Genomic DNA, 114405 nt, shown 5'->3' with positions numbered 1-114405 from the left:
ATGCATTACTTTAATTAATTATTAATTCAAATATTTATTCCTCCCCGTATCCATGTACCTGCTCATGTGAAATTTTTCCAAAAACAGATTTGTGATGTCACATAATCTCCAAATCCCCCTGAGCCCCGAGAATTCTAGTATTTTCCTCGGAAGCCATTCTTCATTTCTCTCGAAAAAGCCAAATAACATTTTTTTTCTCACTTTCCCAAAAATATTATAACGTGTTAATCGTATGCATAATCACTGCCAGATTATCCTGATAAACCTGATAAAACTTTTCCCCCTTTCCTCGTGCCGTCCTCTCTCCAGTTTCCCCAACATTGTGTCACATTTTGCACGTTTTTTTGTCGTTTCTCTCTCTGAATTTTTTGCTCCACATTTTCAATATGATGATGATGATGATGAACTAATGAATAATTCAGTCACTCGTCTTCTTTTCAAACGACTGCTGACTCTTCAACTCTGCCACCACTTCGACATCATTCCGCATCGAGACCAGTCATTCGACTGCGTCCAAATGCAACAGCCTCAAAACGAAACGGCCAATAATTTTATACCTAGCATTCAGGTTTGTTGGGATATATTTTTTGATGGGAAATTTGGAATTTGAAATTAGCATTATTAATTTGAAATTTTGGAAAAAATTAAGAAATCCCTAACTCGTGAGTACAAAAAAGAAGCTTGCTTGCACAAAAAAAGATGGTCTGAAATTTTTTTCATGGCTTAAAAATTTTCTACTAGTATACACTTAATTTTAGTATATTTTGTTCTCAAAAAAGTTTTTTTTTTTTGGAAAAAATCTGTATATTTTTTTTAAAACAAAAATTTCCGAATTCTCGCAAAACACACCCTATCATACCAACAACCTATGTACATTTGGAGAATTTTTACAAATTTAAATGTAGTTCTGCACGGTTTTTTTCAAGTTCGGAATGGTCCCCTGTGGATAAAATTTTGTGAAAACAAATTTATTTCACATGAAATTTTATTTTTTTACTTGAAAACACTTAAAATCTATCCAGAGTTTTGTGAATTTTCGATTATTTTTTCAGCGAAAAAGTGTTTTCCAAAACAAGGTGCAAAAAATCATATTGCAATATTAATGAAACCCTTTCTTATTTCTTTTCAATTTCAGCTCCTCTGGTCAACGGACCCTCCACAAATTCGGCCAGATGGTACATACCCACAAGCTGTTGAGCTCTTCCCGTGTTTCAAGGATAAATGGAACACTAAAGAGGTATTCTTCAATTTTTTATTCTGCAAATTGTAATCAAAGACTTTCAAACTTTACTTTATGTATAAACTATTTGAAAAAAAAACAATTAAAAACTACAGGAAATCCTCAACATAATCCTTGCCGCAAACGCTGATCCAAAATCGAATTGTGTCACTGTTCAGTCTTCTCCAAGACCATGCTCCAGGTGAGTTTTAAATTGAAATTGGAATTTTAAAAATTTATGGAAAAAATATTCAAGTTATATTTTAACCAGCTGAACATTTTTTCCACAACTTTAATTGAAAAAGTCATTGCAGAAAAAAATTGTTAGAAAAATTATGGAATGATTTTCAACTAAATTTCAATTTCAATTTTTCCAGCTCCCAATTCATCTACCCTCGTCTGGACAATGCTTGGTACAAAAACGATGGATATATCTGGAAGAAGCGGACAAACGGAAAACAAAATCGAGAGGATCATTTGAATTTGAAGATTAGTGGTCATCCGCACATCTCGGCAAAATATATACATTCGGCAATTGTTCCAACGTTTCATCGGAGATCCTATTCGGTGCCGGATGTAAGTTTCTGAAAAGAATATAGGAGTTGCCTAAGTGCCTGCCTACAGATTTTTTTAAAATGTTTACTTCAATTTTTCTCTTGAAGTCAGGCAGGCAGGCATCTTTGTGCCTACTTGAAAAATTTTAATATGCAATTAAAAAAATTTCAGAGCGATTGTCACGTACTGGTGCACTATTTGAATGTAAAAACCAACAATAAAATAGATGATCAAGCAGAAGAAATTGCGAGAAGTATGATTGAAAATAAAGTTTTCATTTCACTGTCACAACTTCATGATCAACTTTCCCCAATTTGTAAGTTCCAATTTTTCCGACAAAAAATTCAATAAAACCTTCTAGTTCTCCAAACTCTCAACGTCAATCAACTAGTTGCCGAAATAAATGAGCATTTGAAGAAGAAGGGTGTCAATTTGCCAACATCTCCATTACCACAAGAGCCTTCTAGTTCTACATCAAGAGAGCTCGAAAGACGAAATTCGTGTAGTTCTGCATTCCGGAAGGGTCTATCGTCTGTCGCGTTGAGGAGACAACCATCAGCGAATAGTGAAATTGATGCAAATCATATTGGTAAGAATTTGGAGGACAGACTATTTTTTAGATGACACCATTGATTCCTGAAAAGTCACGGTTCAGGTTTCTTGACAGGAATAATAATAATTTGAAAAACATCGAACTACTATAATATCCCTTCTACATATATTGACATTTTTCATGCTGATATATCGAAAATCGAAAACAGAATTCTCATTTGAAGCTTCTAATAACAATTCATATAATCATAGTTTTTAAATCTCCTGGCATAAATTGACAATATTTTATTAAGAAAAAGTTTTCAGGAACAATGCTAAAACGTTTTGGATGCAACGGCTCATCTTCTGACAGAATCTCAATTATTCAACCCACAATGCAAAACTTTCAATCAATACGATCCCATCAAAACCACGTTGCAATGGAAAGTAGATCACCATCTGGAGATGGAGATTCTCGGCCGATTACTTTCGAAGAAGACGCATCCTATCAACAGTTATCAATTAAATCCTCTACAAATGTATCAACACCAGCATCGGCGTTCGCTGAGAAGATGAAGATCCGCAGTGGATCCCAGGAGTCGCCGATGGGTCCACCGTCGTCTTCATCGGTAACATCCACATCGTTGATCCCGATAATTGAAATGACGCCGAGTAGTTCATCGTTGAAAGGTGGTCAGAAAATGTTGGTAGTCGGTGGATACTATAGAAAAGGTCACGAATACAAGATTTCATTCGGAAGAGGAAGAATGATGCCAGCTGTTCTCATTCATGCGGGAGTATTGTCATGTGTTATTCCACCATCGGCTAAGCCAGAAGTCGTGCAAATAAGAGTGTTTTGTAATGGACAGGTATGAGGATTTTTAATACTTCTTTTCAATTTTTAAACTTTTCCAGCTTGTAACTCAATTTTTTTATATTTTCAGGCAATATCAACCGCGTCCGAATTCACCTATGAACCACAATCAGCCCATCTCATCAAAGAGAATGATGATACATTGGTGCAAATATTTGAGAAAATCCGAATTATGGCTTGCGCTTTCAATGCATATTCGTCTATTGAGGTTTTCAAGCTTTCATAATCGTTTTAAATTTGCTTTAAAAAATTTATAGAATATCCAATCATCATCTTGTATGGAGAGTCTCTTGGCAAATATTGTTCAACAAATCGACAATGAAGTTAGCTCACAGAACCTGAATTATAAAACTGAGCTACTCAATGGTTCTGCGCATTTTCCCTCAAAAACTGTTCTCCATCTTGTTGCCTCACTGGACTATGATCGTCTTTTTGAAGCTTTAATTGATCTTAGTCGGAAGGTTCCAGCTTGTCGAGAATTTGATATTTTTGCGAGGGATAATGATGGATCAACACCTCTGCATACTGCATGCAAGAATTCAGCATCTCGAATAGCTCGATTAATTATTTCAATTGATTCTTCGGCTATTGATGTGGTTGATGATCGAGGGAGGACTCCAGTGGAGGTGGCACCGGAGCATTCTATTGATATGCTTTCTGATAAAAGTGAGTTTTTTTGCATTATGAAATTTAGTGTTTTGGTTTTCTAATTTAGAGTTTTTAATGCAATTAAAAAAGTTACAAAAATGTTCTGTTAGAAAATACTAAATTCCAGACAACGAGGAGGAGCGAGTAAACGCAACAGAACTCTGGGTCATGACAAACGGCAAAGCATTCACCACTGACAAAATTTTGGATGGCAAAATTTCCCGAGCCCCAATAGCTGAGAAACCCGATGACCTCCTACGAGAAGCCACTTCCAGCTACTCGATAATGTCTGAAATGTACGAGGGACCGATGCTTCAAGCTGGAACATCTCGAGAATGTGATGAAGACTGTGAATCATGTTGTGATCCAGATTCTACTCAACAGCTACACGTGGAAATCGCAATGGACACAGACGTCCATGTTCCGGATTCTCCAAAAATGGCAAGGCTATTCCATGCAGTTACAAGTCCTGGAATTGTGGTGCCACCTAATGCAAGAGCTCGGATGGCAGATTTGGCTCGGCAGATCATTGAAGCATTGCCAGATAGAATCAAGAGGAATTCAGAAGTTTCTATGTGTCCTGATGAAGAAGATCCCGGACAGAATCACCATGGCGGAGTTGAGCCGATGTTCTATCAACAGGCGAGCTGCTCAATGTCTACTGATTCTCCAAATATGATGGATGATTATTTTGATATGATGGCTACGGAGACTAGAAATGATATGTGAGTTTTTGTAGGTGAAAAGGGGAAAGGGTCGAGTTAAGAATTGGAATTATGTTTTTAAAAGTAATGTAGAATACTTGTAAACACTTGAGTTCGCACCATTTTATGACTGTCGGTCAAAAAATTGCAAAAAAAAATTTTTGAAAGTTTCACTAGAATTTTTTGATCAACTCAGCACTTTAGAAACATTTTTAAAAACAACCTCCTTACTCTCACAATACTCAAAATTTAACCAAAACAAATATTCTAAATTTCTGCAGATTCACGGAGCCCCGTTCAACAGAAACCACCGAAACAAGTGCGAGCAAATCTGCACAGTTGTTCGCCACACACTGCAATGTTGGTTTCCTTTACCTTTTTACTGTTCAAGTAGTTGTCATACCACCCACCCACACACACACAAACGGATACACTCATCTTTTATCCCCTATTTCAGTTCTTTGACGATCGTTCATTTGCGTCGTCGTCGACAAGAGCAAACACGTTCGAAAGTGATACACTGGACTTTGACAAGTATGTTTTTTTTGTAGACAAGAGGAATTTTTGATTCGGATCGCATCCTTTTTTTGTTTAAATGATCAGAAATTAGAAGATCAAAAGAGTGTACATCAAGATTAAATAAAGATTCAAGTAGGGCTTCCATGCATGAGAGGCCGGCACGGCTTTAGGGCCCGACGCCTGCCTGAAATCTGCCTGCCTTCTCGCCTCCATTTGCGCCGTGAGGCAGACCGAGGTCATGAGGACGCCTCCCTTTCAATTTTAACTGGTTTTTTTTTTCGAAAATATTTTTTCAAATTCGGAAATACACGAAATAACAATTTCAGAGACCTCGGCGAGTTCTTCACAATCCATGTGGATCGATTCGTCGACCCAATCCAGCAACGTCTTGCAAACTTAAAATACAACGGTTAGTCCTTTGTCTTACACGGGAAACTCACGGGAAAATCAGCAAAAGTTTCTGTGGGAAGGGAAGATATTTTGTGTGTGTGGCCACCTATATGACGTCATAAGACTCTTTGAGCACTTTTTGGAAAAGACGCTCTGGATCAGAGTCATTTTTTGCTACATCAGTTAGCAGCTGACTCTTTTGGGGAATTCGTTGGGTTTAGATGCACCCACAAACTGTGGGCAGAATGGGTTTTCAAGATATGGTCGGAATGCAGTAGTAGGGGTACGGTAGGATTACTGTAATTTTGGGGGTAATGTGTTTGTGTCTTGAAGGGATAATCGGCATGGGTTGGTGGATGGATACCGTAGCAGAACTGTTCGAGTAAAGCAGGATTAAGGTAGGCGTATTATTATTAGGTTACTGTAGGGTTACTTTAGTATTACTGTAGTTTAAGGAGACATAATTACTGCAATATACTCAAATTTGGAAGTTTAAAACATTGTTACTGAAAATCCCAAATTCTCTCTGGGAATGTTTGAACCGCAAAAGTATAACTTTTGCCGTACCTACCTACGTACTTGTCTACAGCCTATATTCTTCATTTTTTGGGTTTTGGTGAACGTAAAGTTCTGAGAATTATTTAAAAAATACAATTAAAACATGAAAAAATAACGTTAACGTGAATTTTGGAAGTAGTAAGGAACCAGGTAGACATAGGTCACCTGGAAGGCAGGCATAATTTTTTTCACTTGCGGAGAAAGTTTAGTTTCAGCAATGCAAATTAACTTTTAAAATTAATTTTTAATGGGGTTTCATGTAAATTATTTGAGGTTCCAAATAATTTTTTAAACTTTATTAATCTTTAATCTGAAATTTGAATAAAATTTTAAAATTTCAAATATGTTTAATTTTTTAATTCCTATATTAGGCTTTAATTAAATGCTCAGGAACTTTCAGCTCAAATGAGCTGACTAAACTATTCCTAACTTCAAGCTCTTCACTTTGCAGAATTAAAAACAAACGGGCCAAAAATACAACAATCACTTAACACTTCACTATAGGTACAAGTCATCAGTTTGTGCAAATAATTTATTTTCGGTTGCATCCATCTCGCAACTAACCCCGAGCCTCTCCTATTTCTTGAGAAGACCCCCCCCCCCCCTAGAGTTGACCCCAAAACGGAGGCTGGGTTTGACGTCAATCGAACACTTGAAGCACACGAAGCAGCTTCTCCTCCGATCTTCTTTTTCTCAAAGACCATCTCGTCTAGCCGATCAGTCTTGGAGGTCTACCTATACCTACGCAACTTCTTTTGTTGTGTTTCGTTTTCTTTTGATCCCGCCGCCGCAACATAGATATGCGTCTACACTGTGTCTCAGATTACTGGAATTTCTGTGATTTTTTTCTCTTTCTCTTTTATTTCCTGTTGTGTGTTCACACCTTTTTGTCGTTATTGTTGATGTGATCCAGGTGTGAGGAGGAACAGAGGAAAAACTGAAGAGATTGGAAAAAGAGCCCCATCATTTATTACTCTTTGAGGTGTAGGTGAAATTCTTGTGGTATTTTGTTTTTGTTTTATTTTTGTCACTTCTTTGCCACTTTTCCTACTTTTAGTTTTACAGCTAACTATAAGGTTTTCCAAAACTGCCCGCCTACTTGCCTTTGGAGCTACCTTGTTGGGAAAATTTATTGGTAAATGGCTACAAAATTTACCAAATTACATAGACGAATGGTTTTTTAAATTGTTTATTCACTGTACAAAAACGGCAATTATTTGTCTTTTGCCACTCACCATTTAAAAAATTTCAAAATTTTTTTAAATGTCAAACAAAAAAAGTTAGGGCTTAGCAAATTATTCAAACTGTCAAAAATATTGTTAGTAAAAAAATATTGTTAGTTTGTTATTGATTAGGTAGGTAGGTAAGTAGAATATATTACTGAGTGTTGAGTAACTATTTAAAAATTTTTCATTTTGGTGGATTTTGCAAATTTGCCAAAATTTTGGTAAATTGAAAATTTCCCAAAAATTCGATTTTTATGGAAGATTTGAAGAAATGTTTCTTTTTTCTGTTATAATTTTTCTGATATTTTTCCAAAATGATATGGTTTTTTTGGTTTTTTGGTCGACTTACAGCAGTGGCGGAAATTTGGAATTTGTCACTTTTCGACTTCAAATATTAAAAAAATTCAAAATTTTCAATACAGTGCGTACAAGTTCTATACGCCACCCCCTAAATTTATGCCTGTGGCCACGTCTGCGCTTTTAAAAAAATTTCTCTTGATGCCATTCGATTCCAAATCTTAAAAAACCTATAGGCCCAAATTTTCATGACCTTACCTCAATAATTAAAAAAATTAGGTCAATAAATCGAAAAATTGGCCGTACAACTTCTATACGCCACCCTCGATTTTTTGATGATTTTTCAAAAATTTACAATTTTTGAGAAGAAGTTGAACAGCACATTAATAAATTTGAGTGAATTTCGGTGCACAGTAGCTTTTCCTACAACCATAGAACAATTTTGTCCCAATTCGTAGATCCATGGAGTGCCAATGGCACCAGAGGGCCTGAAACGCGGATTTCCGCTCCCACGTGAGATATAACCTCAAAAGTTTGAGGATATGTTCTAGATACTATTCAAACATTTCATGCAAATTTTGGCATAAATTGGACTGTTCCTCGTCTCGATAGAAACACATTCATGTAAGGTCTAGCCACTTTTTGGCTACTGGAATGCTGAGAGGCCGAAATCACGGCGCCCGTGCCTTTTAGAGAGAATGAAGCATAAAAAATATTGAGATTACCACAACAATTAAATCACTATTTTTATTCATATGTTCGTCATCTCACCTCCTATCCGAAGAAAATGCGGAGCATCAAAAATTTGTGTGTTTTCAGTGCATTTTCTACTGTGGTTTCAAGTTAAAACTTTTCTAAATCGCTAGAGCGCTTGATGATAGTAACCTTGATTGTTGCGTTCAAGAGCAATACTACGAAACCTGCTGTAGCTCAATCGCAAAAATGCATCCCACTGGATTCATGTGCACCGTGATTTCGGCCTCTAAGCATGCCAGTAGCCAAAAAGTGGCTAGACCTTACTGAAACGTTTTACTATCAGCACGAAGAACCGCCCAAATCAGACCAAAATTTACCTGAGATGTTGGAATAGTTTCTAGAACATATCCCCACACTTTCGAGGTTATATCTCACGTGGGAGCAATAATCCACGTTACAGGCTCTTTGGCGCTCCTCAGTAAATCGGGTTGGGACAAAAATGTTTTGTGGTCGTAGGAAAAGTTACTCTTTGCTGATATTCAATCAAATTTATAAATATTCTCTTCAACTACCTCTTTAAAATCAAAAGTTTTGAAGAAATCGTCAAAAAATTGAGGGTGGCGTATAGAAGTTGTACGGCCAATTTTTCGGTTTATTGACCTAATTTATTTAGTTTTTGAGGTACGGTCATGAAAATTCAGGCTCATAGGTTTTTTAGGATTTGGAATCAAATGGCATCAGCAGAATTCTTCTAAAAAATTCAGACGTGCCCACATGCATAAATTTAGGGGGTGGCGTATAGAACTTGTACGCACTGTATAATTTAATCAAAATTGAACTGTTTTCAACGGGGTTTGAGCAGTTTTCTTATAAACTCCATCTTCAATTCTACTGAAAATTCTATTGAAATTTGTTGCCCCGTTCTTCAACTTTGGCCGCTGATATCCCAGTTGTCTTTGGTGTTATAAAAAACGTTCAATATTAAAAATACGCACCAAATATTTTTCTATGTTTCAGTAGTTAAACAATTTCTGATGGAACCAATGACACCCGAGATATGAGGTGTGAAAATAGTCAGTGCACAAAAATACGGTAGTTCTCTAACATTCTAGAATTGCTCACTTCCAGAAAACCGCAAAACCACAAAATCATTGTTTTTTTTATTTGTTTTAGAAATCAAAACCAATTTGCCTAGAATAATGTCGATGTTTGAACCGGCCCATGTTATGACTTATTCCAACACTTCAAACTCTCTCTCACTGGAAAACTGATAAGATCGTGTCAATTGGTCATGCGTATCACCACCTCGAACCAAATTTATTTCTTTTTTTGGAATTTTTTTATTGGCAATTTGCGTTTTTGGTTTACGCCTTTTGCAAGAGTTCTAAGATCTGCAAAAATGAAAATTTGAAGTGCTTCTTGGTCTAGAGACTGTGTTTATTTTGTCACCCTCTACCTCCTCCCCCAGTTCCTCCAACAAAAGAAAGGTTGGCTACTAGGCACAAGTTTAAAGCAAACGTGAAATCGCCCACGTTTTTTTGTATTTCTGGGGAATTTTTTGATCTACTTGGAACTTTTTTGGGTATTGTTATAAATTATTTTATGTCTAGATCTTTATCTAGAAGTTACTTAAAATTTGTAATTTAGTTTTGGATTTTTTTTTCACTTTTCAACTTTGCAATAAGTATGCACGTATTCAGGCGTACGTGCCTACTTACTGCCTATTTTGCAAAATGTAGGTAGATTGGCATGAGTCAGGCATAGGTTGCCTGGAAAGTGGCATGCTGATTTTTTTAAATGCTTTTCTAGCAAGATACCTCCGTTTCGGAATTTAAAAAAAAAGGATTAAAGGACGATCCGTTCTTCAAGTGCTATGCACTGCGGATCTGGGAATCAGGTACACTGCCTGGTGGTGATCCCTCTGGGCTGTAATTTAAGCCACGTCCTAGCCGGGGACTGTGGCCGATAATCCAGTCGTGGATTGCTCCTCTTCCCAATAGAGGCTGGGTGAACCTAGGGGGTGAGGCCGGACTTAAACTCGTGACCTCCAGACTGCTAGCGGCCACCACTACCGACTGAGCTATCTGCCCCCTGTTCAAATTCAACTCATTACTTTTCTGACAAAAAAAACAAAAATATTTTGAAAATCGTTTTCTGAAAGTGATTTATTTATCTATTTTTTGATTAAAAAACACTGAAAATATAATAAATTTAATTTATCTCGCCCAAGAAAAAATGAAAGGAAAATCTGATTTTTCCGCTTCATAAAAATACCAAAAACTGAAAAAAAAGTTCCTGATGATTTTTATTTCCAACAAATCGAAAAAAAAGTTTTTTGCCGATTTCCAAAAAAAAATCAAAAATTTAATTTTTCATAATTTCAAAAAAAAAGTTTTAAAACCCTTAATTTCCATGAAAACAAGGTCCCCGCCCACGCTCTTATACCTACCCTCCAATATTTTCAATGATCATATTTTATAAGTAGATCAAAAGAAGAGTAGCTCTTTCTCTCTCAATTGTCCATCTATTTTTGATTCATCCATTTCTCACCTGATCTATTAACTAGAAACGAACTCTTTCCATCAAAAAAAGTGGGTCATCTGTTGGTCGCGAGTGGAGGTCGAACCTTACTGACGTCAATCGAGACAATTGTTGTTCTGTGCAAAGTAGATGGATAGGAGGAAGAGCAAGAGCACAAATGACAGAAAGAGACAGAGAGACGTCTCAGTTTCGTTCTCAGGAATTCCGAACTCGCAACTCCACCCACAATCTCAAGTTCTCAGAGTTTTGGAAATTGACCTTCTCACAATTTGCTCAACTAGAAATTTTTAGACTTTTAGAGCTGCTGAACTAAGTTTTTCTAGCATTTTTTTTGATTTAATTTTTTACAATTGGTCCTAAAAAAAAGTTGGCTAATATTTTTCAAATTTCCTGTAAGGATCCAAGAATTTTCCTGTCCAGAATTTTTTTGAATTGGCTCCTACAACAAGTTTAGTGACAGAAGAACAGAAAAAATCGATTTGAAATTTTTTAGGCTTTTTCACATTTTTTTAGAAGCTTACAAAAATGCTCCAAGAGTAGATTTTTGTAGATTTTTTTTCAGATTTTTTGTTGTAACTTCAGTAAAAATATGGGTGATTAAAAATCCAATTGTTCTAGGATAAAAGAAAATGCACCAAAATGAGCTGAAAGTTGTACAATTCGATATTCGGCAATTTGCAATTCTTAAGCACTTTCCCAAGTTTTTCAATTGTAATGAATGATATTTTCCGATAAATCAAGTGATTTTCTAGTTTTTTAAAAATTAATTTCCAATTAAAAACATAGGAACAATATGATGCAATAGTTCATTTAGTAGAAGTACCGAAATTAATTGACGCCCACTCTGCTCTGAAAAATTCCAGAAGTTGTTTACTCATTCATTATTCATTTGCCAGGTCCATTTTTTTCCCCCCAAAATGAATACTAAGAATCCTAGAAATGATTAATGACCACTGACGAACAAGTCGCTAAATATTTCATTTTTCCTTAAAAATGGCTCGAGCTGAAAATATCACCTTGGAAACTTTTTGAGCAGCGAAACACATTTTCTGAGTTCTTAAAAATTTCTGAAATTTCCAGAATTTTTCCATGAAGCTACCCCATTTCCTGATTAGATAATATGTGAAGTCTGGCAAACAAAACGGACACTCTTATCATTTCATTAATTTTTTTAAATCATAATCTATTAATAACAGCCTGCTTATAGACGTGGGTGTTGACACCAAAAATATGAAAAATGTAGTTTTTTATCTCTTGTATTCTTTCGACTTGTTTTTCTCCTTTTCATTATACTCCTCAAAACAGTTTCCTTCCAGCCCTCACTGCGTGGGACCGTGCTCTGAATTGAGCTCTCCTTGGCCAAACCACACACATATCCAGATTTATAGTTTAAAATTTAAAAACCAAAATAAAAAATGGTGTACTCACAATTGAACCCAAAACGGTCCGCTCTCGACGCCGACGATCACTTGTTGTATAGAGGATTTTGTGGTGAGATTTGAAAAGCTACAGTACATGAAGAGAGTTCCTACCGTACCCATACAGTAATCCCCAAAAGACGGAAACGATAATTTTTTTGACAGCTCATGTCTCGATTGTTATTGAACTTATCACCAAATTTTTAACAGTAAAAATACGTACCAAATATTTTTATATACTTTTGTTATTGAAACGTTTTGATTAAGTTAAAAACAAACTTGATATAAACTGGCGAAGTAGAACAATGATTGTCTTTGACTTTATCAAAAAATTTCCTACTACTAAAGTATAGAAAAATATTTTGCACATACTTTGTCAGTTTACAGTTTTTATATGAAACCAAAGAGAAACAAAATATAAGCTGGCAAAGTAGATCAAAAAGGGAGCGGAGCTGATAGGAAAAAATTGGTCCAGTTCGGTCCTCGATTGATATCGGCTGCAAACTAAGAATATTTTAACTCCCTTAAATTCTATCGTATTATTATAATTTCTAGACGATGAACAACGAGACGTCTACGAAGCAGCAATGGTCATCCAACGAGCCTATCGAGTCTACCGTGCTCGGAGCACAACTCGTCGTCAGGAGGACATTGAACGACGGGCTGCGTTGAAGATTCAGGGATGCTATAGAAGATACAAACAATTTTGCTATTTCAAGAAGCTTCACAATGCCGCAATTGTTGTGCAGAAGCATTTTAGAATGAGAAAGGTTAGTTGTGAGCATGGTGCATAGACATTTTGAAATTAAGAAACTGATACTGAAATCGAATTAGACTACCAAAAAATTCCTCGTGGGGTAAGTTCAAACTTTATTAATTTGACTGAAACTAATACACAAAGAACTTTTCTTTAAATATTTTAATATCAACCCCTAAAGTTCATAATTTCCAGCGCGACGACAAAGAAGAAGGAGCTGTTGAAGCAGTTATCGCCAGTGTCCCAGAACATCCGACTCTTGACGGACAATCCATTTGCATTCAAGTCCCGAAGACCAATTCGACTATGCTCCGCGAAAGAGCCGCCACCACGATTCAAGTCGCCTACCGTTATAGACACCGAAAACGTCAAGCCGCCGCCAGGAAGATCCAGAATTTTATGCGACAAAATCGTAATAAGTGAGTTTATTTTTAATTAATTGATGAAGAAAATTTTTGAGAAATTTATTAATAAAAATTAATGGAAAATTAATACCTATTCAGTGTAAATATTGATGATGGTCATACTCAACATCTAGTAAGTTTAACATATTGTTATGTTCCTTTAATCGTGATAGTGGTTCGTTCCTCTCTACTTTTACTGCCTGCCTATGCCTGCCTAGGCAAACCGTAAAAATTGAGAGTAAATCTATATTATTCATTTTCTTATAATTTTCTTACCATGATTATTATTTCCCATTACAAAAGCATCCAAAAAAAAAGTCTAATGCTTTCTATAAAAGATTCCGAGATTTCCGTTTAAAGGCGCACTGCATCTTTAAATTGAGATTTATGAATTTTCCAATCCAAAGTTATAAATATTTGATTAATATCTTTAATTTCAGATTGCGGAAAATGCATGCGCTAAACGAAGACGGTACGTCGCCTGCCCGCAAACCAGCGGAGATCAACGCAACAAACGAGATTCTGATGGTGAACGGAAAAGAGGTGAGCAATCTTTACATAATGCCTATCTGCCTACCTACAAGGCGGCCTATTATGTCCTACACACGTACCTTCTAGGCTCTGTGGTCACGATTTTCAAATAATAGGCTGTAGGTAGGCAGGCAAAACCTACGTTAACAGCTTTCCCAACTCTTGCAACTTCCCAAATTTCCAGATGCTCACCACGATGCCCCAGAATTCATTCCGATCGGTGCAACACCATCCTCAACAACAATTCCACATCGACCAACACAACGTCATCATCCATGGGACCAATTGAAACCGCCGTATGGTTGCGGAACACTTGCATAATTGCCCCGGTGTCACTTTTAGAAGATGCCGATTTTTTTTATTGGTTTTCCCACTTTTTATTCAATGTTTCCCACCACCATTCACATACGAGTTTTGTATAGTTGTAAGTCAACACAAACCTGTCTAAAAACTTGGATAATATATCCATCTGAACCTATACAATGATTTTTATAATGAAAAGAATTTGAATACGTGCATAAAGTATTTAATATTAATATTTAACCAGTATTGTTGTTTTGGAAAAGGTAGAAAAAATAATCAGAATGACATTTCAAATCAAAATTCAAAATTTAAAAATGAAGAAGCTCCAGCGGGGTTCATGATAAAATATTTTCAATGCAATGTCAGAGAGCAATGCTTCCGAAAATTTAATCTTTTGTGTTTTCATCTGTACTTTCAGTTTTGTCACTTTTCCCGTGCAAACAATTTTGCACTTGAAAGTTGGAAAACATGTTTAACTAGCTGTCTACAGCTGTAACAATAACAGTTTTTCCAGCTTAAAATGAGTCAGAAGCTTTGCTGCATTTATTTCAGAGATATGCTTCAGTTTTTGCCTTTTTTCATGCTCAGCTCTGTTATAATTAGTGCACAGGAACTGAAAACCTGTAGAACTGTATCTTATGGAGGTAGGCGAAATTTTGCTTCTATAATGGAAATTTCAACGAAAAGCTTAAAGCCTCCCCCGATGGAAATTGCCCGACTGGTTACACCAGAATATCAAATGGAAACTGTTGTGCAGTTGATCAGGTGATAACTTCCCCGGACCTTTGTGAAGATAAATTCTCCGGTTGTGCTGTTCGTAAACCGTATTGTAAGACTAGATCACGTAATTTTGAAGCAGCAATGAATAGTTTTTGTGCGAAGACTTGTGGTCGCTGTAAGTTTTTTGTTTGAAATCTGGAATCCAAATATTTTTCAGGCAAAGCTGGATCTGCTTCATTGCCTCCAATTGTTCTATAATGTCTCAAAGTTTCAATTCCTAGCAGCAGTATTAATTCAATAAAATAGTTTTTCAGTTGTTTTGTTTTGTGTTTTAGAGTAAAATGACGATAGGAAAAAGCATTTAAAAACAAATTTTCCGAATCTAAGCTTAAGAATACGCCTAAGCCCAAGCCTAACCGTAGCTTAAGCTTAAGGCTACGTCTAAGCCTAAGCCTAGCTGAAGCGTGAATCTAAGCCTACGCTACCTACTTTGAATTAAGGAATCATGGATCACATCTTCTCTCCTCTGGCTAACAATAGCTACACACTCCCTCAAATTCAGGATTCCTCCAATAAATTGATAAGGGAAAGCGAATGATGCGGAACGAGATTTTTATGAATAAGATGAGAATGAATGGACATTCCCCGACAGTGGAAGGCTTATCACATACAATCATTCCCTTTTTTTCTGTTCATCCCTCTTTATTATTTTCAAATATTTTATCATATTGTACATCCGGAATCTCTTATCTTATTAATTTTGGTAGATTCTTTTGGATTTCCCGTATAAATTTACTCATTAATATGGGTATTTAATTTTATAAATTTACGAATTTGTAGCTTGCAATTTGAATTTTTTCGTATGCTTGAATTTTTTAGCAGAAAACTAAATTAAAATTCAATAAAACTCGAATTTGTTCGTTTTTTTAATTTCAGTTTTTTTAGAAATCTCTTTTTTTTTAGAATTTTGTTACCTCTATTTTTTGCAATTTATTCTGAAATTTTGAATTTCCGATTTTTTTTGGAAAAAAAAATTGAGAAACACTTTTAAAAATTGAAAATTAAACCGATCAACCTTCCATGTCCAACTAGCCATCTGACCCAAAAAACCAGCGATTTCGGATTAAACTGGTGGAATTGTCACTTCAAAATAAGGTCACTCTCCACTACTCTCCGTCCGTCAAAAGATTTATATCTGCCCAAAAACATCCGCAATTCAGACATTTTTTACACGTTTTTCCTTCAGTATCCTAAATAAAGTCCTCGGAAATTTTCAGACAAAAATGTTCCGAAGATTAGGAGAAAAAACCACGTTGTACAGAGCTGAAAGTCCATCTCAAAATTCATTGGCTTCTCATCACAATTCGGAAGTCTCATTGCCATCCGTCGATTATTCACAAGTGGGTTTTTATTTTAAGTTTGAAGTTTATATAAACGGTAGAAAATGAGTCATGATATTTAACCAAATATAAATTTACAAAATCTATTCATTTTTTAATTATTTTTTTATGATTTTCAAGTTTTTTTAGAAGGGCATGAAACGTTGTTTTAAAACGGTTAATTTAAAAAAGTGGGCCCAAAACTGAAAATTCAGAAAAATATTAAAATTTTTTACAGTTTATAATAGGCCATTATGACCCATTGTCTAGTTTTTTTTCGAAAAATGTTATCTGAAAATATTTTGAACCGTTTTTTATAGTAGTTGGTCATTTTAGGCTATTATATGCATGCTTAATCTAAACTGGCAATAATAACATAAGTTTAAGTCGGTTTTTTCAAAATATTGAACCGAAATTCCCATCACTGAATTCATTTCCGCATCCCATTGTCCTAAAACGTTTTTAAAATAAAATATAAATTTCCAGGAAGACCGTCACTCGTGTAACACTTTAATCGGTGATGAATGGTCACAGAACGGAGACGTTATCATTCAACCACTACAAAAGCCATCAAACACTCCAACTACACAATATGAACGCATTATTACTCGGAGAGAGATTGCGAACACTGAATCCGATTTGTGTAAAAAGGTAATGAATTGGAATAAATTTTAATGAATCCGAAATTTATAAATACCCTTTGAACTGGAAAAAAATTTTTAGAATTTTTTATGGCTTGCATGAATAAAATTACCCATTTTATGCCAATTAAATCGGGGGCGAAATCTTCCAAAATCCTATCAGAAATTTTACAGCTTTCCCTTATCGTCGATCTTGTTTCGGATTTTGCCAACGATGCGAATCGGTTGTACGAGGGAGCTGATGAACTATTAAAAGAGCTGAGAACAAAAATTCGGGTGTACATTTATTTTTTGGATGTCGAAATGGCGGATGTTGAAAAGCTGTTAAGGTTCAATGTGGATAGATCCACGATTTGTGATGAGAGAATTGATTGGCTTTTGCATTTCACAAAGTGTCATGTGAGTTCAGCGGTGGATAAAATGTTCAATCAGAAAATAAGAAGAAATGTGAAAAAAATTTAAATTACTATTCTGAAATTCACTGGCTGTTGGGTTATGACAGGAGCCTCTTTCTGAAAATTATCCAGAAGGATCTGTGAATGAAATTAGGCTTAGAGTTCGGCTTCGGCTTAGGCTTAGGCGTAGGCTTAGGCTTAAGCCAGGCTCGAAAATTCGTTTCTAACAACTTATTATCTAAAACATGTATCTTATTTCAGAAAGAAATGCGTCGCGTCCTCAACGAACTCTCGGAAGAAGTTTGCGAAGATCTTGAGTCATGCCTAGAAATGAGAGCCAAGGGAGTGATCGGAAAGAAGCCAAGTTCTATAATTCTGTCAACACTGTCTGGAATGAGAAATGGAATGATGACTGCCTCGAAGCTTTTGGGGTGTCTGCCACGTCAAAGGGCTTAAACTTTGAAATACTTCTGTGTGTGTTTTTTTCTGATTTTGGAAAAAAAACTTGATTTTTCATATGCATAATATTAATTTTGAAAATGAAGTGATTTTTTCAGAGCTCACATGTAAATTTTCGTAGATGACTCGTAGTTGTTTTTGTCGTTGTATTTGCCATTTCTTTCTCTATTTTTTAAAGTTTTTTATCGCGATGCCTGCAAAAGAAAAAACGAAGAATAACACAATTAGTGGTCGCCGAGACAAGTCTCGCTTAGTTGATGGAGCGTAAAATTTGATTTATGATAGCTCGTATAATCTTATTCAATTTGTGCTCCGTCTCCCGACACTTTCAGCTGCTTGTCTTTTTTAGCTGTCTATTATATTTTCCGAGGTTTCGCAGAAAACATTTTTTAAATGAAAATTGTGCTGGAACTTTGTTGAGTTTTTGTTCTAGCTGAAAAATTTTGAACACAAACTACGAACTACAAACTACAAACTTCACAATTTAGTCGGAAACTTCTAGTTCGATATTGGAAGAACTTTCAAAAACTGGACCTATTCTTTTCGTCATTTTCCAATTTTTTTTCAGCTTTCAGCTTGCCCTCAATTTTTATCAAAAAATGTCGAATAGTTGTTTTGGATCCGTTATGGCGAATGAACTGTTGTGTATCACTAGACTCTATAAAAAGTTTCCAAGAAATTCCTGATCCACGAATAGTTTTGGCTTCTCGTCATCTATATATGAGCACCAATCATGTCCTATTTCCAACCGGAGAGGGAGTTGTTTTCATCCGAATAAGAATCCGGATGTTGTTTTTCTTACTATTTTTCACAATTTTTCTTTTCTTTTTCTTTTTTTCTTTTTCTCATCACAGACACGTGTTCATTGGAAATTTTTAGAGTGACACCTTTTACATCTTCTCTGCCTGCTTTGGAGCATTGAGAACATTGGTCATCTTCTTCTTATTTTTTTTTCAGTTTATTAGGCTGATTTGATTGGATAATGAACTTTGATTTGTGATCCTTAGTGATGGTAATTTGTATTTTTGAACTTTAGGGAACATTTGAGATTTAGGCTCATCTGAAAATTGGGAAATATTAAAGATGAGAATTCCAGTTTCTTTTTGGTTCAGATTTTTGATACCTTTTTCGAGTTTTGCAAAAGTCAGGTGCTTTGAAGCAGAAGTTTTAGTTTCAGTGACCCACCCGGCTATATTTTTAGTTGACACACATTTGTGAGCCGTGTCGTAACTGATACGTTCCACACTAGTGGCACTGATTAGATTACGTTGTCAAGTCAACGGTCATGAAATTTTGATTTGATTAAATCCCGAAAATAACAAGTATCTCAATGTTCCACACATTTGGGCTCATGGAGAGAGTTAGGAGATTGTTGCCAAAAAAGGAGACTGAGTTGGTCATGTATAGGCACGTAGATATACATGTAGGCAGGCACGTAGGCAGGTGTGTAGGGAGAAATGCAGGTTGGTATGTTGGGAGATATTTTGGTTGTCTGGTCGGCAGGCAAGTAGGCAGGCACAAAGGCAGGCATGAATGCAGGTTCGTAGGTACATAAGAAGGTATATAGGCAAATGCGTTAAATATGCGAACAGGAACAGGCGTGTAGGCAGGCACGTAGGCAGGCACATGTGTAGGCAGGCAAGTACTTATGCATATTGGCAGTCTTCTCGGCTGGCACCAAAGCCATAGTACTTCCCCAACTACACTTGTAAGACGTTTTTCTCAAATTCCATGTTATGAAACTAGAATGTGTAAGATGAAAACTTGATGTTCGTGGGAAGACCCCAAATCGAATAAAACTCAATTTTTCAGAATTTGTTTTTCTCGTCTTTCAGATCTCGCTAACATCGTTTCATTCTTTGAACATTTTATTATTCAATTCCATGAATATCCAGACATTTTCCAACTACAACTAATCCAAGGTTAAGCCATTTGAAGATCCCTTGTCCTCTCCCCCAGCCCATCTCTTTCTCGGGGCCTCACCTTTTCAACAGATTAGAAAAAGCCGGATTAAAACACCCCATGGCTCTTCATAAAAAAAAAGAGTAATGCTCTCTGACACTAGAATAACTCCAAGAATAGCGTGTCTTCTTTTTCTTTTTTCTACGCCCGATTCCGATTGGATTAAAAGGAGATGAGGAGGAGGAGGGAGTGAAAAGTATGAGCTTCATCTTTAAGAGAAGTTGAGAAGAAGCAGAAATGATAGAGTGAGCAGTGAGAAGCGGCCGGGGAACGACGATGATGATGATGAAGCCCCAAGAATCTCGTGTGGAATCTTTGATGCACTCACTCTTCTCTCATTTCTGTGTTGTGTCTGAAAAAGAGCCGCACATCCCAGTGGTATTGCTCGCTTTTTTGGCGAAAAATTTTGAATGGAGTTCAATTTGCTTTTCTAGAAGTTTGTGAAAAATGTTTTGCTCCGGCTTGTAGAGGGAGGAGTGGTATGTAGGCAAGTAGGTAGGCAGACCCGTAGATAGGCATGTAGGTAGGCACATAGACAGGCATGTAGATAGATATGTAGGCACCCGTATGCAGGTGTGTATGTGCGAAGGTAAGCAGATAGGTATGTAGACAAGCCAGTGGGTAGGCATGTACTAAGTAGGTATACCCGTAGATAAGCAAGTAGACAGGCACGTAGTCAGGCACGTAGGTAGACACTTAGGTAGGTTCGCAGATATATCTGTAGTCAGGCTTGTAGGCAGGCTTATAAGCACGCGATGAAGCCTTTAGGGGCATAAAGGGAAAGCAAGGACACTCTAGTAAAAGTGAAATTTCTTAAAAAGAAGGAGCCACGAAATTTTGGATTAAAGTTGAGTTGAGTTCGAGACGTGGCCGAGTTTTTTTGCGGCCATGCAACTTTTACAACATGGCCTAGAAAAGGAAAAGCTCGGCCAGACACTTTACAAGGTTTTTCTTAAATTTCGACTTCAAGGGAGTTTCCCATTGTCATTTAAACATTTTTCCGTAATTTTTTTTTCCAATTTTTTGCGGCTCTTTTTTCTTTGTTTCTGCTCAAAGTTCCATCCAGAGCACCATAAATGTCTAAAATGAGCGGTTTCCGTTCCCCGATACCCCTCCGGCAGCACAAATGTGCTTTTTTTCTTGGTTTTAGAACTTTATGTGACCATCTTGAGAAGGTCTATAGATACTTGGAGGTTTTTTTTTTGAAAAGCTAAAATTAGAATTGGTTAGACATATACTAATCCGTTTTGAAGTACAATTTTCGTTGGAATACAAGACCAGAAAAAATGGCAGAAATAGAAATTCAAAAGATGGATCAGAAACCTGACAACTATACATTCTTGGATTGACTCGGAAAATCTTTGATTTCTAGAAATTTTAATTTTTTCTGGCAGTTTTTATGGCAAGTTGGGCGAGGTTTTTCTTTTTTAAATTTTTTTTTTGATATGTCCATTTTATAACACAAATTACAATTGAGCATTTGATCCTTCTAGTTGAGCCAATTTGAAAAAGGCGGAGCCATTAGGGCAGAAGCTGTTTGGCTCTTTTTCATATGTTCTACTCTGCTCTGCTGTCCTCTGACTTTCAGCTCATTTTATGAAATGAGTTTCCCCCTTTTTCTTCTCTTCATATAAATTTTCCATATTTTTCTCCAATTCCATTCATTCATTGTGATTCTTCTCCTCATCGTCACATACACATCGCATGTCAAGTTTACATTTATTCGAAACGCCCAGTGCTCTCTCTTTTGCTCTTTTTCTGAAAAATAATATCATATAGTCTCGAGGAAAGGCATTTGCTTTCAGCTTATGTATATGTTGCTTTGTGTTTTTTTTTCTGTTTTTGCTCTGTTTTTCAATTTTCAGCCTGACTGCCGGAGAAGCTGAGAATATATTCAATTAATTGAAAAAAATAGGGAGAGTCTTAGGTCTATGCATTTTAACACCTGGAAAATAATTTAAACGGGAGAAAGTTTTAAAAAAATTAAACTTGATATGTAGGCGCAAAAATGGAAGGTAGGTAGACAGACAGGTCAGTAGGCAGTCCTGTAGGCATGTAAGGCTTAGAGAGTCAAATATGAGACAGGAACATACAGACAAATTCAGGAATGAGAAAGACACGTAACCAGGCAGGTGCTAGGCAGGCACTAAAGCAGTTAGGAATGAGAAACACAAGTAGGTCTGCAGGTAGGCGAATTGTAATGAGGTAACTTGAAAAGCTTTTATGACGGAGTTCAGTGTACGAAAACAAGCATCGGCGAAGGTAATCAGCCATGTAGGCAGGTAGGCATGCTTGCGGGCTCGTAGGCGGGCAGGTAGGTAAGCAGGGATATATATATATATGTAGATTTTTTTTCTTTTGAAGATCTTTAGCAAAACAGCTTGTTGTTTTCCTATAGGTACAACCAATTCCAATTCGCTTCTCTGAATTTTTCATTAGCCACCCCACTTGACATTTTGAGCTGCCACACACACCAAAAATGGTTATTTTTCAGCACCGAGACGAGGGTGCGTTCTCTCATGTTTTTTTGAGCACTTATCGCTTTACGATCACTCATTTTTCCCCCATCATTCTTCTCAAATGTTCCTTTTTTTGAAGGACAGTCGGTTCCGGGTTAGGATATATATTTTTGTTTTGTTTTTCTGGAAGTACATGCACCGTGGTTCTTGCCAAAATTTTCAGAAAATCTGAAGCTAAATTCTAGAAATTTTTATTCGACAGTTGAGATTTGAATCATTGTTTAAAATCCCCAAAAGAAAAACCGCAAATATCCTCTATAAGGCAGATCTACACAATTCTCAAATAATACCCAGCTGATAATTGTTAGTTTTTGTTCCAAAAATAAATATATATGTGCAGGTACATGTCATATAATAAAATGCTAAGACGGATCTGACAACTCAGGATTTAAATCATCTTTTGCGCGGGAACTAGGTCAGATTAAGAGTGATGTAGATTTGAGCTGGATTTGCCCGTATTTGGTGTGTTTTTAGTGGTTGCTCGGGGAGCAAGTATGAATTTGGATATTTTAGAATTAGCATATATTTAATCGGACCCCGTTAGGCAGACCTGATGCCTTCAAGATGCCTATACGTACAAGCGTGCCTGCTTGCAAGTTATGCGTCTTTTCAGACTAAACAAAGTTCATTGCATTTTTGAAAATCAATTCGTGACTACAAAAAAACGTGTTTCACGGCTTGACAGATAAACTCTGCAATCCAGCTCAAACTCACATCATTTTTTCCGAATCTTTTTTGATCTACTTCCCGCCCAATTTTTAAGATGTTTATATAGGTAGGATTGTTTCAAAGTTAGAGAGCAAAAGCTTCATATTTTCAAATTGTTAATTTCGGTTTTGGTCACTGGAACCAAACGGACCAAACTAGTAGTACTTGTAATTAAAAATAATTGATCGAATTTTTTCCCATTTCCTAGACTTCCTCATTTTCTTTCTTTTTGCCTTCCGATTAATCCCATCATGATGTGCATTTTTAGAAGTAAGACACCGAAAAAATTGGCAACTTTTGAGAGAAAATAGTAGCTTTTAGAGTTTTTAATTTACATATAGCGTTCGTCATGTCTCGGTGAGATTAGTATTCATATAGACAAGTATTTTTGGATTTGATTTTTGTATTTTCTTTCTTGCGGAATGTTATTTTACTCCTTAAAATTAAACTATTTCAATCATAAAAATGGTGTCTTTTTTCAGAAAAAAATGGCCTCGCAACAAGACGCCTCTCCACCAACAGGTTACAACATGGGGTAGGTTTTGGAACATTGAAAAGGCTGGCGTTCAAGCCTACGTGCCTACCTCGTGCCTACCTGGCGTAAACTTTGCAAGTAGGCATGAGGCAGGCAGGCAGTGAAAATTGTGAAAAAAAAAACAAATTTTCTTTAAAATTGTGCGAGTCAATTGCGGCGTCGCGTCTTAATAATTCTTCGAATCTTTCACACTTTGTTTTTTCTAAGAAGTTTGTCTGAGAAGCTTCTTCTTTAGAATCTTCAGTATAATAAAAAATAATTATCATATTTCCAGACATCGCCACTCGTTAACCATTGAGACCAATCCACTGCACTTGTTGCCGTCCAATATGCGACGTTTCTCCCAGGTGATTTTTTGAAACAAAGTCTAATTTTTAGTTTCGGAAACATTACTGAAATATTATCGAAATGATTCAGACATCTGAGAAATTTTTAGGGGGTTTGGGCCTCAAATAGATTTTTTTGGATTTTTCGGTTAAGAAAATTATCCTGCAAACTCACTCTATAGAGTAAAAAATACGAGAGTTAGATAAGTTTGTTCGGCAAATGCAGGCCAGCAATTCTTAAAAATTGGACAAAATGTGTCAATATTTTACATTCAATTTTGATAATAAAAAATGAAAAATATGTGCTTTATTTGAAAATAGCTTTGAGTTTAGTTGGAGCAATTAAAAAATGTAAAAAAAAACTGTAAAACTGCCTGAAAGTTGGAATTTGTCGGGAAAAAGTTTGATAGTTTTTAATTTTTTAAACTAAAATGAAAGCTATTTTAAAATAAAGAAAAAATTATTCTATTTACTATAATATAATTTTTATGACAAAAATTAGGAAAACATGGTGCAATATGACATTTTGAAGAATTTCTGGTCGGCACTTCAATAGCCCAGCTATTGAAAATCATATTTTATCAACAAATCTTCCGTTTTCAGGCCGACACTGCCCGTCATCCAGCAGCTCCTTTGCTCTCAAAACTCGCCGCCAGACAACAAATCCCTGAAGCAGTAGCCGAGAAAAAAGACGACGAGAAGCCAGAAAACAAGTGATTTTTTTCTGATCTCTGAACATTGTGTATTGTATATTTAAATTTCAATTCTCCAAATATTCAATTAATCTTCTTTTCTTATAGTTTCATTTATTCAAAGAAAAAAAACAAAACAAAAAATAACAAAAAAAAAGACGAAAAACACCGGAATTGGAAGGATTGAATGCATGGGAAGTTTGGAGAATGCGGAGCGGATGGCTAGTAAATATGTACATGGAATGTTTTTTGGAGGGGATTTTTGGAAAAGGGAAATAGAATCACAAGAGATTTTTAAGAAGAATTGGAATTAGTGCAACAATGAAAAGCTTCCAGCTTCCTGTTGAATTCGGGTCCCGGTTTTGGGTTCCGTCAGTTGTAAGATTTCTGTTCGATGGGTTCAACTTTGGTGGTGAGGCTTCTTGGGTGACCTTGGTAACTTCGACGCTTCCGTGGCCGGGTGTGAAGCTGGAAATAGGACTAGTTTAATGCGGTCAATTAAATTATGGCGGAAATAAGCGGAAATAATAAATCTAACTGTAAAAGTCGAGTTGAGGGACAGGTTTTGAGAGCAGATAATTTTCAATTTTGGATAAAAACATTTTTTTAAATAAGATATTTGTTTGAGTTTCAGGAATGTCTATGTTATTTGTGGTTCGGTTCGGATTTGGTAGATTTATTACGAATCCAGAAAAATGTACAAATTTTTGGAAATCATTAATTTGGATAAAAAGTAATTTTTAGGTCAAGCTACGAACTAATTCGCAAAACTGGCTCTATTGAACTTTAAGAAATGAGCATTTTCAGCAACAATTTTGCACTATGTTTAAAGGTTCTTAGTAAGTTTTTGGAGAGGACAAAAACTAAAAATGTGCTCTAACGAGCTTTTAGAAGCTGCTAATATCTGATCTTTACAGTACGAAAATTTAAGCTTAAAAATTGAAAATCAATGTAGCCATATAGAAAAATATATAATTTATCAGAAAATAATGTCTAAAGTTGCTGAAAGTACATCAAAATTTTGACAGAAAAATGACAATTTGTAGCCAAGATTTAAGACCCCTTCAAATTCTTAAACAAACATGAACATGATACGCGGGTCAATTAAACATTTCTCTACATATCTGTACATATAATTTTTTCTATGTGAAAACTAAATTATTTCGCATAGACGGCATGTTTTGGAAACTTGCCACACAAATTTGAGGAGGCTCCTGTCAAGACCAAGGCTGCCAAGATAGAGCTCTACTTTTCAAATACCATTTTGTTTCCTCAAAATTCTACATTTCCCTATTCACAAACCTCGTTCCTGTCGTTGATGTCTCTACCACCACATTCTGTTGGGAAGTGGACGTATTGTTAGCAGAACTGGTGTTGATCCTGTTCGTATGATCTCGAATGTTTAATCCGACAGATGTTGTCACTGTCAACAAATCGTCATTCTCTTCGTTTCGCCTGCAAAAGCGTTTTGTTCAGTGTTTCAAAAAACTCCTAGAAACATACAAAATCTGTGTGGCATTCGTCCGTTCGTCCAACTCCTTCTCCAAATCATCTTCCACTCCATTTTCCAACTCTGTGACAGTTTCGTTTAAATCTCCACCGATTGGGATATCTTTTGGTGGAAGTATTGGTTGGACTGGAAATGAAATTATATTTTGAAACTGAATTTGTAAGCTTACTGGATGGCATTGGTGGCTGGATTTGTGGGACCCATTGATAGTTTTCGAGCACTGGAGATTCGGTGAAGGTGTAGTTGGAAATTGAAACATTTGGGTTGTTACAATTATCAAATGTTGAGCAGGCACATCGGTTATCATAGGTTCCTCTGAAACAACAGAAAAATAGAATACAGTTTGTAAAAATGTTTTAGATCTGAGAGGGTTAACTTCTTGGTGGCCTATACGACTCTCTGTTAAATTTCGCTTTGATCGGCCAACGGGAACCCTTTGAAAAATGAAAAAAACGCTATAAACCCAAGCCTAAATAGCGTCAAAATTAAGGAAAAAAAAATAATGTTTGGTTTTTTGAGATAAAATTACACGATACTCCCAAATTCATGAAGTAGGTGGTAGGTAGGAATGAGGCGGCCTACGCCTACCTGAAGATGAATAAAATTCCATACCTATGACAAATGGCTCTATCTTCGAATGAATCGTCTTCTCGTAAGTGCATACACCCGGCATTTATTGTTCCGTTGAAATATTTGTTCACAACTGAAAAACTTCAATTTTTTAAAAATTTATTTTTAAAAATCTAAGAATTCGGTGAAAACGTACATACCAATAAAACATACATCTCCTTCACAAGAGCCATTGCATTCGGAATCGTGTGGCGGGAGAAGCTTGAATTCACAGACTGCACACGTTAACGTGAGTACTGTAGCTGGAAGGATTGCCAAAAAAAGGGTTAGTGATTTGTTCATTTTTCGTATTGATCTGAAATTTGGGAATTCATTTTTATTAATATTTTCACAAAATAAACAAGATTCTATTGGGAATCGCTGAAAAATAAGACAGACAGTAGTGAAAAGCAATGCGAAAAATCAAGTTATATAGTAGTTATTGAGTAAAGATTGTGACGTGGAAAGTTTGTTTGCCGAGTTCATGAAAAGTCTATCTAGTTGAATTAATGCAGCTACTTGGGGAAAAAGTATGACTCATCAAAAAAAAGTTCAGCGAATTTTAATGGGCGTTTCTTGAAAGAATTCTGAAAATTTTTCAAAAATTGAGGTGTAGATTAAAGATCATTTTTCGATGGCACGTAGGCAGGCATGGAGTAGGTATTTAGGTAGGTATGAAAAAGACTCATAGTCACGCCGGGAAATTGTAAGAGTAAGTACTTGGGAAGGTGTAGGCAGACACAAGGTAGGTAGAGATGAAAGTAGGCAGGGATGCAAAAATAAGGAAATCCGTAGGCAGACAGGCATGAAGTATTTACTCAGGTAGGTGTAGGCAGGCACGAGAGGACAGGAATTAGCTAGGCGAGCATGAGTGAGGTAGACATGAAGTAGGTACATAGGTAGGCATGGACAGGCATGAGGTAGGTAAGCATGAAGTAGACATGCACTAGAATAGGAAAAAAAATGATGAAAACTTTCTGCAGGCAAACATGAGGTAGGTGCTTAGGTAGGCAGGCATGAAATAGACAGGCATGCTAGTAGGCATGAAAACTTAAATTCAAGTCGGTCGGTCGAAGTCGGTCGAAGTCGGTAAGTTCAAATTCTTTCCCAAAGAATTTCCAAAAATGCCCTTGGTGTAAAAGCAATAAGATAATAGTCCTCTCTCCGCCTTTTCTCGGCGACTTCTGGTTTTTCTCATCTTGGGGGTCGTCATGGAACGTTGCGTTTTTGAAGAAAAAAAGTAGTTGTTGGGGAGAGGGGGGGGGAGGAGGACGAGAAATGCAAACAAACAGTTTTGAATTGAAATTGACAACACAAAAAACCGACCACCACCGCTTATGAATATTCTTTGAATATTCTTCAAAAACGAGAAGGAGGGGTGCAGTGAACCGTACAATGACTAGTACGACTACTACTACTACTTGGGGTATGACCATGGGAGGATGGAATTACAGATATGTAGGTTAAGCATATCAGGAGTACTGTAGTTTTTTGACACGGGCGGTTCTGATCCTTGGAATTTTTACTTTGAATGTTTGGGGAGTTTGGGGAGGGGGAATGAGGAGACTTTAAACTATTATGCGTTTGCAAAAATCTTAGCAATGAATATCGTGTCTTAGCAAAAAAAATCTTAGCAAATGAATATAGCAATGAATATATGACCCACCGAGAGAAACGGTATGCTCTTGTAATGTGGAGGCTCTAGATTTTATGAGCTTACTTCTTTATATCTATCATTAGAGCGCAGTAGCCTAGCTAATAGACATAGAAATGCCTGCCTATCTGCCTACGAGACGGTAATCTCTTGCCTACCGCCTACCTGAAAACTATGAGTTCAGACTTTTCGTCTTTTTGGTGACTCTGGGAGAATGTGAGCAAATTGGAATGAAGCCGAGTAATGTAAGTTCAAGCTAGCGAACATGACTAATGTATCTAGAAAAATATGTTGGAAATTATATTTATAGGAGAACTTACGAAACTATAATACAGGAAAACGAAAACTTGAAGCTTTTAAAAATAATTTTTTATATATTAGGTTGGTCAAAAAGTCTTTGCAAAATTTTGATTTTTTTTGGAAGTAGTATTTTTTCAAAGCGAACAAGATTCAATGGGTAATATATTTACCATTAATGCCTATGACTTCTTGCCAACACAACGGAAGTTGAACAGTACCCTCCACCTAGAACTCCTGCGATTAGGAGGCAAAGAAGTCGTCCAACCCCGTTTCGACGACCTTTCGATCATGAAACTTCTGCCCGGCAAGGTGATTCTGGAGTGAGCGGAACAGATGGTAGTCAGTAGGAGCCAAGCCCGGCGAATACGATGGGTAAGACAAAATTTGGATTCCGACTGTCTGGAGCTTCTGGCGGGTCTTAAAAGTTGTATGCGGTCTTGCGTTGTCATGGAGCAGCAACAACTTTGATCCTCTAGGGCGATGTAATCGATGAGCATGGACCACCTTTTCCAATTAAATGCAGTATAGGCCAGCGTTGATTGTAGCAAAGTCTGGAAGAAGCTCTCTGGAAATGACACCCTTACTGTCCCGCCCAATTGAGAGAAGCACTTTTTTCCGTGAAGTTCTCATTTGAGGTCAGGTGTCGCGGTTTCCTCAACCGGGACCCACTCTTTTTTCCTGGTATGGCTAACATACAATACCCATTTATCATTTCCAGTAATGATATCTTTAACCCAGTCCGTTGTTCGTTTCCTAGTGAGCAGCGAAAGAGAGAGGTCACAAAGCAATTTTTCTGAGAATCGGACAATTTGTGAGGAACGAGTTGACCGAACTTTTCTATCTTTCCGGTTTTTTGGAGATGGTTGATGATGATTCTTTGGGGATGCTTGAGAGTCGCAGAAAGTTCGCGTGACGTTGCTCTTGAATCATCTTCCAGGGCTCTCGAAATATCCTCATCGATATCCAAACGAGAGCGATCTTATCTTGGTTTATCATCGAGATGGTAGTTCTTTTTCGTGAACTTTTCGAACCAAAACTTCATGGTATTGTAGGTGACAGAGTTCTTGCCTAACACTACACACATGTTACGACGAGCTTCGTTGCAATTGCAGCTTTGGGGGAACTCGTACAGAAAAACCCCTCGGAGGGCGTGACGTTCGGCGAGCAAATTCTCGGTCATTTTGAACAGCACCGAAAAGTTTTTTCAAATATATTAAACATGCACATTACGCACTGTGCAAATAAAAAAACAGAATTGGAAAAAAATAAATTAACGCTGAGCAATGAAGAAACAAACAAATTTTGCAAAGACTTTTTGACCAACCTAATATTTTTTTGAATCGCCAAAATTCCTGAAATTCCAAATTAGTTATGAAATTTACTTTATTGGAAACTTTGGTCTTCTAAAAATATTGTCTCACGTCCGGAAATGCCTCCAAAAAGTGGGTCTCAACACGACACTTTATTGTAAAATGTGTACGCAAAAACTATGAAAAATCTATGCCAATTTTGAAACTACAGTACTCTTTAAAGGCGCATGAGTTTTCGGATATAACAAAAGCCTGCCGTTTCGAGACCAGACACCTTATTTTTGCAGCTGAAATCTCAAATTTTCAGATTAGGATAACATTTCGAAATTTCATAAGTTTCCATAGCAATTGCAGATTCGTGGCGGGACCCAGCGTCGTTGTGAAAAACAAAATGAAAGGCACAAAAGTATTCACGGTGTGTGAGTGGAACTGAATCATTGGGTAATCCCAAAGTTATCCGTTTTTGTTTCAATTCGAGATAGTATAGAAGATGAAGTGACGCAGACAGGCTTTGTGTCGATGACGAATTGTATGTTGAAATGGAGAAGAAACACGGTTTCAAATACGGGCGGTAGGCACAAAAAAACAACAAGAAGAAGGAGACAATTCGTGTCGGGAACAGGGAAAGCTTATTGTTTTAGGGTGGCGACCAGTATTCAATCGGAAATCAGAATTCAACACGGATTAGGAATTAGGAGAAATTGAGACGACGACGGAAGCATCAGACAAAAACACGACCAAGAGTACACAAATGTACCCGAACGAGATTGAAGCAAGAGAAACAAGGTCAGAGAAATTTGGGGGAAGATGGTCAAGAGTAATTATGAATTGAAAAGAGAAAATTCATAAAAAGTAGCAGGTGGTGTGTTACCTTCTCCTTATTCTTCTGTTTCTTCATATTTTCCTGCTCACTTAGAAGATCTCGAGGCCATTTTTGACAGCTCCGAGACCTCCACCACCGGTGTTTATTGACTTTCCGTGTGTGTGTGTGTGGGATCACTGACAGCGCATTGCCACGTCACGTTGGCGATCTGATCAGGGAACAAAACACGTGTCATTAAAATGATCGAAAGATCAGCTGGGATTTTCGGGGGCTCGCGAGAGCTTTCAGATGATTTTAGGCGAAAAGTTGTAAATTTTAGCGATTTTTGCCCAGAAAGAAGTCTCGCAACGAAAATCGGCAACTTTCCGCTAAAAATACCGTTTCTGGTCTCGAAACGACAAATCTTTGTTAAACACAAAATTGTGCGCGCCTTTAAGGAGTACTGTAGTTTCAAACTTTTTTTGGGGTTACTGTAATTCCTAAAGGCGCACACTCGATTTTAAAATATTTCGTTCTTAGTGAGAGTCCTAAAATTAATATCTGGCTTTACAAAAAGCTTTTTTCAATCTTTCAAAAACAATCAATAAAAATACCGTAACCCTTTAAAGGTACACGTCTGCCAAAATAAAAATGTTTAGACTACAGTAACCAAGCCGTAAAGGCGCATTCCATAAATTTTTGTTGAATTGGAAAATGTTATGCGCCTTTAAAGAGTACTGTAATTCGAATTTGGGGAATTTTCATCGATTTTTGATAGTTTTTTTTTTCAAAAAAAATTATATTCGATGAAAACTTCGTAACAACAAAATTTGTCGCGTCGAGACCATTTACCGTATTTTTGATGCAAAAATCGCCAAATTTCGCGTATGTATAATATTATAAGTAAATTTTCAAACCGAACACCTTAAGAATAAAATATTAAAAGTTCACACATGAGCTGGTGACCCCACGAAAAGTTCTCCCCTATTCAATGAAAAACGTGCGAACAATGTGCATAATCTAGTGCAAACACTCGAGAACACTATACTCTCTTGGCATCGCCCACCACCCGAATTCTGTAGAAGAAACTTAACGGAAAGAACTTTTAAAAAACTGGAAAGAAACGAAGAATCTATATACTTTTCCGTCATTTTCACAGTTACATAATGATAATTAGCTTGCGCTAGCTAGTAGCCCTATTGCAGTGAAACTTCGTAATGAATAAGATGAAGAATGCTAGTGGGGAGGGTAGGCAACAGGGGGTCTTGTGTATATAAATTACATAATGGACGGAGCGGATGAGCGAAAGATGTCTATGCTTATTTTATACTTTGAAAAGCAAACAATTGAGAGGTGAATTGGGGAGAGATTTACAGGAAACTGATGTATGTAATTCAAACCTATTTGGTGGTTTTTATAGAAAATAATTTAGTGGGATTGCTCATGACACAAGAATGGAGTTGAAAAATATGGCAATATAAATAAATACACAATATACACATTATATAAATTATGGAAATTTAAAGATCTTCTAGCAGAATGCGACACGATCGATAAACTCCATTTCGTTCATGCCCAGCTCGATATTGTCCAGTGATGCCGCGTGGATTGCAGCAGTCACCGCAGAAACTTCCTTCTTTCGGTAGAGCTCGACGCGTTCGAATCCTGTATCAGAGATCGAGTCGAGGAAGCCGCTCATCAGATTTTTATAAGAATCGAACATTCGTCCGAAGAGCAGAATTTTCAGTGTTTTCTCTTTCTCAGTGGGGGGATATTGACGCAAGACGTTTACAACGAGATTTCCGAGTGTGATTCCGGCGTTGTGGAAGACTTCGGCGATTACAGGGAGCTGTTCATACTCTTCCACTTGCTCATTTTGCTCTTCCTCTTCTCCCTCTTCCTGTTTTGTAGTGTCCACGTCGCCAATCATATTATCTGAAAAAAACATGACTTGAAATAAATATTTGATTTTTTTTGGATTTTATTTGTTGATATTTTGACAAAAATTGATTTTTTGAATTTTTAAAAAAATATTTTAACGAAAAATTTATTTTTTTGAATTTATTTAAAAAATATTTTGACGAAAAATTGATTTTTTTTGAATTTTTAAAAAATAGTTTGGCAAAACATAGATTTTTTGAATTAAAACAAAATATTTTAACGAAAAATTGATTTTTTTTAATTTTTAAAAAAATATTCTGTCGAAAAATTGATTTTTTAAAAAGTTTTTTTGATGTGACGAAAATTTTTATTGTGACGAAAATTGATTTTTTGAATAAAAAAAATATTTTTACGAAAGATTGATTCTTTGAATTTAAAAAAAAAATCCTCGGGGAGTACACGAGCTGCAAAATCAGTAGAGTAAACCGGAGTTTTTACTTACGTCTGGCCAACTTTTCGGTGAACAGCGCCAGACGATGCTTATAATAATTGGAGAAGCATATTTCATTCATTTGAAGCAGGTCTCGGTCATTCTTCATTGAAAATACCGTCTTGAACACGTCTTTTATTTTGTCCGTCACACTGCTCTTGTTGCCTCGGCTCATCATGTTCTCCGTGCCACGCTCAACGTCATTGACAAACATCTGGAAGGATGTACGTCCACACCAGTAGGCACCTCCATGTCCAATCATGCCTGGTGTGATGTCGGGCTTCTTCATTGTACCGTCCTTTAAGACCAGTCTGCAGAATGCGTCGACGCCGGCTTGAAGAGCAATTCCTTCTTAATAAAAATGTTGAATTTAATTTATTTTTCTCAAGATTCGAAATTAAATTTACCTTCTCCTTTCTGGAAATGAGCCGGTGCAACTGCGTCGATTTCGGACATAACATGGAAATCTTCACAGATTCTCTTCTCAGGCGCCACGGAAACATATTTATTCCGGAAAAAAGTCACGAGATCGTCGACTTTATCACCCCGATCAGTCTGGGCGAACAGGACGACGACGCGTCGAATGACGCCCTTCTCTCTCCAATTGTCCTTGCCAGTCGCTTTTCTCATCGCAGCTTCGACGCCTGAAGCGATCGTCTCCGAAGCTACTCTGGGCTTGAAGTAGTGAAGATCAGTTCCGACGACGGTTCTCCAGTAGCGAGTATTCGCTGAATCGATGACGACGATGCGGGTGCAGGCTAAGTTTCCCTCAACTCCGCAGTAGAAATCCTTCAGCGGTTTCGGTGGATCCACTCGAGCTGGAATCTGCATCGGTGGTTTGATGACGTGGATCGTGGTGCTTTTTCGGTTTCCTTTGCCATTTTTTGTCATCGTTGGAACTGAAAAATCGAACGAATAATGTTATATTTAGAAAACTATGAAAAAAACGAAAACTAATTTAACAGCGATTATATTCGACAATTCTGCAAAATAACCCAACATTTTCAACTAAAAATTATCTGAAAATACCATTTATTCCAGTTGAAACACTTGGAAAATGCTCAAAATTGATAATTTGCAACTTCCAGACCATTTTTGAGCATTTCTCCGAATGTTTCAGCTGGAATAAATGATATTATCAGTTAAATCAAGTGGTGCAATAGATCATTTTGTCGAAACGCCGTAAAAACCCCTGAATTGGATAAAAAGCAAATCTGAGTGGAAAACGCCTCGGAAAACCAATTTTTAGCGCTGCAGCGAGGGAAAATAGATCAAATTTGAATGCTAGAATATTTCCCGCATTTTATTTTGCAAAAATTCTGCTTTAATTCTGACAAAACCCGCCTGATCTACAAAAAACCAATAAAATAATTCAAAAATGCAAAATTCTGGCGATGTGCGCAGAAAAGTGGGCGGAGTTTGATTGGCAAACTGGTGCGCAGTTTTTTGAAGTTTTTTTCTTTATTGATTTATAAAAATTTATTCATGAAATATATAATTAAAAATGTACAAATTTGATATAACAAAGTTAAATCCGAAATTTAGCTACAAATTAATCTCCCTCAGCATCTTTTTCTCTACATTCTGCTGCAAGAAAATCTCGTTCCGCTCCTTCGCAGCGAGCACAGCTGCGCCAACCGCAGGTGAATCAGATGGCTCGTACATTACGATTTTCTCGATTCCAGATCCACTCAAAGAAGCCACAAATCCTTGTTGGAGAGCATCCCATGATTGAAAGACTCCTCCGATCTGGACAATGCTGAGAACTTTTCGATCTTCCTGAAAATTCAGAATTAATGTTTTAAAAATTTTAAATTTGATTACATTGGTGAGATACTTTGCCACAGTTCTCACATGTTTTCCGAGAACATCTCCAGCTCTTCTGAAAGCTTCTGCCACAGCCGCATCGTCAGTTCGTTCCGCGAGAGAAACTGTAAAATCGGCAATTTTATGCTTCTCAAATTTAGAGTACAAATAGTCGAGCATTCTAGTTTTATCAGTAATATTATAGTGTTTGAAGAGCAGCTGTTTGATAACATCAGTATTAAAGTTCTCCTCGAACCCGTCTTCCGCGTCGAAAAGCATCTGGATCGCAGTTCGAGCGATCCAAAATGCACTTCCTCCGTCTCCAATTTGATGTCCCCAGCCGCCGGCTCCTTTTACAGATCCGTCACGAATTTTTAGTCGACACGAAGATCCGGTCCCAGCAATCAGTACAATCCCATTTTCCTCTCCTGGAAAATTGGCCAAAAGAGTCATCACAGCGTCGGAAGTCAAGTAGAAGTTTTCCGTGACATTTCCATGATTCTGACGGAAGTAATCAACGAATTTCTTGTTAAATTCCTCATCTTCGGCACCAGAAAGCCCTAGACCGAGAGCCTTGAGATTCTTAATGTCCAGCTTCTCCTTCTCGAAAACTTCCAGAATCCAATCAGCTATTCGTTTGCAAACGATCGTGTGATCCGTCAAAAAGAAATTGGTTCCTTCTGTCGATGAAGTGTATCTCTGATTAGTGTCTGCGTCGATAATCACTAATTTGGAGCCAGTAGCGCCTCCTTCAATTCCAGCATAAAGCCCAAGTGATTCTCTGGAAAAAATTAAAATTTATTACTGAGACGCAAGATTTTGCGAACTTTTCCGAAAAGTACGGTATCCGGTCTCAACACGACAATTTTCGGTTAATAAAAACGAGTGTGCACCTTTAAAGAGTACTGTAATTCTGAATTTCTGTAGTTGCGGAATTTTTATCGATTTTTTATATTTTTTCTCACAATTTGTTAAGATTAGTGTTTTTTAATTGGAAAACTATGAAAAATCGATGAAAGGTGAAATTACAGTACTCTTTAAAGGCGCACACCTGCTAGCATTGAACAAAAATTGTCGCGTCGAGACCGGGTACCGTAATTTTTGAGCCGAATTCCTAATAAATACCTTGTCATTTTAAAAATATCAATTGTTTCTTTTTCCGTCTCTATTCTTCTTTCCAAAGTTGCACGTAGAAATGGATATTTTGATAGATATGGGGCGCAGGTCCAATTATCACTGAAAATGTATAATTTTTTAAAATAATTTTATGAACCTTTGGGAAAAAAATTTGAAAGAAAATGCACTTTTCAACAATTATGCGGGCATTCACACACAGAGACTAGAAAATATTTTTCTCCACGCGCAACACTTCTTTGCCTAACTGTTTGCGTCTCTCCGCCGGTCATTACTCACTCTCTCAGTTGGTAGGCAAACCAAATAGTGGCATGTTCGAATTTTATCAACAATTGGGCAAAAGTGTCGATTAGCGGGCAAAACGTGGACGGATCGAAGAATACGTCCGATGCGATGATCACATCGAGATGACGATCACCGATTTGATCGCAAACGGCGGACACTGAAGCACGCGATTCCCAGTCGAGACCCTAAATGTGTTTTTTGTTGGTTTTTTCGATTTAAATGCGTATATATATTACTGTAACACAAAATTTTGTACAAATTTCTAAGAATTCGTATTGCACAGCATATTTGACGCGCAAAATATCTCGTAGAGAAAAACTACAGTAACTCCTTTCATGACTACTGTAGCACTTGTGCCGATTTACGGACTACGCCCGTAAATCGACACAAGCGTTACAGTACCCATTTAAAGAGTTACTGTAGTTTTCGCTACGAGATATTTTGCACGTCAAGTATGTTGCGTAATACGCATTTTCCCAATTTTTTCCGTAAATGTCGAATTCTTAATTCTTGGAGTTCCATTTCGCGAAATTTTGCGGCAAGAAAACAGTATGCGGTCCTGCCACGTGCGCCTTTAAAGAGTACTGTAACTTCAAACTTTCGTTGCTGTTAATTTTTTATTGATTTTTCATAGTTTTTTCGTGAAAAACACATTATTTTTTTCAACAAAAAACGATGAAAAATCAATGAAAATTCTGCAGCAACAAAAGTTTAGAGTTACAGTACTTTTTAAAGGCGCACACCTGTTTGTGTTAAGCAAAAATTCTCGTGGCGAGACCGCATACCGTTACAATACACTTTTCAGCTACTCCATTGGCTTCAATATTTCGTTGAAGAGTTTCCAGGGCCTGAAAAATGCAAAAATTATCGAATTTCGAATTTTTCAAAAACCTACAGCCTCTAATTTAGGATGATCCGTCATCCAAACGTTCGCTGCTCCCAGCTTCGCAGTGGTGAGCCCACAGACACCGGTGGCTCCGGCTCCAATTTCGAGAACAAGCTTGTCTTCGATTAGTTCCTGGTTACTGCACAGAAAATCGCTGAAAACTTGAGCACAAGGCCAGGCGTGTTTCCAGTGATTTTGAGCTGAACCACTCATTCTGCATCGAAAAATGATTTGCACGAAAACGCGCTCCACGGCCAATTGAACACGCTACGCCCCTGAATCGTGGGTCTCGCTAGGTATTTGGTGGAAAAAAAACGTAGTAAATTCAAACTTTTTCAAAAAAAAAAACGACGAAAAATGTTTGCCTAACGAGACCCATTGTTTGAGGGCGGAGCGTGTGCAGTTGGCCGTGGAGAGCGTTTTCCTGTCTCTATAATAGTATTTTCAGGCGAAGCTTTACCTTGAAAAACATGAAAAAACTTTAAATATTTAATAAATTTTATTCAAGGCACTTTTTGTCTAAAAATCATAGAATATAAATATTTAAATTTTACAAAAATGACCCGCGAAGTAATCTTTGGGATACAATAAATAAATAAAAAATTAAAATTTTAAGCTTTTTACAGAATAATAGTAAAATTGAAAAAAAAATTATAGAAGCCAGGTGTTGAGGTCGGCCGCGAATTCTTCATCGCTCAGGAATTGTTTGTCGATTTGTCTGAAAATTGAGAAGTTCTGCAAATAAAAGTTTTTCCACACATTTTTTTATTGAAAATTAGGGTCAAAATCACACGATTCGTCGGAAAATAACATTAATTTCAGTTGAAAAATTCAAAAAAGTAAATCGCGATTTTCAGGCCATTTTTGGGCACTTTTTTTTGAATTTTTCAACAGAAATTAATGTTATTTTCAGATAAATCAAGTGATTTTGACCCTAATTTTCAATTTAAAAAACATGTTGCAATGAGCAAAGACATACGAAATGGCAATATTTCCACACAATGGGCACTCTGCTCCAACAATATTCGAGATAAAAGCCGCAATTTTCAGATATTTCTCCTGTTTCTCGATAAATCCTTTCTGATTTCCAGCCAACTGCTCTGCTTTCATTTGGCTTAAAACTCGTTCTTCATCAATTATCAGCGTCTTCATTTTTTCAACTTCTTCCTGCGATAAAAATGAAATCATAGCGATTTCAAGGCATTCTCGATGGAAAAAATGACGGCACGAGTGAACATTGAAAGCTCTTCCAGAAATTGGCCGAGCACAATGTGAGCAAACATCCGACGGCTTCACAACTGTCGTTCGATTTTTCAGTTTTTCTTGTTTATCACGGATTTCTGAAGCAATTTCAGTGGCTTCTTTCATTGATCGTTCCAGTTTTTCGAGACGTTGTTTGTTTCGTTTCAAAAAGTCTACGATAATCGGTTTGAGAGCACCAACTCGAGTGAATTTTGGAATAATTGGAAGAAGATCTTGTATTGTCAGAAGATGATTCGATTCGTTGATTAATTCGATGCACTTGTCGACATTATTCTCTTGAGTGACGTAATACTGGCCTGAAATTGGGTTTGATTTGAAAATTTAGAAAGCTTTAGAAATTTTAGAAAAATACTTTTATTTTAGAAAAGGAAAAGGACTGAATATCTTTAATTCTGCCAACTTTTCTCACAAAAATTAATTGATATTTAATTTATTTTTTGCCTTTTTTCGTGGTATTTTCGGATACAAACCAGAATTTGTAACAAAATTCAGATTTTTCGAATTTTTGACTTCCAGGAAATATTCTTTTTTTTTTTTAATTTTTCTTTCGAAAAGCTAATTTTTTCTGAATTTTTTTTTTTATTTTGAAAAAAAAAATTTACATTTTTTCTTAAAAAAATTGAATTTGTCTAAAATTTCGCTTATTCTGAAGATTAGTAATTTGCAAAAAAACCAAATTTTTACAGATTTTCAACAAAATCCAATTTTTTTTCAAATTTTTGACTGTCAGAATTATTTTTTTGAAAAAACCACTTTTTTTGGTAATATCAGATTTTTTGAATTTTTCCCTTCCAGAAAAAAAAATAATTTTTTGAATTTTTTTTCAGAAAATAGCTAATTTTTGCTGAAATAGCTTAAATTAGCAGAGATCTCATTATGAATTTTCAAAAAAATTCTGCTTCTCCGAATTTTTGAATTTCCAGAAAATATAATTTTTCGAAATTTTTCCGAAATTTTGACTTTCGAAAAACCTTTTTTTTAAACGAAAGCTTTTCCGAATTTTTTCTTGAATATTTTTTTTGTAAAAAGCTTAATTTGACTGAGATTTCATTTTGAAATTTTCAAAAAAATGCAGCTTTAAAGTAAGAAGCTTTTCCGAATTTTTGACTTAAAAAAATATATTTTCGGCGTTAAATTTGGCTGAAAGTTTGGGAAAAAAAACACCAAAATTTTACCAATTTTCAACCAAATGGCTTTCTTCGCCTTCTCATCCAACTTCTGCCTGATATAACTAGTCGCTGCCGGATCCTCCATTCCCTCCAACCACGCGAAATTCGCTTCAGCTTCTTCCATCATTAGAGCACATTTTTTGGCCAAATCAACATCAAATCCCAATGCTTTTTCTACAGCATCACCAAACATTCCAGCAACACAAAAAAGATATACAACACATGGTTCAATTTTAAATTGTTCACACGTTCTCATTGCAAAATCTAATTCATATGGGAGGTCGGAGCGAATAGTTCCATGCGATTCCAGATATCCGAGCAGTTTTTCTCGCCGGAATTTTGCCATTAGATGGATGTAGATGTTGTGGAGATTTGCCAGATTTTGAGGATTTTGGGAAATCTGAATTTTTCAATTTTAAAAATATTTTCAATAAAATTCAGATTTTTTCCATTTATGACTGTCAGAAACCTGTTTTTCATGTACAAAAAAATGCGTTTTTTTTTTGAAAAAATTTTTCGAAAAAAAAACCGAGGTTTAGCAAATTTTCAACCAATTTTCAACGCCTATCCAATTTTTCGACTTTCAGAAAAATTGGTTTTATACGAAAAACTGCTTATTTCGAAAAAAAAATTAAATGTTTACAGATTTTCAACAAAATCCAACTTTTTCAAATTTTCGACTTTCAGAAAAAATTTTTTGAACAAAAAAAAATCCCATTTTCGGCTGGCAGAAAATTGGTTTTTTTCAAGTACAGAATATGAGTTTTTTCAAAAAAAAAACCGAAATTTTACAAAAATTCAACAAAATTCAGGTTTTTCGAAAAAAAAATAGACTTCCAGAAAATTAGGTTTTTGAACAAAAAATTGTTTTTTGTTTTTTTTTTTGGTAATTTGGAATAAATACCGATTTTCAATAAAATCCAACTTTTTAAAATTTTTTGACTTTCAGAAATAGGCTTTTGCGAAAAAATTCTGAATTTGGCTGAAATTTCGGTAATTTATTTTCAAAAAAATTTGACTTTCTGAAAATTGTTTTTTGAACAAAAAAAACAAGCACAAGAATTTGACTAAAAATTATTCTGAAAATTTGGTAATTTGGAACAAAATACCAATTTCCACAAAATTTAGCATTTTCAAATTTTCGACTTCCAGAAAATTGATTTTTTATTCTTAAACCAATTTTTTAATGTTTGATTTTTTTGTCAAATTTGAAATTTTGTTTCGCAATAAAACAATTGTCCTAACCGTCTGTGTTCCTTTAAATTGTGCCTCCAAATATTTGATCGCAGGAATCGCCATTTCCATATTCTTTACACAAAGCGACAAGCACGGCGTCAACTTTTGCGGCGAAATCTGATCCTGATTCTGGATAAGATACACGATAACCTGCTTCGGTATATGTTCTATAAGAAGTGGGCACATTTCGTACGTCAACTCAGAAATCCGCTGATTTTTCAGTACTTCTAACACTTCAAAGTACTGCTCGCGGAGCATCAGAATATCAATGACGGTACGTAGATCCTTCACAGCGTTCGCAAAGAAAAGTTGCATTTCAAAATCCGCGTGAGCTACACACATCCGATAGACCGCATCTCGATTCGTTTGAATCGATTCAATCACATTTTTTCGCATAAAATATCGCTGAACATGATCCGTAGTGTCTCGAAGTTTCTCCACAAATGCGGGATCCGGATTGCTATTCTTGAGTCGTCGCATCTCGGCGAGCTCTTCCAATTGCACATTGAGCAGCCACATTACCAGAGCATCCCGTCGGATTTTATCCTCGTGGCGGGTGAGCCGCTCGAGCTTCTTGTCTAGGAGGGTTTTTAGGCCCATTTTTCGTTCACTGGAGTTGGTGAGGAACTTTAGAACTACGCTTTCGAACGGTTCACTCGATTGGGCAAGGATTTCGGCGGCCGCGGTGAAGCTGGAAAGGGAAAATTTAGTTTTGTGTACTTCTCGAGGAGGCAGACAATTTTTTGTTTTTTTTTTCTGTTTTTGAAAAAAATCGAATTTTTTTTGGTCAAAACCCAAAAAAAATGTTTTTCTCATATAAACAGCTGCGGTAAGGCTGGAAGGGAAAAATTGATTTTTTTCATTAAAGGAAATTATTTTCAAATTTCAATATCGTTTACTCCCGTTTTTTTCCGGAGTTTGTTGGTAAAAATGGTTCTTTTTCTGATTAAAAAAAATGTTTCAGCCGAATTTTTTGTTATTTTTCTTTTAAAAAATCCAAACATTTTTTATTCGAAAAATGGTTTTTTTTCTTTGCAAAATGTGTTTTTTCTAGTTATTCTTGAAAAAAAATTTTTTTAAATATTTTTTGAGAAGCTTTTTGCCACAAATCTTACTTTTTAGCTTAAAAAACAAGATTTTTCACAATTTTTTTGTAATTATTTTTTCATTAAAAACCTAGTATTTTTGCCAAAAAATAGAAGCCTTTTCGCTGTTTTTCCGTATTGGTAGCGAAATACTAATTTTTTACTCTTTTTTGTTAAAAAAAAAGAGCCAAAAAAATTGAAAATGGCGAAAAATTCAATAATTTAACTTTTTTCGATTTATTGAAAGAAAAAATTAATTTTCCAGAAAAATAGCCAAAAACTTCGGATTTCTCAAAGTTTTTTGTTAATTTTCTTTAAAAAATTTTTTTCGATTTTTTTTTTGATTTTCTGGAAAATCGAAATTTTTCAAAAAAAAAATTTTCCAGAATAATTAAATAAATCGAACTTTTTCTCCTGAATATAAAAATCCGCCTGCTTCCTCAAAACCATTTCCAGTGCATCCGGTTCAATTGCAACCCGAGTTCTAGCAATTTGTAGTGCTTTTTGATATTCTCCTCTATCCAAGTAAGTCTTCCAAATGTATCGAGCCTCATCATTTGTCCCATATTTCATTGCAAAGGTTTGAGTGTAGAGCCATACAAATTCAGCGACATTATCACTGACAAAACCCAATGCTCCACCGAGTTCCGGGTTCCAAGGATCTTCGAAAATGACGTCATGTGGTGGAAGAAGTGACAGAGCAAGTACCCGGGAAGAGTAGGCAAGAAGCACGTGGTAATCGGTCAAAGCGATTCCTGTTGGAGGTTCCAGGCGGCCTTCAATCAAGCGGTGCCTGAAAAATTAGAAAATTAATGTTTTTTTTTGAATTTTAAAATAAGTTTTTTGCTTTCAAAATAGCCGAAAAAGGCCAAATTACGTTCGAAAAAAGTCCTAATTCTACTGAAAAATCTCAAAAAATACGGAAAATTGGTAAAACTTGAGATTGTAGATAAATTATTCTTTTTTCTGGGAATTTATTTTTTTCTATTTTCGGTGTCTGGAAAATAATAAAAAAATTAATTTAATTTTTTTTCGAATTTCTACTTAATTTTTTAATCTAATGAAGACTCCAAATTTGCCCGACAAAAAAAATTTTTCTCAAAAATTTCACAAACTAAAATTCGTACTTTGAAAAATTGTTTAAAAAACGAAGAAAAATGAGCGAAAAAGGTCGGATTTTTTAATGAAAATATACAAAAATCGGATATTTTTCGTTTTTCAATTTTTTTCAAGAAAAAATTGAATTTTTAATAACTTTTTTCTCATTAAAATTAACAAATATTTGAAAAATCTATAGTTTTTTTCTTTTTTTGCGAATTTTTTACTGAAATTTTCTCTAGAAAATGATTTTTTTTAGGTTTTTTGTTGAAAAGTCCGGTTTATTCCGTGTTTTTAGGCTACTTTTTAGTCTAAAAACGAACTCAATATTGAACTCTTCCACTAAAACATCTTGAATCCTCTCCGCATAAATATTAACATTTCCAATCGAAATTCCATCCGGCGAAAGCCACGCATATCTCTTTGGCTCTGCAATAGTCGGGTGCATCGTCAAAAATCCGTGATTTTTGAATTTTTCCGAGAATTTCGAAGAGCTTATCGTGTGTTGTAGAGTATTTGGTGATGTGAAGAATGAATGGAATGTTGTAGAAGGAGCTTGTTCTGTTGCAAGATTCATTAAGCCTGCTTGAAGAGACGCAGAGCTCGTGAATCCTCCGAGCTTTACAACTGGCGCCGGCTCGTTATCTGTGATCAGAACGATCAGGCGAGCCATCTGAGCGATTATAACCATCCATTTCTTATTTTTCGGATCATCATCCGCCAACTGGAATAGTTGAATATCTGTAATCGCTGCTGCCGGTGACGGGGCGCTTGTGATCCGTTGCTCGGCGATTTGAGCAACTTGTGACGTCAGTTCTTTCAGTGTCGTCATCATTCCAGTGCTTCCGACGTTCAGCTCAATTATTGATCCCTGAGCGGTTCCGAGAAGGATCGGTCCAGTTGTGTCGGTTTCTTTCGAATAATCCGGATTCCATCCAACAGCAGTCACCACGCAACGAAGTTTCTTTAAATGATGAAATGCGTTGCTTTTCAGATGAATATAGAAGTTATGGCCTAGTTTTGATGATACAATTGCGTGGAATCCGGTACGCGAAAGATGGATATATGCCACGTGATCAGGGCCGTTGAGAGGAAGTGACATTTCTGAAAATGAGAAAAAAAATTTGAATTTTTAATTTTTAATAATTTTTAATTTTTAACAAAAAACCTTGATGCCTCTCCCCAGTGCCTTCGCTGTAATGAACGAGCAGCTTTTCAGTGACCGCCGCGAGCATTTCTCCATTTTGAACGGCCAAATTGGATACGGCGGTCAATTTTACGAATCTGAAAATGATTGGGTTAAAAAAAAAAAAATCGAAAAACTCACTTCAAATCTTTTTTCAAGTCGATAGTTGCCCGAGTAATAATTCCATTTTTGTTTTTCGCAGTGTTTTTGATCATTCTGAAAGCTTTTTTATAATTTAAAAAATTTTAAAAACGGTTTTTGAATGAAAAATCACGAAAAATTCTATTTGTAAACATTTTTGGCAAGAGCGAGTGAGGAAGAGAGAAGGGAGGCAGTGACCTGACGGCCGGGGAAATTTTCTCGGTCATAGCACACTTTTAAATATATTTAGTGTATAAAAGCATTGGGAAATCGAAAAACTGCAATAATTTTTAATTTCTATAAACAAACGTTGAAACATCTGATAGGAATAAATTCCGTGAAATATCGATTTTTCACATTTTAATAGATTAAATTATCGCCAAACTATTTAATATTTAGATCAATTTTTCTATAAAAATGCATCGATTTTGCATTTGAATTCGAATTCAAAGAATTAAAATTGAAAAAGTTCTGAAAAGACGATAATTTCGAAAATGGGTAAACACCGGCATGACAAATCACAGATTTTGTAATCTACCGTAGTCTGCCTGCGATGAAATTGAATTATTTCGAAGACGAAGCTTATCAAAACAGCTTAAAATTGTTCTCAACGTGTTTTTAAAAATTGCTTGAATTATTTAAAATTAAAATTGAGAACATTTTCTCATCGAAAGTTGAGCGAATTTGAACATTTAAAATGTTAAAGCTTTGGCTACCGTAGTCTTGAAGACGCATACATTGAAGATTCGACATGGTTTCACCACGATCCGCTCTAGATGGTAGAAAATTTAACAATTTTCTCTTTGCGCAATATATTGCCATTTTTTAAGCGATTTTCACTTTCTCTCGTCAAATGCTCCGCCGCAAAAGTGTAAATCTCAAAAAAGAGCAGGTAAAACAATGTATTTTTTTCAATAGATCAAGTAATTCCGTTCAGAGTACAGAAACAGTCCTCTCCAATAGTCAATCGCCGTCTTTTGTCGATTTTAAACGGATAACACGAAGTAAAAAATATTCAGCGGCACAGAAAAATGCACCGGATGAGAAAAAGCAGTGCACGAAAAAGCGGCAATTGGTTAGACTCTATTTTCAGAGATTTTTCTTAATTTCCAGAATTTCAGCCTTCCCTCGCCCCCGCGTGTGAAGAGTTGCAGCCTAAAAAATCAAAAGTAACTGAAGAAACGGTGGCTTCACAGAAAACTCACGGACTCTCGAATCTCGACGATTATTGCTTGGAAATGCCGGATTTCGAGAAACAAATGCTGTCGATTTGGCAATCGAATATAGATATTACAGAAATGTACAGGGCACTTTGCAAGTCAGCATCACTCATTCCAGCCCCTCATACTCTATTCTGTGTGTATGAAATTCCAGAATCTCCAAATAAAACTCAACAATTTTGCCCTTCCAGGTTTTAAAACCATTAAATTGCTGAAGATTTAGTGAAAACTCTAGAAATTTCAGCATTGAAGACCGGCAACGAGTGCTACTCAACATATTTTCCCGTCGTTTTCAGCTCAAAGTGTCCTCTGAAGCTCTTCATTTGGGAGCGGCTCTACTCGATAAATGCCTCGATATGATGTCAGTTAACAAGGCATCATTGGATGAACTGGCAGCGGTCACCTTGGTTATTGCCAGGTATACAATGAAATAAAACAGTTTTAATTGATTTTTTTCAGCAAACTCGAAGACGTAAATTGTCTGACAATTGAGAATATAATTGGCGTTGAGTTGATAGAAAAATCCGCGGCGCAGGTATTTTTCTACTGAAATCTTCAAAATTATCACTTTTTTCCAGATGGCAGCTCTTGAGAGATTCGTTCTGACATCATTATCATTCAAAATCACAATTCCGACGCCGCTTCATTTTTCCACTTATATGCTCGTTTATCTATCGGCGTCACCGGCGAAAATTCACCTAACTTATGTACGATTTCGAGAAAAAAGACCTAATTTAGCTAAAATCTCGAATTTTGGCGATTTTCCGTGTTGTGGCTAGCCAGAAATTGATTTTTATTTGATAATTATCCTATTTTTCTCAGTTTTTTTTTCTTTTTCAGGTACATTAAAGTCGATAGCTAACCAAATTTGGTTATTACAAAGGCGTCTAAAGATGATAATATTCGCCATATTTTATGCGAATGGGTCTCGGCACGCTAGCAACATGTTACTGTAATTTGTGCGTGGCGAGATCCAAAATTTTCATCTTTAGACTGCGTAATAACCAAAAAATCAAAAATTTTAGCTTTAAATAATTTTTGAAAAGCCAAAATTCGGCATTTTTAGTTCAAAATATCAACAATTTCAATGTTCAGTACCTCCTGGAATTATCGATTTTGTACGTCCACAACCGCCGTTTTCCATCCGACGTCGTCGCCAACGCCGCCACGTGCCTGGCTTTTGCCATTGATTCTGAAGTATATTTTATTCTTGCTCTGAAAACGGGGTTTTTCACATATTTTAAATATTTTCAGCCGTCCGTAGATCAAACTCCGTCGACAGTTCTCCGCGAAACGGAGCTCAGATTACGCGATTTCACTGGAAAAAATGTGAAAGATGAGTGGGATCGGGAACGCGAAGTTATGCTGACATTGATAGATTTATTTCTGGTTGTGAGAATTTGTTTTATAGTTTTATTCAAATACTCGTACAATTCCAGGCCGGCGATGAAAATCACGATATTTATCGCGAATACTGCACATCTCGTCGAAACTACGTAGCACTTCGGCAGAGTGTCCCGGAACTTTTGGAGACACTGCGAAAAGACTCTACTTGAATTAATTGCCTCCCATTCCGTATTTTTAAAAATTCTATTGCCCCCACAGTCTTGTATTATAATGATCTCAATTTATTATTATTTTTCGGTTTCTCATATTTTACCCCTTTAAAATTGCACGTTCCCCGTCTTCTCTAATCTATTTTTTCGAATGAATGATTTCTGGAATTATTTGTCAACAGTTTTTTGTTCAAAATCGAGAAAAAATAGGAAAATTGTTTTCAAAAGGAATATTATTGATACGCAGAAAAAGAGCCATTCCTGACATCGATGTGCAAACGCGCTCCACGGCCAATTTCAGACAGCGCTCCGCCCCCGAACCATGGGTCTCGTTAGTTATTTGGCGGGGAAACGTTTTGTCGATTTTAAAGCATTTTTGGCATGTTCTCCTTTTTTAAATGATTTTTGTGCCAAAATTGTTGAAATAAAATTCAAAAACTGAATAATTGGATGTTGATAACATAAAAATCATCAAAATCAACGGAAAAATGAGAAAAAATGCTTAAAAATTGGCCAATTGCCGGCAAATACCTAGCGAGACCCATAGTCAGGGGGCGGAGCGTTTTCAATTGGCTGTGGAGCGCGTTTTCATCTCCATTTCAAATTTTCAAACGTTTCAACCAGTTTTTAATGATTTTAAAGCCTAAATTGTTAAAACTTAAAATCCAAAATAATTAGTTTTTTCCCATCATTTCGATAAAAATTCCTAATTTATTGTTAATTTGGCTCAAAGTAGCAATACACCATATTTTACGCGCAAAATATTTTTCCACCAAAACACAAAATTTGCGTTGAGTTCTATAAAAAAATGTTGCGGGGAAAAAAGTTTATAAATAATACACGAGGGAACCCAAAACATGACCTTTGTATGTTATATGGTGCATCGCTTTTCCGGTAGATCATATTTCGTTTTTTTTTGTTTTAATTTCAAGGGGTTCCACAAATTTCTTGTTCTCAAAGAAATAAGGGAATCAAGTTAACAAAGTAGTAGCACAAAAGACAAAAAACCGAGAGCACATATCTGGAATTCTCTTGAGACGTTCTTCTTACTTTTGCCAAGATGATCGTTCTGACACGTGTTGGATCCCTACGTCATTTTTCATCCTTGTAGCTTTTCACGTGGTGTCAGAATGTCCCATTTCGTTGTGACCTACAAAAAATGCGGGAACGTAGACGCAGACTTCTCAACTGGTTTTGCATGGTTGAGAACGTGCTGACGTAATACGTTTTGGGAAGAAAAATTCCCGCGCTTTTTGTAGCTCAAACCGCCATGGGACAACCTGACACCACGTGGTTTTTCGTTCCACTGCTCGAATTTTTCAAACTGCTTTATCTTGTTTTTGCACTTTATGCGCACTAAATCAAGATGTCACAAGGGGAATATGGAAGAATGAAAGGGTTATGAAACTCTTCCACGGCCACGTGTCGATTTAGAGTGTCTTATCTTGGTGAGATGTATGGTTTTGTGTGCATCTGGTGTCACGATGTCCCATCTCGGTTCGATCTACAGAAAATGCGGGAATTTTTTTCCTAAAAAATGGGACGTTAGCACATTCTTAACAATGCAAAATCAGTTGAGGTCTGCGTCTAAATTCCAGCGATTCTCGTAAATCTAAGTAGATCAAACTGAGATGGGATACTCTGACACCACCTGAGTGTGCTGACGTCACACTTTTCTGGGGAAAAAATCCCGCATTTTTCATAGATCAAGTCGCAACGGGACAGCTTGACACCACGTGCCGCATGAGAACGACTCAATGAATCAAATTTGAAGCGCAAAATTCTGTAATTCAAAAAATCAATATAGCTGTGGAAAATCAAAAAATCATAAGAGTTTGTCGTCGGAGAATCTCAAAACAGCCGAAAACAATTATATCCAAAACATACACACTGCAATAAAAATCGGCAGAGGGGGAAATCCCTGCATCTAAAATAGGGGAAATTGGTGTCCAGTTGCGTCCGGCGGCCCGTCGAGAACCATAGTGAGACAATGACGATGATGAGAAGTGGAGAGAGAGGGGCCTGTCATGATTGAAAAGGGACGAAGAAGAAGAAAAAAAGGAGAAAAAGAAGAAGAGGGGAGGAGAAGGCTGTAATTGCGCGTGAGTGTCTCTCTCCGTCTGCCTACTGGGCACTGCTAACAACTACTGGGGTCCCCCATATACAGCTAGAGACAACGTTTTCCAAGAGACACAGAGAGTAGTAGGAGCCTAGCCCCACAAAACTACTGGCTTCTTCTTCTATGGTCCTGGTCCACCAGCACCACCACACTACTACTCGCTCCCCGTCCTTCTATGCATTGGCAATAAAACTCTGGGGCTGCAGTTGTCTTTTTGTCTCTCTATCTCTAGCAGACATCCTTATACATGTGTGCTGGACCTTCGGAAACTTCTTAGTTGAAACATTGTTGTGTTGCTCTGTTACTCTTACTGCTTGACTGCCCTCTCTAAGTCTCCATCCCTCTTTCACTCTTACTCAAAACCCTAAGAACTTTTACCCAAGTGTCCCTTTTCCTTGTATGCTCAATGAGCCAGGTCAAGCTAGAGCCAGCTCAAATCCTTCTAAACAATCCATTGACTAACTAGTTTGGTCCTTAGTATTTTCCGTCGAGACACAATGATATGACGTATCCTTCGACAAGCCACGTCATTTTCTTCTCCTTTTTGTTTTTATTTTCTTGCTGACTGACAATTGACATATAGCACGGACAAAATAAAATTTATGTCAAAATGATAGAGCATGTTCTTCTTTTTTTGTTTTTGATTTTGAAATTTCAATAGCTCACACTTCACCATAAATCGAAATAAAACATACATTGTTCTGTGCATTTTATATATATATATATTTCAAACTGAAAATAATACTAAAAATTTAAAGGTTTGAGTTAATAATAACCCACTGGGTTCATTTTTGCAAACTTCTGAAAAAATCAATGCTGGACTGATCTTGAGAATGGGGTTTTTTAAATCAATTAAACGCGTTCACACTGTCGAAATTGATTACGGACCTAATGCAACACATTTTACGTCCAAGTTTACTCATTCCTAGGATTGCAATCGGTAATTTTTTTGAAATAATTTTTTTGTAGATCCATTTGTTTGATTGAAAAAATTTTTTTTTTCCAATTCAGAATCTAAGAAATTTTTAATTTAAAACTTTAATTTTATAAAATTTACTGAAAATTTAAAATAATAGTCATATCGACTTTTATCTTTTGGAATTTCTTTTTTTTTTTTGATTTTTATATTGGCGCAAAAATGTGACCGCAACAACGCAAATCGGCCACCAAAAATACTTTCTGGGATTTGGCCTAGACAACGCCCTAATGAAGCCTAAGCCTAAGCTTAAGCCTAAGCCTAATCCTAAACCAATACTTAAGCCTAAGCCTAAGCCTAAATCTAAGCCTGAGCCTCAGCCTCAGCGTAAGCCTAAGCCTCATCGTAAGCCTAAGCCTAAGCTTAACCTAAGCCTACATTTTGATTCAAAAATTGCGAAAAGTCACCCCTTTTTCCTCCCCTCTTGCAGTTTTTTTTCTGGTTTTTTTCACCGCCGATCGACACATAAACCAACCTATTCTCTATTCAATTTCGTCGGTTTGCCCTTCTCTCATTTTGAAAAAGACTCGAAAAAGGAGAGGTGGGGGCCGAATCTTCTGCTCAGATTGCTCTTCATTTATCTTCGCCACACACAGACCCCCATACACACACACATACATACATACAAACTCTCGTTTTCCACAAGTCCAGCCACCCGGAAAGCTTGTCTTTCTAAACAAGTGCACCCACCAATTCCCCACCACCCAACACCACCTCAATTTTCCCGCCGTTTTTCAATTTTTCCTGTATTTTTTGGACTGCAACAATGGTAATCCCAGCTTATTAGGAAAGAAAAATGTCTTGGAATAAAATCCGGAAAAAATCGGAATAAAAGTTTTGGAAGAAGGAGCTTAAAGTTCCCACTTTGTGCTTTGAGATGGAATGTGCAATTTCTAGAGTTGCAAGGTCGGTAGGCACATGTTATGCCTGCAAGCAGGTAGGTATGTAGGTAGGCAGGCAGTGAAGTAGGCAGATAGTCAAGCAAGGTAGGCATCAAGGTAGGCTGGTTTTTTGTCAGAAAATTTTGTCAGAATTTTTGAAAATGAAGGTTGGTAAACATTGCCTGCAATTTTTTTTTGGAATTCAAAAGCCCATCTCTTACCGTTTTTCAAAATTTTACAATACTTTTTAATATTTTCGGTACATAGTTTCTACTTTTTACAAATGCGCCCGCCTACCTACCTGCCTTAAAAACGGCCTACGCCTGCCTCGTATGCCTACTTTAAAAATCCTTCCTGGCTGAACTTGCGGCAATTTGCACAGTTGAACCACTAAGCTTTATATTTAACGCCAAAATGCAGAAAACAGGTGGTAAGCAGGCATGCATCAGGTAGGCACCTTTGTTTGACAGGAAAATATCTGTAGGCCTGCCTTCAAAGCTGCCGGCGCCTACCTCGTACCTGCTCCAATTTCCTTGGATTATCTTTCAATTGCACCAAAACCCCGTAGCTTACGTCAGACTTAGGCAGGTGGGCAAGCAGGTAAAGACAGGCACTAGGGCACGTCAAATCCTATTCAGTTTCTAGTCTCGACTATTTCTTTGATGTTTGATCAACGCTGTATCGGTGTCTTCTTCTCCCCCAATATCTTCCCCAATTCCTACTAACCAACTCATTTTATTTGTGCCTCTTTTCTCTCAACATTAAGCACTCTTTGTATGGATCCCCTGCTCCGCGCCCTCTTTCTTCTCCTCTCTCCCAATGAATTTCTGACGAAGGACTCCTCTCTCTCTCTCTCCCTCTCTTACCACCATCTTCAGCCACCATCCATGTCAGAATTTTGAATTTGGCGCCCCGCGCGCGAGATATCTAAGATGTCTGCACTCATTTTTGGCAGCTCACATGGGCGCCGCTCCTCGAGTTTAATTAAAAAACGAATGTCGCTGGAAAAGAAAAGATGCCGTCGTTTTTTTAGTTGCTTCGTGCTCTTTTTTGTGCAAAATATTTCTGATCACAGCTGACCTCATCTGGTTTTGTTACCATTAAATTTCCCAGTCCCATTGTACTTTTGATCGTAATATTTAATTCATACTTTTTCCCTTATTTCGACGAATTGTCTAGTGCAAGCAAATCTTAATCTCTTTTTTTACAGAACCTACTCTCTTCTAGTTCAATTTTCAAATTTCACATCCGTCATATACTTCATAAATTCATCAATTTTAAACTTTTCTCAAATGACTTGAATGGAGGATTTCAAAGAAATTGAGGTGAGTGGCTTAGATTTGGGCTTAGAGTTAAGTCCAGGTTTAGGCCTAGGCTTAGGCTTAGGCTTATGCTTTGGCTTAGGTATATGCTTCGGCTTAGGTCTAGGCATAGCTTTAGGCCTTGTCTTCGGCTTATGCTGTGACTAATTCTTTGGCTATTCTTGCAGGGCTTGCTCGAGAGCGCCCGGCCCGACGACGAGACCACAACAACACTGCAAAACATCCGAAAGTATGCAAAACTCGCCCTACCGCATATCGTACTTGTCGTCTGCGTGTGCATCTACGCAACCATCGGCGCGTGGATCTTCTACACACTTGAGTCGCCCAACGAAGATCGGTTGAAGGAGACGGGACGAAAGACGATCGCCGAGATGAGAAGTAATCTCATTTATAAGATCAATAATAATGGTAGGTCTAAACTATTAGTTTTGCAGTTTTTGATCTGACAATTCTGATTTTCAGAGAAAGAGGTGTGGAAAGAAGACATCGAGAAAGAGCTGATGTTGTATAGTGAAAAATTGTACAAGGCGTTTAAAGAGCAATACGTTAGGTGAGTCTTTTTCCTTTACATGAATGCCTACCTGCCTACCTATTTCGAGGCTTGTTACGAGGGCCTAGTAGGCACGTAGGCATGCTCAATTAAAAAAAAACTGAAATTCTAGGTACTCTGATGTTCGAACAATCGGCTTTGAAGGAAGATCCAGTTATGAAGAAGCTGATGAAACAGGAGGAGATAGTGAACGAAAACGAAGGCATCGGTGAGTAATCCGACTTTTTGACTAATTCTAGTCTGCAAATTTCCAGGCACGGCAACAAGCGAGGTGACCGGGGCTCCGAGAAAATGTGGACGACGAGTAGTGCTCTTTTTTTCGCGGCAACAACAATGGCCACAATTGGATATGGTAATATCGTTCCAGTCACACCTCTTGGACGGCTCGCATGTGTACTTTTTGCATTGTTCGGTGCTCCGATTGCTATCATCACGATTGGAGGTGAGATATTGATAGGGAGTTTTGAAATTAAAAAAAAACACTCTGTAAACTGTGTGGCCTTTTTGTAAAATTCGCAGCCGACCTTGATTGAGCTCAACTACCTCAATCTTTGATCGTATGCTTCTCTCAAATTGGCTACCTCTAGGCCTTTCATGAAGGCAGGGTACTGAGCCTGACGCCTACCTGAAACCGATAGTTCGATTGAAGGCATTTTGGGGCCTACATGGAAGCCTCCCTAGACAAGTCCTCCTTTCTAAAAAAAAATTTTTTCAGATCTCGGAAAATTCTTGTCAGAATGCACGATCTGGTTGTATAAGCACATGCGAAAAGGGAGTGCACGTCTCGATTCGGCTTGGAAACGATTTCGCGGGCTCGAAGACAGCATAAGTGACGACTTGGAAAGTGCAAGTAAGAACCAGGACTCGTCAATTCTAGACATGGATATGGACGAGATTGACAAGTCGGAAGTGCCCGTTCTTATGGTTTTCACGATTATCTTGGTGAGCTTTTTTGGTGGTTTTTAGGGGGAAAATGGGGGGGGGGGGGCAGTTTAGAAACCTACCTACATGCCTACCGCACGTAGACATCACTGTACCTACGTCACTATTTTTCAGTTATATATAGCATTTGGCGGGATTCTGTTTTCAATACTTGAAGACTGGTCATACATGGATGCTTTCTATTATTGTAAGTTTATTTTCAAGAAATAAAAAAAGAAAATATATATGTAAATATTTTCAGCATTCATTTCACTTACAACAATAGGATTTGGGGATATTGTGCCAGAAAATCATGAGTAAGTGTTTTATTCAAAAACTAGAAGTCGCTAGCATCATTTTAAATTTTCCGAAGTTACTGTAGCTCCAGAAATACGCAACCACAGTTTGATTGCGTACCAAGCGCCATACTTTACGACATTGGGAGCTTTTGGGCTAAAAGTTCATGGGTAGACTAACTTGAATATGTTGATTTCAAATTTTATTATAAAAACTCTTGAATGATTAAATTTCAGTTACATCGCGATAATGCTGATATACCTCGGCGTCGGACTCTCCGTCACCACAATGTGTATCGATCTTGCCGGTATTCAGTACATCCAGAAGATCCATTACTTCGGTCGGAAAGTGAGTTTTTTCTAAGATTTTGGCTTCATTCTCTAACTCAAAGCAATTTCAGTTCCAAGGAACCGATCTTCTTCAATATCTGAAAAAGAAGAGAATGCTCGAAAGGAGGTTAGCAATGGGTCAAGGCGAGGAAATTCTGAGGAAGTATGTGCATGCTGTGGAGAAATTCGAACGAGAGCAAGAGCAGCTGCAGCAGAAAATGGAGGAAGAAGATCCGCCGTCGATTGAGTCGAAAGGATTCGACAATAGTATGATGCGGTGAGTTTTTTAAAGTCTAGAAATGAAACATCTGCAAAAACCTGAAAAAATTCAATTTCAAAATCGAAATTCTGAATTATAAAACTCCGACCAATCATCGTTGGGCGATGTGCGCGGCCAACGCTGCTGATTGGTCGAAGCAAAATTTGAATTTCACAAATGATTTGAAATTAGTAAAATTGAAATTCGAAAATCTAGGCACCACGTAGGTACATAGAGGTGCCTGCCTACCTATCATTGAAAAATATTATTTTTTTTAGAATCGACGACTCATTATCGGCATTCCAACTCCGTTTTTATGACACATATGACGAAGAAGACCTCTTCTCACCGACAATTCATTCGGTTAGAAGTTTCCAGCCAAGTGTTTGGAGTCATTCTTCTGCAAGATCACAGTGAGTTTTTTGTTATCTAAAAATTGTCATGACTGCCTGCCTACAAAACAACCTATGCCTACTCCTATCAACTGGCAAAGGCGTAACTTTGCCCTGAGTTTTTATTTACAAAAACTCATGAAAGTCTAGGTCAAAAACAGGTTTCGTAGGCAGGTAGATAGGCAAGCAGGCAAACACATATTTCATTTTCAGAAGTTTTTGTCGATTCCAACGGAATCGAGGTGCTAGCTGGGACGAGTCCGGTCCGTCCCTATCCGAACATTGCTCCCTTTCTACGGAGCCTTCAGTACATATCAGACAAGTAAGCTAACTTTGAAATGGAAAATTCATAAAATAAGCCTTATTTTTCAGGCCTACTGGGATAATTATCATTCACCGACGCCGTCCGTGATATCATTTTTACACCGTCACTTATACTCACCTTCTATAGCTTCATCCATATCATTCGATTACGATTGTTTGGGTAAGTTTTTAGAACGAAATTTGAAAATTTAAGAGAGTTTGAGAAAATTAGAAAAAAATTCTCAAAAAATTGCAAAAAAATTACTGCTAAAAAATTTTTGTAATTAAACTCTGTAAAAATTACCAAAAACGAACACTTTTGATTTTTAATTTAAAAATGTTTTTTTTTATTTTTAATAAAATTAAATTTTTCAATTGAAACAACTTTTCAAGTTCAACTTTTCAAAATCAAGAAAATTTTAAATTATTACTTTTCGATCCTACCAGAAGTGAAGTTTCCCAGTTTTTTTAAACATAAAATCCATAAAATCCAAAAAATCTTTTAGTTTTCAAAAAAAATTTTCTGAATTTTTTTGATTTTCTGGAAAATCCTCATTTTTTTCAGAAAAAAAAACCAGTGGTTTATCGATTTTTCACATTTTTCCGAAAATAACAATTTACTTTTTAGGAAAATTTATTTTACTTTAATTCGTTTTGGAATTTTTTGAAAAATCTTCATTTTTGACTTTAATTATCTCGAAAAAAAATCCAAAAAATTTCAGCGAAAGACGCCAAATCGGCACGACGAAGTAACTCGTGTCCACCAATCGAAATACCATCACCTCCACCAAGTAATTCTGTAAGTAGTCCCCGTCGACCGTTGTCGGCACGTACCGGATCAACGATCCGTACGAAGCATGCCATCGCATCCGAGCCAATTTACACGGCTGCTCCGCTTTCTTTCCGTTTACCAGAACCCTTCATGCTTTCAAATCTTGCCGCTATCTGTGATGCTTTCGATGATGCTGATGCATGTAACAATCTTGTGTTTGGTGCTTTTCGGGAATCTCAACTTGCTGCAAATCATTATGACAGTACCGATGGTTTTTCTGGAAAGGTTCAACTTCACCCTCAACCTGATATTCTTCATCCCCCACCACCGCCTCCCTATGTTCCAAAGCTTTCTTTGTCCCCGAAACGGTTATCAGTGATAGATGAGAATAAAATCTCAACTTCACCAGAGCCAGTTTTAAAACGAAAAAACAAGGAGCGAATCGCCAGGCAACAGAATCCACTCCACTCTTTTGATTGGCTTAATGTAAGCCCTCGAAGGTTTCGACCCGAGCTATGCATCAAAGAAGATCTTCCAAAATTGTTCAAGTTGGTAAGGAACTCCACGAAAATCAGTCTGGAATCTCCAACTCAAACATCTGAAACAACGGAGACCCCTCTGCCTGATTTGTCATGCGATTCTAATCCAGAGTCTGTTGTATTGATAAGTCCTCGGTCGGTAAGTATGCTTCTTTTTTAATTGAATGTTGCTTTTCTCTATGTGTATCCGCTTCTCGCTATCCTATTTTTATCGCTTTTAGGCTTGAATGGCTTAAATAAGTGTTGTCAAAAATATTACATGTTGAATAATTAAACTAATAGTAATAAAATTTGTGTTTCAAGTTTCAAATTGGTTCGAAACGCTCGGGGAAGCTTCTGGAACTTCCTTGGAAATTTTGAAATATTTGAGAAATTTTTAAAAATGACGGAAAGTTTTGGATAATATTATCGATAGTTTTGAGAAGCTCTGAAAAATTCGGAAAAAATCTAGAATGAAATATTTTAATCACGTTGTAGAAAATATAGAAATTTTTAGAAAATCCGAAAAAGTTCCGGAAAGTTTATTTTTATTTTTTGCAAAATTCTGGAAATTTTCTGAAAATTTTTAAAAATTATGGAACGTTTCGAAGAGTTTAAAAAATTTTCGCATAAAGTGATAAGTAATTTGGGAAAGTTTCGGAAATTATTTGTAATTTCGGGGATTGCTTTGAACTTTTTAAAAAATTCGGAAAAGGTTTAGATAATTCTGGAAGTTCGAATAAATTTTCAAGCCTTTCTGGAAATTGTAGAAAATTTTGAACTCCCTGAAACTGTTTTAGAACATTTCTAAAAATCCGATAAATATTTGGAAAATTTGGGGAGAATCAGAAAAGTTTTGAGAAGTTTTGGAGAATTTCTAAAAAAATGTTAGAAAGTTTTTTAAAGTTCTGAAAATTTTCTGACAACGGAAATTCAAATTTTCGCGCCAATGAAAAGCACTCTGACCAATGAGCAAGGCTCGAAGGGCGTGGCCGACATCGCTGATTGGTCAGCAAAACCTTGTTCTTTTCCACGGGACTATGATTGCAAAAAATCTGATAATTGAATTTCTGCGCAAGAGCATTTTTAGAACCAACTTACTGTGTTATTTTCCTCCATGACCTCGATTTTTCCAGCCAATCGGTCTCGCGTGTATGCAAGACTGGGATTCATACATTCAGATGCTTGAAGAAGCATCTCGTGAATTCCAGTACACTCCAGAAGATATCGACGAGGAGATTGAGGAGGAGGAAGATTGCGACGAGGACGATGACAGGTATGAAAATGCAGGAAGCATTTATAACCTTGTTACTTAAAACTTGATAGTTTTAAAACGACTTAAAACACCAAAATTCATTAGAAACCAATTTAAAAATATTTTTTGCATCTATTTTTGTTATCCCTCACATTCATAAACTTACCCCCCCCCCCCCCCCCCCCCAATTTTTTGCAAGTTTTTTTGCATCTGCATCCAATTTTGCATCCAATAATATTTTATTTTTTCTCTCACCAATACGTTCAGAGAATGCATACCGCATATTCTGTTATCGGACTATGAATGTCCTGAAATGTTCACATCTTCTGTTATCTCATCACCACGTCGACAACTTCATTCGGCACCACGTGTCTACTATCAGCCGAGGCCTTCGTTGTTCTCTCAGTGCTCGGTGAGCGGGAAGAAGTATGAACCGCCTGAGATTATTCCCGAGGAGGTACACGAGAGCAAGCTTCCCAGGTAGGAAGGGGATTTTTGAATGATTGAATGATTTTTTACCATAGAATTAAACGCATGTCACTATTTTTTTTGCACTTATATTAATTCAGTTACCGTTTTTTTAACACTTTTTTTTTGAAAAATTGTATAAGCGTACCTCTGTTCAGAGCTCTGACTGAAATTTCTAATTTAAAGAAATTTTTCAAAAATTCAAAAGAATAAAATATTTTTTGCGGACAATTTTCTTACGTTCAAAAAAATTAAGAAAAAAATTCTGAAGTTTTATTTTTTTATTTGGAATTATATTCTCCGTATAAATAGCTATAACTTCGACTGAAAAGCAAGCAATTTTAGGTAAATATGGTAATTTAAACGATTTACTCCAATTTTTCGGATTATTTTTTGAAGCAATTTGTTTTTAAAAAATCTAAATAACTACACTTCAGTCCGTCTTTCGATCCACAAACTTCCGAATCCGATGAAGAGCCGATGGCCGTTTTTGTGGAAGAAGAGAAACGACCTCCACCTCAAACTGAAATTGATCTTGGCGCCTTTGAACTGGTGGACTCTGGTGAGTTTTTTTTTTAAATTTGAATGTATAGAATTCTGCGGTTTTTTCAAGTTTTTTTCGGCAAATTAAGAAAAATTCGGTTAATGATTTTTTTCCAAAAAAAAAGTTTCAACCAGAATTTAAAAAAATACCGAAAAATCAAAATTTCATTGAATTTTTCGATTTTTCCAGGTCTAACACCAGAAGCCCTCCTATCAAAAGACGAACCAGTAATATTCCATCAAAGTATGCCTGTTCATTCCGTCCATCATGACACAGTACAAACGGAAGCAGCTCTTGCAAATCTGATGGCTGCTCCATCGAGTATGCTCACAAATGCGATACCACCGATTATGGTCGAGGATAACTATTGCTTCGTTGTCGACGGAGAACGGGTTCGAATGGGTGATATACTTGGAGATGATCAATGGTGGAGACATACATCTCGACCTACCAAATACTTTTATTCTGATGATCTACGGCAGTTTCATCGGGTTAATTGTATCACTGCGAAGGGGAAGGTGATTACGGCGAAGTTGGCGACGCAGGTGAGTACTAAAGTGCCGGGTGGAGTTTTCTAATGATGAAAAGTTCAAAAATTTGTATCAAAACGCAAGTCCCTAGAAAAAATCTAGAAAAGGTCTTGAAAAAATTCAATAAATTTTCTAAAAATGGAATCATAATGCTTAAATATCCCAAAATATGTAGTTTTAATTATTTTCGAAAAATTAAGTTTTGGAAAAAATATTAATAACTCTAAATTTGTTGAAACATTTTTTGAAAATTTCTAAAAAATACTACAGAAACGCTACGGTATTCCCAAAGAAATTACTATAACATTTTTAATTTTAAACAAATTTCCATCTGCCGAACTATAATTTTCACCTTTGCAACTCTTAATAACAAAATTTTCCAGATGCCCCATCAACCAACAACATCAATGTCAGCTTCATTGTCCCATCAACAGTCACTTTCAGCGTCAAGTCATGCTCAAATTCATCCCCAGCACCATAGCATGTCTAACACGCCGAGGTATGATTTTTTAAAAGTTGCTTTCAAAGAGGAAATTGATTTCTTAGTTCAAATACGTACGAATATCATAGTACGACGTTTCAGAAAATTTTTGAAAATTTCTTATTTTCAGTCAAAAAAGGTGATGAATGCTCAGTTTTCAACTGTCTTAATTACCAAAAAAATAATTTCAAAAAAATTTATTTCCAATATTTTTATTTAATTTTTAATACCGTTTTAACACTTTTTATGAGTACAAAAATGTAAATTACTTTTTGGGAAATTTGGGAATTTACCAACAGTTTGCCTGGAAATTTTGAAAAGTCTGAAAAATTAGACTAACCCCCTCTAATTTTACATGTTTCAGAGCAAATATTTTGATATTTGCTCTGACTGTGAAATTCTAATCCCTGAACTTTTAGAATGACTTATTCTTTTTTCTATTCTTTCTTTCCCTTTTTGTCCTTGTCCCCTCCACCACACTGAATCTATGAATTTTTAATGCTCCATTTTTAGATCTTCGATATCTGGTGGAACCCATCAAACAACTCATACAGCACCAACATCAAGGACACATCATGATGCGAATAAAGTACCGCTGAACAATGTGTACAAAGTGATTCGATTCTATTCATTCTGGAAGACGTGTACATCATTTCATCGAATAGTCACGATGATTGATAAAGTAGTTGATGAACCATCTACATCGTCAGGTGGTACTACATTCAAGAAGCGTCTCTTTGTACAGTACTTGTGGAGAAATGCGAAAGCTGTGGAAAAAGCGCGAGTTCAGAAGGAGTTCGATCCGAGACGTCAGCGATTGCTCCGATTTGTTACTGATCCAGCAGCACGGAAAAGGTTCCAGAAGATGTAGTTTTTATGTGTATCTGTCCTACAAGGTGGATTTGGAAGTAGGGATTGCTCTTTTGATAATACAACATTTTGAATTTAAAACTAGTATAGAAATGCTGGAAAAAATATTTGTTTCTTCGGAAAATATTATTTATTTTTGTTAAAAAGCTGGAAAAATATATTGCCGAAAAACTTTCAGGCACTATTTGAGGCAGGGGTGGGTGGCAAACAAGATTTTCCGGCAAATCGGCAAATTGACAAACTACCGGAATTGAAAAATTTCGGCAAATTGGCAAACCGGCAAATTGCCGATAAGCCGAATTTGCCAAAAAATTTTCGGCAAATTGTGGTGTTGCACAGTTTTTTAGAAGTTGCATAATTTCAATTTCAACCGGCAAAATCGTATGTATTCTATGAATGTTCCTACATCTATTTTGAAAAGTTAGCATACGTCTTGTAAAAAAAATTTGGTAACTGCCAGAATTGAACATAAAAACTGCCGGAATTTAACATATCCGACAAATCGGCAAATCGGCTATTTGCCGAAAATGAAAATTTCCGGCAAATTGACAAAACGGCAATTCGCCGATTTGCCGAACTTGCCGACAAAAAAAAAATTGCCGCCCACCCCTGATTTCAGAATTTTTTCAAGCTTTTCAACAAAATTAAATAGTATTTTCAGATGGAACATACCCTTTTCTACATTTCAATATTAATTGTAGATCAAAAAACTTGCCCTACTGCCCAATCCACCTTGACCATTATTGTCCTTATCGTTCCAAAATGTGCCTAATCTTGTTCAAAAACGTTTTTTTTCCGAATTTTATATGTACTTCTTCTTCTTTTTATCTTTCTAATTTTCTCTTGAATTTTTCAAAAAAAATGCGTATATTCTCTTTTTTCGATGCGGGTTTTCCTCAAAACGTCGCTCCACTGTCGCTTACTTCTCTCAAATGTCCACCTAGTGTCTTTTTTGTCGGCATTCTGAAATTTTTGGTTTTTCGTAGGAATTTTTTTTTGGGTTTTGGATTAGGGAATATGCGGCTTGGATTTTTCCGTGCCTACCAAGAGGTGGGATTTTTTTGTAAAAAATTGTAGATTTTTGAGTTTTTTGTATTTTGAGCCTCTTGTTTTTTATTAGTATTTCTGTAGGTACGCAGGTAGGCGTTTTTATACCTGTGTGCAAGGTTTTTGGTTCAAACTCAAGCTCTAATCTTTTCAGAATCCAAAATCCAAAAAAATCTCTAATTTCTTTTCCTTCTCTCTCAATCGTCTTTCTACTATGCACATTCTCTCCGAATCGTCCTTCTTTCGCTTATCAAACATGTTCAACACACACACACGAAATATTTGTTTATGTTTTTTTATAAATCAACGAACTTTTTTTTCAATTGTTTTGATTTTTCTGACAATTTTTCTTCAGAGGCTCCAAAAATCTAAAAAATTTAAAATTGTGTTCCTGTTTTATGTGGTTTGAAGTGAATACTTCTACAGTTTGAGAACGTTCTGGGGATGATTTTGACGGAAAAATTATATTATATTAAAAAACAGATTCGTGGAAGACGACTTGTTCGCAGTTATCATTGATGAAAATGGAAATGAAAGTGAATCGGAGGAAGATCTTTCGGATAGTGAGGAGAATCAAAATAATACGGATCCTCAGAATTTGTTGAGAAGATTGAAAATGGAAGTCACCACTCATCCCGGAAAAGGTAATCTCAGGACGGCTGGCAGGCGAATTTTTTAGATTCAAGCTGTAAAAGTTGCTCCAAAAGCTTAATGTGTAGGCTTCTGGCAGACTTTTTAGATATAATATTTCAGGGAAAAAAACTGAAAATTTTATTTTTCAAAAATTATCATTTGCATAAAACTGCCAGAATGTTAGCCTGTGCCAATAACGTGCCAAAAATGTGCAAAAAATGTGCAGAAAATGTGCAAAAAATGTGCAAAAAATGTGCAAAAAATGTGCAAAAATGTGCAAAAAATGTGCAAAAAATGTGCAAAAAATGTGCAAAAAATGTGCAAAAAATGTGCAAAAAATGTGCAAAAATGTGCAAAAAATGTGCAAAAAATGTGCAAAAAATGTGCAAAAAATGTGCAAAAAATGTGCAAAAAATGTGCAAAAAATGTGCAAATTGAAAAAAACCTAAAATTGTGAAATTTTTTCAGATGGCCTAGAGGTCCCAGTGTATAGTAATGATGATGAGCATCCGTTGGATGGTCCTCACACGATTCTGCACGCTGTTCAGTGCCCGAAAAAGTTTATTGCGACGGTAATCTGATTTTTCAAATTTCGAAAACAAGCTTCTAAATTTAGGTCGCCCCAACGGAAGTAGCGGACACATCATGTTTCGTTTGCGATTCGAATCTGGTCACAATGCAAATGATAGAAGAAGATGCAGATCATATTCACTGGAAACAGACAATGTCAACTACACATTACTATGCAACAGACAATTGGAAAGATGATTTCTATCGGGTCACTCCTCTCACGTGTAGAGGAGTTCTTCGTGGTGCATATAGAGTTGGGAAGAGCCGGTGTGGCAAGATTCAGAGAGTTGATATTATTAGGGTAATGTTTGGATTTTTTTTTTGAAATTTTAGAAGCCGACCAAAAATATTTTAAGACGAGTTTTGTACTTAAATTCTTATTTAACTGTATACGAAATTGCTCTTACTTTCTCAAATAGTGAATAATGACCAAAAAATTTGTAATTCCACAACTTTGTTCAAAAATCTAAAAATGCCTGTCGGCCTTCAAGGCGACATACATCTGACTTGTTTAATTTCCCAAAACTCAGAGAGACAAACGCAGGCATTTTGGCAGGCAGGCACAAAATAGGCATCGACCTAAATTCATAAATTTCCAGGTGTATCGTGTGACTCGTCATTTCAGTTGCTGGAAGACAGTTCCAGTTTTTCATCGAGTCATCTCTCTAGTTGAAGCTGCGTTACCTTACAAACAAATGACCACAAAACAAAAGCAACTTTTGAAAGCAAACGGAAATAAATTGATCAATCGGTTGTTTATTCAATATTATTGGAGATTTAATCAAAGTGTAAGTTATCTGAAGAAAATTGGTAGAGCATTTTTGAAACATCTACAACTTTCCAAAAAGTCAGCTTCAAAGCTGGCTACATATTGAATTGCTGCTAAAATTCAAGTACCAACCAATCAGCAATTTGCAAAGGGGTGTGGCTAGCAATGCTGATTGGTTGAAACTTATTCTACTAATTTCTTTCAGTTCCTGAACCGCGAACAAGTGCTCAGCGAATACGCGGAATCGACGAAAAGAACTCGTGCCAAAAAGTCGTGGATCCGAGTTGTGAAAAACGTGGCACGTCTGCGAGCTGCGACGAGTATCCTAGCGGCTGCACAGAAAAATAATACCTTGTAACTTTCATATATTTTGCTCACTTTCAGTATTTCCTATATAAAAATGAAATTCTTGATTTTCGGATAGTTGTTTGTTTTTTATTTTACATACTTTGAAAATTTAATTTGTATGATATTTTCTAAAGTTTTTATGATTAAAATTATGAAAAATCAATAAAGTCTCATCATTATATTTGTAGTTTATAGTCTATGTCACACCTTACAAAAGCTTCTACATATTATCCTAGAAACTTTGCAACGCTCGCAGAACCTCTGAATAATTCAACGCATTTCTACAATTTCGGATAAATGTAGAAACGTTCAAAATGTAATGGCACTGCATAAATTATTTTTTCAAATTTTCTAAAATTTTCTGCGAAATGTTAAAAACTATCTGTAAAAGGCGTGCGTATGTTTTTATATCAATACTTTATTAACATGATTTTTCAAACATGAAGCATTCAAAACCTTCCACTCATTAAATTATAAAATTCATCAGAAGCCGTATAGAGATCAAAAACTTTTGTCACTTCCAAATCGTCCTGAATTCTCCGGACACCTTTTTGAACAGCTGGGAGAAGATTGACAATATTGGCTGTTCTGACAAGAGGCTCTTCGACTTTCTTCACATTCCTCATATAAAAATCGAGTTCTTTCAATACTTGAGTTTTAACTTTAGTTCCAATTTCAATGCATTCTTCGCTAATTTCAATGAGTCCAGTATCCCAGAGCAGCAGTGTGAATAGAACGAAAAATTCAAAAATGTCGAGTTGAAGAGACATCATTGGAAGTGTGACAGATTTGATGAAACGATCGTTTGAAGGTTTGAATAATCTGTAAAAACAAATTAATATTTTTCTGGTTGTTATGAAAAAAATTTTTTGACTGAAATCTGTTGTCAACAGATACCAGGAAAGTTTCCAAATTTGACAGAACTTAAATAATTGCACTAACACGTCAGTTGACATATTTAATTTGGCACCTGCAGCGACTGAAAATTTTCACGAAATTACGATACTCGTATGAAGTTCGAATAGAAAAATAAACATTTCTCGATACTCGACTGAATTTCTGTCATACTATAATGAAAAGTGTGTAAAACTTTGGCCAAACTTCGGACAGACTTTGAAAAAGTTTTGGACAAAGTTAGACTTGCTTTGCACGTTTGAATCAAACTTGGCATAGAATTAATCAAAAAATAGTATGTACACCCTTGTGAATATTAAATAGATAAAAATACAACAAATAACCTGTCAATTTCTTTACTTGAAATTTGCCTATCCGACTCTGAACAATTGTAGAATGAGTTCAAATCCAGTGTATCTATATAGTCCCCGGATGGCATTACAAGATGCTCTGGTGTATTCCTGATATGGCTCAAGAACCCACCTTCCATCATGAAATATGGAGTATAGGCATTGTGAAACAGGATTTTCTGGAAGAATCAATTTAATATACAAAGAGCTTCAAAAGTAGATCCCTACTTTTTGATCAATTGAAAGATTTTTGAAATCCTCAAAGCACCAGGAAACCCAATCAGAAGTTAATTTAACATCTTTCATGCCTTGATCAATTGCTTTTTTATAAGTTACAGGTTTAGGAACATTATCTTGGAATATATTTGCTCCGTCTTTCCTGTGGAGTGTCTTTCGAGCATTGCACAATGTCTCGTAGCTTTTTCTCATTTTGTCAAGAATCGGCATTTGATTTGAATAAGATGAGGGTATGTGTAGCATGAGAGAAGATGGAGGACTTGGAAAACTTAGAATAGAAGGATTAGAGACTGTCGGAAGATCCATTGATACTTCAACCAAAGTTTTGGATGGTGGCAGTCTTTGTTGAACTCCGGCAGGGTTCATTCCAACTTCGATGCATTTGATGTAACGACATGCTCGGCACATACATCGGATATCTTAAAAATTTGGTTTTTTTCCAATTTGGTTACCTACGCCTACATTCATGCCTACTGTCAAAGTTAACGTGAACATTCTTCCTCACATTTCTAGTTGAACATTTAAGGCATTAATTTGGAAAAAAGAATTGCAGCAAACACACAAAGCAGGCGGTAGGTAAGCATGTAGGTGTTCAGGTGCAAAATAGGCACAGAGGCACAAGACGTGCCTGTGTGCCACTTCATGAACTTACTAATTGTAACATCACAATCATTATTTCCCTGGCAGGAATATGTTTTCCTGTTTGAAACAGTTCGACGGAAGAAAGCGGCGCAGGCTCTGAAACAACTTTGTTTAATTTTAATTAATGATTGTTGTTAAAAATTACCTGCAAGCTTCTGCTCCAAAGTGAAATCCTTCTGCACTTTCTTGACATATTGCACATTTTAAAAATACCTTGTCTTTAAATCGAGGTCCACCCATTTTTTTGTAGAAATCGATAATAATTTATCAAATGGAAAAAAAAGAAAACTGATAAAAGTCAGAGTATGGAGAAATAGACAGAGGTGGAGACAAGAGAAATAGAGACAAGGAAAAACTAGACCACATTGACTACAAACTAAAACATAGGGAAAATTGATAGTACAGTTGGATAGTACAGCCGTAGTATCACACGTGTCAGACAAGGATGCACTGGAGTTGATGGCGGCTTTCGATCTAAAAATGAAATAACTTCCAAAACTCTCTAAACTGAGTATTTTCAAACTGGCGTATCTTGAAAAATACACATCTGGAAAACAAATGTCCAATCAACAAAATGATCAGAAATATTTTTTCTTTTTAATTCAATAATTTGTATGTCAACACACCAATTTTTTGTTGAGTTACACAGAGTCAAAGCCATTTTTCCAAAATTCATAGAAAATTTTGAGAACTCTTTTGTTGTACCCTTTATAACTCAACATTCATTGCATTTCAAAAGATAAATTTTGTTAAATAGTGAGTGAAAAAATGTTTTCCACATTTTATCAGTTTTAAGTTTTTTGATATTTTCATGTTCCGCCAAGTTATAGACCGTTTTCTGAAAAAATCCATTTTCCGCCATAAAAATCTTCATATATAACGTATCGACTTGAAATTTTGAAAAATGCTCACTTTTTTGAGGTCTCTACAATGTCCTAAAAAATCTTTCAAAAAATCCTGCCCATCTCCAAAATCGTCCTCTGCTCCAAAATAAGAAATGGGACTTTTGCTTTTCGAAAAATGGGCGAAAAAATCAAATTGCGATTTTTGGGTCGAAAAAAATATTTTTAGAATGCTGAGAACACGCTATTTACGAATTTCATATTCATTTTAGGTGAATTCTTCTTTAAAATGACCTAAAAATTAAACAAAAAGAACATAATTTTAATTCTCACGTAAAAATTTTTGGTAACTTGCTCAGTGCTTCAATTGTTTTATTGTAAATAAAAATATTTCACGTGAGAATTAAAATTATGTTCTTTTTGTTTAATTTTTAGGTCATTTTAAACAAGAATTCACCTAAAATGAACATGAAATTCGTAAATAGCGTGTTCTCAGCATTCTAAAAATATTTTTTTCGACTCAAAAATCGCAATTTGATTTTTTGGCCCATTTTTCGAAAAGCAAAAGTCCCATTTCATTTTTCGGAGCAAAGGACGATTTTGGAGATGGACAGTGTTTTTTGAAAGATTTTTTAGGACATTGTAGAGACCTCAAAAAAATGATCATTTCTCAAAATTTCAAGCCGATACGTTGTATATGAAGAGTTTTATGGCGGAAATTTGATTTTTTTGAAAAACGGTCTGTAACTTGACAATACATAAAAATATCAAAAAACAAAACTGATAAAATGTGGAAAAATATTTTTCATTTACTATTTAACAAAATTTATCTTTTGAAATTCAATGAATGTTGAGTTATAAAGGATACAATAAAAGAGTTCTCAAAATTTTTTGTGAATTTTGGAAAAATGGCTTTGACTCTGTGTAACTCAACAAATAGTTGGTGTATTCAAATAATAATTAATGTAATAAAAATAAAAAATATTTCTTTTTTTTGAGATACGCCAGTTTGAAGATACTCAGTTTAGCGAGTTTAAGCGGTTATTTGGTCCACTGAACATCTTTCCCTATACTCTCATTTTTTCAGAGAATTTTTTCAAATTTTCGATTTTCAGCTCGATTTAAATACATTCAATGTCAATGGAGAATTGGTAAAATCTGACTATATATATGCCTACCTTCTACCTACCTACCATCTATTTTCTGTACTCAGAAGCAAAGTACACTAAAGTGAGTTGAAACAAATTTTCACGTCTATTTTGGCTTTAGGCACTCCTTCAGGTAGGCGTAGGCCGTCTTTTAAGCAGATTGTCAATATATTATACATTTATCGTAAAATGAGTAAAAATTAGTTAAAACTTAAAATATGATATCAATTATAATTTCCCATCACGAGATCATAAAATTCATCGGACGGCGCATACAAGTTGAAAACTTTTGTCATTTCCAAATCATCCTGTATCCTACGAACACTTTTATGCACATCTGGTAGAATATTCACAAGAGTTCCAATTCTCACAAGAGGCTCTTCGACTTTTTTTACATTCCTCATATAAAAATCGAGTTCTTTCAATACTTGAGTTTTGATCTTATCGCCAATTTTAATGCATTCATCGCTCAATTCGATAAGTCCAGTATCCCAAAGTAACATTGTGAAGAGAGCAAGATATTCTATTATATCCATTTGAAGAGTCATCATTGGCAAGATCACTGACTTTTTGAAGCGCTCATAGGATGGCTTGAAGAGTCTAAATTTTTTAGATTTGTTGTACATAACTGATTTTTTCAGGAATAGTTGGAATATTCTAACGACATATTCCAGATCGAGTTTTTTCCTACTCACCTATTAATATCTTCACTGGAAATTTGCTTATCAGAATCTGTACCATTGTAAAATGAATTCAAATCATTTGTGTCAATATAGTCCCCAGATGGGAATGTTATTGCATCCGGTGTATTGTTCAAATGACTCGAAAATCCACTTTCCATAATGAAAAATGCGGTGTACGAGTTGTGGAACAAAATTCTCTGAAAAAAACAATCCACTTTAACTGCTAAAACCTAAAAACCTACCTTCTGATCAATCGGCAAGTTGGAAAATTCATCAAAGCTCCATGAGACCCAATCAGAAGCCAACGTGACATCCTTCATACCCTGCTTCACCGCTTCTTTGTAATTTACTGCCTTTGGAGTTCTCTTTTCAAATACAGTTTTATCTTCAGCCTTGTGAAGCGCTATCCGAGCATTGCACATTGTTTGGTAACTTGCTCGGATTTTTGAGAGAATTGGCATTTGACCCGTAAGTGGTAGTTCGAGCATCAATGAGTTGGACGTTCGGGGGCTCGAGAGTAAATCAATTGAAACTTCTTTGCGGTTTTTGGGTAGTCTTGGTTTCTGTTGAACTCCGACAGGATTCATTCCAACCTCAATGCATTTGACATAACGGCACGCACGGCACATACATCGAATATCTGAATTTTATTTATATTAAATTTTTAATAATTAAACTAATCCAAAGTTTGGTCCAAACAACTTCAAAAAAACGACCGTGATTTTTTTCAGGCGGTCCCTTTTTTCCCAAAAAATATGTTACATTTTCTTTTGCTTTTACAAAGGTACAACATGCCTGTGTAAGGAATTGATTAATATGTTATTTTTTGTACTTTAAAAATTAAATGTTAATATTTACAGAAGTTTAAAAATACTCACTAACAGTAACATCGCAATCGTTATTCCCTTGACACAAATATGTTTTACTCTGGGACACACTTCGACGGAAAAATGCTGCGCAAGCTCTGAAATCTAGGTTTTAAAGTCTGACCTATAAATAAATAAGTACCTGCAAGCTTCTGCTCCAAAGTGGAACCCATCTCCAGGTTCTCGGCAAATTGAGCATTTCGATTGATCCTTATCTTTTTGTCGTGGTCCCATTCTAGCAATTTAATTTTTTTCTTTTAAATTAATCAATAGTTTATGAACACACAAAGTGCAGAATAATGATTGATAATGGAGATAGAAAGATAAAATATGGTTTTCTGTTGATAAATAGTGAGAGGCGGAAAAGAAAAAAATTACGAGGCAATATTGCATTCATTTGAAACGTATTCCTTTGTAAGTTGAATTAGTAAAACAAATAAAACAAGAATTTTGTTTCTTTTATTCTCAGAAATTGCCAGTAACAAGATCAAAAAACTCATTGGGCGCCGAAAAAATATTAAAGACTTTAGTCATCTCCATGTCATCCTGTATTCTCCGTACGCTTTTATGAACTGCTGGAAGTAAGTTGACAATTGTCCCTATTCTAACTGATGGCTCTGCGACTTTCTTCACATTTGTCAAATAGAAATCCAGCTCCTTGAATACTTCTGCTTTGACTTTTGTGCCAATTTCCAGACATTCATCGGTGATCTCAACAAGGCCAGTATCCCAGTGGAGAAGTGTAAAAAGTGTGAGAAATTCATAGATGTCAACTTGAAGATTCATCATTGGGAGGAGCAAAGATCTCTTGTAATTGTCGTAGAACGGCTTGAACAAGCTGAAAATTTGAAAAAAAAAACGTTAAGTTTAACCATCTCTTTTCTAATACTTTTCAATATCTTCCGTGCTGATTTTTTTTTCAAAATTTGTAGAATTATAGTATCGCTCCAAGTTTTTCATGTCACAATAGTCTCCAGATGGGAAAATGACAGAGTCCGGCATATTGTTGATATGACTTAAAAATGCAGTTTCCATCATGAAAAATGGAATGTAGGAGTTGCGGAACAAGATATTCTGCAAAAAAGGAAAATTCAAAAATAGAAGTATTTTTAACATGTCTAGTTTTAGCCTCATTATTGTTCAATTTGCTCAAAAATGTTTTGACATTTTACGTAGGCATATGAAATAGGTAGACAAGCAGGTAGGTACGGCTGTAAGGCACCGCTATATTTAGATCTGCTGCATGCCTTAGCAAATGTCCTACCTACATGTCTGCCACATTTCTGAGGGCCTACCTACGCACCTTTCGCCTACCTACATGGCTACCTTTTGCCTCAAGGTATAGGGAAACATTTGATGTGTTAAAATAGCCATTTAAGTTTTCCGACTCACTTTCTGATCAGCGGATAACGTTCGAAACTCATCAAAACAAGAGGACACCCATTCAGGCATCAGCGTATAATCCTTCATTCCCTGCTGAACTGATTCTTTATAATTTATTTCTTTTGGAATCTTCTCCTCAAATACATTTTCTCCAACTTCATTGTGCAATGCTTTCCTGGCATTTCTCATATTTTCATAGTTCAATTTCATTTTTGAAAGTATTGGCATTCGACTGAACTCGTCATGATTTGATGAACTGGGAGAGATGAGTTCCTTTGATTTCCGGAAACTACCAGGCTTCTGCCGAACTCCTACAGGGTTCATTCCAACTTCGATACATTTGGTAAGTCGACATGCCCGGCACATGCATCTGATGTCTAAACAAATCAAGATAGATAATTTCAATTGGGCTTAGAGAACAAGCCGACTTGCCTGTCTGCCTGGCTTAGGCCTAGGCTTAGAGGCTTAGACTGAGCCTTATGTAGGCTTGTAAGCCCGACCTTAGTGAAAATGTTTTATTTTTTTGAAGTTTTTTTTTACAGAATGCCTTTGAGTTTATAACATAGTCCAAAATTTTGGCTCAAAACAGGTCAATTAATTTTTACTCACTAACAGTAACATCACAATCGTTATTTCCGCTACATGTATATAATTTATTTTCTGAAATACTTCTCCGGAAGAATGCAGCACATGCTCTGAAATTGTGCGATGTCTTGTATACAATTTAAATTTTACCTGCAAGCTTCTGCTCCAAAGTGAAAACCATCTCCAGATTCTTGACAAATCGAACATTTCGATTGATTTTCCCCTTTTGATCGAGGCCCCATCACGGGAAATTGGAGAAAATGGATGAGAAAAAGAAATAGAGAAAAGAGGAATTGATGATAAGAATGATAATGAGAGAGTGTATGTAGTTCTTGTAGTTGCCCAAGAGAGAGGTGGAAAACAAAAAAATTAATAGAGAAATTTTACACTTCCGGTAAAATTGGATTTGAAAATTTATTAACTTCTTCGAAAGCTTTTTTCCAGAAAATTGTTCCAAATAATTTTTTGGTCAGTTGGTTATAAATTTGTCAAATTAATTTATTCAGTTTTTTTTAAAATTTGTTTTGAAAAGTAGGATATATAATTTTCAAGTTTTCCCCCTTTTATATACACACAGTTGTATAAAACTCATAATTTATTCAAAAATTTCAATCCTTACATTACTACAAAGTTTCTGAAAGACATTTCAAAAAAAATTATTTACAAGAGATTTATGAATTTTCAAAATTTCGAAAATCCATCTATTTTTGTCTATAAATGGTAGTTTTCATTAAATAATAAAATACGCACTAAAAGGTAGGGCTGAAAATGTACTATTTCTGTAACTACGTGAAGCATCTTGTACCTACTAGAATATTGTTGGTATATTCTGAAAGAGCTTAAAAATTACTACAAAGTTTCTGAAAGACTGTTCAAAAAAAGTTACTTTGAAGAGATTTATGAATTTTCAAAGTTTGGAAAATCCATCTATTTTTGCCTACATATATTAGAATTATTCTTATCCTACTAGGGCAAGGCTGCCCACTAATGAATAATATGGATTTTTTCAAATCCTCGTAAGATGCCAATTTCTTATAATTGATTTTTATTGAAACATCAAAATTTAAAAAAATTTTAAAAACCAAAACAGCTAGAAAAAAAGACACAAAACCAACAATTAAAACAACAAAAAAACAAATATTTTGATTTAAGCCGATGAACCGCCACTCCAGAATGTCTCTCCGAATTTGTGTTGAAGAGAATTGATAACCTTTTGACATTGTGCCTCGACTTGTTTGTTCTCATCTGGAAATTTAAAATTTTAAAGGATAATAGGCAAATAATTTGATCTTCAGGACAAGAAAATCGAGAAAAAAGTGGATTTTCATAACTTTTATGTAAGCTTGTTTCATATAGTAATTACAGTTTTTAACTAAAAAATTAAGGATTTTGAAAATAATTCTAATAAAAATTGGATTTTATGGTTAACTTTCTAAACTTTTTTTTTGATTTATCGATTTCTCCTGAAAAAAAAGAAAAAAATTACGATGAATCTCTTGGTATGAATGAATTATTGTAATTTTTACAAAATTTCCGAAACAAACCTTCAATAAGCTCATTAAGGAACGGAAGAAGAATCGAAAGATGCGGTTGTACTCCATCTCCGATCTCCTTGATCAACAACTCGAGAACAATGAGAGCACGATAACGGATCTTTGCTCTCGAATCTCTTGTCTTGAGCATTATCTTATTCAGAAGCTCTGGGAAGCTGTCCGGATCAGCATTTCCGATACGGTAGATGGCTGGAACCAGGTGATCGGAACAACGTTTCTCATGGCCTTCAACCTTCGTGTTAACCAATTCATTGACTATCACATCCGACACCAATTGACAACGATCACTGCAAAATTGATAAAAATTACAGATGATTTGAGATTTGAGGTCTAGAAAATCCTATATTTTTCAAAAAAGTCCAGTCAAAGTTGTGAAGAATTTCCAAATTCTTGGAAAATAGGGAATTTTTGAGTATGATATCATTGAAATAATTTTTTGAATCGATTTTTAAAATTTTGATAGTTGAAAACTGAGGTATATTAAAAATTTAGAAGTTTTCTTTTTTAATAGATTTTGAAATAAATAAATAATACCTTAAATAATACAATTTCAATAATGTATTTTTCGGTTTTTTTCGGCCAAAAAAGTTTTTTAAAAAGGCTATTTTTTAGCCGGGTAGAGGAGAAAAACTTGATTTTATCTTCTTTTTTTTTGTCGAATTTTTTTTTCGGTGAGCTGCTCCAACTTCAACTCACACAGTGAAAAAGTCTCTGTGCCTAGCAGCATTCGAAATGACATCAATCGCAAGTGTCAGTGCCAGATCCGTCTCTAATGCCTCAATTGATCCTCGTTTTCCACTCAACAACAGCTCATCTGTTCCGAGCAGCAGCGTCGCATTGCATTTCTTCAGGACGAGCGCAGAAATTTCCAAAATTCGACCGAAATATGGAAGAGCCAACGAGTTGAACGAAGTGTAGAGATCATTGGCAAAGTGGAGAAGTGAAACGAGTCGAAGTCTGGCTGCCAAATCAGCCTTCGCTTCGAGACCCGGCTCAGCCCAAGCGACGAGCTCATTGACGACTGTACGGAATTCCACTTCACTGAGAATACTGGCAATGGAGATAACGAAATTGAAGACAGTGTGCTCGAGCTTTTCAACATTCTCAAATTGATCCGATTGACGTTCTTGACTTCTGACAATCAATGTTGGAGTGATGACATCACTGACGAAGGTTCTTCTGAGCTGAATTACTGATTTACGGAGGATTTCCGGCTTCTGTTGATGTTGAGTTTCGATGTATCCAGTGAGCAAGTTGAATAGAGCACTGAGAGCCTTCTGTAAATTTAGAGCAAATTTATATTTTGAAAATTTCTGGCAAATCAACAAATTGCCGGAATTTAAATTTCCGGCAAATCAGCAAATTGCCGGGATTGAAAACTTCTGGCAAATCGGCACAATGCCGGAATTTAAATTTTCGGCAAATTGCCGGAACTTTAAATTTCCAGCAAATCGAAAATTTGGCGGAATTTAAATTTCCGGCAAATCGACAAATTGCCGGATTTGAAATTTCTGGCAAATAGGCGATTTACCGAATTTGCCGGAAAAAAGGCAACTGCCGAAAATTTCCGGCGAATTGCCAGAATTGAAAACTTCCGGAAAATTCTTGTTGATTTGCCGAAAAACGACAACAGCCAGAATTTTTTCTTTCGCGTTTTTATTATACTCAAAATGACACCAAAAAAACTGATTTTTTTTGTAACTAAAAAATTTGATTTTTCAGAAATTTCTCAAATAATTTTATTTTCGAAATTTGGCAAGAAATTTGGCACTTTTTTAGTCAATTTTTCGGCTTTTTAGTCAATTTTCGGCGGGGAATTCAAATTTTTGTAAACTGATACCTTTTCAGTCTTCAACTCTCCAACCGTCTTCACAATATGAGCAGGAAGCACGCGAAGTTCGATAGAAAGCAATGAACGACGAATCAACGATAGACGATGATGGATTCCAGTTTTACTTCCAAATCCACTAGTCTGTGATCCTCCTTGGAATGCTGCTGTTGTGCTAGAAGATGGTTGATTGAGAGCCAGGAGCTCCGATGGATCTCCGAATCGAGCAATAAGCCGACAATATCGAATGATGACGTCACCAGTCGATTCAACGACGAATGAGGCGAATTGATCGTAGACTCGTTGGATGCATGTTAGGGAGCAGATCTGGAAAATTGAAGATTGAAAAAAATTGAGTTAAAAGGGCAGAATCTACAAATTTCAGGCGAAATTTATCAATTGTCTGGAAGAAAATCTAAAAAATTGAAGTTAAAATTGTTAATTTTCTGTGAAAATCATCAAATTTTCGAGTTTAAATGACGTTTTTCGCCTCAAATTGTAGATTTATTACACAATTTGACAAAAATCGTCATTTAAATCTGAAAATTATTTATTTTTTCCAAAAAATTCAGTTTCAGCTTTAAAGCTTTAACTCTTAGCTTTAAAAATTGGGATTTTTTTCCAGAAAAAGTGGCAGTTTTAACCGAAAAATTCAAATTTCGCCAATTTTGACTGAAAAATTTCCAAATTTCAGGCAAAACTCGAAAAAATGCTCCAGAAAAATGACACTTTAAGCCAAATTTCAGGTTTTTCGAGCTATTTTTAGTGTAACAAACTCTGCCGTACCAATAAGGTATCACTTCCAAACTTGTTTCCTCCCAGTGATTGTTGTCTGATTCGGTGACCTCGATTTCCACGTCCACCTGCCACCGATGATCCTGGAGATGCTGCAGAATCATACTGAGGCTTCGAGAATCTGGCGATACACTCCTGAACAGTTGCTAGACACGTCTTCAAAAGACTTGTCGCATGATGAATCGTAGATCTCATATTATGCGAACGAATGAGCTCTCCGGCAAGAAGAAGCACATTTCCAGTCAAATTCTCGTCGAGCTTCTGATATTGGCTCACAATGCTCACACACCGTTGCATTGTATCTGCGAGAACTAGCGATTCCGATTGTGACGGAAGATTCTTCGCGATCAACTTCAACGTATACGCAGAATTCTGGCACATTCTCATCTTCTCCTCACTCTTCGTCTCGGCAACGATAAACTTGTTGAGAGCCTGAGCCAACGTGATAAGCTCCTTCTCGTTGATTCCACTATCGGCGAATAGGTAACGATCGTGTCCGAGCTTGATGTTCGCGAGTTGCAGGACTTTCTCGCACATCTTATACGACATCTTCTTGTCATTAACACACTCTTGAAGAACATCAGCGATGAGACGAGCGGCTACACCTCCTGGAAGCAAGTGTCTCAGCTTCTCACTGACCACCTCGGTTCTTGACGCGAATGCAACCCAATATCTTTGAGCTTGTGGATCTGATCCATCTTGATCATTGGCTTCCTTGTTCGCAAACTCATCCAGCTCAACGGAGCACTCGATAAGCCTCTTTCCAAGTGGTAATGCATTCTTCAGAAGCTCCTCGTCATCATACGCAGCTAATCTTTCAATCAATACTCGATTTGAGAAGATTCTCGAGATAAGAGTGACCACTACATATCGGAAATGTCGAATTCTCGGCAAAGTCTGAGCTGTTCGATCGAAGATCATCGTGTCCAGATCCTTCTTGGTGGTGGTGGACTTCGCTGGCTTATCACCTCCAAGACGACGCACATATTCACACATCTCGAGGACACTTGAAAGCTGCTCGAATGGATTGAGAGCACTGAGAAGTTCAATTGCTAAATCATCATAAGCATCTTGATCCGATCCTCGCTTCATTGCTTCCTGAGCAGCTGCATCTGAAGATCTCTGCCAGCGAGCACAGAAACTGGACACCAACACCAGCACAACAGTCGATGCATTCTCTGCTTGAACAGCTCTAGCGATGGCTTGTGCGATTCTTGCTCGACGATGTGCTGGGATATCTATAGCACTCGCGGCGAAGAGCCGAGCCAACTCGATGAGCTTCTCGGTTTGCTGTTGCTTGGTGAGCACCGCTTGTCCAGAACTATTAATGATCGTTGAGAACAGCGATTCGACAGTCTTTTCGACGATTGAAAGTGTCAATTCATTGTCTTTTCGAAGCATTCCATTTCCCATGAACGTGAATACAGACATCACGTGCTTCACCACTGAATTGGGGGTGTGCTTGGCAGCGGCCACAATCAAACGGAGACAATCTCGAAGGAGGTGATGATTGTGAGTGGATCGCATCGTTTCGATAACACAATCCATGTCGACTTCCGACGCTCCGATCTTTGTCTTTTCAGGATGTTCAAGGATCTTTCGAATGGCATTCACAGCGAGATGCTGCTGGTATGACGAGCTTTCCACGTCGGATTTGGAGTTCACTCTGAAATTATTTTAATTTTATTGTTTAAATTCAATTTCTAATAAATAAAACTCACTGCTTAACAACTGCAAAGAGAGCAGCAAGAACCTTTTCACTCGACGGAATAATTTGACGAGCATTCAGAAGATCCAACACAAATACGACACGTTGATTGAACGCTTCCCATGATTCTTCGGTTCCAAACGTTTTTTCGACGAGATTCTTCTTCTGAGCACCCTTGGTTCGTTTTGGAGCAATTTCCGAGACTCCATCGAATTTGGTGAGCAGGTCAGCGACGAATTGGGGGTTGAGGTTGGCCTGAAATAGAAAAATTGAAAATCAGATTAATTGGGTGAAGATTTTGTGTTAGTTTGCTTAATTATACTAAAATTAACAGGAAACAATCAAATTTCGTACTGAGACCTCTCAAAAAATGTCAATTTTCGAAAAAAAGAGCTAAATTTTGCTAAAATCTGAAATTTCGCACAGTTTTTATCGAACTGTCTCCTAAATTTGTTGATTTTGCCAAATTTTAGGCAGATTGGCACCCAATTTTGGTAATTTCGGAGCTTATCTACTTATAATATGCCTAAATATATAACGAATTACGGCGAGAAAAAAAATGACCAAAATATGCAATTAATGTGGGATAAATCGATAAAAACTGTGCTCCAGCTTCTACGACACGGAAAATTTGGGGAAATTTCAAATTTTAGTTCAAAAATTGGTTTTTTTTTTCGAAATTTTGATTTGCCATTCAAATTTTCAAGCTGGAAATTCGGACTTTTTAGGGCTGATATAGTGAAATTCGACAAAAATTACCCCAGCCAACGCAGCCTTAACACTGCCTCCATCAATCTGTTTGACTCCTCCAACACCGACAACCTTCACAATCTCCAACACAAATTGCTCGACGTCATCTTCCACCTTACGACTGAAATATTTCTCTCCTCGTTGAGCCATCTCATTCAGAGCCCATTCGACTTTGTCCCATTTCTCTCCGTTCAACCATTCGGTCGCCTTATTGATCGGGTCACCGGAGAAAACTTCTCGTTTCGCGAATTCTGAACTTTGAGCCAGCTTTTGAGCTTTTTCTGAAGCGGTGAGCTTGATTTTCTTGGAAGATGGAGCTTCCTCGGAAATAATTTCAATAGATTCCTCAGATTGAGTGGCAGCGACAGCTTCACTGGCGAATTGCACAATATCTTCAATTTGGTATTCTTTGAGCACATTTTTCAAGGTTTTCTTGTCCTTAGCCTTCAATTCGGCGTGAATCGCATCAAATTGCTTCGCAAATCGCATTCCAATAGCTCGAATATTCGATTTCAGCTTCTTCTTATTATCGAAAATATTTCCGTCCATTCCTTCCTGAAGGATCAGCTTCAAGATTGTTCCAGCTTGATCTCCAGTCAAAATCGAAGCATCTTCAATAGTTTCTATAAGAACATCAATCGCCAAGGTATTATCTTCAGATTCTGCATCTTTTGACAACACAATAAGTTCTTTCCACAGAACATTGAAGAACTTTGTCGTATCTGTACGCTCTGAGAGTTCCTTCAGAATCTTCCAGACATCAATGCCTTCCTCGTGGCGGAGCAGCTTCTTCAGCGTATTCTTCGACAAACTCTGCACGTTTTGCTGCTGGAAAACAACCATCAGAGTCGAAAGTGAAGCTGCTGCGGTGTCCGATCGCATTTTTGTGATCAGCAGCTTGCACATTGAGTTCAAAACCTCATCCTTGAGCTTCACCGTCAACACCAGCTGGGAGATGACAACCATTGCAGAGTAACGGAAAGATTTCATTGGGCTTTTAATTCCATTTTCGATGAACGGCATCAACTTGGCAAGCATCATTTCGTCGACTTTTTCTGGATCCGTGAACATGCTCAACAACAATTTCGCGTGAAAATTGAAGAGAATAGGATGTTTAATTTCCAAATAGTCACTTCCAACAATCTCAACAGCATGTCTGATGTGATCCGTGATACAGGTAATAATCGAATGCTTGCTTGACAACGTGGCTCTTGCGATTGAAGTGAATGGGATTGGTGTCTCCGTCTTCGTGAATTGCTGCATAAATTGCCATTCTTTCGATCTTTTCCAGTCAAAATCCAGAATACGGAGAAGTCTGGAGTAGACTTTGGTCTCGTGGAATGGGAGAAAAGTGAGAAGAAGCGTCTCGGCGTTGAAAGAGTAGATTTGATAAGTGTGGATCAGGAATTCAAGAACTTGTTGGCAAGCGAAATGTTGTAGATACGGAGAAAGTTCCAGAAGAAGCTTTTCGATTTGTTTGTTGAGCTCTTCATTGGCGCCTTTTTCGAGCATTGACCTGACAAAGTCTACACGCTCTTCAGAGAATAGATCGTTGGCGAATTCTGTATCAAAAACTGGGTCGATTCTCTTCATTTGCTCGAGTCCCGCAACTCCTGAAATAATAAAGAATAAATAAATTAAATTCTCGAAGCTCTTACCAATTCTGTGAGCGGTCTCATTTGATAGTTTATTGGCTTCTTTTCTATCGAACAATAAAGAAACATGGCGCTTCTCAACCGTCAAGTGACGAGCGGCCGATGTTCTCAAATTTTCCAACTGGCTTGTCAACGACGTCGCCATTCTTATGATACCCGGGGTTTGGAGAAATAACAGACAACAATTCTGAAAAATGGTAATTTTATTTAATTTTTGAAACAAAAAAAAAACTGTTCAAAGAAAGAAAATTGCGCTTAAAAATGCGAAAATTACAAAAAAATAATTAGAATAAAAAATAAATTTTCGAGTTTAGGGCGCGGTACGTGAACACCGCACGCAAGTTTGCGGACCGCACACCACACTTTACGACACTTAAATTTTTTCTTTTTTATTGTTTTTATATAAGAAAAGCTTTTCGTAATTTTCCTCGAAATTTAAGTGATTTTTTTCAGGTAACAAAATGAAAATCAAGGTGATTTCTCGAAATCCAAACACTTATCAAAGAGAAACCACGGACAAAAGGAACAAAAGTAAGATTTTCCTAGTATTTTATAATTTCATATATTAATTCAATGTTTCCAGTCGTTCGAAACTTCAACACACCAGCGGACCCATTCAGATCTCAAGTTGAATACACACGTGCTCTAAATGCCACGAAATTGGAGCGAGTTTTCGCTAAACCATTCGTTGCGAGTCTTGACGGCCATGTCGACGGAGTTCAAGTTCTTGCAAAGCATCCGAGTAATTGATTTTTCTTGAAAATCTCTAGAAAAAAATATTTTTCAATTTTCCAGATCGCCCATCCACAGTTTTCTCCGGCGCCCGAGATGGTCAAGTAAAAATCTGGAATTTGGCTTCCAGAGAGTGTCAAGCAACTTTAGACGCACATCGAGGACTTGTTAATGATATTTCAATTGATAATAATAATGGAGAAAACTTTGTAACTGTTGGACAGGACAATCAACTCAAATATTGGAAGATCGAAGGACAACAGAAAACGCCGGCCCATTCAATTGCAATGGATGGAATTGTGTATGGAGTCTCTCATCTCTCATTCTCCTCGGATTTTGTCACTTGTGGAGAAGATATTAGTGTTTGGAAGCCGTATCGTGAGACACCACTACGCAGTTATAATCTCGGCACTGACACAATTCACACATGCCGAGCGAATCCAGTCGAAGAGAACGTGATCGTTGGCGCCCGCTCAGATCGTTCGATTTACGTGCTCGACACGCGACAAGACGTTCCACTGAAGAAGGTGACGATGAAAATGCGTCCGAATAAGATCTCGTGGAATCCGATGGAGGCCTATAACTTCACGGTGGCTAGCGAGGACTATAGCCTGTACACATTTGATATGAGATATATGGAACATCCTGTTCAATCTCATCAGGGATTCACGTCTGCTGTGCTTGATGTCGACTATTCGCCGACTGGTCAAGAATTTGTGGCTGCTGGATATGATAGATCTATTAGATTGTTTAAGGCTAGAGATATGACTAGCAGGTGAATATTAATTGCTGAAAATATTGTAGATCGGCAATCTAGAACAGGGATAGCGGCATGTGCCGCTCGGCAAATTTTTTGTCATTTTCGGCAAATTGCCGATTTGCCGGAAATATTCAATTTTGGAAATTCACCAGATTTCTGATTTTTCGGAAATTTTAATTTTCGGCAAATTGCCGATTTGCCTGAAATTCTTAATTCCACCAATTTGCCGGATTACCGATTTGCCGGAAATTTTGATTTGTGGGAAGTTGCCGATTTGCCGGAAATATTCAATTTCGGAAATTCGTCGGATTTCTGATTTGCCGGAAATTTTGATTTGTGGCAAGTTGCCGATTTGCCAGATTTCTGATCTGCCAGAAATTCACCAGATTTCTGATTTCTCGGAAATTTTGAATTGTGGCAAGTTGCCGATTTTGCCGGAATTTCCAAAAAAAAAAGTGCAATTCCACCAATTTGCCAGTTTGCCGATTTGCCGGAATAGTCAATTCCGGCAATTTGGTGATTTGCTGGAAAAATCGTTTGCCGCCCACCCCTAATCTAGCACTCCAAAATTTTAAAATATAAACTTCAAAATTAGAATTAATTCGAATTCTACAATTTCAGAGACGTCTACTACACAAAACGAATGGCCTCAGTCCTCTCCGTACTCTGGTCTGCTGATTCGAAATTCGTTCTATCTGGAAGTAACGAAATGAATATTCGTGTCTGGAAAGCGAATGCCGCGGAGAAGCTTGGACCACTCACAAAACGAGAGAAACAAGCTTTCGCTTATAATGAAAAACTTCGAGATACCTATAAGAACCATCCAGAAGTACGAAGAATCGCAAAGCATCGCAATGTGCCAAGACATATTTTCACGTGGGTTTTTTGCAGAAAAAATTCAGAATTTTTGGCCAATTACACTGAAAAATAGTGCCAAAATGAAGAAAATCACTTGATTTCTCTGAAAATAGCATTTATGCTGCTGAAAATAATATTATTTTCAGAGAAATCAAGTGATTTTCTGTATTTTCTCACTAATGTTCGTTTTGGAAAAACAACATTTTGTGGAAATTCCAAAGCAAAACTAAACAATTTTCAGAGCCGCCAAGGAGCACAAGCTTATCAGAGACGCCCGCGGACGACGAGATTTCCGACGAGCAAAAGCCGCTGGACTCGACGAGGAGGAATCATATCTGCCACAGACTCAGAAGATTATGGTTGGAGATGCCGAAATGTGAAGCAGCAGCGTCGTTTTTTCTTTTGTTATTTGTTGTTGTTTTCAAGTTTATCACACTTTTTTTTTTTGGTTGTTCTCCTATTTTTCCCAAAAAAAATCCTTGTTTTTAAATACCGCTAAATCAAAAAAAAATTATTTAGAGAAATTCGAAAAACAAAAAAATTAACCGAAGAATCGAAAAATTTTCGATTTTATTTCAAAAAAAAAAATCTCGATTTTTCGGCCATTTTTTCATTTTTTTTTTCGAAGAAAATAATTATGTTTTTTTATCGATTTTCCGTAAAATCGAAAATTTAAAAAAAAATTTGATAATTCATAATTTCATTTACAACACTAAAAAAAGAAAGAAAAATATTTAGACATGAAAGAAAATGATATTAAAAAGGAAAAAAATTAAATTTGGAATGCTTCAGATCACTTTTTCGATGAAATCTCCGGCAACATATTCTTGATTTCTTGTGGAATCGTATCGATATAATCCTTATGCTTGACCCATGAAGCCGTCGCCAGTACTCCTCCCGTATTATTAAGCTGCACACCGGGCTCATATCGAATATCACGGCCCGAAATGTCCGTAAGAGTTCCTCCAGCAGCAGTCAACACGGCTTCAACTGCACACGTGTCCCATTTCTTACAACCAGCACTTGCAAAGACATACGCTGCACACCCTTCCAGAACTTTGAGCACCTTGAATCCGGCTCCACCGACTTTTTCAACGCTATCCGCCAAATTTCGAGTTTTCAGAGCTTCGAGGGCGTTGGAGACAGATTCGCTGAGATGGCTTCGAGTTGTCACCACGATTTTTTGAGCATTTCCTGGAAAATATAATTTATTGAAAAATTGTAAAAAGCAGCGAAAAAATCGGGGGTACTCTAGTTTTAAAGGTTCATGACTGATTGATTAAACATTTTTGAAATTTTTTGCACAATTTTATTTTATTCGAAAATTGTTTTTTTTTTGCGATTTTTTCCCAAAAATTACGGTCTCGAGCGGAATTTTTTTTACTCGCGATTCCAGTGTTTTTCGTAATTTTTTCTTTAAAAAAAACTAAAACACCTGGGTACTGTAGCTGAAAAGTGGTAATTTTTGGTGACAAATACGGAAAATGGTTTTTTTTATTTGATAAATGTTTTCGGTATTATTAAAAGCTACATTTTACGAGTTTTGCGCGAAAAAATACGGTACCTGGTCTCGAAACTACAAATTTTTGTAAACGCAAAAAGGTATGCGACTTTAAGGAGTACTGTAGGTTCAAACTTCTGTTTTGTATCAATTTTTCGAAATTTTTCATAGTTTTTAGTATAATTTGTTAAAATTTAATGTGTTCTTATAGTTAAATTTTGAGGTTTTTAAATGAATAAATATAATTTTGCCGAAAAACTATGAAAAATCAATTTTTTTGAAAATTTGGAATTACAGTACTTGGTCGTTTCAAGACCAGAAAGAAGAATATTTTCCTCTTGCTAGGACCAGGACCAGGCAGTAATTTTGAGTACGAAATCGCACTTTTTCGCGAAAATTTTCATTTTTAATATATTTTTTTAAAATTTTAATCAATAATTACCAGTAGCCGGAACAACTCCATGAACTCCACAACCTTGAATCGCCCAAACCGTCCTTCCAAGCTTCTCATGATATGGTTGATGAATAATTCCAGCCACCGGTCGTCCCTTATACGCGATTCCAATCAACACAGTGACCTGCTCCAACAATGCCATATTCTTATTCTTAACTGCCAACGCGACTTCTGATGTTCCATCCAACGGATCCACCCAGACTACAACATCATTTTCCTGGATATTCTTGAGCTCCGTGCTCATCAGGCGTTCCATTTGGAGCACGTCCGCACTGAATCCCATTTCGATTTCCGGGCAAGCAGTTGTGTCTTCCTGAAAAAAAATTAAATTTTATGCTTTTCTAAATTAATTTTTGAGAGCTTCTAATTTTTTACCTCTTCGCCGATAATATTAATATTCTTGAAATGCTTCTGCAGAGACTGAACTATGCAGTATTGAGCCCGACGATCTGCTTCCGTTTGTGGATCGTAGCCGGATCCGTGCTCCGATTTATCGATGATTTTGAGATCTCCGCCGGCCATGACATTCTGAAAGACGAAACAATTTTTTTCCATTTTTAAACTTAAATTATTGATTTTTTTAAGCTTTTCGGCCTGACGAGAGGTCTTTTTTAACAGTTTTTCGAGTAGATTCTATATTTTAAAATTTAAAAAAAACTCACTTTAATAAGACCCCCGGCAGCCTCTGAAACTCGGACAGACGAGGCGACGAGTCTCGTGAGAAAACTCGCTTTGTTGAACATTTCAACTGGTGCCGAAATCATTCCATCCGTTTTTCGATCTTCTCGTTTTCTCTGCAATCGTCATTTTTTGTTCTATCTGATTTTTATTTTTTCAACGTGGAGTTCAACACGCGGGGATCGCAAAAGAGAGATAAAAAAGATAAAAAACGAAGAGGTAAAAAATTTTCTCGTTAACGAGAAATTTAATTTGATCGGTGATTGCGTAGAATGTGCGTAATCTGACGACATTTATATTTTATATTAAAAAAGCATGGCGTCCACGTGAAAATGATTTAAAAATGGATTTTCTCAAGAGAAAAATCGATTTAACGATCAAAAGATGGCCTGTAAAAAGGGAAGATAAAGAAGGTAGACGAGGAGAGAGTGCAGACACCGCGGAGACGCAGAGTAAATCTCTAGAGGAAATCTTTTGCCGGTTAAGACTGACAATTAGGAATCCCTCTTCTGATATTTATATATATGCAGTGAAAAGCGTGGGAAGTTATATAATTGCTTTGCTTATCACTGATAACTGATCGAAAATCACATTATTTTTTTCTAAATATTTTATTTTACAAAATTACGATAGCCAAAAATAGTTAATTTTCCGCTTTTAATGGCTTCCAAAGTTTATTTAAACATGAAAAATACGTTTTAAATTAATGTAAAACACGTAAACGACTAACGCGGCCGTGTGTCGATTTACGCAGCTTGTGTACTCCCCGTGGAGAAGTAATACTGTAGTTTTCGGGTAGAATTCTCATTTTCTGATCATTTATGCTGATTTTTTTTTGCAATTTACATTAAAATTGTTAATTCACTTCTTATTCGAAGTTGAATTGGTGAAAATTGATGTATTTACGGTTGAAAATAGAAAAATTCTCGTTTTTTAAAGTTTTATACAAAAAAAAATTTAATTTTCCTTTTATAAACTCGTGATAAATAGGAAATTCGAATCAAAATACGAGAAAAAATCCAAAAAAAAAAGAAAAATCAAGTATTTTATGCGAAAACTGTATAATCCTTTGCAACAAAAAACACTCTTCTCCACGAGGAGTACACAACCTGGCCGTGGCCGAACTTTTCAAAAGTATTCTTCCATTTTCAAATATCAGGCATTTGAATTTTATATTATTGAGTTTAAGACGTATTTCTGAACATGAAATCGCTGGTCCTGCCGAAAAAAAAATTCAAAGCTAAATAAAACGTTTATTTACAAGCAGCGAAAGTCTATGTACATTAGTAGGATTTGTGTTTCTCATGGAAAATGTCAAAAATCTTATAAATTAGAAAAAAAGAGTCCAGTCAATAAGATTTATGCAGGAGCGGCAAGAGCAATGACTCCACAAGCAGCGCGAGCGCCAGCGTTTCCAGTCTTCAAAGACTCCTCGGCCTTGTCGTCGATTCCCTGGCCTGAAATGTTTTGATATTTATCAGAACCTTCTGTCGAAAGCTTACCAAGATCATCTCGATCGACGTGGACAACCATGGAACGTCCGATAACAGTGTTCGCTCCGAAGAGGCTGACCACCTTATCGGAGAACTTGATCTTCGCAACTCCATCGGCGCCAGCTTCAACGTTTCCAAGGTCACCAACGTGGCGGACCACGGACTGAAAATAGTCATTTAGAGATAACAAATAGCCTGTGAAATCACTTACATCTCTTCCTCCATGATTCATTTTGCATGGATTGAAGTGTGGCCCAGCAGACGTACATCCATCGGTTGAGTCTCCATATTGATGGATATGGAATCCATGAAGTCCTGGTGACAATCCCTTGATCTCTCCTTCGAATTCGGTCTCTTCACCTTCGGCTTTCTGAAACGGTCTAGAGTAATAAATAGGGATTTGATTTTTCCCAATTTATTTTAATGGTGGAATGACTCCGGTGTGGAAATTTCCTATTAAACACATTGTAAGAAAATTTAAATTTTATATTTTAATGGAAAATGTCAGTTTTCGCCTAGTGCCATTCCAAAATTTCTCGCCTTTTGAAGTTGAAGTGCAACCGCGCTCCGACGCGAAATAATATAATAATATAATAATATGGGTCTCGTTAGGTATTGGGCAGTTTTTTCGTGGCTTTTAGGTTTTTACAATATTCATTTTAAAAAAAATTTGGCCTGAAAATAATTAAAAATGCAATTGAACAACTACTGAAAGTTTGGAGCAAAAATAAATAAAAAAGTTTGATTTTACAGTTCTGTCGCCAATACCTAACGAGACCAATTGGCAGTGGAGCGCAATTGTACTTCCATTTCAAATGGTGTGATTTTTGCGTTTTATATGATAGGCGAAAATTGACATATTTCTACAGAATATAATTTTTGGGGAAAACTCTCTGATCTCATTGGCGATGCTTTATCTTTAAAAATACCAAAAAAAAATCTTTCAACCAGTTCTCACCTGGGTAAGCCAAACAGTTCCGAAGACAGCAGTTCCACGGAGAACCGCTACAGCACGTTTCGACTCTACTTTGGAAACAACGTCCTGTAAAGTGAGTTAATTTAAAGTTTTCATATTATAATTGTCTTATTTTCGAATATTAATTTTTTATATGATACATCCACTTAAAATGTCCCAAAATATAAACGCATTTACCTGTGGAAGAACGGCATTGGCAATATCAGAGAGAATATCCATTTTCCTTTTAGTAAAATTTTCGTTAGCACAATATTCACAATACGACAGCGAATGTGAAGCGAACTGATGGAAAAAAGGGGAGGAATGTTCTAGTACAATAAGAGCTCAACGACCAACAACAACAACAAACAAAACGAAGAGATCATAGATTAGAGGACAAAACAACATATGGGAAAGGGGACAGAGATGAAGTAAACATGGATGGTAATATATTTAGTATGAGGATACTAGAAATGGATAGGATTTCTAGAAGCTTCTTTCTGATATTAAAAGTTGATTGACCAAAAAACTTCAAAAACTATGAAGTGGTTAGACATTTCTTTGAAACGCTCGAAATATTTTGAGAATTTGATGAATATGACACAAAACTTTATATTTCAAATTTTTTGAAATTTTCAATTGAAAAAATTTTGGAAATTTTACAATTGTATAATTAATACAATAAATACATGTGTTATAGTCTAATATATTACCTAATTATTAAAAATATTTTTTATTCACCAAGAGACGGTGTATTTAAGTATTTTCAATTACTTCACGTTATTTTTTTGTGAAGAAAATCATGTTTGAAATCTTCAAATTTTATAATGATTTAAAAAAGCGGAGTATCGAAATCTCTGGAATATTTTGAAAAAAACTCCAAATTTGCCCCAGGAATCCATCTTCTCGGAACTCGAGTACTCATCTTATTCAAATGCTGTTGAAAAGTTTCGCGTGCGCGAGATAAAATGCAGGCAAGGTCTAATCCACGACAAGGCAGATGCTATCCTTCCGCCATTATTTACAGCGCAAAAACTCACAGATGTGTTGCAGCAGCGTGAAAGATGTTTCCGATTTAACAAACTTTCACCAAATTAGCCCAACTTTACCCACTCCTCAACCAAGTTTAGCCACTTTTGTAAATGGAAGTTGAAAAGATGATAAGGTTGGTTGAAAAGCGGCGCCGAATTGCCGAGAGACCAGTTCACCAGGTGAGTTGGAAAGAAATTTTGTGAAAGTTTTGTGATCGTATTTTCTCGATAATAACAAAACATAGTACCGTACATTTTTATTGTTTCAAATATAACTTGACAATAACTACTATTTCAAAACTTTCGAATAAAAACATGGGTTCAAGTAGTTGTGAATCATTTAACTTTTCTGAACAACGTGGAAAGCTTTGATCAATCTAGAACTCGGTCGAGTAGTTCTAGGTTTCTTCGCTCCATGTTCTTTGCAGAAATTAGGAATGGTTGAAACAAGCAGTTTTCTTTTTCTTGTTCTTTTCAAATTGTCTTTTTCCTCTTCATTTTGAGAGGCTGTAGGATGCGGAGGTGCCTTCTGAACTTTGCTCCGTGTCTCTGTTATGGCTTTTCTGGGAACCTCTTGATTCATAGTTTCAGAACGCAAGGTAAGAATTTGATTTGAAGCTAGAGATTTCTGCTTCGGAGTCTTGGACACAGTTTCCTTTTGAATTTTCGTTGTTTCCTTCAACTTAATTGGTTCTGAAAAAATCGGTTTTCGTTGTCTTGTTAGTTTTTTTTGGTTTTTTTGCCTCCTCACCTTGACTCAGTGAAGCCTTTGAAGTGATATTATTATAATTTGATGCAAGGATAAGATTCGAAGAATTCGGCTCAGTTTCTCTTATCTTCGGTTTTTTTGAATAAGAAATCATTCTGCCTGTAGTTATAGGTAAGTTTTCCTTGCCGTTATTCCCGATTGAAGTGTGTTTTGCGACAACTGGAAATCCATATATCACGACGGAAGCCGCGGTCAAATAATTCAGGACGACCTTTTCCCTCGCCGTCTTCATCGCTTCTGATAAGTGCCGAATTTGATTGTTTCCAGAAATTGACTTGGTTTTCACAAAGCAATCATCAATCAATTCCATAAAGTAGCAATCAATTTCTTTATCAGTTACAGGGTGGGCCAAAAGTATGGTAACACATGAAGCGCTCTTTTACATGAGCTTTTCGCGCGACTGCCACGTCATACGTACATTCTTCGATCGAATACTGATCGCTGAATAAATTTCCTTCAATTTGACCTAAAATTTGCAATGTTTCCCAATAAGGTGCGATTTTAATCACCTCGGCAATTTAGCGAACCCTTTCGAAAAAACGGTGTTTTGGCACGCGGCACTTCCCACACAAACACACCTCCCACGCACGCCAATAATTTTCAGATGTATGATTTTTATGTTAAATTCAAAGTTAAAGAAGTGAAGAAGCGCTTTTGATTGTTTTTGTAGCCTATAAAAATTTTCTGTGTCGGCACTGGCGCCTAGCAATAACCTTTGAATATTTCATGAATTCAACTTTGCGAAATTTACTCAGTTTTTTTGGTTTCGAAAGGCGTAACGTCCCACAAAATCATCCGAGCTAAATTTTTTATAAAAAATCTGAAAAGTCAGGTCAAAACGTGCCAAAAAGTACAAAAATGAATTTTTCTTCATACTGCTGCCGCCGCTCACATCCATCTTTCTGGCGACTGTGTCATTCAAGACTTCAGCTACTGCCATAGTCCATGACAGAAATACCACGATAGAATTTTTTTGGATTTTTGTTTTTAAAGAATCTCCAGACCAAGAGCATTCTTTGAACTATAAAAACTTGTAAGACACTTGATGGATTTCTTGAGAAAAAAGTAGAAATCCCGCAGAATGCCAACTTGCGTGCCATAAAGATCGTGATCTCAAAAGTTCTGAAGGCCTGCAGCGATGTGGATGGGGATATTTTGAAAATTCAAAACGTTCATCTGGTCAGTATTTTATGGAGAACAAAACTTTTACAAATTGATGTAATAACTCTCTCCACACGTAAAGTTATAGAGCTGCAAACGTGTTACCATACTTTTGGCCCACCCTGTACATCCCATAAGCATCCAACAAGCGATGGACATTTTGCCATCGCGTAATCCTGAATCACAGATGTTCCATCAAAGCCGTGGGCTTGCGGAATAGTTCGAACGCTGCAAAACCATATACCAGTTAAATACCAAAAGTCAAATAAACTCAACCTCTCACAGCCCATTAAAAAACTAATTGCATTGCAAGTCGTTTGCCTGATAAGAGACTGTGTCACAACAGAAGATCCCGAGCCATGTCCAAAGTAACTGCAAAACATTAAAATGCTATAGGATCGTAAAAGTGCCCGTTGGTGGAACGTCGGAGAAATAAGTAAAAAACCAACATACATATATTTCGAAAGGTTAATATTTTAGTTTAAAATAGAAGCACTTCGCTTCGTCGTTTGTGAAATATGTGTTAAAGTGTGGAGTAGCGTGCACGGGGTTTCGCTTTAACAAAAAAATATTTTTTTTACATCAATCAGTGCCTTCAATCACAAAAAACTCCGTATGATTGGTTGAAAAATAGCGGAGAGAACGGCTAATTGGTTTTGCAGTTTTCATTGGAGGTAATTCAAACAGACATTTTAGCCAAAATGGGAAAATTCATGTTTTAATAGTACAATTTTTCATGTTGCTTCGACATTTTCAGTTGTTCTTTTTTAGTATTTCTGAATTTCAGACTATTTTAAATATCTTGAATTCTCGCTACTCCGTTTTTTTAGAACGTTTTTTAGAGCTTACAAAAATGCATCGCGCTTCGACAACGCGTCGGTAACCTCCGTCAATTTTGGTGCCGAGCCAACACTTCCTTCCCAATTGAATTTATTAATGTATTTCAGCATTCGCCTCTTTGTTCCGTTCAAATTGTTATCTGGATCAAGTATGTAGAACGCGTTTTCCAAACCAATATTTAGCGGGATCTGGGATTAATAGGATAAACATTCTAGAATTTAAAAGTAAAATGAAACCTGTTTGTTTTGATTTCTCATGTCGTCCAACTGGCTAAAAGCCGAGTGAATTGAAATGTGTCGTACCACATATGGAAATTTAGCAAAAATTGGCAACCGCTCCCAGCAGAATTGTGACAAATAAGGACAAATGACAAGGTGTGTATATATTTTTGACGAAGCGGGAATCGTTTGGTCTTGTTTCATAGCATTAAAACCATCCTTGCGCAACAGAAGGAGTTGCGATTTTGATTTATTATCGATACCTCTCATCTCGCAGTACCGGAGAACAAGTGATTTCCATGTTTTTGGGTGTATAAACTTGGATTGATAAACCAATTCCTTAGCTTCTCCCGGTAAGAGTCCACCCTTTGCCATGTTATACATTTTTATCGCTAACGCTGTTGCATTGGGGCCCAGACGTCCAGAAGGCAACAGAAGACTCGCTGCAGCACCGAGAAAATGCTTCTGTGTATTTTCAACGCATTTTTTCATTTGACAATCAACGATTTTCCGCCGATCCCAACATTCTTCGAATTTATATTTTTCGTGATTGCTGACAATCTGGCGATCTTCTTCCAGTAAATACGTGAATTTATCCATTACTTCGATAGCCTGATGATAATGAGCCAACGGCATGATAATCGGGTCACGATCCGCATGCAGCTTGACCAAGTATATAGTCTTATCATCAGCCATTACGATCTGAATAAGCGTCATATCATCTGGCATATTTTGACCACAGGAATTGAAGTGATGTACTCCCGGAATAGTAACCAGTCCACTTTTGCACTTCCCCAGTTGTTCCTGTTGAGCATTACGAGACCCAATATTTGTTGATTCGGCCCATCCGTAAGCAGCTTCCCAAGAACTTTTGGATGTTTTTCCGACGTACGAGTACATTCGACAACGCCATTCTCTGGAAATAATTTCTTCAAAAACGAATCAAATCAACAACTTCGAACCTGTAGAGAATATGAGCAAAATACTGCATTTCTCGTTGCATAGTAAGTCGGTTATTTTCAAACCGTTGCGAATCAAAAGGCTCAGTTGTCACTTTCTTCACCAGTTTAGCACGGCGTCCGATAGGAGAAACTGCACGAGAAATACTGCCAGCTCCCTCGAATGTAGGCTTAACACGAGGCTTCCGAATAATTGGCTGAATCCAGCTAAAGTTGCATTCCATTGGAAATTCAAGTTGTCTTCCAAGCTGTCTCAATGTTAAGAAAAGATCTGTCGTCCGGTATTTCAAATATGCCACAATCTAAAAAAACCTCTTTAAATTCAACGTTTTCCTAACTCTTTCTCACGTTCAGCGCGTTCTTGAAAACTTCCATAGTGGTTTCGTTTGCGCATTCCTTTGAATCCAAGTTTTTTGTTAGCCATCGAATCACACACATTCCAAAAATCTCATGCTGAATAATGTTTGGCTTCTGAAAAAAAAAACAATTAATTCCCAAATTTATGCATAGTGTGCTCCATAATAATGGGGACCAGTGGCATGCAATTTTGAAGGTAGTGAGAGCCTTAAAAAATGAATCTATTATTTTCTTCAATATTGGGTCTAGTGCCTAACGTCTCTTGTATGAATAAAAAATTAGTTTTGAGTGTCGCACTTAAGTTTTTTTTTTAATTTTCAAAATTATGCATTCAAAAGTTTTATAACAGTTTCGTAGACATATAAATCCAACCCAGTTCGTAAGGTCCAATTTTGAAGCTTTGAAAATGTCACTTTTTTTAATGTTTCCGAAACTCTACCGAAACTGTCTTATTTTTAATTTTTTGAAAAATATATAAGCAATAGCCTTGTTTTGACGATTTCCAGTTTCAACTCAAACGAATGAAAAAGTTATTGTCAGAAAACTAAAAGAGGATATTTTTGGCCAACTGTATATCAAAATATTAAATACCAAATTGTTGTTTTAGTTTGAGGCACGTTTAAGTTGGTTAAATTGGTGGTGTAAGCATATTGGATTACTGGTTGATATGAAAAAAAATCCAAAAAAATTGGGGGAGCTAACTTTTTTGGACTTTCTACATTCACACAAGAAGCCACTTCCATAACCAATCCCATCAACAATCAGAAAAAATTTGTTTTGTGAAAAGCTTTGTTGAAACAAGGGTATTCTTCTTATACAATTATAAAATTAAATCAGTCGTAAATCCCTTTAAAAAATCTACAAGAAGCTAAATCGAGACTATTAGAACGTCATGGTCCAGTGGATTTGTGAGTGTCTTGAAGTCTTTGTGGTTGAGGGTGGTGATATTTGGTTGACAAACATTTATTGACATATTTTGCCAATTTACGTTTTTTTTTTTTTTTGTTATAGTGACTTATAGTGAGTATATAAAAAGTATGATACGAAGAAATCGAAACCATTGTGAAAAAAATTTTTAGTGATTTTTTGAGCTAGCTGTTGGAGTTTCGATGCTAGTATCTAAATCAATTGAATTATGTTTGTTTTATGCAATAATAAATCTCAACCCAACTGAGCAATTCCAAAAATGTTATAGTGAATTAAAGGATTAAAAGATTAAAGGACGAGCACTGTGTTACGATTAATTAATGAAAAAAAAGATACATTGTATAAAACTATAACTTCTATTTATTTTATAAAAATTCAAGTTACATCCTGTAGATTTCGAATGTTTTTTTTTAGAGAATAAAAAACGCTTTTCCTTCTTGAAAGTCATAAATAAGACAGTTGGAAGTAAAATTCATATTTCAAAACGTCAAACCAAAAAGAAATACAGTAAATGTTCAATTTAAATACTATAAATGTTTTTGGTTGGAGTAATTGTTTGGGAGAAAAAAGGTAAAATTCGTTTTTGGACTTTGATTCATTATAAAACTTTAGGAATCGCTCAATCGGGTTGGAATTCATTTTTTGTATATATATATATCAATATATATTTGTATGATTTAATATAATCACTGGGGAGTAGCTAACTGCCGCGTTACTCGGCAGTTAAAAACAAAGAAAATAAGGGAATCCGCTTGGCGCGCGCACATGAAGCGCAAGACAGGAACCAGAAAATAAATGAAAGTGCAGAGAAGTCACACATATAAAATATCCAAAAAATCGTAAATTGGCAAAATACGTCATTATTTGCCGATCAAATAAATGTGAAATTGCATATGTCATTGTGTTATATTCTATGATATTGAAAAAGTGTATATATTCACATGTTATGCAAGCTGTCCAAAAAAAGTAAAGTTCCGTAAATCGGTCTCCATAATTATGAACCACCCTATATGTGTTTAAAATGACTTACCGGTTGTATGCTACTGTCGCCATGCATCATAATCTGACTTTCTCTCAGTAATTCACGCTTTCTGATGAGTGCAAACTCGTCGTTGAAATGCTTGATGGCTAGTTGTGAAAAATTCGAGTAAATCATGAAAGACATCATGTATTCCGTGGCAAACGAGCTGCTTGAATGATAAATAACGCAAATATTGCAGGTGCAGGACAAGACAACATCATGGAACACTTTCTCGTTAAGCCTGAATGAGTTTGTAATCTTAATATCAAACTTAATTTTCAATAGCTAAATTATTTCTTCACTCCGAACAAAAAATGTTCCGATTTTGACTTTAAAAAAAGTATGCGCGGCCAGAGTTTTTCTCGCTTTCCCATTGCTCACAAGGAAAGTAATTCAGCTCACTTTTAGACTTCCAAATAAAACTTTTTTTATTTAAAAGAGGCTTTAAATAGGTTCCTACAAAAAATAGCGGCAGAAGAGCGCTTTGAACTGGGAACAAATCGAACTGAAAATGTTTCAGTGCATTTTTCCTCCTCTTTAGAGGCCTGTAAAATTGCTTCAAAAGTGGGAGCTTATGCAGATTTTCGATGATTTCAGAGCTGTTCAGGGGTTAGGAAACATTTTAGAGAATTTTGGACATTTTTATTTTCTGAAAAAATAAATTGCAATTTTCTAACCTATGACAAAGTTTTTCAATAAAAAAGGGTCATTTTTAAAATTACATTGGTTTTATTCCAACGTCAAAAAGTGAGCTGAAATACGTTCCTTGCCAGCTTAACTTTTTACAGCCCCTGATTGGTTGGACACGCCTACTTTACTTTTGAAATTGGTCAATAGAGAAGCGAAAAACTCCCTCGTTTTTCACCGCACTAAGGACGCCTCCGAATGCGGGAAATTCAGGTGTCACCAGACTATTGAAGCACCATAATAAAGAAATTAAGTACTTACATATCCGGACCCTCCAATTGATCATCCAATATGATCATATTTGTATTTTGTGTCTTTGGGGCGCTTTGATATGATTCTCCAGTATCCGTTGTACGTGCTTCTGATTGCATTACTGTCTCCTTCATTGTACTATTTCCATCTTTTGCAGTATTCAAGGATAGCAAGTTTATAAGAGACCCTCTCATTAATTTGGCGATGTCCTCATAGTCAAAATCTTCGATTAAATTCACATTATAGGCTAATGTGTTTGTCATCTGAAGAATTCTAAAAAAAGAGGCTGACTTCAATGCAATGCGGAGATTTGAAATCATTATTGACATCGAATCACTAGTTTGAGCAGTGGTGACGTTAACGTGAGCCCATTCTCGTCTCAGTTCAAAGTACCAAGCGATTGTGCTGCCAATAGACACTGGAAAAAATAATAGTGAGGTGAAATAAAAAAGCATAGTGGTACTTATGGGTTTCGTTCCCCCCAAAATGTTTTAATTTTCTAAATTTCAATTAACCACATAAACGTGAACTTTTTTGGAACGATTTGTAGAAATAAATGCTTTGTTCCCTACTTTTGTTCACGTTATTAATTTGAAAGGTGGTTAATTGAAATTTAGAAAATTAAAACATTTTGTGGGGAACGAAACCCATAAGTACCAGCACAGTACTCCCTCTATTAATATTGCAGCATCTAATAGTATCGGGCTAAGTTGTTGCCATGCTGGACGTATTTTGGAGAAAAAAAACAAATTGTTGCTGGGTGAAATGATTTCAAAAAAGTTTAAACATGCAACGAATTGATGAAAATGTTGTAATATCAATGGTACGTCCCTAGTGTGCAGAAAACAAAAAATTACCGCGCCCGAGGCGTCTAAATTGGCTATAAAAACAAGAGTTTCTAACTTCGTTATTGGCCAATTTCAAATTACTGGGCGTGACTAACCAATCTGGGCCTGTGAAGTTTTTAGCTATCAATGGGAGAGCGAGGAAAACAGCAGGTTGGTTGACCACGCGCGCCTACTTTTTTGAAATCGTTCAGTAGCGTAGCGAGAGTCCTATTTTTGTTTTGCACGTATCTGACGTGGTAAATTCCTCTTTGCTGCACCCTATATAACATTTTTAGAGCGTGCTAAGTCACATTCTTCTGAGAGAGAAATTTACGCATTCATTTAAGATCAACCTGTCTTAGGACATCCTGATACTACGTGAATGCTGTCTCAAATTCGAATACATTGCATGCAAGAATAGTATAGTATATTTCAATGATATTACCATAACCAAGGCTATTTCCACGCCAGTTTTCCTCGAGGATTGACCAGATTGATGCATTCACCGAAGTGCCAGATTGATAGGGGAGGAAACCAGGGGCTTCAACGTAGATTATTGATTCGAATTTACAAACTGCATTTTTGATATGTGACAACCGATCAGGAAACTGTAATTGTAGCAAATTGAGTGGAGGACTAAATTTTATTTATTTTTCTTCAACTTCTTACATCACATTCGTTTAGTGACTTTCCAACGGGCACATTACTCAGCGTTGAGCATAGCCAGAAAATATACGAAGCCAAATCAAATTTTCGACGAGAGGATTTATCATCATCTTTTTCGATTTTATTACGTAGCTTTATTAGTTTATCGAGCATTTCCACGCGACTGTCCGGTTGATTCATGTAACTGATTGCGTATCGTGTTGCTGAGATCATATCTTCCGATGTTTCATCGACTTTCCATTTTGTCAATTTCTTCTCAATCAGTTCGGTCTCACCAAGAAACATCAGCCATCGAAGTGCGGCTTCCATAGCCGTTGTGCTTTCTGCTAAATCAACAAAGTCAATGAGACATGCAACTGCTGTGCACAGCTCTCCGGTGTAGAAGTAGAAAAAACAAAGCTTTGCGGGGATGGCAGCGAAGAACCGTCTTACTTCGAGGTTACACTTCATAGCATTCCTTCGAAGAGTTTGCCAAATATTGAACATGTTCTGCATCATTTTTTGAATGCTCCCAAGCCCGTCGAAGCACTCTGATGAGACGTAGTGCGAGGTGAATCGAGTCAATTTTTCGAGAGAATGTGCGTTGGTAGGTTCAGTGACATCAATCTTGGAATCCTGTTGGAAATTCGTAGTCCGTTCAACGAAACTGATAACACTTCTGTTTACATCCATGCGCAGAGTCTTCAGCTTGTCAATTAACTTCTCGTTACTTTTTTTGCTGGAAACTGTTTTATTGGAAAAGCATTTGTTGGTTTTTTGTGCGCATTTTACAACATATTTCCGTGGCAACATGTCCTGAAGACGTGACCTTTTCTGTATTTTAAGGCTTCCTATTAGTAATGTTGTTTCATATTACCAAACAAATAATAATCTCAACGGCCAAGTGGCTTTTGTTTTTTTTTCATTTACGCTCCTCCCACAATTTCATTTCCAAAAAAATATTTAAAAAAAATTGAAGGTCAATCATGAGGAGCTTAAAGAAAAAAGAAATAAATAACATAATCCACATGGTCGTTGCGATTTTCATTTTTTTGATAATAATTTTAAGCCTAAAAATGAAAATTATTAAAACAAACATTTATGTGTGAATTAAATTTGAAATATTCGGTGTTTCAATATTATTTTTTTAAGTTGGCGGGAAAGAAAAGCAATTGCACCCAATTCCGAGCTGTTTGTATGCTCTAGATAATAATTTTTCTGAAAAAAGATGTTTCCGATTTTTTCCAGTTGGCGTTCGATTGTCAATGTTATTTTAAAATGAAAGTTTAAAGGAAAGTTTGTGTTTTACAACAAAAAAAATGAATTCCAGCCTACCACTTTTGGACAAATTAGAAACAACATAACTGAAATTAGCGATCAAAAATTGGTTTTTTTTTTTCAATATTTTTATTTTCTGGTATAGGTTGATATTTTTGTTTGCAAATCACTTTTTTGGTGTTTAATTGTTTTATTTTGAGACCAGACTACGCTGAGCATTTTTTACAGTGGTACTATTTCATTGTTTCACAAGAAAAGCTCAAACTTTTTTATTGTTTTTTTTTTGGCGATTTTGAACTTTTTTTCTGAAACAAAACAGTAGCTTATTTAAACACTAATAAATATAATGTGCAAACGTGACCAAACAAATCATACCGGAAAATAAAACTATTGAAAGAACCAATTTTTGTTCGGCAAATTCAGTTATCGTATTTCTTCTATTTGGCCCCATATCAGACTTGCAGGTACTTGTGTACCGAATTGCATTCCTTAATAACCTTGCATTCACTTTTTTCTGTTACAAAACCACCTCACTAATCTAAATTTATTTAAACGGGTAGTCAGTTTGTCCCATACGAGATTGACCTCAAAAATACGGCGCTGATTTTGATTCTTTGACGTCACGATAATTTATGCAATAAAAAATGCGCAGAGGTCAAATAAATAAAAGGGCGCGTTGATTACTCGTGTGCTTTCAATATTCCAAATACACAAACATTTTCCTGAAAAGACTATATAACATTAACAATCGAACGCCAAATGGTAAAAATAGTAAACCATTTTCAGAAAAATCATATTTTTGAGGATGAAGCATACTAAAACATCTTGGATTTTTGTGATAAAATGTACATAACTAACGGCTTCCAATAACTGTTTGAAAAATATCGCAAAACTAAAAAAAACTACAAAACTTATTCTTATTCTAATAGTGAATATGATCAAGTAATAAACTTACAAAGTTTCTGCCTGGCGTGATCCGTTTCCAACGTGATTTCCCATTCCCTTTGCAAAATTTTGGGTATTGTTTGCACTATTGACTTTCTTGCTGAAACAATTGCTGTTCTTGTCCGGTGTGCTGAGGAAATGCATTACTTTAAAAAAATTTAAGACAGAGACAAAATGAGAATTAATCTGAGCCGTCACAGAAAAAAGGTTTTGTAAGTGATGAAAACAAAAAAAACGAGCTGGAAACCAATCGATTATTCTGGGAACGCTGCGTTTGTATTCAAACCTACTCGCACTAGTCTCTTATAAACTGGATTTTGTTGATCCGGTGGGTGCTGGCATAACCTGAAATATTTATATTTACAATGTCTTCATAATCTAGTAGAATCAGATAATCAAACGGCGGAAAGAAATATAAATTATTTGGAAATTGAACATAAGTTGCGTACAGTAATTTATTATTGAAGCGTGATTGCAAAAGGGTAGTAGGGTAATCTCATTTAAATAGGAATAATAAAACTGAAAAGAAAACAACAATTGTTTTTGATTTGCTAGAAATAGGGAGGCAATATGTAAAAATATTGCGATCGATAACCTAAAAAACGCTGCACAACGGACAGCTGTAACAAGAAGGCCCCACCAATTAGACGATGTTTCCCAAGACCTTAGATCGACATATGACGTCACTTGCAATGTTAAGGGGTTTAGTATCATCAGTGGGGATTTATTCTACGAACACTAATGAGAGTCCAACACTTAAAAAAAATTCTCATTTTTTTCAATATCTAGTCAAAGTTTTGGTTTTTTTTTTTGAAATTTCGAGCATTAATGCAAAAAAAAAGTTTACCATTAAAAATGAATTAAAGTGTAAAACTAGTAGAACAATTCCCAAAATTATGATTTTAAAGCAGTTCTCTCACTGAAGATAACACCACTTTTGATCTACCCTCCAATACCTTTAAAAACTGCCAAAAAAGTGTTTGGAGCAATTCTGCAAATTTTGAAAGTAGGGAAGGCACTAACTGAAATAGTTTCAAATTGAAATTTCAGAAGTTGAAAATGAAGCTTTCTTGCTGAAAGTTTAGATGTGGCGCGACCTGAAGGAAAATGTCAACAAATTACATGTTTTCCCATTTGAAAATATTAAATTTAATTTTAAAAACCAATTTATTAGAACTTTGTTTTATCAATTTTACAAGCACAAGACTTCATGGAAAATAGAAAAACATTTGAGAAAAAGGCAAAAACCGGTAATTTTCAGGTGTGGGCGGACAGGATAACATAGCAACAATGAGGCAATGAGTTTTTGATAGGGAAAAGTGTTTCAAAAAAGAATGAAAAAATGATGGAACAATTGTGAGCTATGGCAATCAGAACATACATACAAACGTGACGAGGGAAGGGAAACAACTGACTAGAATCTGAATGAGGAAGGTGATTTGCGAGAGAGAAAGTTAGAGATAATATTGAGCAACTAGAGAGCTCTCCACTTTGATAAATCCATCTTAGGAATCTTTGAGCATGGAGTTAGATTGGATCCAGGGAGAAGGAAAGCATCTTGGGATACTAATTCAAAGTTGTCTGCATTGTCGCAAATAATTCTGGAGAGAGATGACTTTTTGATCTCTTCCATTTGCGAGCGGGTGAAGATTCCAGGATTTTCAAAGTAGAATCTGGAAATAGAAAATATTTTTGTCACCTGGCTTTGAAAATTTTTTGAAAATTTTTGAAGCTTTGAAAATTTCCGAATCTGAAAATTCAGAATTCAGAAAAAATTCAGAAAATGTGAATTTTAATATTTTTAGACTGAAGTTTTATTTTCCATTTTTCAAATTGATGCAAATATTTTGCCGTCAAAAATTCTGGATTTTCAAAAACGTATTTGGTTTTTTCAAAAATTCCTTTAACAATTTTCCATATCTTACCTATCCCCATCTCTGGCTCTCTTAAATTGTTCTCCAATTGCACAACTCAATGTAGTTCCAACTAAACCTCCGATTACTGGATCTTCTAACATTGATCCAACGTAGAAATCAACGTCATCTGCAAATAAGTTTTCAGACTTTTCAACGAAAATTATCTAACTTGTCGTATTATAATTTCTTGCCAATCCGGCTCTCAAGTTTCTGTCCAAGATCATGTCAGCGAAATCATCGAAAGTATTGGCAGATTTCAATCCACAGAACTGACGCATTTTGTTGTATGATGGGATTCCGTGGTCTCTTCCTCTCTGGATGTTCAGCGATCCGAGGTCGGTGCTGGAAATTTTTTACGTTTTTTTTGGATCAGGTGGCCTTCGAGCGAATAGATTTTAAGCTGACAGTAAGAAATCGCCGTAGAAAAAATGCATGCCTACCTTAAAGGTGACTTACGCCTATCTAATGCCTAATTGGAAGGTTCCAGATGTTTCCAAAACCTTTTCAAATTTTCAAAATCTTCTCCGACTTGCTATAAGTATTTAAAAAAGTCTCTCGAATTTCCTTAATTTTCCAGAACGTTTTCAAACTCATTCGAACTTTCTAAAAGTTTCTAAAAATTTTCAAAAAATTTAAGCAGTTTCCAAAAGTTTCTCGAATTTACTAGAAGTTTTCAGAACCTATTTGAATTTACCACAAATTTCTCAAATCTTCTAAAAGTTTTTCCTCGAACTTGTAAAAAGTTTACAAAAGTTTCACAATTTTTTAAAAAATTCTAGAAGCTTCTTGTACTATCTCTTCGGAAACCTTTTAGAAGCTTTCAAAAAAAAAATAAATTTCAGAAGTTTCTCGAGGTTTTCAAAAGTTTCCAGATCGTTTTCAAATTTTTCTGAAACATCTTAAATTTACTAGAAATTTTTAGAAATTTGCGATTTTAAAAATTTCTAATTGCTTTCCCGTTCGGTCTCTAGAATTTTCGATTCCGGCATGAGGAGAAGCAGGATTCTGATTTTTTGAACCTCCATTTTATATATTTTTATTTCTAAACCCTCCCCCCTCCAGCTATAAAAAGTCTTAGAATATCTTCCCCTAGACAAGTTGGGCAAAAGCCATAAAATCTCCATTTCTCTTTCTCCCACATTTCTCACCTTCCAAACATTTTCTCGGTAATTGCAGGCGTCATACGATGTGGTCGTTTGACGGCAGTTGTCATAAATCCACGAATGATTGGATCCACACCTCCCTCGAAAAGAATCTTGCCGGACTTGAAGACACCGTCACCGAAGAAGAATCCTCCATGGGTAATATTGTTTCCAGAAAGATCGACTCTTTTGTAGAACTCTTCAATCATTCCGTGTCCAAATCGGAATGCAGAGGTGGTGAATTCATTAGCAATGGTTGCATCAACATTTGTATCGTATCCCTTGTATGGTCCTATAACTTTGTCGAATGAGACTCCGAGAAGTTTTGGAAGATATTCCTTGTAGAGCACATTTTGAATCTGAGCACCAACGATCTTCCTAGCCTCCTGGAAGACTCTATCACCACTCCATGTTGGATTAAGCTCTGTGAGCTTCTGAGCAATTCTGTTGTGTTCTCTGGCGAACATGATATGAAGAGATGACAATCCAATGAATAAATTTGCTCGAATATCTCCGGCTGTGAATGAGGCTGTGCATTTATCCTTATTAGCGCATTTTGATTGATCAAATGGCAATACATTCTGGTTATTGAACCGGGTAACCCTCAAAAATCCAGTTCTACCATCTCTAAATTTATGAAGATCTTTCAATGAGCTTCCGTAGATCATAGATCCATCGATATAAGCTGTATTCTCATTAAGTTGCTCTCTTGGCTCAACTCTACAAATTGGTGCACTTCTAGACACTTTTAAGCACTGCTTCGACTTGAATCCAAGGTTCGGGTCTTTTTCTCCAATTGGAATTGGCATACATTTCGATGGTACCGGGTCACAAGTCTTACAATTCGCAGATGGTTGAAGTGTAGTTTTTGACATGTCATGTGACATGAATTGACCCCATTGCATCATCATATTGTTGAACTGAAATTTGGGTGTAATGTTACAGAAAAAATGATATCAGTTCGATGAAGCGAATCAAATGTTGGGTGTGGTAAGTGTAATGGTCAAGAAAATGAAAATGATGGTTTGGGCATTGAAAAGGGAAATTTGACTTTTTTTGCTGTGAAAAATATTAAGATAGGCTTAGGCTCAGGCTCAGGCTTGGGAATAGGCTTAGGATCAGACATAGGCTTAGGCTTAGGCTTAAGCTTTAAGCTTATCCCAGAATTAGTCATTGAGGACTATTCACCATTAGTTTAGAGCAATGTTTTTTAAATCAAAATTTTAGTAACATTTTGAAAATGTTTGAATTAAAATAATATTTAGTAAAAGTTATCTAAAATTATCAGATTTTCAAAAACCACAAAAATTGAAATTTATCATTTTGTCTAGCATCATGACTTTTTGGTAGTTAAGCAGAAAATAATAAATGTAAAAATTAACTGTAATTTTTCCAGAAACTAGAAAATTTGAAATTTTAAAGTTTGCTTTTGAACAATGCACATATATTTCAGTTTAACAGATAGACATAGAAATGCATAATTGTCTGGATGTTTTCAAGACAATCTACGCCTGCTTCAATACCTACGTAGGTTGCCTTCAGCATGTCAAAAGGTAGGCAGGTAGACAGGACAGTAAGTGCTTTAAAGGCTTTCAGTTTTTAGAAAAAAAATTTAAGTTAAAAAAGAGGTAGTTTGGAAAAAAATTTCAAAACTGTCTGAAATTTTTTTAATTCGATTTTTCATAGCACCAGAAAAAAAGGTTTTGAGCAGTTTATGCCAAATTTCAGAACTAAATATGTGCAAAAATTACCTAAATACCATTTTTCATGATTTTTTTGAAATTTCTGAAAATCTAAAAAGTTTAAGGTTTTATCATTGTGAGAACTTTCGACGACAACTGCCAAAATTGTTTTATCATTAATTTTACTAAAAAACTAAAAAAAAATTAAAACAAACCTTATCATGAACAACAGATTGTGCCGATGAAAGCATAACTCGATTAGCTTCACGTGCACTTGGACGAGATTGATTAAGTGAACTAATTGGTTCTCCTTTTCCATCATCATATTGAGCTGGGAAGTGTCTATTGAATCTCCGGAATGCAGCTCCTTGCATTGGTTTTTCCAAATTATTACATGTTCCGTCAAGAGTACGGTACATTAAATGATAGCATAGACTCTTTCGACAATCGACTCCAACATCAGATAACTGTGGAACACATCCAGTTGGAACACTTCTTGTTATATCATCAATTGAGAGCATATTTCGACCAAAGTTGTCTTCTACTGGGTTGATTAGTCGGGAGATGGACATTAGCTGGAAATTTGAAAATTTGGAAAAAAAATGCGTGGGGAGTTTTTTTAATGAATAAAATGTAATTTAAATTGTTTCGAATCAATGGAGCCGCGGAAAAATCGAAAAACGAAAAATCGTTTTTTTAAAATATAATATACGAAAAAATAACATGGAAACTGTTGATTTATTTTTTAAAAATGTTTAGAAAAATAAGAAACTATTATAAAAAATCTGAAAATATTTAAAAACCGAACCCAAAATTTCCGACTGAAAATTAGTGAAGTTTGCAAATTTCTCGACCAAAAAAATAAATTAAAATCGAATAATAAAATAATTTAAAGAATTACAAATTTTAAATAAATTATTTTAGATTTTCTCAAAACTTTTGGGGTATTTTAGAAAAAATGTATTGAAATTTTTTTTCGTTTTTAAAAAATAACTCATATTGAATTACTTTTTCAAAACTGGATTTTAATTTTAAAAAAATTAAAGAAAATAATTCAAAAACACAAAAATAGTTGAAACTTTTTTAAAAATTGGAATTTTTATGTCGATAAATCGCCAAACGAACATTTTCGATTTTTAATTTTTTTTTTTTTTGATATTTAGATAAATCGAAAAACCGAGATTCTTCCTTTGGTCGATTATAAAAAACACTGAAATTGTATTCAAATCATTCAAAGGTGTTTAAAATCATACGGAAACTTTTCGAATCACTTTTGAAATTTTTAAAACTAGTATGATTTTGAGAATTTTATAATTTTGAAAATTTTATTGCGTATTATTTTATTTGGTTTTTGAAAAATTTTAAGCCAAAAATTAACATTAAAAAGCTAAAGATTGAGAGTTCTCTGAAAATTAAATTCTCGCTGATTTTTGTTAGGAAATTTTTTAATTTTTAAAAAAATCCTTGACATTTTGTCAAGGGAATTTATGAACATTTCGTGAAACTTGACATTTTTGGTTTCGAATTTTCAATTTCAGTTTCCAAACTTCCAAATTTTTCCGAACAAAATAAAAATGTTCACCTCAGAAGCCTGTGCAATACTGTCTTTTACTCGTTCACAGCTGGTTACTGAAGTCAAACTGGACGGTGGAATTGTGATAGTTGTAGTTGGTCCCGATGATTGTGTCGTTGTTTGAACGAATCCACCACCATTGAATGATGAAGCTGAAAAAAATTAAATTTTTCAAAAGAAAATTCAAGTTTTTATATTCCCCTTGGTGTCTATAAAGTGTCTATAAAGTAGCTGTAAACATAAATTGCCAATGTCCAACCGCACGATATATTTTCGGGCGGCTTAAGCTTCATTTTTCTGTCAATTCTTAATACATGGTTTTTTCTTGTTCTTTTTGTTCTAAATCTCCGTCAGTTTAAAGTTGTAAATGTTCCACGAAGCGTATGATTATACTTGAAAATGAAACCCCCCATACACATATACATTTTGAGACACACAACTAATAAGATTGGTTGGTCTATCCAGTTTCAGGCCCCCCCCCCCCCCCCCCCCTAATACCAACAATTGGCATTTTGCCAGCCAAATTGGTAGGTACAGTTGGACAGCAGCAGACAGCTCACGGGCTGGCATAGTTCTTGGGGCAAGTTTTGAAAGATGTAAGCTTAAGCTCAGGCTATGCTTAGGCTTAGGCTTATTTTCGGTCTTAGGAGTAGGCTTAGGCTTAGGCTCAGTCTTAGGTTAGGCTTAGGCTTGGCGTCAGTGGCGAGCGTTAGCTGTTTGTCAGTGGCGAGCGTTAGCGGTTTTGGCTTAGGTTTAGGCTCGGGCTAAAGCTTAGGCTTAGGCCGAGGTTTATGCTCTTGCTTAAGCTTATGCGTTGTTTTATAATTCCCCTTCTTTTGAAAATGGTCGTGAAAATTGGTTTATCTTTCATATATTAATCGTTAGCCTAAGTTTATGAAAAACTACATAGGTAGGTCAAAGCCACTTGGGAGCGTGCCGTGGCAGGCGGCACGCGCAACTTCACGGTCACTTAGCCTACTTAACGAAGACAATGATAACAAGCAGGCTCACCTGATATCATTTTCTATCACTTACCAGTTGTCGTGACTGGCAAAAGAGGTGCCGCTGGGGCCGTACATGTTCCGCATGCCAGTTGACAATTTTCGGTCATCCAATCCTTGTTGGCCTGGAATTAGTTGAGAATTTGTTCGGAGTCTGATGATCATTTGATATCGAAACCAAAACAACAGATTTTTGATTCCTGATTTTGTTTCCTTCAAATTTAATTTAATTTGAGAAAGGAATTTTATGAGGGGGGTTTGATAGTTCCATAGTTCTAGAGAGTTGTTACTAGTTTTTTGATCATTGAGAACTGTTACAGTGACAACAAAAAAACAAGTATGTACCCTGTTATAGGAACAGTGGTGAATTCCGATTCTGAAATTTCTAGCTTCTTGATTTTAAGCTTTAGCCTAAGCCTTGGGTTTGATGTGAGCCTAAGCCTAAGGTTCAACGCAAGCCTAAGTCTGAGCTTACGGTTAAGCCTAAGCCTAAGCCTAAGCCTGAGACTAAACCAAGTCTAAGACTAAGCCTAAGCCTTAGCCTAAGCATAAGCCAGGGCCTGAGCTTAAGCCTCGGCCTAAGCCTACGAGTTAGCCAGAAATTTCAATTTTTTTTAAAGTTTCAATTTTCAATATTTCAAATCAAATTTCTAAATCAAATTAACCAACATTGCATTCCCCGATCGAAGCCCAAAACCGACACCACTCGTGATGATCGCAACATCCATTTGTTAAGCACTTGAATCGATCCGTAATCGGCGGACTTAGCGTCTGTGATTCTATTCTGTATTCTGAAAAAAAAACAATTGTTTTAGGGGAACTGGTTGCCAGTTGAAAAAGTGTTTTCAGAAAAGTCAAAAAGATTTTAGTATTTTTCGGATTTCACAAGTTTTCAGATGTGTAATATTCTGCATTAAAATTTGGAATCGTTTCAAAAATAAAATATTTTGGATTTCTCAATTCAGACCTTCTAGGTAGACACGAGAATGCCTGCCTTCAAGGCGGCCTGATTTGTGCCTACACAAGGGCCTATTGCCTAAGTGCACTATTCCTCATGTACTTGTGAGAACACAAATCATCGAAATAGGAGCAAATAGGCAGTAGGCAGGCAAGTAGGACGGCAGGCATGAAGTAGGCACACGTGCATGAGGGTGAGCCTACCTAGGCCTCAAGGAATTACAAGGTCCCAGCCCAATGTCAAAGAAAATCATGTGTCATTTCATGGCTATTTTTTTTTTGAAAAATTCAGATCCCTTTTCAAATTCTGTACAAGTTTAAAGTTATTCCTCTGCAAAGATAGATTCTAGTAAAGTTTATTTATGCAAAGTTGTGTAAAAGTCCCGTAATTTTCATTTCGTTACACACATTTCTCCCCCTCTTCATTGTGTGTTCCGCCAAGTACATTCCTTTTTTTCTCCCGTGTCACCTCATTCCGTAACCTTCTTCACCGAAAAAAAAACTGTGAAGCCGAGGGAAATAATAACAATACACTTTCTCTCAGGGGGCATAAGACTACAGAATAATTGCGCATGAATCTTTATTCTTTGACGCCGCTGGGCTGGCAAAAGAATAGAAGGCTATTATTATGTTACTATGTGTTGATGATTTAATGGTTATCCAATGCCAAATGACCCCCTTATACAGAGATGATTTTTTCAGAAGAAGAAGAACAAAGTGCGGGAGAAAATGATGTGAAAAGTGTGAAAGAGGTGTGAGGGCATTAAGTCAAAGGGTCAAAAGGACTATCTAAAAAATTCCGGTTTAAAAATATTTCCGCTGCCCAGATAATCTAGCTTTTATTTATTTATTTGTTTTTGATCGAAGTGAAACTTCTTCTCAAGTGGTAGGCAGGAAAGTTTTCATGCCTATATGCCTGCCTATACGATTGTAAAATAAATTATACGGTTTTTATACAACCCTTTGTTCAATCAAGTTTTGTATGATAAAAAGATTTACAGGTTTTTTTTTTAAGAAAAAATATTTAAGTTGGCTAAGAATTTGGCGCTGTCTCACTTTAAGACTAATTAGCTTTTAAGACTAAAATCGGCAAATTGCCAATTTTGCCGAATTGCCAATTTGCCGGAAATTTTTTATAATCCGGAAACACTTAAAACTGTGCCTTCTTGAAATTGTTTTCCGTTTTTTCCAGATATTTTCATAGGGGTTGCTTCCTTTTTAAAGGATACGTACAATTTTGCCGATTCAAATTGAAATTCTGAAATTTCCCAAAAAAATTAGCAAAACCACAATTGGACAACAATTTTCGGCAAATCGGCAATTTGCCGGATTTGCCGACTTGCCGGAAATTCCAATTCCGGCAACTTGCACATTTGCCGGAAAAAAAATGGTTGCCGCCGTTTCTGTTCCCGTAAAACAAGTCCCCTCTTATTACACGTCTTTCCTATTTTTTCCACATCTAAATATTATTTCAAAAAGTCATTGACATCAAGAAGGGGGGGGGGGGTTGTCTATAAAAAAACGAATACTTTTTTATCTAACGAGTTGATCGAATTAAAGCGAAAGGCAATGAAGAACAGGACGAGAAAAAGCAACTAGTGACCGATTATTATTACTGCCGCCTACCCCCGCATCAAAATGACCAAAACAACTGTTTGTCGATTTTTGCAACTTTTTTCGCAGAAGGGTCTCGCTGAGGAGTGTTTTGACGCCTGTTCCTCATTTCGAAGATCGGCAGATTTGATTGTATTTGGAAGAGGAAGGAGAACGGGGAAGAGTGCCCAATCAGAAACAGATCTTTGGGAAAATGAGGCGACGGAAAGTTTGTGGAAAAAGCGAGAAAATATTAATGAGAAAGATATGGGAATATATTTGAAGGGAAAAAAGGAGAAAAAAGGTTTTCAAAAGCGTGGATGTTTGCAAAATTGGCTTGCTAGGAGATTTTCGGTTTGAATATGAATGTGTTTTGATGTAAACCTGCCTATAAGGCCTGCTTTGAATCTACTTTAAGAGTACATACTTCTGGAAATTAGGCAGTAGGCAAGTAGGCATGAAGAAGGCAGGGCGTAGTTAAACAATTTTCCTAGTGTGTTGAAAGTACACTTTTATATAAAAATTTTACAGAAGAAATCCACCAGAAAAAATCTTTAAAACATTGTTCAAAAAGTATGCAAATTATTTTTCCAAAATCAAATTTTCAGAATGTTTCGAGCGATTTAAAAATAAATTTTTGTAAAAATTCAAAAAGCTCCTAGAAATATTTATTCCAAGACTGGTTATTGTTAAACTTTGAGAGAGTTTTTTTTAATTATTTTTCAGTAAAAAAAAATTGAACGTTATTCATTTTTTGTATTAAAAAAAATAGTCTACGGGAAAAAAGTTCAAGAATTAAAATCTTTTTCAACTTCTCCATTTTTCAGGTAGCTTTAATTCGGAAGGTGTTGATTTTTTAAAAATTTAAGGCGAAGTTTTGAGAAATTGCCAAAAAATTTGGAATTTTTGAGAAGGTTCTGCATGTTTGAACCACTTGAGAAAATGAATCAAAATTTAAATTCAAAATTTGCAGAAACAATTTTTTGGCCAACGTTCAAATATTAGCTGAGTTTTCACTACATTTAAACTTCAATGTAAAAAAATTTTGAAATTTTTTTGAAAAGTTTTACTGTGATTGCTGCTATTTTAGCAGCTTATATAAATAGTTTTTAATCATTTCCACACCGTCTGTGCTCTACCTTTAAACATAATCGTGAAAACATCTAATCGATGCACCATGTCTTGAGCGCTATTCCTGGGCTTCAACATTTCCCTTCTTCTCGAAACCCAGAAACTGAAGTTATTACGTAACACCGCCTGTCAAAACGTTCCCCCGCCGAGAACGATGATTGACCATTTAACTATGCGAACGAGGACCAAAAGAAGAAAACAAGTCATTGTTGCATGACCGTTATCATTTTCTTTTTTGTCCCCCTCACTGTTTCTCAAGGCGTGATGCCATGGATTAGCTTCATCCGAATAGTGTGTTTCATCTCCGATTCAAGCTTATCTTTTCTCCTTTCTCTTCTTCTCTAATTTCCTTGCCTCCTAAACCTCCTGCCGCATCAAAACCGCAAAAAAACGAGCGATATTATTGCGCAACGCATTTTGCTGCTGACGATTTGACACACACAGGGCCTTTTATATGGCAAATCCATCTCTCTTTGGATGGCGGGGGCTTCAACCTCCCATTGATCGGGATCCAATTGAAGGTGAAGTACTGAACTGAACCCCTGTGTCGGTCTTCCTATGAACAAAGAGAGCGACAAACTGGTAGACTTGGGAAGGAATGAGACAGTGAAATGATGATGGGGGAGAAGAAGAAGCGTGAAGCAAACATTTTAAGGGTTGTGTTGCAACAGAGAGAGGATATCGACGGATATGGGTAGGATTCTATCTGATAAATGAGCCGGAAACTAAAATGGAAAGTTCCTGTGGGAGGGGTGATGTGGTCTTTGAAACTATACTGACTTTGTCTAGAAATTCACCCATAAATCATAAGGCGACAATGAACAGGGAGGCGTCGGGGGGAAATGATGGCTGAAGCATCGAAAAATAGACAAATGCTTGTTGAAAATTTAGGTTTAAAACACAGAAAATTGAACTATTTTTCACGAACTCAATACACCATATTTGACATGCAAGATTTTGTGGGTGGCGACGGGGATTTCAAATGGAATATTTTTGCTTATCTGGGACACATTTCAAAATGTTAGACGTTACGAAAACTACTGAAAAATATTTGTTTTTTGGTTTCTAGATTTAAGAAAATCGCCGAAAATCATCGAAAACAACTACATTTTTGAAAAAAAAACGACTGAAAATATTAGCTTTCAGATTGCTCGACGGCTCTTTTTTCACATACTAGATGCACCATATTTGACGCAAAAATTTAGAAAATTTGGATGGGGTGGGACTTGGATTTTAAATGAATTATATTAAAGTTATTTGAACAAATTTCAAATTTATCTTGTTTTAAAAATAAATCAATACAAATTTGGGTCGTTTGACGGCAGTTTCAAAGTAAGTTTTTTTACTCGACTAGGACGAAATTTAGAACATGATACGCCCCCATTTTTCGAAAATAATTGAAATTCTAAATTGTTCTTTTAAAAACACCAAGAATCAAACAATGCACCATGTTTGACTTGCAAATTTGATTAGTTACAGTAGAAATTTCTAGGCAAGGAGGAGGTTTTCAAGAATTGGGAGCTTGAGAATTTGGGTTTCTTAAATTTCAAATTTTTTAAGACAAGTTTTTTCTAGATAAATTTTTACATCGTTTGAACTAATCCCCCTTCTCTAGTGATAGATAATAGATAATATCAGCAGTTATCATATCACAAAAGAAAAGGCGAAGATTAAAAAGGTTTAACAAAGATTTTTGTGAGTGATCAGGCAGGAGGGTGTAATATCTTTATAGTTTTGGCAATATATGCAGTTTTTAAATTTTTTAAAAGGTTATAGAAAAGTTGAATTGTAAAAAAAGTGGTAAAGCTTTTGGCTCAAGAGCTTAAACTTTTATAGAGCAAGTTTTTTGTAGAGCATTTTTTAAGGCATTGATACTTTTCAGGCTTAAAATTTTCAAACTTAACTTGGGCAAAATATGAAATACTTACCATTCAAAATGCAGATGAGAAATAAAAGCGATAAATTTCGATGGAGTCTTCTCATGGTGTTCCTCTCCAGTAGTTCGCAGAGTCAGAATGATGACCGGTGCGGGTAAGGGGGGAGGGTGAAGGGTCGAGAATTTCGAAAAAATAGATAAGAGGGGGTGGGGAGTGTCTTCCAAGAAGTAAGAGAGAGAGAGGCGGAGTCAATGTGGGGAAAGGTTGAAGGTAAAGGTGTAGAAGAGTATATGGGTAACAAGTATAACAGACGTATAACCTTGGGGTCTCTCTCTCTCTCTATCTTTTCCTCTCTCTCACTCTTTACGCAATTGAAACACAACACACCGCGAATCGACAGTCAGTGATGGTGGTGGTGGTTTGGCGCCCGCAAGCTGAGAAACACGTTGACAGAGAGAAACAGAGACAGAAGCTTTTCCCAAAAAAGGCAACTTTAACGAGAGATTGTCAGAGAGACGCATAGAGAAGACGTGTGGGAGGAAGGGCGGGAACCCAGAGACGCTTTTCGCCTCCTCGTTTCCGTGTTTTTTTACCCCTCCTCCCCCGCCTGATTTGGACATTACTGATTGTGAGATAATGAGGATATTCTCACGGATCAGAGGAAAAAAGTTTAGTGTGGGCGGTGGGGGGTATTCAGACTCCCTCGACAAGTTCAGAAGCTCGGCAAAAGTTGGTTGAGAAGTGGCATCGAAATGAGAATCATGGCATCGTAGAACATGCTTTTCAGGAACAGGAAACTATATGTAAAGCTCTGAATCATTTCTGAAGGTGAAGTTGCTGCTCCGTGCTCCGGTTATGTGGATTCCAGGTAGGCACGGAAACTAGTGCCTGCGTGCCTACAGGGAAGGTATAGCTCCCATGGAATGCGATCTACAAAAAAGTTTTTCCTAGAAAATAGTTTCGAGTTCTGGCAAGAGAATAGGCGTAGGTCACCTTTCAGGTAAGTCACGCCTGCCTTAGGTGGGCATATTCTGGTCAGCTGATCTTTCAGGAGTGTCTGAAGAGCTCATTTTGTAAATCTGAATTCAGAAGCATCTGACATCTCGCGGGTTTCGATCTACAAGAAAAAAATCTCAAAGTTTTCAATTTCCAAGATTTCGCCGAATTTCTGAAGTATTCCAGATTAGTGCCTTTCACGGAGCCGATCTCTCATATATGAGAGATTCTATAGATTCTTGAGTTCTTTTTTTCAGATTTCAGCACTTCCACCTTCTAATAACGACGATTCTGAACAGACAGCTCCAAAAAATAATTTTGCAGCTTATCGTGGCGGGACCCAGCCTGGAATCTTAATCTAACTTCTTTTCCGTTAAGCACAATTTCGATTATTTTTGGTTTTATCAAAAAATGTTCAACTGGTAAAATACAGGTTGAACATTTTCCTTTATTTTCATATTCAGTCAATTTTTGATATGTACTGGAATAACCGAGATATGATCTGCCAAAGTAGAGCTGTACATTCTTAAATAATGACCGGCAGATATCTCGCGGGTATATGACCCACCCCGAGCTTTTCCCTCAGAGAGTTTTCTCAGTAAAAACCAGATTTCCTGCTAACCAAACTTTATAACTTTCGTAAGTAAGTCACTCTCTAAATATCCGACAAAGTAGTCACTTTCAAATGGACAGTCTCCTGTCCTCTTCCCCTCCTACAAAATGCGATGTTTGGTTCATCAACATCATGATCGAGCAGCACCTATGACTAAAAGGCTAACATTTTCCTGTCTTCTTCTTGTATGTGTTTAGAACCTAATTGAATGATTATGGGTTGTTGTGGAGGTGAAATTCCTTTCTCTCTCTCTCTCTCTCGGAATTAAAAGGGAAAACCACATGTGATTTTCGACTGAAATTTGAGATATCACAGAATCACTCGGTAAAGTTTAAATTGATAAGATATCTCTTAAGTTGGAAACTTTTTTTCTTT

General features: G+C 36.2%; 19 protein-coding genes and 4 non-coding genes across 35 annotated transcripts; 8 read left to right on the top strand and 15 right to left on the bottom strand.

Annotated features, from left to right (window-relative positions):
• Window positions 1-409: 409 nt before the first annotated feature.
• On the top strand, window positions 410-14405 carry camt-1 (Calmodulin-binding transcription activator homolog 1; the record flags this gene model as incomplete). 3 transcript variants are annotated; one of them, NM_062394.5, is made up of 18 exons in its annotated part: window positions 410-568; window positions 1136-1237; window positions 1336-1421; window positions 1597-1795; window positions 1946-2090; window positions 2136-2363; window positions 2633-3174; window positions 3250-3387; window positions 3437-3845; window positions 3955-4552; window positions 4813-4891; window positions 4989-5065; window positions 5377-5459; window positions 12732-12946; window positions 13129-13352; window positions 13437-13470; window positions 13778-13880; window positions 14053-14405. In NM_062394.5, the coding sequence occupies 18 exons, from the start codon at window positions 410-412 to the stop codon at window positions 14187-14189; spliced, it is 3558 nt and encodes a 1185-aa protein (NP_494795.2). In that variant the 3' UTR covers window positions 14190-14405. The 3 variants fall into 3 exon arrangements, with proteins under 3 accessions (NP_494795.2, NP_494796.2, NP_001022314.1); NM_062395.3 differs by lacking the exon at window positions 13437-13470; NM_001027143.7 differs by lacking the exons at window positions 410-568; window positions 1136-1237; window positions 1336-1421; ... (9 more) ...; window positions 5377-5459; window positions 13437-13470 and adding an exon at window positions 12054-12249.
• On the top strand, window positions 12991-13105 carry T05C1.7. The gene has a single exon (NR_050997.1). It is a non-coding gene; the product is annotated as an Unclassified non-coding RNA T05C1.7 (non-coding RNA).
• Window positions 14406-14727: 322 nt separating the features above from the next.
• On the top strand, window positions 14728-15206 carry T05C1.5 (ShKT domain-containing protein; the record flags this gene model as incomplete). The annotated part of the gene is made up of 3 exons (NM_001377784.1): window positions 14728-14815; window positions 14866-15066; window positions 15109-15206. The coding sequence occupies 3 exons, from the start codon at window positions 14728-14730 to the stop codon at window positions 15147-15149; spliced, it is 330 nt and encodes a 109-aa protein (NP_001364683.1). The 3' UTR covers window positions 15150-15206.
• A 962-nt stretch (window positions 15207-16168) lies between these two features.
• T05C1.3 (uncharacterized protein) lies at window positions 16169-17863 on the top strand. Its single transcript, NM_062392.2, has 4 exons — window positions 16169-16291; window positions 16757-16921; window positions 17086-17310; window positions 17568-17863. The coding sequence occupies exons 1-4, from the start codon at window positions 16175-16177 to the stop codon at window positions 17760-17762; spliced, it is 702 nt and encodes a 233-aa protein (NP_494793.1). The 5' UTR covers window positions 16169-16174; the 3' UTR covers window positions 17763-17863.
• Window positions 17864-23435: 5572 nt separating this feature from the next.
• Window positions 23436-24614, top strand: T05C1.2 (Protease III). 2 transcript variants are annotated; one of them, NM_001368585.3, is made up of 3 exons: window positions 23436-23489; window positions 23764-23836; window positions 24419-24614. In NM_001368585.3, the coding sequence occupies exons 1-3, from the start codon at window positions 23443-23445 to the stop codon at window positions 24530-24532; spliced, it is 234 nt and encodes a 77-aa protein (NP_001355505.1). In that variant the 5' UTR covers window positions 23436-23442; the 3' UTR covers window positions 24533-24614. The 2 variants fall into 2 exon arrangements, with proteins under 2 accessions (NP_001355505.1, NP_494792.2); NM_062391.5 differs by lacking the exon at window positions 23436-23489 and having other exon boundaries at window positions 23763-23836; window positions 24419-24603.
• Window positions 24605-26954, bottom strand: T05C1.1 (Activin_recp domain-containing protein). Its single transcript, NM_062390.3, has 6 exons — window positions 26788-26954; window positions 26630-26720; window positions 26187-26332; window positions 26011-26143; window positions 25810-25962; window positions 24605-24975 (listed from the first exon to the last, which is right to left on the bottom strand). Exons 1-6 carry the CDS (start codon window positions 26927-26929, stop codon window positions 24789-24791), a joined length of 852 nt encoding a protein of 283 aa, NP_494791.1. The 5' UTR covers window positions 26930-26954; the 3' UTR covers window positions 24605-24788.
• A 5048-nt stretch (window positions 26955-32002) lies between these two features.
• W06B4.1 (Lipase_3 domain-containing protein) lies at window positions 32003-33962 on the bottom strand. Its single transcript, NM_062389.9, has 3 exons — window positions 33471-33962; window positions 33076-33414; window positions 32003-32627 (listed from the first exon to the last, which is right to left on the bottom strand). The coding sequence occupies exons 1-3, from the start codon at window positions 33952-33954 to the stop codon at window positions 32224-32226; spliced, it is 1227 nt and encodes a 408-aa protein (NP_494790.2). The 5' UTR covers window positions 33955-33962; the 3' UTR covers window positions 32003-32223.
• Window positions 33963-34515: 553 nt separating this feature from the next.
• On the bottom strand, window positions 34516-37388 carry W06B4.2 (N-acetyl-D-glucosamine kinase). Its single transcript, NM_062388.5, has 6 exons — window positions 37184-37388; window positions 37074-37136; window positions 36283-36473; window positions 35995-36105; window positions 34888-35650; window positions 34516-34842 (listed from the first exon to the last, which is right to left on the bottom strand). Exons 1-6 carry the CDS (start codon window positions 37385-37387, stop codon window positions 34609-34611), a joined length of 1566 nt encoding a protein of 521 aa, NP_494789.1. The 5' UTR covers window position 37388; the 3' UTR covers window positions 34516-34608.
• Window positions 37389-37663: 275 nt separating this feature from the next.
• On the bottom strand, window positions 37664-44427 carry vps-18 (Vacuolar protein sorting-associated protein 18 homolog). Its single transcript, NM_062387.7, has 8 exons — window positions 44353-44427; window positions 44194-44309; window positions 43349-44129; window positions 42334-42720; window positions 40852-41533; window positions 39613-40006; window positions 38154-38733; window positions 37664-37892 (listed from the first exon to the last, which is right to left on the bottom strand). The coding sequence occupies exons 1-8, from the start codon at window positions 44424-44426 to the stop codon at window positions 37826-37828; spliced, it is 3081 nt and encodes a 1026-aa protein (NP_494788.3). The 5' UTR covers window position 44427; the 3' UTR covers window positions 37664-37825.
• A 178-nt stretch (window positions 44428-44605) lies between these two features.
• T12C9.7 lies at window positions 44606-47299 on the top strand. Of its 3 annotated transcripts, none has more exons than NM_001129164.3 (9): window positions 44606-45244; window positions 45290-45427; window positions 45474-45763; window positions 45817-45990; window positions 46032-46107; window positions 46151-46279; window positions 46668-46769; window positions 46827-46964; window positions 47012-47299. In NM_001129164.3, exons 1-9 carry the CDS (start codon window positions 45206-45208, stop codon window positions 47126-47128), a joined length of 1203 nt encoding a protein of 400 aa, NP_001122636.1. In that variant the 5' UTR covers window positions 44606-45205; the 3' UTR covers window positions 47129-47299. The 3 variants fall into 3 exon arrangements, with proteins under 3 accessions (NP_001122636.1, NP_001122637.1, NP_001368016.1); NM_001129165.6 differs by having other exon boundaries at window positions 45153-45244; window positions 46827-46961; window positions 47012-47294; NM_001381391.2 differs by lacking the exons at window positions 46668-46769; window positions 46827-46964; window positions 47012-47299 and having other exon boundaries at window positions 45168-45244; window positions 46151-46393.
• A 3157-nt stretch (window positions 47300-50456) lies between these two features.
• Window positions 50457-50525, bottom strand: T12C9.8. The gene has a single exon (NR_050996.1). It is a non-coding gene; the product is annotated as an Unclassified non-coding RNA T12C9.8 (non-coding RNA).
• A 1880-nt stretch (window positions 50526-52405) lies between these two features.
• On the top strand, window positions 52406-64454 carry twk-2 (Potassium channel domain-containing protein; the record flags this gene model as incomplete). Of its 6 annotated transcripts, none has more annotated exons than NM_001364063.2 (25): window positions 52406-52429; window positions 52594-52834; window positions 52889-52976; window positions 53089-53184; window positions 53231-53418; window positions 53692-53918; window positions 54033-54105; window positions 54160-54214; window positions 54431-54542; window positions 54595-54800; window positions 55061-55195; window positions 55388-55496; window positions 55547-55658; window positions 56200-56927; window positions 57904-58043; window positions 58290-58502; window positions 58928-59052; window positions 59224-59579; window positions 59948-60063; window positions 60559-60912; window positions 62446-62606; window positions 63064-63167; window positions 63212-63466; window positions 63765-63953; window positions 64140-64454. In NM_001364063.2, 25 exons carry the CDS (start codon window positions 52406-52408, stop codon window positions 64290-64292), a joined length of 4560 nt encoding a protein of 1519 aa, NP_001350984.1. The 6 variants fall into 6 exon arrangements, with proteins under 6 accessions (NP_001350984.1, NP_001350985.1, NP_001350986.1 ...); NM_001364061.1 differs by having other exon boundaries at window positions 56200-56276; window positions 64140-64292; NM_001364060.1 differs by lacking the exon at window positions 58290-58502 and having other exon boundaries at window positions 56200-56276; window positions 64140-64292.
• On the bottom strand, window positions 54862-54963 carry T12C9.9. The gene has a single exon (NR_050995.1). It is a non-coding gene; the product is annotated as an Unclassified non-coding RNA T12C9.9 (non-coding RNA).
• Window positions 63548-63733, bottom strand: T12C9.10. Its single transcript, NR_050994.1, has one exon. It is a non-coding gene; the product is annotated as an Unclassified non-coding RNA T12C9.10 (non-coding RNA).
• Window positions 64455-64682: 228 nt separating the features above from the next.
• Window positions 64683-66752, bottom strand: nhr-16 (Nuclear hormone receptor family member nhr-16). Its single transcript, NM_062384.7, has 5 exons — window positions 66551-66752; window positions 66416-66501; window positions 65755-66182; window positions 65521-65705; window positions 64683-65104 (listed from the first exon to the last, which is right to left on the bottom strand). Exons 1-5 carry the CDS (start codon window positions 66643-66645, stop codon window positions 64732-64734), a joined length of 1167 nt encoding a protein of 388 aa, NP_494785.1. The 5' UTR covers window positions 66646-66752; the 3' UTR covers window positions 64683-64731.
• Window positions 66753-68558: 1806 nt separating this feature from the next.
• nhr-273 (Nuclear Hormone Receptor family) lies at window positions 68559-70257 on the bottom strand. The gene is made up of 5 exons (NM_062383.7): window positions 70087-70257; window positions 69957-70042; window positions 69321-69718; window positions 69091-69275; window positions 68559-68995 (listed from the first exon to the last, which is right to left on the bottom strand). Exons 1-5 carry the CDS (start codon window positions 70176-70178, stop codon window positions 68620-68622), a joined length of 1137 nt encoding a protein of 378 aa, NP_494784.1. The 5' UTR covers window positions 70179-70257; the 3' UTR covers window positions 68559-68619.
• Window positions 70258-70387: 130 nt separating this feature from the next.
• nhr-109 (NR LBD domain-containing protein) lies at window positions 70388-72164 on the bottom strand (the record flags this gene model as incomplete). 3 transcript variants are annotated; one of them, NM_001393051.2, is made up of 5 exons in its annotated part: window positions 70388-70782; window positions 70834-71018; window positions 71337-71704; window positions 71937-72022; window positions 72063-72164. In NM_001393051.2, 3 exons carry the CDS (start codon window positions 71691-71693, stop codon window positions 70410-70412), a joined length of 915 nt encoding a protein of 304 aa, NP_001380054.1. The 3 variants fall into 3 exon arrangements, with proteins under 3 accessions (NP_001380054.1, NP_001368017.1, NP_001022341.1); NM_001381389.1 differs by having other exon boundaries at window positions 70410-70782; window positions 72063-72154; NM_001027170.5 differs by lacking the exon at window positions 71937-72022 and having other exon boundaries at window positions 70410-70782; window positions 72063-72093.
• A 779-nt stretch (window positions 72165-72943) lies between these two features.
• Window positions 72944-80390, bottom strand: toe-1 (HEAT repeat-containing protein 1 homolog). The gene is made up of 8 exons (NM_062381.6): window positions 80205-80390; window positions 78556-80159; window positions 77810-78051; window positions 76080-77754; window positions 75306-75620; window positions 74162-74742; window positions 73457-73752; window positions 72944-73157 (listed from the first exon to the last, which is right to left on the bottom strand). Exons 1-8 carry the CDS (start codon window positions 80344-80346, stop codon window positions 73060-73062), a joined length of 4953 nt encoding a protein of 1650 aa, NP_494782.1. The 5' UTR covers window positions 80347-80390; the 3' UTR covers window positions 72944-73059.
• A 264-nt stretch (window positions 80391-80654) lies between these two features.
• On the top strand, window positions 80655-83037 carry dcaf-13 (DDB1- and CUL4-associated factor 13). The gene is made up of 5 exons (NM_001383819.2): window positions 80655-80732; window positions 80785-80943; window positions 80997-81708; window positions 82315-82569; window positions 82793-83037. The coding sequence occupies exons 1-5, from the start codon at window positions 80663-80665 to the stop codon at window positions 82929-82931; spliced, it is 1335 nt and encodes a 444-aa protein (NP_001370319.1). The 5' UTR covers window positions 80655-80662; the 3' UTR covers window positions 82932-83037.
• Window positions 83038-83237: 200 nt separating this feature from the next.
• On the bottom strand, window positions 83238-85301 carry bpnt-1 (3'(2'),5'-bisphosphate nucleotidase 1). The gene is made up of 4 exons (NM_062379.7): window positions 85169-85301; window positions 84882-85034; window positions 84495-84819; window positions 83238-83745 (listed from the first exon to the last, which is right to left on the bottom strand). The coding sequence occupies exons 1-4, from the start codon at window positions 85247-85249 to the stop codon at window positions 83345-83347; spliced, it is 960 nt and encodes a 319-aa protein (NP_494780.1). The 5' UTR covers window positions 85250-85301; the 3' UTR covers window positions 83238-83344.
• Window positions 85302-86426: 1125 nt separating this feature from the next.
• On the bottom strand, window positions 86427-87924 carry sod-5 (Superoxide dismutase [Cu-Zn]). The gene is made up of 5 exons (NM_062378.6): window positions 87831-87924; window positions 87636-87719; window positions 86889-87047; window positions 86687-86840; window positions 86427-86641 (listed from the first exon to the last, which is right to left on the bottom strand). The coding sequence occupies exons 1-5, from the start codon at window positions 87870-87872 to the stop codon at window positions 86544-86546; spliced, it is 537 nt and encodes a 178-aa protein (NP_494779.1). The 5' UTR covers window positions 87873-87924; the 3' UTR covers window positions 86427-86543.
• A 1079-nt stretch (window positions 87925-89003) lies between these two features.
• On the bottom strand, window positions 89004-99899 carry ZK430.5 (separase; the record flags this gene model as incomplete). Its single annotated transcript, NM_001377783.2, has 14 exons — window positions 99840-99899; window positions 99560-99649; window positions 97351-98065; window positions 97127-97289; window positions 95864-96272; window positions 94925-95156; window positions 92959-93081; window positions 92614-92912; window positions 91670-92567; window positions 91443-91621; window positions 90870-90965; window positions 90715-90821; window positions 89415-89591; window positions 89004-89356 (listed from the first exon to the last, which is right to left on the bottom strand). Exons 2-14 carry the CDS (start codon window positions 99601-99603, stop codon window positions 89004-89006), a joined length of 3795 nt encoding a protein of 1264 aa, NP_001364682.1. The 5' UTR covers window positions 99604-99649; window positions 99840-99899.
• Window positions 99900-100706: 807 nt separating this feature from the next.
• Window positions 100707-112550, bottom strand: mlt-7 (Peroxidase mlt-7 light chain). Its single transcript, NM_062376.7, has 9 exons — window positions 112473-112550; window positions 107533-107654; window positions 106898-106988; window positions 105872-106014; window positions 104505-104864; window positions 102614-103527; window positions 101635-101807; window positions 101475-101592; window positions 100707-101222 (listed from the first exon to the last, which is right to left on the bottom strand). Exons 1-9 carry the CDS (start codon window positions 112525-112527, stop codon window positions 101024-101026), a joined length of 2175 nt encoding a protein of 724 aa, NP_494777.1. The 5' UTR covers window positions 112528-112550; the 3' UTR covers window positions 100707-101023.
• Between the last annotated feature and the right edge of the window lie 1855 nt (window positions 112551-114405).

The sequence above is a fragment of the Caenorhabditis elegans genome, chromosome II, assembly GCF_000002985.6.
Source record: "Caenorhabditis elegans chromosome II".
Lineage (NCBI taxonomy): Eukaryota > Metazoa > Nematoda > Chromadorea > Rhabditida > Rhabditidae > Caenorhabditis > Caenorhabditis elegans.
This window is presented reverse-complemented; position numbering and strand designations above follow the sequence as displayed.

What these genes read in the sequence shown, in the direction of transcription:
- nhr-273 (NM_062383.7), bottom strand. Translation starts at nt 70,178, where the DNA reads ATGGGACCACGACAAAAAGATAAGGATCAATCGAAATGCTCAATTTGC. An exon ending in CGATTGCGATGTTACTGTTA is followed by an intron (nt 69,719 to 69,956) that starts GTGAGTATTTTT and finishes AATAAAATTCAG; the next exon opens with ATATTCGATGTATGTGCCGT. An exon ending in ACTTGCCGATTGATCAGAAG is followed by an intron (nt 69,276 to 69,320) that starts GTAGGTTTTTAG and finishes TGTTTTTTTCAG; the next exon opens with AGAATTTTGTTCCACAACTC.
- toe-1 (NM_062381.6), bottom strand. Translation starts at nt 80,346, where the DNA reads ATGGCGACGTCGTTGACAAGCCAGTTGGAAAATTTGAGAACATCGGCC. An exon ending in CACAGAGACTTTTTCACTGT is followed by an intron (nt 73,753 to 74,161) that starts GTGAGTTGAAGT and finishes TCAATTTTGCAG; the next exon opens with TGATCGTTGTCAATTGGTGT. An exon ending in CCTTAATGAGCTTATTGAAG is followed by an intron (nt 73,158 to 73,456) that starts GTTTGTTTCGGA and finishes TTAAATTTCCAG; the next exon opens with ATGAGAACAAACAAGTCGAG.
- W06B4.1 (NM_062389.9), bottom strand. Translation starts at nt 33,954, where the DNA reads ATGACAAAAAATGGCAAAGGAAACCGAAAAAGCACCACGATCCACGTC. An exon ending in TCATTTCCAGAAAGGAGAAG is followed by an intron (nt 33,415 to 33,470) that starts GTAAATTTAATT and finishes ATTTTTATTAAG; the next exon opens with AAGGAATTGCTCTTCAAGCC. An exon ending in CACCGAAAAGTTGGCCAGAC is followed by an intron (nt 32,628 to 33,075) that starts GTAAGTAAAAAC and finishes TGTTTTTTTCAG; the next exon opens with ATAATATGATTGGCGACGTG.
- T05C1.3 (NM_062392.2), top strand. Translation starts at nt 16,175, where the DNA reads ATGTTCCGAAGATTAGGAGAAAAAACCACGTTGTACAGAGCTGAAAGT. An exon ending in CATCCGTCGATTATTCACAA is followed by an intron (nt 16,292 to 16,756) that starts GTGGGTTTTTAT and finishes ATAAATTTCCAG; the next exon opens with GAAGACCGTCACTCGTGTAA. An exon ending in TGCATTTCACAAAGTGTCAT is followed by an intron (nt 17,311 to 17,567) that starts GTGAGTTCAGCG and finishes ATCTTATTTCAG; the next exon opens with AAAGAAATGCGTCGCGTCCT.
- T05C1.2 (NM_001368585.3), top strand. Translation starts at nt 23,443, where the DNA reads ATGGCCTCGCAACAAGACGCCTCTCCACCAACAGGTTACAACATGGG. An exon ending in CCAACAGGTTACAACATGGG is followed by an intron (nt 23,490 to 23,763) that starts GTAGGTTTTGGA and finishes TCATATTTCCAG; the next exon opens with ACATCGCCACTCGTTAACCA. An exon ending in ATATGCGACGTTTCTCCCAG is followed by an intron (nt 23,837 to 24,418) that starts GTGATTTTTTGA and finishes TTCCGTTTTCAG; the next exon opens with GCCGACACTGCCCGTCATCC.
- vps-18 (NM_062387.7), bottom strand. Translation starts at nt 44,426, where the DNA reads ATGATCAAAAACACTGCGAAAAACAAAAATGGAATTATTACTCGGGCA. An exon ending in TTTTATATTCAGGAGAAAAA is followed by an intron (nt 41,534 to 42,333) that starts GTTCGATTTATT and finishes TTCCCTTTCCAG; the next exon opens with CTTCACCGCGGCCGCCGAAA. An exon ending in AATTTAAAGGAACACAGACG is followed by an intron (nt 40,007 to 40,851) that starts GTTAGGACAATT and finishes TGAAAAATTCAG; the next exon opens with ATTTCCCAAAATCCTCAAAA.
- T12C9.7 (NM_001129164.3), top strand. Translation starts at nt 45,206, where the DNA reads ATGCTCCGCCGCAAAAGTGTAAATCTCAAAAAAGAGCAG. An exon ending in TAGAAAAATCCGCGGCGCAG is followed by an intron (nt 46,108 to 46,150) that starts GTATTTTTCTAC and finishes ACTTTTTTCCAG; the next exon opens with ATGGCAGCTCTTGAGAGATT. An exon ending in TGATAGATTTATTTCTGGTT is followed by an intron (nt 46,965 to 47,011) that starts GTGAGAATTTGT and finishes GTACAATTCCAG; the next exon opens with GCCGGCGATGAAAATCACGA.
- bpnt-1 (NM_062379.7), bottom strand. Translation starts at nt 85,249, where the DNA reads ATGTTCAACAAAGCGAGTTTTCTCACGAGACTCGTCGCCTCGTCTGTC. An exon ending in CTGCCGGGGGTCTTATTAAA is followed by an intron (nt 85,035 to 85,168) that starts GTGAGTTTTTTT and finishes TTCGTCTTTCAG; the next exon opens with AATGTCATGGCCGGCGGAGA. An exon ending in TTAATATTATCGGCGAAGAG is followed by an intron (nt 84,820 to 84,881) that starts GTAAAAAATTAG and finishes ATTTTTTTTCAG; the next exon opens with GAAGACACAACTGCTTGCCC.
- T05C1.1 (NM_062390.3), bottom strand. Translation starts at nt 26,929, where the DNA reads ATGAACAAATCACTAACCCTTTTTTTGGCAATCCTTCCAGCTACAGTA. An exon ending in AGGAGATGTATGTTTTATTG is followed by an intron (nt 26,721 to 26,787) that starts GTATGTACGTTT and finishes GAAGTTTTTCAG; the next exon opens with TTGTGAACAAATATTTCAAC. An exon ending in CCAGCCACCAATGCCATCCA is followed by an intron (nt 26,144 to 26,186) that starts GTAAGCTTACAA and finishes TTTCATTTCCAG; the next exon opens with TCCAACCAATACTTCCACCA.
- dcaf-13 (NM_001383819.2), top strand. Translation starts at nt 80,663, where the DNA reads ATGAAAATCAAGGTGATTTCTCGAAATCCAAACACTTATCAAAGAGAA. An exon ending in AGTTCTTGCAAAGCATCCGA is followed by an intron (nt 80,944 to 80,996) that starts GTAATTGATTTT and finishes TCAATTTTCCAG; the next exon opens with ATCGCCCATCCACAGTTTTC. An exon ending in GCTAGAGATATGACTAGCAG is followed by an intron (nt 81,709 to 82,314) that starts GTGAATATTAAT and finishes CTACAATTTCAG; the next exon opens with AGACGTCTACTACACAAAAC.
- sod-5 (NM_062378.6), bottom strand. Translation starts at nt 87,872, where the DNA reads ATGGATATTCTCTCTGATATTGCCAATGCCGTTCTTCCACAG. An exon ending in GAACTGTTTGGCTTACCCAG is followed by an intron (nt 87,048 to 87,635) that starts GTGAGAACTGGT and finishes AGACCGTTTCAG; the next exon opens with AAAGCCGAAGGTGAAGAGAC. An exon ending in TGAATCATGGAGGAAGAGAT is followed by an intron (nt 86,841 to 86,888) that starts GTAAGTGATTTC and finishes GACTATTTTCAG; the next exon opens with TCCGTGGTCCGCCACGTTGG.
- W06B4.2 (NM_062388.5), bottom strand. Translation starts at nt 37,387, where the DNA reads ATGAGTGGTTCAGCTCAAAATCACTGGAAACACGCCTGGCCTTGTGCT. An exon ending in ATCATCCTAAATTAGAGGCT is followed by an intron (nt 37,137 to 37,183) that starts GTAGGTTTTTGA and finishes TGCATTTTTCAG; the next exon opens with GCCCTGGAAACTCTTCAACG. An exon ending in TGGCAAAGTATCTCACCAAT is followed by an intron (nt 34,843 to 34,887) that starts GTAATCAAATTT and finishes CTGAATTTTCAG; the next exon opens with GAAGATCGAAAAGTTCTCAG.
- mlt-7 (NM_062376.7), bottom strand. Translation starts at nt 112,527, where the DNA reads ATGAGAAGACTCCATCGAAATTTATCGCTTTTATTTCTCATCTGCATT. An exon ending in TTTGCCAGTCACGACAACTG is followed by an intron (nt 106,015 to 106,897) that starts GTAAGTGATAGA and finishes AATTTTTTTCAG; the next exon opens with CTTCATCATTCAATGGTGGT. An exon ending in GTATTGCACAGGCTTCTGAG is followed by an intron (nt 104,865 to 105,871) that starts GTGAACATTTTT and finishes TCAAATTTCCAG; the next exon opens with CTAATGTCCATCTCCCGACT.
- nhr-16 (NM_062384.7), bottom strand. Translation starts at nt 66,645, where the DNA reads ATGGGTGGACCTCGATTTAAAGACAAGGTATTTTTAAAATGTGCAATA. An exon ending in TTTGGAGCAGAAGCTTGCAG is followed by an intron (nt 66,502 to 66,550) that starts GTAATTTTTAAC and finishes AAGTTGTTTCAG; the next exon opens with AGCCTGCGCCGCTTTCTTCC. An exon ending in ATCTTTCAATTGATCAAAAA is followed by an intron (nt 65,706 to 65,754) that starts GTAGGGATCTAC and finishes TGATTCTTCCAG; the next exon opens with AAAATCCTGTTTCACAATGC.